This window comes from Pleurodeles waltl, chromosome 2_1 (genome assembly GCF_031143425.1).
Source record: "Pleurodeles waltl isolate 20211129_DDA chromosome 2_1, aPleWal1.hap1.20221129, whole genome shotgun sequence".
In the NCBI taxonomy this organism is placed as follows: domain Eukaryota; kingdom Metazoa; phylum Chordata; class Amphibia; order Caudata; family Salamandridae; genus Pleurodeles; species Pleurodeles waltl.
The window spans coordinates 608,330,334-608,474,512 of NC_090438.1; the positions used below are offsets into that span (position 1 = coordinate 608,330,334).

At 43.8% G+C, this 144,179-nt stretch overlaps 1 protein-coding gene across 3 annotated transcripts; it reads left to right on the forward strand.

Annotated features, from left to right (window-relative positions):
• The first annotated feature begins 4,665 nt into the window (after positions 1-4,665).
• Positions 4,666-105,353, forward strand: GPR141 (G protein-coupled receptor 141). 3 transcript variants are annotated; one of them, XM_069206448.1, is made up of 4 exons: positions 4,675-4,775; positions 19,013-19,108; positions 70,247-70,378; positions 104,424-105,353. In XM_069206448.1, the coding sequence occupies exons 3-4, from the start codon at positions 70,255-70,257 to the stop codon at positions 105,347-105,349; spliced, it is 1,050 nt and encodes a 349-aa protein (XP_069062549.1). In that variant the 5' UTR covers positions 4,675-4,775; positions 19,013-19,108; positions 70,247-70,254; the 3' UTR covers positions 105,350-105,353. The 3 variants fall into 3 exon arrangements, with proteins under 3 accessions (XP_069062539.1, XP_069062549.1, XP_069062557.1); XM_069206438.1 differs by lacking the exon at positions 19,013-19,108 and having other exon boundaries at positions 4,666-4,775; XM_069206456.1 differs by lacking the exons at positions 4,675-4,775; positions 19,013-19,108 and adding an exon at positions 43,175-43,423.
• Positions 105,354-144,179: the final 38,826 nt, after the last annotated feature.

Sequence of the window (144,179 nt, forward strand, 5' to 3'; positions counted from 1 at the left end):
ATGCACGGAAAAAAGGGAACTGACGTTGGCACGTCGGCGAGGACCTCTTATTGCCTGTATGACATCAGACGGCATTGCGTGGGCTAGAGTGACGTCCTCGTCGACGTGCAGAGACTAGGAAGAAGATTTCCGTCGAAATGCTGGCGCCATGGGAGTATTCATTAGGTGAGGAATCCACAGGTAGTTGTATCCATCAGAAACACATATCTAGGGATATACAGCACCAGCTGCACCTACTAAGGGGAAAACTGCATATTACAAATGAAGTAAGCACAAATTTGCACTGCATTTACCATTCAGCAATAAGGCAAACTGCGTGCTGGAATGTGCTACAGTGTGCTCCCAATGGTTTCCTGTTTAAGAAGGCTCCCTTGAGCCAGCAAGCTGATGACCTTTGGTTGATGCACCTGTGTGTGTGAGTGGTAGAACTGAGTGGACTTTGGCAGCATTTTCAGCAACTTCAGTAAAAAACCTGCTGCTCTCTACTAATGAAGTGCTAAACCCAGAAACATGTGTCTATAGATTTGCGACACTAACTGTACCCACGAAGGTGAAAAATTACAGACTACCAATGAAGCAAGCTTGAATTTGTATTGCATTTACCATAATGTAATGGGGCAAACTGTGTGCTGGAGAGTGAGGCAGTGTGCTCCCAACTGTTTCCTTTTTAAAAAGGATCCATGGAGCGAGCAACCTGACGAGCTTAGGTTGATGTATTTGTGTGATAGTGAGTGGAACTGGAACCTGAGAGGTCTTGGCAGCATTTCCAATAACGCCAGTTAAAAAAGGCCTGCAGCTCTCTCATAATGAAGGGCTAAACCCAGCAATATGTATCTAGAGATATACAGTACTAGCTCCACCCACTAAGGGGAAAAACTAGAGACTACACATGAAGTAAGCACAAATGTGTACTGCATTTACCATAATGCAATGGGGCAAAATCATAGGTCATTCCTTTTTCGTGCTGAATGCATGACTCCATCCTCATCTTAAACCTGTTGTGCTCCTCCAAAAGTTAATATTGTACCTTTGCACTCATTTAACCCAGTTTGTAGTATCATGTAAAAGACACTCTCTACAGCATAACCAGAAATGTGGCCACATTTCTAAACAAATAAAATATGGTTTTACCTACTCAAAATGTCCTCTCTGTAAAGTGTTCCAATGCATTTGAATGCTAGATTTGTGCAATAAACCACTCAAAAAATTATATTCACGTGCTTTCAATTGTCAACTTAAGTTGTAAACTTAATGTACTATCCCAAATGTATTCAGGTAATGGGAAGTTACTTTGTGTTTCCAAAATGATTAATGTGCATACTACTTTATTTTGAACTAAACAGAGATTCTGCTAATTTCTAGTTGATCAATCAGGCATTCTTAATTCACTAGAACATGAGTCGTAGCCAAAGAGAGATCATGCACCCTTACATTATGATGATGTCACAGTACAAAGACCTTGCCCAACTCTTCACATTTGAGTAGCATACAGTTTGCTTCTGAAGGGAAAAGCTGTTTCTTTGACATAATTCTCTTCCCACAGAACCGCTCAAGGGCACTTATATTAGGTTAGCAATGACAGTGTTATGGGTACCAAATTGTCAGCTATGGGGTAGCATATTTTATCATAGATAACCCCTGATTGACACCCATTGTCCAGTCCCTAGTGTTTCCTATTCGTTGGGAAGATTTCGTTAGTACTGTGCTTTCTAGTATTTATTAGTTAAGGTTATGTTTTAACAAATCTATTACTAAAGCCCAACTCAAATAGGAAACCACCACAGCAGTGCTTAATTTGTGCGTGTTGTTTCCGGTGCTGAGCACCTGCACTTATTTTTTAGGGACAGGGCTTATTCTTATGCCTGAAGCATTTGCTGCGAGCAAAAGGCAAATAACGGAAAAACGGGGGAAGGGAAAAACGAAAAGACGTCATAAAGGGAGAAAGTAGAACGCTTTAAGAGTGAGCTGAAGGGACAGCGAGTGGCTTTATGTGGATTGAAGAGGCCCGAGATAGCTTCAGGATGACGCTGATTCAGTATTCCGTGTTCACGCATTTATTTGCAGCAGGCCCGTGTTTAAGAGGAGAGCTTTGGGCACCGGCACCTTTTTATTTTACAAATTAAGCACTGCACCACAGCTATGTTGAACGTGCATTGTAAAACCAATATGTCTAGCTTTTTGTTAGGGGAAGTATTTTGTAATAGTTGGGCAACTTTGTGTTTATTGAACCAAAATGTCCTAGAAAGAAAATACCACTTTGAAGCAACTTATTGGGCTACAACAGTTTTCTAAGAGGAAGTCGTGCTCCTTTGCTAAACAGACTGCATTGCAGAGTTATGTTGTACGCTCAAGAAGAAGGAAACAACATCTTAGGGGCTGAAGAGTGTTATGAAAATGAGTTAGAAGATTTAGATTGCATTGTCAAAGGTGAAACGAAAAGACACGTAGCAACATACTGCATGCGTAGTAGAAGATCGTTGGCTGCATTTTTAGGGAACCCTATGTGAGTGCAAGTCTTTATTTTGTGAAAAAAAGGTTCAAATCCAACACGTTATCATGACGACTATGTAAAACAAATAAATCTTGCAAGGGTGCTTAGTGGATAACTAACAAGCTAAAGCATCCAAACAGTACTCGCTTGTTTAAAAAAAGAATAAATCAACAATTAAAATGTTGTCATGTCAACAAAGTACGTGCATGAAAAAACACACACTGGTATTCAAATATAAGTTGCTGATCATGTGTAATATGCATGTAACAAAATGACGTATTGATGTTGCATTATCATAACCTAATGAGAGCATAAATTAAACCCTGAGAGCAAAAAAAAAAACTTCTAGCATTGGATAGCGATGACTAACATATATAAACCAGTGGCTAAAAGGACGAAGCCAAAATCCCCTCTCTCTCTGTACTACTTCTTATTGCACCTATTGAGAATTGATGACATGAAATATACATACAGTTAAGCTGCATTTAACCAGGAGGAAAAATTAAGAAGCTTACTACATTCTTCTCTGTCATTGGCTTCCCTCAGATACTCATCATTTCCTCACTGCTGTGTAGGCTGAGTAGGGCTGACTTGAACTACTGTGGCAATCCATAAACTGTGTGGTACCAAAAAATCGTAGTCTGAACATTATCTGATATAACCATCCTATCCTAAATATCATGCACATAAATATTACCCCATTGGAGTTAATATTAAATAATGGGGCTTGACTAGTGTGTTTAAACTAGCTCCCCATCAAAGACAGAACACGTCAACTGGTTCAGAGTCCAGCTCCCGCCAAAACATCTGGGCTCCATTCGTCCAACTCCAGATGTCTATCTATTCCAAAATGACCGTATCACCAGATTTGCAGTTCGATCCTTGTATGTCAATGTGAAGACCCTTTGGATTCCCATACGGGATGCCTCTCGTTCCATCGCCAAAAACCTGTGCTTTTCAAAAGCTAATAGCTTAGCTACCCAAACAAACACTGTAAGAAAGCACATGATTTTTTCTCTTCTTTCTTATACCTTCATTCTACCCTCTTGACACCCTTCTCTTTCAGCGACCTCCTTCTTCTGTCACTGGGGCTCTGACTGGATGGGTAGACTCTACAGATGGTGTTCTATGGCAGTGGTCAAAGACTCAGGCCAGCCCTGCCTCTGTTGGCCTGGACGTCCCACCCGAAGTGTGTCTCATGCGATTCAAAGGGAACCTCTTAAGCACTTTAGCGAGCTTTACAAAAGAAGTAAATATATAAAGGTAGACTATGGTACGCCATTACTACACAAGCAATGTAAACTTTTTTTTTTTACCTCCATCACTTTTTATTAATATCGCTCTTCTGAGCTGCTATCATCATATATGTTGGCATTATATCACTATATTTAATGTAAGAAGATTTACAAGATAAGTATTTCCTACCCTTTTGTTAATCATGGTGGATTAAATACAATTCATAGACAGCTGAAAATGCCCCCACCGAAGAGGGTGTGCGTAAGTAGCGGTGCCAACGTTATCTAAAAGGGTGATCCAAGAAGGTTCTGTGCCACAATTGGCTTCCTAATAGTAAACAGCAACCTTTGACCTTTCGTGCCTGTAACTCTGTAGAGCTACCGGAAAGCTCTCCTGTCCTCCAACGGCCCTCTATGGTCTGGACTATGACTAGGGTTGCCCCCTTTCCCAGAGAAAAATACCGGCCACCTGTTCACGTTTTAAGATTCTGCAAATTCCCAGGCATACTGCTGAAGCAGAACTTTACATGAAAGCTGTGTATTCATTTTCAACATGACCTTTGTTTACTTTCATTATCAGCAAGGGGTCATAAGGACAGTCATAAAACCCATTATATAATGTTTTCTTTTAACATTTACTGTCTGAAGTATGTAGTGATAAGAGGAACAAATACCGGCTTTAGCTGAGTTTCCTAAATTTTCCACCGACAGAGGCATTAAAATACCGGTCATGTCTGTATAAAACTGGCCAAAAGGCAGCCCCAATTATTATGAGTTTCTTGTGTTTTCACTGAAGCGAGCAGTGCTGTGTCGTGACTGGACGTACTAGATGATTGCTACACACGGTGCTTTCATGCGTTGAAGGTAGCATGCATCATCCGCTTCCTGTTCCGGACGCGTCTTGTGGTCTAGCGAACTCGCAAGTTTGGTGGGGCCAGAATCAAACAGAAAATAACGGTATCATTCCAGGCTGCAGCCGGACGACGCTGACTAGCTATCGCAGACCCTTTTCCATCTCTATGACTTCGTTGGCTCGGAGTACTCATCTGGTGAGCATCTTAGCGTTTTTAGCTCGCATATACCTGTTGCACTATTGTCTAGCCAGTGCAATTAAAAAGTTACTTTAATAGCCTGATGGAGTTGATAGGAAGTCTAATATATTCGAATATAAAAGCCCTTTTCTTGATCAGTGTTTAAGGTCACAAAGTGTGTAAATCTATAGTTTAATGGGAAATGCCTGCACCCATTACGATTTGTGTTGTACCTTACATTCCTTGTCAGTGAGCGCTGGTACTTAAGGAGTGCGAGTTAGGGCGGTGGTACCTATTTTTTTGGAGCTCGCAGTTCAGGACAGCCATCAAGATTTGGACACATTTGGCCACCTAGTTTCTCATTTATGCTAAGGACCGACTGAAGGTTCATTTATGAATGAATACATTGAAGAAAGCATGAATGATTGCTGGCTGTATTGGGTCTGATTCACAAAGGAAAGTAAAACAAATATCCAATAGCACATTCGGAAAGTAAGGGCAAAGGGGACATATTTCCCAGGCCCAACTCCCTTTTGAGTGAACTGTACCTGTACTACAACGTGCATTTATATCATAGATTTTAAAGGAAGTCTGCCTTGTTTATTAATGGCGTGTAAGCTGACAAACCTAATAACACTAAACGGGCCAGATGCAGTATATCTGCTGTGGCTTTTCTTTCCCTGTAGCACATATTTCTCAGCTCAAAAACAACTCGCCCGATGAGAACCCCCTTAAGTAGTAGACCAGAGTGCCCCAACAGTTTTGACATTCTTGATTTATCTACACCTGTGTTTGGATGTACATTTTCGAATTTCTGGAATTCTCAAAGGTGTGGAAAAGTATGCAAAGGAAGTTGTGGCTGTTGCTGTTTTCCAGGAGTACTCCTAGAGCCTTTGGAGAACCCCTGTTCGCGGTAATGTGAAGGGATTTGCACATTCATTTTTACGCATAGCGTGCATTTACACATTTGAAAATGCCCCTTACAAGTCCAGCTGCGTTTTAATTTTTTTCGTTCTTCTCCTGAAAAAAATCTTTCCCTGTGGAAAAACACCCCGTTGGCCTGGACCCCCAACATTTTTGCAGTGATCTATTCCCATTTCCACCCCGGAAACAGATGTATTAATATTGCCATTAACAAGAGCGCAGCCCTGACTATTTCCACGGTGGGAACGGGACGAGAAAAAGTTTGTAAATTAGTGGTTATGCAAAAGCGTTTCAGGACATCATTCCCCTAGAATATCCACTCTCAACCAACGCGAGTATATTTACACTCTTGTACTAATATTCCAAAACTATATTGCGTGACAAAATCAGTTCACAAGTGCAAATTCACGTTTTGTAAATTGCAAGAATGAAGTTCCATTAGCAAATCAAGCCATTTGTGCACTTAAGTTGAACTGAGTTGTGCAAATGCCTTTCTGAATTGGGACCAATGTGTACAGCATCTTGAACTACATTATCTCTGACCATTTGCTGCTTGAAGAAAGGGAGGCACACAGTGCTTTATGTTGTCAAGTGATTGCCAGGCGTGAGCTCACGAACTCATGTTTTAGACAATACCTGCTATACACACATAGCTGTTTCCTATTTGATTATAAATTGTAAGCACAAAGTAGGTGACCATTGAGATACCATTCTCCATCAACTACATCACTAAGGGCCAGATGTATCAAACATTTTTGCAATCAGGCCATTTGCGATTGCAGAAATGCATTTTAGTATGTATCAAGTCCAATTTGCGATTCAGTAACTTGTTACAGAATTGGTATTAGGAAGAGGTGTGTCAAGGGTGTCCCTTCCTAGTACCGAATAGCATAGATATGTATTATTGTTTTGTGACCGCAAATGCGGTCGCAAAACAATCGCAGTTACCACCAATTTCAAATTGGTGATAACCCATTCTTCTGAATGCATGCGAAAACATTTTTTAGGAGCAGGCAGTGGTCCCATGGACCACTGCCTACTCTTAAAAAATGTAAAGAAAACTTTAACATTTTCTTTTTTAAACACAACACGTTTTCCTTTATTTAAAAGCAATCACAGACATGGTGGTCTGCTAAGCCCAGAAAGCCACCATCCCTGTGATTGTAGTCATTCACAATGGGTCGCAAATTGCGACCTACCTCATGAATATTAATGAGGTATATCCATTTGTGAGCCCTTGTAAATTGCTATATGAAACTCCTGGAGTTTCATACATTCCAATAGTGATTACTTAATTGTGATTCGCAAAAAATTACAATTTGGCAATCACTATTAGAAATCATGACACATCTGGCCCTAAGAGTGTTCCATGATGTTGCTTACTGTTCTATGCCTAGTGTTGTGACATTTGCGATGATTTCTATTGACAACACATCTTACCTTACCCTCAATTTAATAATTCGTCCCTGGCTCAACATTTACCTCCACTCAGCAATAGCTCAGTACTGGACGTGTGGCAAGCCCCTTTTCTGGTTACTATGTCTGTTTTGCTAATTAGTGTTTGCATTACTGTTAAACCTGACAGCCTTAGGGTGGTCACCCCTAACTTTTTGCCTGCCTCCCTCTACTTTTTGGACACTGTTTTTGCTGGTTTTTAGACTCTGCGCACTTTACCACTGCTAACCAGTGCTAAAGTGCATATGCTCTCTCCCTTTAAACATGGTAACATTGGATCATACCCAATTGGACTATTTAATTTACTTATAAGTCCCTAGTACTGTGCACTATATGTGCCCAGGGCCTGTAGATTAAATGCTACTATTGGGCCTGCAGCACTGGTTGTGCCACCCACTTAAGTAGCCCCTAAACCTTGTCTCGGGCCTGACATTGCAATGCCTGTGTGTGCAGTTTCACTGCCACTTCGACTTGGCATTTAAAAGTACTTGACAAGCCTAAAACTCCCCTTTTTCTACATAAAAGACACCCCTAATATATGCCCTACGTAACCCATGGGCAGGGTGCCGTGTAAGCAAAAGGCAGGACATGTACCTATGTAGTTTACATGTCCTGGTAGTGTAAAACTCCCAAATTCGTTTTTACACTGCAGTGAGGCCTGCTCCCTTTATAGGCTAACATTGGGGCTGTCCTCAAATATTGTTTGAGTGGTAGCTGCTGATCTGAAAGGAGTAGGAAGGTCATATTCAGTATGGCCGGAATGGTGATATAAAACCCTGCTGACTGGTGAAGTTGGATTTAATATTACTATTTTAGAAATTTCACTTTAGAAAGTGAGCATTTCTCTGCACTTAAATCTTTCTGTGCCTTACAATCCACGTCTGGCTGGGTTTAGTTGACAGCTCCTTGTGCATTCACTCAGACACACCCCAAACACAGGATACTCAGCCTCACTTGGATACATCTGCATTTTGAATGGGTCTTCCTGGGCTGGGAGGGTGGAGGGCCTGCTCTCACACAAAGGACTGCCACACCTCCTACTGGGACCCTGGCAGACAGGATTGAACTGAAAGGGGACCTGATGCACTTCTAAGCCACTCTTAGAAGTCTCCCCCACTTCAAAGGCACATTTGGGTATATAAACAGGGCCTCTGCCCCTCCCAACTCAGACACTTCCTGGAGAAGAAACTTGTAACCAGAACCTGCATCCTGCCCAGAAGAACTCCCTGGCTGCCCAAAGGACTCACCTGGCTGCTTTCTGTGAAGGACTGCTGCCTTGCTGTTGGCCTGCTGCCTTGCTGCTCTCTGGCTGTGGTAAAGAAGTGCTCTCCTAGGGCTTGGATAAAGCTTGCCTCCTCTTCCCTGAAGTCTCAGGACCAAAAAGACTTCTCTCTTGCAACTGGACTCCTTGTGTGGCGAAAATTTGACGCACAGCTTGCTAAAACTGATGCACAGCCTGTCCCGCGGTGAGAAATTCACCGCAAGCCGAACCAGAGCGACGCAGCCCGACTTCAAAAGGAAAAGATCAACACGGCGCCTGCGTTGCGACCGTAACTTTGACGCACGGCCCACCAGATCGACGCACAGCAGACCTGGGATGACGCAGCCCGACTTCCAGAGGGGAAATCAACGCAGCTCTTGCCGTGCAGGAGAAACTTTCCCACAACGCCCACTGGAACGATGCAGAGCTTGTGACTTCGCTCCACAAGCCCAGGATTCCATGCACAGACCCAGGGGCATCTGAAAACCCCGCAATCCGAAGAGGATCCACTACTGAGCGCCGGAAATCAACGCACAGCCGTCCCTGCGTGGAAACTAAACGAACCATCGCTGTGTGCGGCCCGAGAAATCGACACATACCCCTTTGTTTCCACGCTTCTCCTCCTCTGCGGCCCTTTGCAGAGATTTTTCACGCGAACCAGGTACTTTGTGCTTGAAAGAGACTTTGTTTGCTTTTAAAAGACTTAAGACACTTTATATCACTTTTCAGTGATATCTCTACGTTTACTTATTGCATCTTTCATAATTTTTGAACTGCAAATATCCAGATAAATATTATATATTTTTTTCTAAACACTGTGTGGTGTATTTTTGTGGTGCTATATTGTGTTATTGTATGATTTATTGCACAAATACCTTACACATTGCCTTCTAAGTTAAGCCTGACTGCTCAGTGCCAAGCTACCAGAGGCTGGGCACAGGATAATTTGGATTGTGTGTGACTTACCCTGACTAGAGTGAGGGTCCTTGCTTGGACAGGGGGTAACCTGACTGCCAACCAAAGACCCCATTTCTAACAATTATGTTTTCACCATACGTCTGCTTGAAGCTTAGAATCCGCTCCCTGTTCAATTATCATCACTTTTGGACAAGGAGGAAAAGGATAATGGGTAAATCAGGACCTGATAATTCCAGACTGTTACGATTGTTTTCCTGAGTGCTATTCCAGGTCATATATGAGAGAGAGAGAGAGAGATATAGAGAGAGATAGAGAGAGAGAGAGAGAGAGAGAGAGAGAGAGAGAGAGAGAGAGAGAGAGAGAGAGAATGAGAGAAAGCAATAGAAGAGGTCAACCCTTGCAGATGTCTGCACAATTCCTCACCAAATCTAACGCGTTATTTTTGTTCTCACAATTATCGTATGCATGCCTCGGTGTTATCTTACTTCAGCATTCTCATTTTGTTTATTGCCTTATCTGTTTACTAAAGATTTTGCGTGAAAACAAAAAGTAATAAAAATAATAACAATATAAGAATTCTGTATTCCATCCCAGAGGAATAATACAAATGAAAGATCCTTCTTAAGGCGTTTTAGACTAACAGAGATCACCTCACCGCATTGTGATCCTTTGGAAACTCCCCAAAGCAAGAAAGAAAAAAAACAGAAAATAGTATTATAAGAAATATACTTTATTAAGAAGGTAACACCACAAATTTGAACTGCAATAGGTAAACATATAAACATTAAATAAAGATATTTTAAAATAAAAATATATAACACATAACCGAGTTTAGAATAAGCCAATTACCTGCCAAAAGACTAAATAGCACGCACAATATATGCACTTAAATGTTCATAAAAAAAATAAAAATAAAAATCTAAGTCAATATCACAGCCGCAAAGTAATCCCCAGACCAAGCAGCTGGTTCACATCAACAAATAACTAACCTTCCTGTAGGCATGCCTCAACCGCTAACCTTGACCTACTTTGAAATCATACCTCAAAATGAATCACTAAACGCAGCAAAAATCAGTGACCACAGTGGCCTTTAAGGTCCCAGATAGACTTTTCCCAGTAGGTGTTATCCACGAATTTCCAACAGACAATCGGTGTCCACTAAAAATACATCACAACACATTTAGGGCCAGATGTAGCAACTTCCGAGTTTGCCACTTGCAAATTGCGAATCTGAGTGACTCCCAATTTGCAAGTCGCAAACCCAGATGCAGGATGGTGTCCCTGTCACCATCTGCGAATCACAAGGGGGTCGCAAAGACCCACCTCATTAATATTAATGAGGTGGGTCGCAATTTGCGACCCCCTTCCGATTCGCAGCCCTCACAGGGATGGTGGCCTGCTGGAGACAGCAGACCACCATGTCTGTGACTGCTTTTTTAAAAAGCAGTTTTTTTTTGTATTGCAGCCTGTTTTCCTTAAAGGAAAACGAGTTGCAACACAAACGAAAAAATGAAACGTTTGTTTTTCATTTTTTCAGAGCAGGCAGTGGTCCTATGGACCACTGCCTGCTCTGAAAAAATGTTTTCAGGGCCATTCACATTTTGCGAATGGGTTAGTACCCATTTGAAATGGGTGCTAACTGCGAATTGCTTTGCGACCGCGTTCGCGGTCACAAAGCAATTCTATATTGCAATGCGAATCGCAAATAGGAAGGGGAACATCCCTTCCTATTTGCGAGTCGCATTCCCATTTTGTGAGTCGGTAACCAGGGTACTGACTCGCAAAATGGGAATGAGCATCGCTATGTGCTTTTTGCATGGCGCAAACAGCGAATTTCGCTGTTTGCACCATGCAAAAAGCTTCGTACATCTGGCCTTACTTCCAATAACAGCCGAACACACTGTTAGACAAATAAAGATCTTATGCAGACATTGGTTGCACTGTCACTTAAAATAAAACAACACACACATGAAAATATTGCCAAGTCTGCAAGACATCACAATGTTAAACATTCTAACCTTTTTCTCATCTGGTATCTCAAGCCCATCTCAAACATCTGGATGAATTGTACTTGATACTGTTTTTATGATTTATCAAACACGTGCAGAAAAAAAATCAGATCTGAGAAACGAACCATTTACAGGCAAGTTCCCCTAAAGTCTACATTATCAGCTCTGCTTTTTAAAGAATACATTCTTACCCAGTAGAAAATCTAATAACTCAGAAAAAAATCCAGTGCCATTTTCACCTATTGAAAATCACATCTATGTCTTTCACGATGTAAGAAATAATTGAGATTAGAGCTCACTCACAGTGAAAGAATGTTAAAGCAAACTGCAAGTTTCATTGGTTAACACATTTAAAATGTTGATTTTGCTCAGTCACTGAGTAAGTAAAATGCACCCGTGGGGAACGACACTAAAGAACATTTAAAAAGCATACAATAGTCACTTTTTATTTCATCAGTGACAGCTGGCTTAAGGCAGATCGATTTTGCACGTTATTTTAGAAACAGAACAAAAAAAACCGATCAAGCTGGGAGAATGCTTTACCTTGAGTGGAAGGGTCTTGCTGCCCATTCTGTCCTAATATATCGGTGGACCAGATTATAGGATTGGCTCTGTACATGCCTGAATGCTTTTTATTATAATGCCAGGGTAATAATCCCACACTCCAATAAGTGAGCAGCATCTGGATAATGCTTGACTGAGAGATGGAGATAAGGAGTAGAAGAGAAAATGAGAGAAAAGGAGTAATTTCTAGAGTACAGGGATGAGTTCGTGAAACAAGGCTTTTTTCAACTTTTTTGCAGAAAGGAGGATGGGCCTCATGCTAATTTGTGGAGAAAGTGAGATAGTTCCATATTTTATGCTCCACACTTGTATTTTTGTACCCCAGAATTTGGATTTTCGATGATGGTATAGTAAGATAAACACGGCTGTTTCTCTTGATGTGTGAGCTGTGTTCTTTTTTAAAATTTCTTTGTGGATAGTACACATCATTTAGAAACCAATGCAAGATGCAACTGAAAGCCAGTGTAGGCAATTTAATGGTTGCTCAAATGATAGTGTCTTCAAGGTCGAAATTAATCTGGCAGTCTGATTTTTAACAGTCAGAAATCAAGGCATGAGATAGTGATAGCCCACATAACTGGTGCGCTCTGCTTCATGTAGACTAGTGGTGGGCACTAAACTCCACTCCGACGGCAGAATTTGAGAATGGCAAAAACTTCACTGAGTCGCGTGGCGTAGCTTGCCCGTGCTACCTAGCATCAAGCGTTGGGACAGAACGGTGCCTTTACCAACGAGAGCATCAGAGCAGCAAAAGGAACCAGCAAGAGGACAGGAGAGAGTCTCATCTGCAACACTATGCGCATCTGCACCACAAGCGAGTGCAGGGAGGGGCACACCCAGGATAGAGCAACCGCTGGAGCAGAGAAAGGCAAGCCAGAGTGCCACTATGACTGACCATGGAGTGAGGATGGATTTAGCAGGAGCAGTGAGGGAACGCCACCCAAGCACAGACCGATCTACCGATCAGTGAGCGCGCCTTGCTTGCCAGGGTAGGGATATCTTTTAGTTTACTAATTTAGAATTTTGTTTATAGTGGGATGGATAGATGTATATTGTTTTGCAGAGGAACGCAAGCTCCTATGTCAGAAACTTCATAATAACAACGAAGAGAATGAGAGGTTCGGGTTTCTCACTGTTTGGGGTTTCCACTGGCCTCGGGAGCAGATAAGGCTCAATACATGGGGTGTGTTTGCTCTTCCCTGTTAGTAGGGTGGCTAATGCATGTATTAGGTATGATGAAACATGGCAGACTCCCCCTCTGAAACTTGTTTGTGAAAAGTAGGAGCTGGCCAAAGGCGGCTGCCTCACGTGGTAAAGGTTTCCGCTAACACCCTTGTGTTTGTATGCACAGATCTAGCATGAGTGGAAACCGATGGGAGAGCATAAGGGCCAGTGCTAAATTTGGGCATCACTAGGATGGCAGTGTGTGTAATAGAAGTGACTTTCATTGGGGCATAACACCCTTATACACCTGTTCCGTACCTTCATATGATGTATTTTATAGATTAAGCACTGGGCTGGTGGAATTCTGCGGAATCACATGGATTTGTTATGTAACTCAGAGGAATTCTGAGGAGTACAACTCTGTGAGTTCCGCCCACCCCTAATGTAAATGGCAATCAATCAATCAATCAAAAAATTTATAGAGCACGCTACTCCCCCATAAGGGTCTCAAGGCGCTAGGGAGGAAATGAGGAGGGGGGTGCGGATGCCGCTTAATGTTCGAAAAGCCATGTCTTGAGGTGTTTTCTGAAAAGCAGGAGGTCCTGAGTCTTGCGGAGGTTGGTGGGGAGAGAATTCCAGGTTTTGGGGGCAAGGTAGGAGAAGCATCTGCCTCCGGTGGTGGTGCGTTGGATGCAGGGGACTGTGGCGAGTGCGAGGTTGGCGGAGTGGAGGTGGCAAGTGGGAGTGTGGAAGTTCACTCTTTCGTTGAGGTAGGTTGGTCCAGTGTTGTGGAGGGATTTGTGTGCGCAGATGAGGACTTTGAAGATGATCCTTTTGTTGATCGGAAGCCAGTGAAGGGATCTGAGGTGAGAGGAGATGTGTTCATGGCGTGGGAGGTCCAGGATGAGGCGGGCGGCTGCGTTCTGGATCCTCTGGAGTTTTCGCTTGAGCTTGACTATAGTGCTGGCGTAGAGGGCGTTTCTGTAGTCTAACCAGCTGCTGATGAGTGCATGGGTGACGGTCTTTCTGGTCTCTATGGGAATCCATTTGAAGGTTTTTCGCAGCATGCGGAGGGTGTTGAAACAGGAGGAGGTGATGGCGTTAATTTGCTGGGTCATGGAGAGAGAAGAATCCAAGATGATGCTGAGGTTGAGTGCGTGGGTGGCGGGTGTTGGGGGTGATCCTAGGGCAGTGGGCCACCAGGAGTCATCCCATATAGTTTTGTTGGGGCCGAAGACGATGATTTCGGTTTTGTTGGAGTTTAGCTTGAGGTGGTTTGCTGTCATCCATTTGGTGGTGTCAAGGAGTCCGGCGTGGAGGTTGGATTTGGCAGTGGTAGGGTTTCGGGTGAGGGAGATGACGAGCTGGGTGTCATCTGCGTAGGATATGATGGTGATTCCGTGTGGCCAGAGGATGTTGCCGAGCGGGTCATGTAAATGTTTAAAAGGGTGGGGCTGAGGGAGGACCCTTGAGGGACTCCGCAGATGATCTTGGTGGCTGGGGAGTGGAAGGGAGGGAGATGGACTTTCTGGGTTCTTTTGGTGAGGAAGGAGGCAAGCCAGTCCAGGGCCTTGTGTCGAATACCTGCCTTGTAGAGGCATGTGCGGAGTATTTGGTGGCAGACAGTATCAAAGGCAGCGGAGAGGTCCAGGAGGATGAGTGCGACGGTCTCGCCCTTGTCGACTCTGGTTCTGATGTCGTCAGTACATGCAATGCGGGCGGTCTCAGTGCTGTGGTTCTTGCAGAATCCAGAATGGGAGGCGTCGAGTGCATTGTTTTCCTCTAAGAAATTAGACAGGCAGGTGTTCACTAGTTTCTCAGCGACCTTAGCGGGGAAGGGGAGAAGAGAAATTGGGCAGTAGTTGGCGAGGTCATCGGGGTCTGCTTTGGGCTTTTTCAGGAGTGCAGTGACTTCTGCGTGCTTCCAGGAATCTGGGAAGGTGGCGGCGTATAAAGAGCTGTTGATTACGGTGCGAAGCTTGGGAGCGATGGTTGGGCTGGCTTTGTTGAAAATGCGGTGGGGGCAGAGGTCCGAGGGGGAGCCTAAGTGCATGGATTTAATCGTTTTATTGGTTTCTTCGTGGTTGGTAGGGGCCCAGGTATGTAGTAGGTTGGGGGGGTGAGTCGTTGCTGATCGTGTTGGTGGTGGAGGTGGCGAGTGTGTGTGGTGTGAAGCTGTTGTGTATGTCTAAGATTTTGAGGTGGAAGTGGTTGGAGAGGGAGTCGCAGAGGTGTTGTGTGTGAGTGGGGTCGATGTTGCTGGCTTTGGGTTTGGAGAGCTCTTTGATGATGGTAAAGAGTTCCTTGCTGTTGTGTGAGTTACTGTCTATGCGTTCCTTGTAGTATGCCCTTTTGGTGGTGCGTATGAGTTGGGGATGTTTGCGTATGGTGGTTTTGAGGGTGGAGAAGTTGGTGGTTGAGGGTTCCTGTCGCCAAGCTTTCTCTGTTTTGCGGCATTCACGCTTGGAGTTCAGTGGTGAACCAGGGGGCGTGCTTGATGTTGCGGGTGGTGATGTTTCTTCTAAGAGGGGCGAGTGAGTCAGATGGCAGGGGATTGTTTTGTGATGGCAGCAATAAAAATGACATGCTTTGATAACTATATTGATTTGGTGACTGTAGCAAATGGGTTCTGCCCAAATAGTCCACTAGGTTTTTTGCTTTGATTGCCCATTTTTTGGACCTTTACTTTAGGTGTGTGTTAACCACCACTGTCTGCCTTTTAAGAAAAAGCCATTGTAGTGCAACTAGGGCAAAAGGTAGTGGTCTGGTTACATGTAAACATGAGCACCGCAGAGCTAGCCTGTCGCAGAATGGTTTCTTCAGGGATTGGTACTGACCTTGAGTGGGCCTTATAATATTAGTTGGCATTTATACTACAGGTCTATAGTGCTTATTGAGATTTGGGGTGTTTTCACTGTATTATACATGTAGGCAAAATATGCCTTAACCCGTTCTGTGCCCAGGACGTTATGGTTACGTCCTGAGGCACAGTGCTGCTGTGCCCAGGACGTAACCATTACGTCCTGATCACAGAGCCCAGAGGGAGTGCTAGAGCTTCCTCTGTGGGGTTCCCCTCCACCCCCCCAAGTCAGGGATGGAAGGGGAAGCCCTTCCCCTTCCACCCCTGACCCCCCCAAACCCCCGTGTGCCGTCAGCGCGCGAGCGCGCGTTGATTTGTCACAGGGTCTCCCCCAGCGCGCTGGAAGCTCTGCTTCCAGCACAATTGAAAGAGAAATGCTCAGCATTTCTCTTTCAATCCCGTGGGGGAACCCCGGAGAGGCTTCAAAGGGAAGGAAATGTATTTCCTTCCCTTTGAAGTCTCTCCCAGGGTTTCAAAAGCCGGATTGCTTGCAATCCGGCTTTTGAAACCCCACTAGATACCAGGGATTTTTAATTTTTTTGTTGAAATGGACATAAGGGAGCGACCCCTTGGGCAAGGGTCGCTCCGGGGGGGCATTTTTTTGGGAAGGCCTTTTCTGCCCCCCCTGGGGGCAGATCGGCCTATTATTAGGCCGACAAACCTCTAGGCACCAGGGATCTTTTTTTTTTTTTTTTAGGTGGGGAGCGACCCCTTAGGCAAGGGTCGCTCCCCTAGGGGCAAATTATATTTAGGCCATTTCTGCCCCCCTTGGGGGCAGATTGGCCTATTTTGATGAGGCCAATCTGCCCCCAAGAGGGGCAGAAACCACTAGACACCAGGGAGCTTTTTTTTATGTGAATTTCACGCAAGGGGAGCGACCCCTTAGGCAAGGGTCGCTCCCTGGGGGGGGGGGGGGAATTATTTTAGGCCATTTCTGCCCTTCTGGGGGGTAGATCAGCCTATTTTGATTAGGCTGATCTGCCCCCAAGGGGGGCAGAAACCACTAGGCACCAGGGATTTTTTGTTTTTTTTTGTTTTACAGATGGGGAGCGATCCCTTGGACAAGGGTCCAAAATTTATTTTATATGCCTTAACCCGTTCTGTGCCCAGGACGTTATCCCTAGGCACCAGGGATCATTTTTTTTTTTTTTTAGGTGGGGAGCGACCCCTTAGGCAAGGGTCGCTCCCCTGGGGGGCAAATTGTATTTAGACCATTTCTGCCTCCCTTGGGGGCAGATTGCCCGAAACCACTAGGCACCAGGGATTTTTTGTTTTTTTTTGTTTTACAGATGGGGAGCGATCCCTTGGACAAGGGTCCAAAATTTATTTTATATGCCTTAACCCGTTCTGTGCCCAGGACGTTATCCCTAGGCACCAGGGATAATTTTTTATTTTTTTTTAGGTGGGGAGCGACCCCTTAGGCAAGGGTCGCTCCCCTGGGGGGCAAATTGTATTTAGACCATTTCTGCCTCCCTTGGGGGCAGATTGCCCGAAACCACTAGGCACCGGGGATTTTTTATTTTGGTGCAAATGTCACGCAGGGGGAGCGTCCCCGTAGGCAAGGGTTGCTCTCGGGGGGGGTTGTGAGGGGGGGGCAAATTTATTTTAGGCCATTTCTGCCCCCCCTGGGGCCGGCTGAGCTAGAGGCCAAAATCCACAGGTAGGCACTGTTTCTATGAAAAAATGTGATGTGTCCACGTTGTGTTTTGGGCCATTTCCTGTCACGGGCACTAGGCCTACCCACACAAGTGAGGTATCATTTTTATCGGGAGACTTGGGGGAACGCTGGGTCAAAGGAAATTTGTGGCTCCTCTCAGATTCCAGAACTTCCTGTCACCGAAATGTGAGGAAAACTTGTTTTTTTAGCCAAATTTTGAGGTTTGCAAAGGATTCTGGGTAACAGAACCTGGTCAGAGCCCCACAAGTCACCCCATCTTGGATTCCCCTAGGTCTCTAGTTTTCAAAAATGCACAGGTTTGGTAGGTTTCCCTAGGTGCCGGCTGAGATAGAGACCAAAATCTACAGGTAGGCACTTTGCAAAAAACACCTCTGTTTTCTTTAAAAAAATGTGATGTGTCCACGTTGCGTTTTGGGGCATTTCCTGTTGCGGGCGCTAGGCCTACCCACACAAGTGAGGTATCATTTTTATCGGGAGACTTGGGGGAACGCTGGGTAGAAGGAAATTTGTGGCTCCTCTCTGATTCCAGAACTTTCTGTCACCAAAATTTGAGCAAAATGTGTTTTTTTAGCCAAAGTTTGAGGTTTGCAAAGGGTTCTGGGTAACAGAACCTGGTCAGAGCCCCACAAGTCACCCCATCTTGGATTTCCCTAGGTCTCTAGTTTTCAAAAATGCACAGGTTTGGTAGGTTTCCCTATGTGCCGGCTGAGCTAGAGGCCAAAATCTACAGGTAGGCACTTTGCAAAAAACACCTCTGTTTTCTTTAAAAAAATGTGATGTGTCCACGTTGCGTTTTGGGGCGCTTCCTGTCGCGGGCGCTAGGCCTACTCACACAAGTGAGGTATCATTTTTATCGGGAGACTTGGGGGAAGATAGATTAGCAAAACAAGTGTTATTGCCCCTTGTCTTTCTCTACATTTTTTCCTTCCAAATATAAGAGAGTGTAAAAAAGACATCTATTTGAGAAATGCCCTGTAATTCACATGCTAGTATGGTCACCCCGGAATTGAGAGATGTGCAAATAACCACTGCTCCTCAATACCTTATCTTGTGCCCTTTTTGGAAATACAAAGGTTTTCTTGATAGCTATTTTTCATTCTTTATATTTCAGCAAATGAATTGCTGTATACCCGGTATAGAATGAAAACGCACTACAGGATGCAGCTCATTTATTGGCTCTGGGTACCTAGGGTTCTTGATGTACCTACAAGCCCTATATATCCCCGCAACCAGAGGAGTCCAGCAGACGTAACGGTATATTGCTTTAAAAAATCTGACATAGTAAAACGTAGAGAAACATTGATGTTTTTTTCACCTCAATTTCAATATTTTTCTTTTTCAGTTGTTATTTTCTGTAGGAAACCCTTGTAGAATCTACACAAATTACCCCTTGCTGAATCCAGAATTTTGTCTTCTTTTCAGAAATGTTGCGGTTTCTGGGATCCAGCATTGGTTTTATGCCCATTTCTGTCACTGACTGGAAGGAGGCTGAAAGCACAAAAAAATCGTAAAAATGGGGTATGTCCCAGTAAAATGCCAAAATTGTGTTGAAAAATTGGGTTTTCTGATTCAAGTCTGCCTGTTCCTGAAAGCTGGGAAGCTGGTGATTTTAGCACTGCAAACCCTTTGTTGATGCCATTTTCAGGGAAAAAACCACAAGCCTTCTTCTGCAGCCCCTTTTTCCAATTTTTTGAAAAAACCGAAATTTTCACTGTTATTTGGCTAATTTCTTGGCCTCCTTCTGAGGAACCCACAAAGTCTGGGTACCTCTAGAAGCCCTAGGATGTTGGAAAAAAAGGACGCAAATTTGGCGTGGGTAGCTTATGTGAACAAAAAGTTATGAGGGCCTAAGCGCAAACTGCCCCAAATAGCTCAAAAAAGGCTCGGCACAAGAGGGGGAAAAGGCCTGGCAGCGAAGGGGTTAAAGCAATGTTTAGCTCCACTTAGGCCTTCAAGGTACATCAAGGTACCAAATGGGGGGAAACGTGTACCTTGAATTTGAATCTGCAGATCACACTCACCTACATATACTTCTCATGGGACTTCAAGAATTGTAATATTTCTCTGGCTCAGCTCATAATTCGATTTCAGGCCTTTGTCTTCCACTTTTGAGCCAGGTTAATTGTTCTGCTCCCCAGCAGAGGGAACAAAGGCCTTCCAACACAAAAAGAGCAACTGTCAGTGATCAACCCAGTTCATGGGAGAAGAAAGGGGTGTGTGTGTGGGGAATCTGCATCTGATAATTGGCTAGTCATGCTGCAGCTGGACTAGGACAGCCTAGACCCACTAGAACAAAGGGACAGAGCCAGAACTCTGGAGCCAACATAGAAGGGGTTCGCTCTTTCAAGTTTTGCTGGGATGGGACCAGGCAGTGATGTCATCTAGGGAAACATTGAGGCCTACAGAAAAACTTTCCAGAGAAGACTTGAAGTCGCCATGTTGAATTGTTCCAGAATGCTGTGCAGGAGGGCGGGATGATGTGGCATCCTAGGATTGGCCAAGGGTGCCTGGCATAAAGAACTTCCCAACCACACATAAAAACCCCTGCACAAGGAAGAGACAGTGGGGACGACTCTGGACCAGGAAGTCAGTGTCGTGGAAAGGGTGCCCAACTGGAAATAGAAGTTGACTGATGCCCTGCAAAGATGGGCTCATGACTTTGCCACCAGCACACCAACAGGACCAGGATGAGCCCTTTAAGTCTGTGGCGCTGGCACCCATATGCCCTCTGGGGACCAGTTGAGGGAAAGGACCTACTGGGGACCCTGGGTGACTCCCCTAGGATCTCTATGGTAAGGACTGGGACTCTGATGCCCCTTCAGGTGCTTCGGTAGGCTCTGGAGCCTGGAGAGGGCTTGCCACCCTGAGGTTAATCCTTGAAACAGTGCTATGCACACATCTTCATCATTTTCTTTTTCAATTGAAACCCTTTGAAGATGCATATCCCCGACACTGTTGCACTAATTCTCTTTTTGCTCCAGCCTTCTCCTCTGCCCTCTGCTACTTGCTAGCAGTCCAGACTTGCTATTTTCTGCTAACAAATAGCAAAGGGACTGTACAGGATGCCCCATCAGAAGGAAAAGAGCACCAGGAGTCAAGCAGTGAAGAAGGCTGGAGCAGTGAACCAGGACACCCAGCTCCCTGCAGCCCTGGTTAAACTGTTCCTGGTAGCTAGATCTAGCTGCCGGGAGCTGAAGATGGGGAGAATCAGTGCAACAGGGTCACAGATATGCATCTTCAAAGGGTTTCAATTTCAAAAGAAAATGATGAAGATGTGTGCATAGCAGTTTTTCAAGAATTAGCATCAGGGTGGGCCAGGGCCTGGAGGTCGGTGCATCCTGATCTTAATAAATCCCTGGGGAGAGAGGCATATGTGGGGCACCTGAGTCAAATATCAACCCCAGGGGCCCGATGCATGACAGATTTCCCTGAGAGTGAGACAAAATGGGAGAGGCCCTAAGAGACTCTGATGCATAACTTGCCCCTGTGGTCAGGGTAGGGTGGGGTATGCCAGCCTCTAACCTCCCTGCCAGCACTCCTCATGGGCAGACATCACTGGATTGCTACTGCAGGGGGCCAGGGGGGCAGAAGGCCAAAAGAGAAGCTGTGCCTAGTCAGTGGGAGCACAAAGAAAATGCTGGATTTTGCGCAACACAGGAGCTGCATTCAGAGGAAGTCTGTGGGTGCCCCAGGTGAAACTGGACACCCAAATGTAAGCAAGAATAATGCAACATGAGGCATCACAAAGCAAATAAAAGCACCTGAAGGATCTCTAAATTCCTGGCTGGAACGTCCCCATTAGGCCCCATGAGGGTACCTCTACATGTTTTATCTTTGCTTCTCTTGGCTCTAGGATTGCAGGTGCACCACCAACATTATGTGTGGGGAGCTGCAGGGGATGCAACAGCCCCTCCTCAGGAATGTTGTGTCATAGGTAACTCTACCCTCCCATGGAGCTATATCCCTGAGCATGGAAGAGGTTTACCATTGAACTGAGCACTCCGAGCTAGAGCTTTAGACTCTTGGGATCTAGAGGTCTGGGGACCCTGTGTGGTTGATCCTATGGCTGCAATGTGTGGCCTAAAGCAAGTGAAGAAAGACTCTGACACAAATGTTTGTGGTTCTTTTGAAGACAAGGGCTTTACTGACAAATATAGCTGATTAACACAGGTATGCTTAATGCTTATACTTCTAATTGTTCCTTCAAGTATGGTTATTGTCCCCATCCATTTTAATTGTAGTCTACTGAAAAATTATTAAATTTGTTTAATGTTATTAAAGTTGTGACACCACGACAAAGCTACTAAAATGCTTTATATATATATATATATCAATGCAAAAACAACAAGGTGGTGGATGGAATCCTTGAATTAATCTCAGCCACTGGAAATCCCTCGGGCCACATCCCAGTTTGTTCAGGCTGGACTGTTACCATATAGAGCAGGGTCCAGACTAATTTGCATGTGGCTGTGTCCAAACTGGAATGGCATGGCAAGCAAAAAAAACATGGATTTAGGCCCAGATCTTTGTCGGGAGATGAATGTTTGACATTGTTCAGTATTCTGTCCATCATCTGTTCTTTTTGCATTTGTCATCCTAAGTGGGGAGGGTATGCCCAGATGTCGATCCTATGCTTGCTATGCCACCGGATTCAATCTAGCCTGGCTGATGAGGTGTGATATCCTGAAACCGGTCCCAGGATGCTTGTTTCCAGTCCAGCAAAGGCCTGAACTGACAGTTCTGACTAGACTATTCCCATAGGGAGCAGGGTAAAGACTGGTTTGCACATGGTGTAGCAAGCAAAAACAAATATGCATTTAGGTCCAGATCTGTGACTGGTGGGGGATGAAGAAACCTCTTTGAAGAAGACCGACCCATCAAAGCTAAAGAATTTCCGGTCCATCTCGCTGTTACCCTATGCAGCCAAAGTACTGGAAAAGGCTATCAACTCACACCTGAGACAATTCATCGAAGACAACAACTCACTGGACATCTCCCAGTCTGGCTTCCGCAGCAACCACAGCATGGAGACAGCTATTCTTGCAGCCATCCATGACATCTGCACACTCCTCTACCGTGGCCACACCGCAGCACTCATACTTCTCAACCTCTCAGCAGCCTTTTACACGGTCTCCCACCGGCACCAGACTCCACGACGCAGGAATCTGCAGAAAAGCCTTGCAGTGGATCCACTCCTTCCTCTCCTGAAGAACACAGAGCGTCATGCTTCCACCTTGTACATCCAAACCAACAAAAGTCAGCTGCGGAGTTCCTGAGGGATCCTCCCTGTACCCAACTCTCTTTAAAGCCTACATGACCCCGCTTGCAACCATCGTTAGAGACCAAGGAATGAACATCATGTCATATGCCGATGACACACAACTCATCATATCCCTCAATGAAGACGCGGACAAGGCCAAGAGGAACTTCTACACAGGTCTGGAAGACATAGCAACCTGGATGAGAGAGAGTTGCCTCAAGCTCAACCCAGACAAGGCCAAGCTTATCATTTTCAGCAACTCCACTTCAGCCTGGGATGACTCCTGGTGGCCCACATCACTCCAACTGACCACGCCCGCAACCGAGGACTCATCCTCGACTCTTCCCTATCAATGACACAACAAGTAAACGCGGACACCTGCTCCCGCTGGCACACACTCCGCCAACTCCAAAAAATCTTCAAATGGATCCCAGTCGACTGCCGCAAGACAGTCACCCACACCTTAGTCACAAGCAAGCTGGATGCTGGCACCAGAACAAAAAACATCAGGAAACTGCAGCTCATCCAAAACACCGCCACCAGACTTGTTGTGAACCTTCCCCGCCAGTAACACATCACCCACTACCTGAGGACCCTCCATTGGCTCCCGTGGAGAAACAAATCATTTTCAAACTACTCACCCACACCTACAAGGCCATTCACAACATCAAACCAGCCTACCTGAGCCATCGCATCTCCTTCCATAGCCCTGCCAGAAACATCCGCTCTACCAGCAGTCATTAGCCACCATCCCACACGTACGGAAAACCACCGCAGGAAGAAGGTCTTTTACCTACCTCGCAGCTAAGAGCTGGAACAACCTGCCCATGCACCTCAGACAAAGCCCATCACTCACCATCTTCAGGAAGAACCTCAAGACTTGGCTCTTCTGATGAGGCCCAGTCCCCGCCAAGTCCTTGAGACCCTCACAGGTGAGTTGCACTTTACAAAAACTGAATGATTGATTGAATGTTTGACATTGTTCAGTATTCCTTCCATCATCTGCTCTTTTTTTAATTTATTGCCCTAAGTGGGAAGCGTATGTCCAGACATGGCTACCATGCTCACTATGTCACCAAATTGAAGCTAGCCTGGCTGATCAGGAGTAATACCCCGAAACCGGTCCCAGGATGCTTGTTTCTGGTCCAAGGAGAACCTAGCCCAGCAGTTCAGACTGGACTGTTCCATAGGGAATAGGCGCTAGACTGATTTGCATATGGCTGGGTCCAAACTTTAATGGCGTGGCACGCAAAAAAACATTTGACTTGGGCCCAGAGCTGTGACTGGTGTGAATTTTTGACACTGTTCAGCATTCTGTCCATCATCTGCTATTTTTGTGTATATTAATGTATACCCTGACAAAACCAGTATACCTTGCTTGTTATTACTATTATTAATATGGTGGACCCCTTAACAAAGCCAATAAACCTGCATTATTTAAAATGATATCACCATATAGCGTATTGTGATTATGGGGTTCAGGATCCCCTAGGGGTGTAATATGATAATGAGGGTGTCACTGTATATATTTGTTTCTACCTGATGTACATAATTGTAGCTTAATATGTAGTATTTAGTACTGTGTAGTAAAAGTACTGTTCATTTTTAAAAGAAAAATCGCTGACTGGGCAAAAGTTTATTGAGTGTTGTTGTTTTGTGCCAGCTGATTGATACCTGTAGCCCACACGACCCCCCTCAGTAGGCATCGGACTGCTCTTTCTCACTACCCTGAGAGAGTCAAGTGTAACAATGGGAACCTGGTTCCCAATAATAAGACAATTGCATATCTATTACAATGTAAAGGACTCCCATCCTTCACAACTAATAACTCAATTTCTTCCAGTGACTGAAGCATATTTTTTTAGTTGAAGACAAGGTCAAGTTTCCTGATTTACTTTGAGGAGGGTGTTCATCAATAGAGGTCCAAAGTTGCACCAGTGTGGGTGTCCAGTAACTGGCTCTTAGTACTGCACCATTTCATTTTAACTATCTCTGAATCCTGGACGCAAGGACAGTTCGGGGGCAGAGGTGGACCGATATGCCAGTGTTTTGCTTTTTCACAACAAGCTTTGTATCATTGGCATGTAAGTGATTATGGAGGTATTGATTTCCTTGACAGCAATTGCTTGGGGAGTCAGAGAGCTGTTGAAAATTCAAGCAGAGAATGAAGTGCCAGGGGAACCGTGCAAAATAGGTTTGGTACTGAGGCCAAGGGAGATTTTATTTTCCAAATGGTGGCTGTCCAGAACAGAAGACGGTGACAGAATCACCTGACACATCACTTAGTTGTTATATGGAATTTGATGGCCAATATACCAAGAGTAGCAGAAAGGTTGAGTACGATTATTACTTCAGGGAGGCAGGTTTTGGCAAGAGCATCAAGGAGATGCTCTTGAATATCCACCAGCGCTAACTCTTTTCAGTGTCCCAGCAATAAACCTGCTTGATTGTGATAACTCGTCCAGCCCTTATAAATTACCTGTACCTGGACACGTTGGAGGTCGGTGAACCTTTTAGCCAAGTTGGGCTCTCCTCACCCTAAACAGTCGGGTCACTTAAATCAATAATCAATAACTATTGTAATCGATACCCCATACTCAATTAATAGATCGAAATAACACATTAGGAATCAATAACAGTTGGTATTTCGACACACCATGACCTTTCAGTCATGAATAACCACACCAGTTTATTAAAAGTTAATGAATTTATTTCCCTATATTAACAAAGCTAGCACAATGTATATAAGTCTCAAAACCAAATGATATATGTATACGAACATTACTAGCTGTCCATAACGGCGGAAGAAACGCAATCTACGCAAAATCTGTATTATTATGCACTCGGTTATAGCAATGCAAATTACTAATATGAGTAACTGAATTTGACTAATTGCATACATCGGTCAGCATAACAAGATTTCAATTTAGCATGGTGCATCAAATGAATACCTCGACTAACCACTAATTAGCATTGGCATGTGGGGCTTCATGCAAAACGAATTTAGTCAACACAAATTTGGAAAACTTCTTGCTTGGGCCCTATAAAAATAGCAGTTGGTACCTAAAAGGAAAAACACAATGCATAATACAATTATCCTTTCATAATTACCAATTACAATCAGCATTCAAGAAAGTCTTCGTCCTTCAGGTACCGGTTCGATCAGCATGGGGCAGATTTCAAGGGGGCAAAGTTAATGGGCAAGTTTCCCTGCAGCAGCAAGGAGAATGGGACAAAGTTACTGCATGGACAAGGCGGGGCAACTTAAAGTTAAAGTCTCTAGGGTGAGAATTCTTAAAGTCTCTTTCTCTGGAATAGAGAAAAGGGCATCGGGATGTCGTCCAAGATGGAGTCTGGCATTTGGCTTAAAATTGGCATCAAGGAAAATGGCTGACTTCTCTTTGTCCGGTGGGTTTAAGTAAGAAACATTCCAAATTCTGCAGGGTCTTCCATTGGAGGGTTCATAGGGTGGCTTCAATTTGACCAATGAAAAATGTCTTTCTCCTATTACTCATTTATGCATACATTGTCCTTGGAGCCTTAGAACACAAGTTGCAACAAAGTTTGCCAATTATTTCGGTATCATAAATTTTATTGTTCGCACCTGCAGAGACTGACCTTGTATCAAAGGGGATGAAACCGGCCTAGCACGAAACCTTGAAGATAAATGTATTAGTCATCTCTACTGGAAAAATACAACCTTAAAGTAAAATATACATTTGGTTAATTCAAATAAAAGCCACGCAGTTAGAATGTGAGACCAGGCAACTAGGCCAAAGCCTCTACTAAATTTAAGCTAAGCATAAAACAGTTTCAACAAGAAATCATAGCACACATTTGCAATTATGACAGATTACTACATTTTTCAATTCTTCATGATTAATAAGGCTCGTTTATAATAATGGCGAACTACCCCGGGGGCACAATTTCCCTCGTACATTATTTTCTTTACTAAAATCACACTACATTATACGATTTTGGTTACATGATATATGAATATATGTTGGTTCTTCTTTTTCTGCATCATCAGTCCCTCCTCTGATGACTAATTATGTCATCACATCAAATCTTCCCACACATTTTATTCCATTAAAATTCTTTTTTAGTAATTTGGCACTTCAGTCAACTCCCTCTTCCTTTTTGTTCCCTTTGATTTTTCTCTGTATATTTCTATCATTTTATTTTGTTCTTTCTCTTCTCTTCTCCTTTTGTTTCTTGTTTTCAATATTTTATTAGCTTTCCATATTCCCCAAATACCTAATAAACAAATTAATATTATTAATATTCCTCTTACTATTTTCAGTAACAATCCGTTCCAAACGTTGCTGAGCCAATTTCCCACAGAAGCAAATCCTTTTCCAACCTTCTCCCATACTCCTGGTTCTTTCAATTCCTTCAAATCTGCACTTTCGTTAGTTAAATTTGTAAGCATTTTTCTAATTTGCCCGCTGTTGTCCAGAATATAAGTACAACAGTGACGTGTACCAAGCATTTTGCAAACGCCGCCATCCTTTGCTAAAAGAATGTCTAAGGCAAGCCGATTTTGAAGAGTCATAGCTCTTTCTGCAGCAAGTTCAGCATCCATCAGGATTATAGCTCCTGAGAATTTTGTCAGCATGTTATCCACAATAGTAGACAACTTTCGTATTTTAATTGAATTCAATATGACTCCCACTGAAGGAATCATTGCTCCAAATATATCTCCTACCACACCAGAAGCTGTCTCCCTCTTCTGAACATGATGTGATTCAGACAGCTTTGGGAATTTCTTTAAGTCGTCCAGTTGATAAATCTTTGGGAATACTATTCCCAAATAACATCTCCCATACCATCCTTTAGGAAGACGATAATAGGCGTTAAGTCCACAAATATAATATACCCCTGGAATAACTGGGTCTTGTCCATTCAGCATGAACGTCCATTTAGGTTGAAACAAAAACGTGTGTTTACATTCACTGGTTCCCACAAAAACGGTGTCATAATATGATTTATGTCTATGTACACAGAACCTCCCTACGTGTAATGTATCTAAAGCTATTTTCCCTTGTGTCTTTATCGCAGCAAAAGCATAGTTATCTACAGATGTCCTTTTGTGTAATTCCCTTTCTAATTTCTCCTTCCCCGCTTTCCTCCTATCGTCAGTGTGATCCAGAAAACTTTTCTCCATCGGTGAAAGCAAGCATGTAAGGTTTTCTCTGTGAGCGTAAGCTGTGTGAAAAGGTCATAATGGCTCAAAGAAACCCCTCATTATCTTTATATAATAATCTCTTGCTATTTTATTCAGGTGCTCTATTATGGGGATATATGCAAATGTAACATCCTGATTGGAATAAAAGTAGTGAATATACTCCTGGCCATAAAATCTGGTCATTATTAATCTACATGAAATTCCATACGTAAGAGGCATGCTATGATATGTCACTCCTTCCACTACTGAGGTAGGTATTTGTGTGCACACATAACAATCTTTCGCATCCATTGTCTCAACATACTCACTCAATAAGCGATAGAAAACGTTGGACGAAAGTTCCTTCTTATCATGCAAATGTCTTTCGTCTCGTTCGAGTTCCTTCAAAGGAGTTAGTTCAGTAATAGGTTTAGAAGAAGAAGCATAATTCGTCTCTCTCTCATTCTTTCCATGCATTCCAAGAACTATTGCTACAATGATTAGTACGCATGCAGTTATTAGACCTATACACATGTATTTACAACACTTCATCTTATGTCCCTGTGTAGTGTAGCCTGTCAGGATCTGTATAGAATCAGAAAGTTGAAGACACTTTATCAAATCAGATTTGCAGATATATATAAAGCTGAACGAGTTAATGTTCACACTGTTTTCTTTTAGCAGCTTAGGGCCTGATTCCGAGTGAGGCGGGCGGCGGTAGCCGCCCGCCTCGTGGGAACCGCCATATGGCCGCTCCGCGGTCGAAAGACCGCAGAGGCCATTCAGGCTTTCCCGCTGGGCTGGCGGGCGACCGCCAGGAGGCCGCCCGCCAGCCCAGCGGGAAACCCCACCCCACGAGGAAGCCGGCTCCGAATGGAGCCGGCGGAGTGGGTATGTGCGACGGGTGCAGTTTGCACCCGTCGCGTATTTCAGTGTCTGCATTGCAGACACTGAAATACACAGTGGGGCCCTCTTACGGGGGCCCCTGCAGTGCCCATGCCATTGGCCTGGGCACTGCAGGGGCCCCCAGGGGCCCCGCGGCACCCCCTACCGCCATCCTGTTCCTGGCGGGCGAACCGCCAGGAACAGGATGGCGGTAGGGGGTGTCAGAATCCCCCATGGCGGCGCAGCAAGCTGCGCCGCCATGGGGGATTCCAAGGGCATCGGAAAACCGGCGGGAGACCACCGGTTTTCCTTGTCTGACCGCGGCCAAACCGCCGCGGTCAGAATGTCCGGCGGGGCACCACCAGCCTGTTGGCGGTGCTCCCGCATCCCCGGCCCCGGCGGTCCTTGACCGCCGGGGTCGGAATGACCCCCTTAGTCTCTTATCAGTTTAGCAGCTTTGTCTCTAGATCGGTTTCAAAATCAATCAGGTTAGCAATGTCTTATCCGGTTCAAAAGCCCATCAGGTTGTCAATGTCTTATTCGGCAATGTTCATGGAATTTCACTTTTCAGGTACCAAAGTGTTTACTGCTTCTTCATTCTCAAGACTGAGAGATAGAAATTCGTCTGACCAATCGTTAGTGGCTATGTATGCCCACTCCGGACCAGAATATCTTTTGCTCAGTATTCTTTTCCTTTTCAATTTTGCATCTCCTTTTGATTCTCTCTCGCTGGTGCTTTCTTCCTTGGCCGAGTCTTTCTCTTCACTTGGTGTTGCTATTGCGACAGACACTTCTTTTCTTTTCTCTTTCAACTTTGGCCCTTCACTTTCGTTTAATGTTTCTCTAATCCTTAACTTCACTGGGGATATGCTTTGTCTTCGTTTTGCACTGTTTTCACCTGACGGACCTGCAACTGCTTCCGGAGGAGTTTGAACAGGTTCACTCTGTCCTGTCTTGTCTTCTCCCTCTAGGAGGTCAATCAGGTTTTCCTTTTCTTTTCCTGTATCGTCTGCTTCTGGGAAAGCCCTCCTCTGATCAGGCTCTCCTGCTCCTTCACCTGTCTCAGGCTCTTTGTCACCTTCAGGACCTTCGTCACTTTCTGAGGCTTCTCCTTGGTCCTCCTCAAATGAATCAGTTGCTTCTTCCTCAGAAAATATCTCTCCTTCCTCTATTTCCTCCTGTTCGCCTCCAGGTTCTCTTTGTTCTGTCTCGGTGCCTGGTACTCTCTTGTCAGACACTGGCGATTTCAGCGCTTCAACTTCCTCTTCTGTGGGGCACATCACCCTTTTCGTGTGACTGGCGTGAATCCAGTTGGGAACTCCTGCACACTTCACAGCGGTGGTAGTTGTCAGAATCACTTGGAAAGGTCCTTTCCAGCGGGGTTCCAGACACGACTTCCTCACGTGCTTCTTTATCACGACCCAGTCACCTGCTTTCAGGGCGTGTCCTGGACCTTGGATCGGTGGCAAGGTGGTTGCCTCCACCTGGTGAGAAAAAGAGCGCACCACATCAGCTAGACCTTTGCAGTAGTCTAACACCATATCATCTGTAATATTCAAAAGAGCATTTGCAGGAACTGCTGGAAGTCTCATGGCTCTGTCCATGAGGATCTTGTGCGGGGACAGTCCAGTCTTTCTATCAGGGGTGTTTCTCATTGACATTAACAACAAGGGCAATGCGTCAGGTCATTTTAAGTTTGTCGATGCACATATTTTCGCCACCCTCGACTTCAATGTGCCATTCATTTGCTCCACTAGTCCTGATGCTTCAGGGCGGTAGCTACAATGCAACTTTTGCTCAATGTTCAGCGCTGCACAAAGTAATTTTATTACTTCGTTATTGAAGTGACTTTCCCTATCTGATTCTAAGGAGATCGGGAATCCGAAATGTGGTATTAGCTCTCTCAAGAGTAGTTTTGCAACTATGAGACTGTCATTTCTGCGTGTAGGGTATGCTTCAATCCAGTGACTAAAAATACACACAACCACCAACACATACTTCAAGCCTCCATGCACAGGCATCTCAATAAAGTCCATTTCATCCTGCTGAAGGGACCCCGCTCTTCCAATGTGGCTCAAATTTACTACTGTTCCCTTCCCTGCGTTCATTTGTTGGCAAATGACGCAACAATGGCAAACTGCTTCAGCATCTTGACGGAATTTGGGGTTAAACCAATCATTTTTGAATAGTCTAACCATGGCGTCCCTTCTAAGATGGGCTTGTCCATGGTAGAATCTACCTAACTGTGTCAAAAGACTGTTTAGCAGAACCAATCTCCCTTCACTTGAAACCCAGAAATCATCTAGTTTCTTTACGCATTGCAATTGAGAGTTTCTCATCTTCACTAACATCGTTCTGTAAGGACTTTAGTTCATCCATTGTATCTACAACCTTTAGAGCAAAAGCTTCACTTGGTTCAAGTTCTGGCTCATTTATCAAATTCCATTCATCTCTGAGCAATATACAGTTCAATGCGCAAAACCTTGCGACTTGATCTGCATACCCATTTCCCAAAGAAACGTAGTCTTGTGATTTTGAGTGTGCACTGCATTTTACCACTGCTACTTCTCCTGGTAACTGGATGGCATGTAACAATTCTCTTATTCTTTCACCATTTTTCATTGGCGATCCTGAAGAGGTCATGAAGCCTCTCTGTGAGCACAACTGTCCAAAGTCATGCACTATTCCAAATCCGTACTGACTGTCAGTGTAAATGGTGACTTTCATTAATGCGGAAAGTTGGCAAGCTCTAGTAAGTGCTACCAGATCCGCTACTTGTGCAGAGTAAACTCCTTGAAGCCAAGATGCTTCCAGAACACCTGTTATTGTACATACAGCATATCCTGCTTTCAATATTCCTAGTGCATCTCTTAAACATGAACCATCTACAAAAATAACTTGATCATTTTCTTCCAATCGGGTGTCTTTGATATCAGGTCTTGGTTTTGTACAAAATTCAGTCACCTGAAGACAGTCGTGCTCGATGTCTTCAGCGTTCTCAATTTCGGCATTTTCACTGGGAAACAAGGTTGCTGGATTCAACGTAGTGCACCGTTTCAGCTGCACATTAGGTGAACCCAAAATTATTGTCTCGTACCTTGTAAGCCTAGCACCGGTCATGTGCTGTGTTCGGGAACATGTCAAAAGTATCTCGACTGAGTGAGGGACTATGACTGTTAAAGGATGTCCCATCACTATTCCTTCACTCTGATTTAAGCTGATACCAACTGCTGCTACGGCACGCAAGCACCCTGGCAGTGCTGCTGCGACCGGATCCAAAGTAGCAGAAAAATATGCTACTGGTCTGTTTACGCCACCATGGGCTTGAGTCCAAACAGACAAGGAACATGCATCACGTTCATGACAAAACAATGTGAAAGGCTTTGTGTAATCAGGCATACCTAAAGCTGGAGCCCTGCACATGCATTCCTTCAGTTCAATAAAAGCATCCATCTCATCTCCTTTCAGCTCTATTTCATCCAGCGCATCTTTCTGGGTCAGTTTCGGTAAAGGTTTTGCTAGAGTTGTGAAATTGGGAATCCATTAGCGACAATAGCTCACCATTCCCAAAAACTTTCTCACCTCTCTTCTCGCCTTTGGTGGACCCATTTGAAGTACACTTGTTATTCTCTCTTTCATAATTCTTCTTGACCCTTTCTCTATTTGGTGACCCAAATATTTCACTTTCTTCTGGCAGAACTGTAATTTGAAGGGGACACTTTGTGTCCGTTCCTTCCCAAATGGTTCAATAGGGCAATGGTGTCAGCTGTACAGTCATTTTCTGTCTTAGATGCGATCAGTAAATCGTCAATGTACTGTACCAAGGTTGATTCAAATGGTAATTCCAATGATTCCAAATCTTTCTTTAGAATCTGATTGAAAATTGATGGTGACTCCGAAAACCCTTGAGGAATTCGACACCAACTGTAGACTCTGTCTAGGAATTTGAAACAAAAGAGAAATTGGCTGTCCTCATGCAGAGGCGCAGAAAATAATGCTTGTGACAAGTCGATGACTGAGAACCACTCAGCATCACAGGGAACTTGAAACATTATCACAGCTGGATTTGGTACTACAGGACTTGACTATTATGTCATTTATTTTCCTCAAATCCTGGACAATCCGGACCTTTCCACTCGGTTTTATTAGTCCCATGATTGGTGAATTACATGGACTACTTAACACTTCTTTCAGTACTCCCTGTTTTACAAACTCATCAATGAGTTGGGCGACTTTCATGAGGGTTTCTTGTGCAATATGGTATTGTGGGGTCTGGGGAAAATTTACATTGGGTTTTACAGTCACTTTCACTGGTTCTACTCCTTTGACCAATCCTACTTCTTTCCCTGTCATATCCCACACCTCTTTTCCAACTGTTTCCTGTAACTCAGCAGGAATTTCTGCTTCAGTGAGCATTGGATAAAGAGTAATCAGGGGATACTCTTCATCAACAGTTTCCACTTTGTCCCCTCCTACACTGTCCTCTTCTTCCCCATCACTGTTTGTCTGGATTTTAATTCCATCATTTGAACACATAATCGAACACCCCAATTTGCACAATAAGTCTCTCCCTAATAGTGATATCGGGCTTGAGTCACACACCAAAAATTTATGTGACCCTTGATAGTTACCAATTCTGACTTGCACTGGATCTGTGGGTTCGTCAGGTACCTATTTGCTACTCCCACTACTTGAACTGTTCTCCCTGAAAGTGGCAAATTTGGTACTTCGAGGCTCCTAACAGTAGAGCGTGTAGCTCCTGTGTCAACCAAGAATGATACGCGGTGATCCATAACTCTTCCTTCCACATACGGACCCTTTTGATCAACTTCCAAAGATGCTGCAAGCATACAGTTTCCCTCCTCATCTGAACTTTCACTCTCCCATACATCGTTTATTCCATTCTCACTGTGTAACAGGAACTGGTGTACTGTGGTACTTTGGTTCCTTCATTGAACCGCTACCTGTTGAGGAAGCATTACTTGTTGCTGATTCATTGGTGCTAAGGGTATTTGCATTTGCTGATTAGGTACCATAGGAAACTGCTGTTGCATTGGCTGCAACTGTGCCATTTGTGCACGGGCATTTGCACCTGCTGTGGTTGTATGGGTTGTAAACCCTGCATCTGATTTACATTATTTTGAAAATTTGGATTTGGACCTCTCAATTTCGGTCCTCTCATATTCTGAAATGCATTAACATCATTGTTTTGCTGACCTACACCTTCCTGCACCATCATTGGGCACTCCTGTTTCCAATGCCCGACGATTCCGCACGTGTGACATGGCATCACCTTCTTCATTGACTGTATACCATTTGGAATCATACCAGTATTTAAATCAGGACCATTATTCACAAAACCTCCTCGGCCTCTGCCTCTCATCTGCGGCTGAAACATAGCATTTCCCTGCTGTTGCTGCTGCAGCATCTGTTGTTGAAAACCTTGCAAACCTGTCTGAGCTGCTCTAAGCTGCATCACCATCACCTTTTCTTTCAACCTTTTCTGTTTTGTCTCAATCTCATCACTGCAGTATTTTGCATAGTTCAACCCTTCATCGATCGATTTTGACTGCCAACAAATCAAATGCATCTTAATCATCTGGCTGATTTCAGGTCTCAACCCTTCCACAAATCTGAACACAAAATGGAGCATGTCCTTTGCCTCAATCATTTCCGTACCACTGTACCACTGTAATTTTTAAACGCTTTCAACAATCTCTCATAGTACGCATGTATTGACTCTTTAATCTCTTGCGCTGTTCTGTCAATCCTCTGCCAATCCACATTTTTCGACGCAACCTTGGTTTTCAAGTGCTTAATCACCTTATGGTATAAACTCATTACCGTAGGTGATGGTGCACCCGTGTCCCTGTCTCTTTTTGGTTCACTTGTTGGCCAACCTACAGCCCTTTTACAATCTTCCCACAAATCTGCCAGAACCACAATTTCAAATAAGGTGTTCAGGTCTTCCCAGAGACATTTTGCGAGTTTCACAAATCTATCTGTTTGTTGATACCACTCGATCGGTTTCTCTCTTAATTTAGGAAAATCATCCGTAAAGGATTGAATATCGCACCTGTGCCATGGTACATGTACAAGTTTTCCCCCTGCTGTTTCTCTCATTGGTAACATGGTTATCAGGTCATCATTCTGTTGTGCTTTTTCATTCCGATCTGGGGTACTTTCTTTCTTTTGATCCTTTTTCTTAACCCATCTACTTTCCCACTTATCTAGACATCTCCAGACCTGCGCGCTCTGCAGTATCTCCTTAAGGTGTGTTTTCATCCCTGCAGATCTCATGTGTTCAAAATCTTTTGTCTCAAAGTCTAGCCTGTAACCTCTGCTCAAGTGTTTAGTCTTACCTATATAGATCTCGTTTCTGTCTGCAAGCTTGTAACTTCTTATGTACGCTGCTCACTTCTCTTGTAATCCTAGGGCACATGTATCTCAGCTCTTTTTCTGTGTATGATTCTAACCTGTTCAGACCCATCGTTCCCTCTACTAGTTCATCAGCTTCCATGCCCAATCTTATTTTATTCAGGTATTCTTCTCCCTTCCCGCTGGATGTACTCTGTGGGGAGTTCAGACTGTTGAACCACTGTGTTAGCTGTTGTGCATTCAGTCCCATCAATGTAGCACTTACATCAACTGCTACTGATGGTTACTGTAACGTTTCAGTTTTTGAAGTTAACGGTACTAATAGTGGTGGATTTGACCTTACCACAGTCGACGGAGCACAAATTGGAATTGGACTAAATTCCGACAAGGACCCAGATCCATTTGGCAGTGTCGCTATCGGAGTCGTTTCTGGAGTGTTTTCTATGCATCTTCTCCCCGTCTCACTTTGTATCACTACCCCTTCATCGCATACATTTGGGTTTGCCTGTATGTACAATGGTACTGGCGGACCCACAGTGATAGGCAGAGATATTGCATCTGGATTCTGTCTGTTCCCCGAATTCTGTGGCATGTTAATCCCCACATTATGGTTCATCATTGCTGGCATACCTAACTGACTCTCTGTTACTCGAGTATACCTTAGCACTTCTTGTGCCTGCTTTTGAGGCATCAAAAATTGTGTTGATTAGGCTTGAATCAATGTTGGTCTTTGATAATTTTGTCCTCCTTGCGCCATTAAATCAGAAGTCATTCCCATGTTATGCTCATCACAGCAGTGCCTTTGAACCTGTGGCTGATAATTATCGACAGGTTTCAATTTAGGCACGTCAGGATATATTCTCTGAATTTGTGGTATTTGTGGTGAGAAAGGCATATCGGAACTGCTCTGCCTCCGTGATATTCTCAAATTCTGTGTCACATTACCTTGTATTGGTTCTGGAGGGGCAGTACTAATGCTTAGGCCTTTTTCGCTTTCCACATATGGTGGCGGCGATCATTCAGCAATTGTATAATGAACTCCTCATTGTCTGACTCGTCTGACCTTTTCGAGTTTCTGTTGTTCTCTCTATCTCTGGACTGACTCCTGTTTGTTTTATAGGTAGCTTTCCTTCCTTCCGTCTCTGCTTCATCAGTAATTGCTGGAAACAATTTAATTCCCTGCAGTACGTCTGATCTCCAAACCTTTTGTGTGCTATCCCATCTAGCATCCGCTAGTGTCTTTTCTACTTTTATCACTCTTGTCTCAAATTTAATTTGTTGTTGGTTTCTAGCTATTAGCTCCCAAATTGCTAGTGCCTCAAACTGTGCTGGTCTTGGAGGTACTTTCATGTCGTATAGTGCAAATCTTAGACTCTCCAAAACTCTTAGATTAAACGACCCGTGGATAGGGAACGCTACACTTCCATGCTTCTCTGTTAATTTGCACCATTGTTTTAGCCAAAGACATGGAGCGACACCCTTTTCTTCAATCACGATGTAAGCTGGTGTACCCTCAGGCGGTGTTTCTTCTCCTACATTTGCTTTAATATAAACATATCCCCTCATGGCACTCTTAAATGCTTTTTCATCTTTCCGTCTTTTATTTTTCTAAAGTATGTAATCAATAAGTGACTTTAATTCCCGGAATACTCTTCGCTTCCCTTTCCCCACCAATTGCGCTTCACGGACTGCGTCCAACCCGTGCGCGACCCTTCTCACCAGCCAACCTATCCCAGCGCGGCTAGTGACGTCACACTCACACACTGCGGCTGACAAAGTCCCGCGGCTTGTCCTCCTTCATTCAGCTTCACTCAAAACTAATTTCTGCAATATATCGCGAGCACTAACCAAAAGAAGAAAACAAATCTGTCGGTTTACTACAGGAAGGGTAATACAATCGCTTCAGAAACCTTAGGGATTTTTCACTAGCCTCAGCAGTTATTCCATCTTTCTCGGTCTCCCACTTTCACAAGCAAAATTTGACCCGCAAACTTTACTCTCAACTGATCAATGAACTATTCTAGCGCGCCTTAGAATTCGTCAAATCTCAAAGTCGAAAATTTTCTTTCATGCCTCAATATTCATACCGACTTGTTGACCACGCCCGATCAACCTACTAAACCGAACAGATTACAACATCAATCAAGTGTCGCATACACTTTTCAATATATTCCGGAGTCTCTTGACCTCGCAGGGCCCGTCTCAACATCAACAACCACGTGGGCAATTTTTCCTGCACAAAGCGCTACACACATGTGAAGTTCGACGACTTCCCTACTCTCACACTTTGGAGTCACACTCCTCTAAAACTTCAACTGGAGTTCGTAACCCCCCTAAAATCCTCACAAACTTCACAATTAATCTGCGGCAACAAGCTATGCAAGCGCAAGAACCCTAACTTCACTCATACGTCACTAGAAACGCCGAAAACATTCTCACACCTCCATGTCCTCCATTCGCAAGCTCCGAGATTCCGGGAAAGTCATTGGGGACTTAGGCCATCATCATCTCTTCAACTTGTTTTATCAAAGAAAATTCTAACTTAACTCCGTCTATTGTTCGGATGGGGTCCCAAAGGGCGAAACCATCAATCTCTGCTGCCATCTACTGATAACGCGTCCAGCCCTTATAAATTACCTGTACCTGGACACGTTGGAGGTCGGTGAACCTTTTAGCCGAGTTGGGCTCTCCTCATCCTAGAACAGTTGGGTCACTTAAATCAATAATCAATAACTATTGTAATCGATACCCCATACTCAATTAATAGATCAAAATAACACATTAGGAATCAATAACAGTTGGTATTTCGACACACCATGACCTTTCAGTCACGAATAACCACACCAGTTTATTAAAAGTTAATGAGTTTATTTCTCTATATTAACAAAGCTAGCACAATGCATATAAGTCTCAAAACCAAATGATATATGTATACAAACATTACTAGCTGTCCATAAAGGTGGAAGAAACGCAATCTACGCAAAATCTGTATTATTATGCACTCGGTTATAGCAATGCAAATTACTAATATGAGTAACTGAATTTGACTAATTGCATACATCGGTCAGCATAACAAGATTTCAATTTAGCATGGTGCATCAAATGAATACCTCGACTAACCTCTAATTAGCATTGGCATGTGGGGCTTCATGAAAAACAAATTTAGTCAACACAAATTTGGAAAACTTCTAGCTTGGGCCCTATCAAAATAGCAGTTGGTACCTAAAAGGAAAAACACAATGCATAATACAATTATCCTTTCATAATTACCAATTACAATCAGCATTCAAGAAAGTCTTCGTCCTTCAGGTACCAGTTCGATCAGCATGGGGCAGATTTCAAGGGGGCAAAGTTAAGGGCAAGTTTCCCTGCAGCAGCAAGGAGAATGGGACAAAGTTACTGCATGGGCAAGGCGGGGCAAATTAAAGTTAAAGTCTCTAGGGTGAGAATTCTTAAAGTCTCTTTCTCTGGCATCGGGATGTCGTCCAAGATGGAGTCTGGCATTTGGCTTAAAATTGGCATCAAGGAAAATGTCTGACTTCTCTTTGTCTGGTGGGTTTAAGTAAGAAACATTCCAAATTCTGCAGGGTCTTCCATTGGAGGGTTCATAGGGTGGCTTCAATTTGACCAATGAAAAATTTCTTTCTTCTAGTACTCATTTATGCATACATTGTCCTTGGAGCCTTGGAACACAAGTTGCAACAAAGGTTGCCAATTATTTCGGTATCAGTACTTTTATTGTCCGCACCTGCAGAGACTGACCTTGTATCAAAGGAGATGAAACCGGCCTAGCACAAAACCTTGAAGATAAGTGTATTAGTCATCTCTACTGGAAAAATACAACCTTAAAGTAAAATATACGTTTGGTTAATTCAAATAAAAGCCACGCAGTTAGAATTTGAGACCAGGCAACTAGGCCAAAGCCTCTACTAAATTTAAGCTAAGCATAAAACAGTTTCAACAAGAAATCATAGCACACATTTGCAATTATGACGGATTACTACATTTTTCAATTCTTGATGATTAATAAAGCTCGTTTATAATAATGGCGAACTACCCCGAGGGCACAATTTCCCTCGTACATTATTTTCTTTACTAAAATCACACTACATTATACGATTTTGGTTACATGATATATGAATATATGTCGGTCCTTCTTTTTCTGCGTCATCAATTGTAGCCAAGGATCTTGTGTGACTCAATGTGTGTTTGGACCTGTTAGATAGGACTATTTCTAGTACATTGGTTTTTAACCAGTGGTCCAAGGACCCCCAGCGGTCCACAAGGCCTACTCCTGGGCACCACAACTTCATTACGAAATAAAATAATTTTCAAACTAATACATTGATTAGGCCACATGTTCGCAGATTACAGTAATTACTCAATGGGGGTCCAAGGATTCCAGTAATAATTCCTTGGGGTCCACAGAAATGAAAAGGTTAAGAACATCTGTTCTAGTGTTTTGCTCATGAGAGAGAAATTGGAAATGGGTCTGAAGGGGCAGAGATTGAACTTTTTTAGTTGTGGAGTAGTGACAACATGTTTCATGGAATATGGCACATCGCCTCTGAAAGCTTGTCTATTAAAATAATGTTGATGATGGACAGGATGATTGCTTTCTTTTTCTATCTTTTTGGTTACCCCTACTAGACAGGTTGTGAAGAGGTAAAAGTAAGCTCACTTTAAAAGGACGTGAAATATCAAGAGGAAATGTATGAGTGGAGGGATGTCGAAATCCTGCTTGTGTAGCAATGGCATAAGTATTATAACACAGTCTTCCACATTCAGTGCACAATGCAAACCCAATGATGGTGCATGGTGAAATCATTTTCTTTGGAAAGGTTAAGCAGCCTTGAACTCTTATGGATAAATGCTTTCATTTGTGCAAGATGAACTGACTATAAAAGATTGACGTGATTACAAAAAATCACTTAAACAAACATAAGTTATAGCACCTTAACTCAGTTTGAGTACTTCAATAAAGGATGGGCAGAGACATCCACTATAAATAAACCACTATACATATAATTTCAAGACTAGCGGCCTGGTATAGAACTTGACAGTGGGGCATATTCTGTCACACTATTACGATCTCATTATATTCTATGGAGATAGTAAATCGGCAGACGGGATAGCCGCAGTGCTTAATTTGTGCTTGTTGTTTCTGGTGCTGAGCACCGGCACTTATTTTTGAGGGCTGGGGCTTGCTTTTCTGCCTCAAGCATTTGCTGCCAGCAAAAGACACATATGGGACAGACGGTGGAAGAGAAAAATGAAAAAGCGTCACAAAGGAAGAGAGCAGAAAGCTGCAAGAGTGAGCTGAAGGGGCAGGGAGTGGCTGTAAATGGATTGAAGAGGCCCGTGATGGCTTCAGGTTTACGCTGCCTCAGTATTCCGTGCTCGCACATTTAATTGCAGGTGCCGCATGTTTTAGAGGAGGACTTTGGGTACCGGTACCTTTTTATTTACAAATTAAGCACTGGATATCGTCACGTTTGTGATGGAGGATTCCATCCGTCAAGTTCTAAATCAGGCCCCAGCTGTTCCCATTAGTACTGGAGCTTATACCAATATACTGTATATATTTTGAACTTTAACACTTTAAATCAATTGCTTACTAAAAGACAATTTCTAGTGTCATTAATTCACCTGTTCACGCATCCATTCAATCGGACACTCCTGCGGTCTGAGTAATAGTGTATATGATCCACCTCAGGATTATATTGCTCCTGTAACATGCTTAACTTGCTAGTTTCACAGATATCACTGGAGTATGAATATATTTTCAGGACAGTAGAAATGTAATGATACCGGCTATTAACAGACAATATAGCTCAATACAGTGCAATCCAGGTTCTGGTAACTTGTCCATTTGAATATTAACAAAACTTATGTGAGTTTCAATAAACCTTTATCAAAACCCAAAGGTTTATAGGGTCCTGTATCAATATTTGTTATTTTTACTTATGAAGTGTAATTTCCTAATATTTTTTAGCTAAAGGAATGCGCTACAATTGGACAATACATTCTGTTATTTTCTCACTGAGGTTTAACGCTAGTAAAAAATCACAGCGAGTCCAGTGTTGTAAGAAATCTGCTGCTTTGCATTGTTCCTGTCCTTTTTTCTCTGCAAGACAATGCTGATATTTTGACTCTGCACACTGAGAAACCAATCACTAGTTTCTCAATACATGTGTTTCTGTTATGGTGTATAAGTTGATTGCATTCAGCTGCTTGGCTGCAGACTGGCTGGCAGCGGCGGCTACCACAATTGTCAAGGGGAGAGCAGAGGGGGACAATGGGGACGGGGGAAGGAACAAAAAGAAAAACAAAAAAAACACTTACAAATTCTCACCTCTGCCTCCTGCCTCCTTGCTTCTCTTCTTTTGTCCCAGCATTCACAGTGCCACCAGCAGCACAGGATCCCAGCAATCCTGGCGCTGCTCTCATGCTAAACCACGCATGAGAGCAGCCACAGGATTGGTCTGCGTGGCTTGGACTGACGCTCAGATACTGCCCTGGGGTCTGTGCAGTTTCTCTAACCCGACTGTGCAACACAGCTGGGTTAGAGAAACCTAAGTGCTCATGTTTGTTTGGCCGGTCTGAGATGGCCGGCCAAAAACACATGCGCACTTAGGTGCATTATCTACTCCTCCCCTCCCCACTCACTTGTCCCGTGGCCCAGCCATACCCCTTTCTGCATTGCTGGCTGAGCCAGGAGATGAAAACTAAAACAATAGTAAGCTATTATTTATTTTTTATCTGCTGGCTCTCAGCCAGGGGGGCAATGCTCCTCAGCCATTGCAGAGGACCCGCCCCTGCTAGCTGTTTTTTCTTTACATGATTTCACAGGGGTCTGCAGAGGAGGACAGTGGGAGAGGATAGCACCCTTTATAGGCCCCGTTGCAGACAGTAATGGGCTGCCCTTCGATGAATCTTCAAATCAGTAGGCAGTGCTGGGATTTGAGATGCAGAAAGATATCATTTCAACCTGTTCTCCATTGAAGTCTCAAAACAGAGTTTAGCAAACCAGAACATTTTAGGTAAGACCATCCTTGGTATTCAATGGGAGGAAACCAATGTAAATTGCCTAAAATAGTTGGCACCCAGTTTCTGAACGTTACTAGTGTAAACCCCCAAAAAGTTTGGATTGACCACAGCAATAGCGATGTCTTCATCATAAAGGAGAAACGGTTGTTCAGTGTCGGTGTGGTGAATGACAGTAGGGCGTTTCTCCACCACCTCTGCTAGCTGCTAGTTATATTGGTGTTTCAGTAAGAAGGAGCTTTGGAAACACACACTCTTAAGTGGTGGTGAAGGCTTTCTGGGGCAGGATAGCTACTGAGATTAGACTGTAACACTCCTAGAGGTCTGAGGAGACAGACTGACTCATGCAGGTTTGAGTGGTGCAGGATTTAGGAGAAGGTTAGATCTGCTTGTACTGTGGGTGGGAGTGTGACCCACTCTGACCAAGGCTTGTGTGTTTTACTCTACTAACGTTTCAGTGTCAAGACATTGGCTAAACCAGATAACCATCAAAGAGCACCCAAGAACTCTTCATTTGAAACAGACCAGACAACCAGTTGTAACTGATCTGGCTCTGGACTTCGTGAAAATGTGTTTTTGGAACTGGCAAAGCTACATTCAGGGGCACAACAGAGGCCCCCACATCCCCTGCGGTGGGGGGGGCAGGCTTAACCATCCTGAAGGGGGCCTCCTCAATTTCTACTGATGTGATTGTGGGAGTGGCCCTTCAGCATATCTTGTGGGGGGCTCATGTTTTGTTACACCACTGGCTACCTTGCTCTCACTGTGCTCTTGTATCTGGAAAAAGGACTCTTCAAAGGACTTTGGAATCAATACCAAGGACTGGACTGAGTGCTGAGACAGAAGGACAGGAGGGGCTACTGTCTAATGGCTTAGATCGACTCGGAAAGATCAGAAGGGCTCTGTCTGCCTGGAAGACGAAAGCCAGAAACACCTCTAAAAGTACTCTGTGAAGTTTGGAAGCTGTGAACTGTACTGGCCTGCACAAGACAACTGACCTCATTCCACCCCCTGGCCTGACTGAAGCTTTGAGGCAGCTTTGAGCTGGGATCGTGCTGTGTGACTGGAGGAAGGAAAAGCCTCAAAGTGACCACTTGTGAGTACTACACAGGAACTTTCATTTTTGTCCATGCAGAATGGAGGAACTATGTAGAATGGAACTGTTAGTTGTGGTTTTTACTTTGTTTTAAACATGAAATACTTTTTGATTTCGCAAAAATGGTTTGGGTGGTTTAGGTGTTACACTGGTACTGTTAACCCTTAACATACATTTTCAGAAGTTGCCTTCATCTCGGTCCTGCGCAACTAAGGGATAGATGATGCTTTCTTAGATAAACTGTGGGGCATATTTACAAGGGGTTGGCATATGACAGTACTGCAAGTCTTCTTTTTCATTGTATGTAAGAAATACAGTGCCCCTTGGTACGGCATCCACCCGATTGGTTGGGGATATAGCTGAACCACAGGCTTTAGTGGAGGCCACCCCCAGGGAGCAGAACCCGGACTTGGCAGGAATAAGGAGGGGGTGGATAAGGCAGGCAGAGAAGTACTGGTTAGGAAGGGGGACACTGGGTCCAGCCCAGTCATAAATTTAACTGGAGGAAGGAGGCTGGGGGGATGGAAGGTATTTAATTGCAGGTGCCTGGCACGGCACCCTCTTTTCTCCTGGGATTCGTCTGAGGTGGGAATGAACTCCCAGCTATGGGCAGGGGCAATTTGTTTCGGATTATGAAGGAATCCCTCACCGAGTTGGCCAGGAGCATGGATGTCACAGAGGTGTTATGCTCATAGATCATTCCCAGAAGGTCTTGGAAAGGGGCTCAATCCCAACATGGTATAGTGTTGTCAAGAAGGAGGCTAAATAGCCTAATTGCCAAATTCCTGTTTGGGGAGGGCCTAGGTGGGATTAAGCATAGTTTAATTAATTTGCGGCAGCTAGACTATTATGGTCCAAATGGGGTACTCCTGTAAGACATTGGGGTGGATATATTTTTAAGGAACATAAGGGCTGCATTGAATGCAAGAAGTTATTGGTAGAGAGGAAGAACTGAGGTGCACCTATGGCGTGGGGGTGGGGCCTTGCTGGAAGTGATCCTAAAGAATTATGACAAGTTGAGTGAGGGGAACAGGCCACAAACAGGTGACAGCCAGGACCCAGGGTGGTACTGGCAGGCTACCACAATGTCCTTGTGTGTTGAACCGAAAGGAAACAATCAAGGGCAGAGCCTGTGGCCCGCAAAAAGTTAGTGTAAAGGTGACTTGGTCAACTGGCAAAGAAGGGTGGAGACGTTCACCCAGAATATCAATTCATTCTTGGGCTGGAAGCTGACGCTTGCCCTAAAGAAGATGTGGTTGTGCCAGAAGTGAAAGGTCACCCAGCTGGGTTGGAAGCAGACGCTTACCCGGAAACAATTGAATGTTGCACCGGGAGTGAAAGGTCACCCGGTTGGGGCTGTGCTTGGGGGGCCATGACAAGGAAGGCACAGGCTTGTTCCGGCTAAGGCTGGATGCAGACGCTGGCCCTGAAGGTGAATGAATGGTTACACCCAAGGTGATAGTGCACCTGGGGCGGATTGACCAGCATTGAATGTAGGGCACCTTGCTTGGGAGGCCCACAAAAAGAAGGGCACTAACTCTTTGAGTAAAGTAAAATGATGGTTGAAGAATTGCTTGTAAGTTGAAAAATTGCCTAATAAACTGCGGACTCAATTCTTCCATAAAAGCGAAATTGGTGTGGTCTGAGTTTTTGGGATCCGTGGGGGGGCGACCAGGTGGGGAGTGCCGCCGTTATGCATTTCTGTCCTATCCCCCTGCACTGGCACACAATTGGCTGACAAACAATATGCAAGGGTGCCTGCGTAGAATGCAGGATTGTTTTTGTACAGGAAGGGTCACGTTCCTTCACTAAGACAATCCAGAGTGTCCTTTTCCACTTTCCACAGAGGAATAAATGAGGAGAAATTAAAATATTTCAACCTCGTTATGCGTGCCATGAGGAGGAGTAAGGTTTTGGTGCTTCCCAAGGTTTACAGTTGCTTGTAAATCTGTCGCAATGTCAAAATCCATCGGTGTTGCAAGGGAAAACCCACCACATTGCCCATGGAATGCCCTTTGGCACAGAGTAAGAGAACTTAGTGACTTGCACTGCTCTGTCTTACTCCATGTCCACGAGGCTACAAAAAGTCATGCAGAGTGGCTTTGGGTGGCCTCATAGATATGGTTGAAAGGCTTGCACCACCAGAGCGTCACAAAATGTGGCACTTTGGCGGTGCAAGCCTCTTGTAACTATGCCCCAGTGTTCGTCTAATTATGTGCTAGTTTTATACAGTAGACTTAGAATTTGCCCTAGCGGATGCCCTGGCTTCCCAAAAATATCCTTTAGTTGTCCAGGATGGTAGTTGGACCTGGCAACTCCTAATATATACTCTGGGATAACATTTACCATGGCCTCCATTAAAATTACATGCCCCCTGACACCATCTGATGTGCCCAAGCATGTTTGGACGCAACTATCGACCATCATTCTCACGCTCATACACCTGTCCTCTCGGCCTAACAACACGGTACACCTCTCAGTTGAGTGCCATACTTACAAAACAGTTTGTTCAAACATGTTTCTCTGTCTCACTGTCTCTCTCTCTTACTTTCACATAAATATGACCACACACACACAAGCAAACACCTGCACACACTCTCACTCTCACACACACACACCAGGTTTACAATCAACCAAGCTGTGTATTCCATGATGACATGACAAGCACAATCCTGCCCTGACTGGTTCTAGAATGGTCCCTGATAAAAGTAAAACAATTATCATTTGAATACAATGTAATAATCCCATTTTAAATGAATAACACAGGGTATATGCAATGTCACCCAGACCGAAACAACAGCACTGCATACACTGATGTAGTCTCATTTCTGCTGAGTAGTTTCCAAGTCCTGAACTGCAAAGCCCCTATTTGTTATACAGCATTCAAAACTTGAAAAGTTACTATGGGACTTTAAGTCACATATGAGCACTCTAATAACCGATTTTCCTTGGACGTATAGAGTTCTGCTCCGACTATGCATTGTTGGTTTGCAGATTGTAATCCATGGTATTCGTGGGAGCTCTTAGAAGCTGTTTGCTTTGGAGAAGTGTTTGCTGTTATCACTGGCAGGTAGGTTGACAAGTGTCTACCTAATTCCACTGTGTGATGCGAGGAGTGTTGCTTCTGTAAGTGGTTATTTTGGCTGTAGTGGTTGGGGTGTGTGGCATGTTGCCAGTGCTTAATGTGCAAAAAAACAAAGTAGGTGGCAGGGCCCTCATGAGGAGGTTACTGCAGCTTGCACCACCCATTGCTCCAGCCAGCACAACCAATGCCATTACCAACTGTTAGACTTTTCATCCTTGGCCTGGTCTCCCTTAACTTTTTGCCTCTGTTTCCCAGGTTGTTGATGTGTGCTGGACTCTGATTTTGCTGTTTTTGTTACTCTGGGCACTTTATCACTGCTAACCAGTGCTAAAGTGCAAGTGCTCCTTTGCAAAATGTGTATGTAATTGGCTTATCCATGATTGGCATCTTTGATTTATTAGTAAGTCCCTAGTACAGCTCACTAGAGGTGCCCAGGGCCTTTAAATCAAATGCTACTCGTGGGCCTGCAGCACTGGTTGTGCCACCAACATAAGTAGCTCTGTATTCATGTCTCAGACCTGCCACTGCAGTGCCTGTGTGTGATGTTTTAACTGTAAATTCGACTTGGCAAGTGTACCCACTTGCCAGGCCTAAACATTCCTTTTTCTTACATGTAAGACACCCCTACGGTAGGCCTCAAGGGCAGGGTGCAGTTAAGGTAGGAAATATAGTAATGTGTTTTATATGTCCTAACACTGAAATATTGCTAAGTTTGTTTTTCACTGTCGCAGGGCCTGTCAGGTTAACATGGGGGCTACCTTTAAATCTGATTAAAGTGTAGATTCCCTTTGAGAGCAGATGGACATGTGGAGCTTGGGGTCTCTGACTTCGCAATTTAAAAATCCATCTTTTAGTAAAGTTGATTTTGAGATTGTGTGTTTGAAAATGCCACTTTTAGAAAGTGAGCATTTTCTTGCTTACACCATTTCTGTGACTCTGCCTGCTTGTGGATTCCCTGTCTGAGTCAGTTTGACAGTTGGGCTGGTTGCACCTCACACTAGACAGTGGCACAAAGGGAGCTGGGGTGTAGTCTGCATTTCCTGATGAGCCATCTGTGCTAGGAGGGAGGGAAGGAGTGGTAACTTACACCTGAAAGGGCTGTGTCTGCCCTCACACAATGCAGTCTCCAACCCTCTGGGGAGTGTCTGGGGCCTGGCCTGGGCAAGGCAGGATTTCACATTCAAGAGAGACTTTGCTTTGAAGTAGGCCTACTTCAAAGGAGAAATTGGGTAAAAGAAGGGCACCCAAAACCGCAGACTTTAGAACACTTAAGAGGGACCTCTGCTTGGAGAAGAGCTGAAGAGCTGAGGAAGAAGAGCTGCCCTGCCTGTGACTGTGCTTTGTGGAGCTATCCTGCAGTTGCTGCTTCTGCCAGAGTAAGAGGGCAAAGACTGGACTTTGTGTGCCTTCCATCTTGTGAAGATCTCCAAGGGCTTGATTTAGAGCTTGCCTCCTATTGTTTGAAGTCTCAGGGACAGCAAAGACTTCTCTCTGAGAGCACCTGGAGTCTCTGGAGAGACTCCTACCCTGCCAAGTGGTGCCCATCCAGTTCCTGGGACCCTGAAAGGAGAAGCTGGCAGCCTAAGAGTAAGAAATCCACTCACAGAATGGCGTGCAGGGAAAAGATCAATGCAACTCCAATCAGCGGCTGAAAAATTGATGCGCCGGTGACTTTGTGGCTGAAAATCAATGCTCGCCTGCAACGCGATGAAGAATCGATGCACAGAGCTGGAGAATCGACGCACAGCATTGCTGACGGAGGCTGGTTAGATCGCAACCCGCGCTGCGTGGTTTTCGGATCATCGTGCGGCTCGATTTCCGACACAGGTACCGCTGGGCGTGTAAAAACAATGCAAGGCCTGCCCATACCCAAGAGTGCTAACCGGATCGACGCATCGCTCTCCTGCGGAGAGAAGAAACGATGCGCCCGAACCGACGAAAGGAGAAATGACACAAGGTCTTGCTCGTGAGTGAAAAAGACGCATCGCATGCCCTTTTTGACACACACTCGCCCGTGCAGTGTTATTTGTTACACACCCAAGATACATTTTCACGCTAACACTGTTAGTGTGTGTTTAAAACTACATGAAGACTCTTTTTGCTTTTTAATTGATAACTTGACTTGTGTATTGTAGATATTTGTCGTTTTGGTCTTGTTTTGTTTAGATAAATATTTTCTATTTTTCTAAACCTGTGTTGTGTCATTTTGTAGTGTTTTCATTAAGTTACTGTGTGTGTTAGTACAAATACTTTACACCTAGCACTCTGAAGTTAAGCCTACTGCTCGTGCCAAGCTACCAAGGGGGTAAGCAGGGGTTAGCTGAGGGTGATTCTCTCTTACCCTGACTAGAGTGACGGTCCTTGCTTGGACAGGGGGTAACCTGACTGCCAACCAAAGACCCCATTTCTAACACCAACACAAATACTAACCCTCACACTTCAGTTCAGACTATTCCAGGTCCCCAAAGTAATAAGAGTGGCTTTGGTGGTAAGTATTAGTCATTTTAAATGTATCTTGAATTAATAAATGATTGTATATATATATATTGTGTATGTTAATTGTTATATATGTATATTGCATTCATAACCTGTTTTGTGTTTATCTCTAAATGAGACAAACAGTGCCACCATGTGGCAGACTGTCATAAGTGCTACTGTTGAAAGTTAAGTGCCAGTGCTGAGAACCAGAAACCACCAGCTCAAATTAAGCACTGCATTTTGCAGAGGTAAACAACATAGTGCACTTACAGTTAGACATTCATTCAAAAGTATAAATCATATATGTATATATGTATATTCACGTAAAAAAACAAAGGTTAGAGGAATGTTATAATTAGGCTCACATTTTAAACGTACAAAACCACAGGAATTCTGCCGTTAGAGTTATTTCGGGTAACTATAACTAGTGCCCTAAGGTGGCTATAACTCGCGCCCTCACCATGCACAGTTTTCTCATCAATAATTTTACTGCAAATATTAGAGTGATATTATTAATAATGTCATAGAAGATGTCATGAGTGATGTAATATTGTGGGTAATTAGCAGGGCATGGCCAGCGACCAGGCGCTGCATCCCTCACCCTATAACCACCCAACCCCGTCCCACTTAGAATGAGAAATGCTCTGACAAATTGAAAAAAATGTATTTGACAAGCAAAAAGAGTGATATTACCTTTCTGTATATACCTTAAATATTTGAAATTGAAAATAATTTAAACCTGGCAAATAACAACTGGAACCATCATCCAGTGCAAGAGTCTGAAACCTTATCCACTAGGCCACTGGTGGCTCCTTACTGTGCAGCGTCCAGACATATCTATGACATTCAAACCAAAGATTATTGATTGGAAAAGATGTAAATGTTCCATCACTAGCAATGTTCAACATTCAAAACACTAGTAAATAAACAGACACACTGCCATGAGATACCAGGATTTGAACAATTAACCTACTGAATGGCAGTCCAAGAGATTTACCAGTTGGCCAGAGAGGACTCTGTTCTGTTGCACATCATAACCTAACTATGACATTCAAACCAAACATCTTGCTAGAGTGACACTTTGAAGTTGTTGTATTGAGAGACTATTGCAATAACAATCTCTCTCTCTCCCTCTTCGATCCCATTATGGGATGCAAGAGAGAGAGAGAGTGACAGGACTGCAGGGGGAGTCTCAAGGCCCCTGCGGTCCTAGCCATCTCAGCACCTTCTGTGGGAGCCAGCATTGCTTCTGCATGCAGGGAGCTGCTTCAAATAGCAGCCCCTGCAAGTAGGAACAATGTTTTCATCTCTTTTCCCAGCCACATGTTAGCAGGCAGGGATAGAAATGAAAACTCCGCTATCAGCAAACAGGAGCATTTTATAAGCTCCTGCTTGCCTAAAGGGGAGTGTTTGCTTTTGCTTGGTGGGAGCTGCCACAGCTCCCACCAAGCAAAAGCAAACATCTTCCTCCTGAGGGTGGGCACCTTGGGAGGTAGAAGTAGCTAGCCCTGGGGGGTGGCAGTACTCAGGGCCATGTATGACTCTAGGAAGGGGGCTCCCTGCCCCTCTTCCTTCTTTCTATTTGGCCCGGGGAGGTGGTGGACTCCCTCCTTTAATCTTATCATTGCCCCATGGAGGTGGTACTTTCCAGGGCTTGGTGGGGGTTACGCGCTCCCTGCATATTTATCAGATATAGCTCCAGGGAGGTGTTGGTCCCCAGGACACCCTTATTCTTTCTATTTTCTGGCCCTGAGGAGGTGGCAGTCCCCATGGCCTGGGGGGGTCCACACCATGCCCCACACATTTTTTTAATGTCCCGCTGGGAAGGTGGTGGTCCCTTGGGCTTTTGAAAGCCCTAGGTGGGGGTCCCCATTGATCTCTCCTCAATATTTTAACTAAGCATACCCCCCAGGGGCTGTCCCACCCAAGGGCAAAATTAACAGCAAGAGTGGGAGACTGCTCTTACCTTTTTTTAAATTCATGGCGAAATTTGTGAACATTTGCAAATTTCAGTGGCAATTTAAAAAAAATGCCTTTTTGCCCTAGGGGATCCCAGGAGAACCCCTGCACCAAGGCTAGGGGGTTTGGGTAAATGTACCTGGACCCCTTTTCTTTTTTTCATTTTGTGTTTGAGACTCAGCTGAAGCTGTCAACACTTCCTGGTTGAAGTGTTGACAGCTAAGAAAATCCCTTCACAAGATCAGGAGTATTTGAGAAGTCATTGCAGCCCCATGTATACAAATTGGGATTTCCTTTAATTTCTCTTAAACTACCAAACAGATTTACACCAAACAAGACAAGCATTTGCAATGCAATGGGTCTCTCATTTGTGCTATTGGCATTATCCATGACAATGTATTTTACCCACGTGGTTTGGTTTGGTGTGGAATTGATGTATGTGGTGTGGAGTGAAATGATGTGGGTTGGCTTGGAATTGTTAGTTATGGAACTGTGTATGGTAAAATTGTGTGGTGTGGAGTGGATTTGTGTAGTGGAATTATGTGACATGGTATATAGTGGCATTATATGGATATTATTTATGTGGTTTTGAGTTCATTGGAATTTTGTGGAGTGGGATTGTATTTCATGCAGTGTAATTATGTGTAATGGTGTTTTGTAATGTGGAGTGGTATATGGTGGAATTTATTTTTATGTGGTGTGCTGCTGAATTTTGGGCGATGTGGAATTCTGTGGTGTGGATTGGATGTATGTGGTTTGTTGTGTAATTGTGTTGTTGAGTTAAATTATGTAGTTTGTTGTCAACTTATGTGGTGTGGAATGGAAATGTGTACAGTTGAATTGTGTGGTGTGGAAGTGTGTGGCGTTGAGTGAAATTATGCTGATTGGAGTTAAGTGGCATATTGTGGAGTGCATTTGTGTGGATTGTGTATCTGTAGGAGGCTGGCCTGGTTTGTAGTGAGTACCAAGGGGTACTTATACTCTGCACCAGGTCCAGGTATCCCTTATTAGTGTAGAAGAGGTGTCTAGCAGCTTAGGCTGATAGAAAAGGTAGCTTAGCAGAGCAGCTTAGGCTGAACTAGGAGACATGCAAAGCTCCCACTATACCACTGGTGTCATATGCACAATATCATAAGAAAACCCAATACACAGATATACTAAAAATAAAGGTACTTTATTTTTATGACAATGTGCCAGAAGTATCTCAGTGAGTACCCTCAGTATGAGGATAGCAAATATCCACAAGATATATGTACACAATACCAAAAATATGCAGTAATAGCAATAGAAAGCAATGCAAGCAATGTACAGTCACAATAGATTGCAATGAGAGCACATAGGTATAGGGGCAACACAAACCTTATACTCCAAAAGTGGAATGCGAACCACGAATGGACCCCAAACCTATGTGAGCTTGTAGAGGGTCGCTGGGACTGTAAGAAAACAGTGAAGGTTAGAAAAATAGCCCACCCCAAGACCCTGAAAAGTAGGTGTAAAGTGCACCTAAGTTCTCCAGAGAGCACAGAAGTTGTGATAGGGGAATTCTGCGAGGAAGACCAACACCAGCAATGCAACAACGATGGATTTCCGGACGAGAGTACTTGTGAAACAAGGGGACCAAGTCCAAGAGTCGCGACAAAGTCGAGATTGGGCAGATGCCCAGGAAATGCCAGCTGAGGGTGCAAAGAAGCTGCCACCGGATGGTAGAAGCTGTGGATTCTGCAAGAACGAAGAGGACTAGGAACTTCCCCTTTGGAGGATGGATGTCCCACGTCGTGAAGAAGCTTGCAGAGGTGTTCCCACACAGAAAGACCGCAAACAAGCCTTGCTAGCTGCAAGGGTTGCAGTTAGGGTTTTTGGATGCTGCTGTGGCCCAGGAGGGACCAGGATGTCACCAATTGCGTGAGGAGACAGAGGGGACGCCCAGGAAGACAAGGAGCCCTCTCAGGAGTAGGCAGCACCCGCAGAAGTGCCGGAACAGGCACTACAAAGAAGAGTGAACCGGAACTCACCCGAAGTCACAAAAGAAGGTCCCACAACGCCAGAGGACAACTCAGGAGGTCGTGCACTGCAGGTTAGAGTGTCAGGGACCCAGGCTTGGCTGTGCACAAAGGAAATCCTGGAAGAGTGCACAGGAGCTGGAGCAGCGGCAAATCACGCGGTACCCAGCAATTCAGTCTAGCGTGGTGAAGCAAGGACTTACCTCCACCAAACTTGGACTCAAGAGTCACTGGACTGTGGGAGTCACTTGGACAGAGTTGCTGAGTTCCAGGGACCACGCTCGTCGTGCTGAGAGGGGACCCAGAGGACCGGTGATGCAGTCTTTTGGTGCCTGCGGTAGCAGGGGGAAGATTCCGTCGACCCACTGGAGATTTCTTCGGAGCTTCTAGTGCAGAGAGGAGGCAGACTACCCCCACAGCATGCACCACCAGGAAAACAGTTGAGAAGAAGGCTGGATCAGCGATACAAGGTTGTAGTAGTCGTCTTTGCTACTTTGTTGCGGTTTTGCAGGCGTCCAGAGCAGTCAGCGGTCGATTCCTTGGCAGAAGGTAAAGAGAGAGATGCAGAGGAACTCTGATGAGCTCTTGCATTCGTTATCTAAAGAATTCCCCAAAGCAGAGAACCTAAATAGCCAGAAAAGGAGGTTTGGCTACTTAGGAAGGAGGATAGGCTAGCAACACAGGTAAGAGCCTATCAGAAGGAGTCTCTGATGTCACCTGCTGGCACTGGCCACTCAGAGCAGTCCAGTGTGCCAGCAGCACCTCTGTTTCCAAGATGGCAGAGGTCTGGAGCACACTGGAGGAGCTCTGGGTACCTCCCAGGGGAGGTGCAGGTCAGGGGAGTGGTCACTCCCCTTTCCTTTGTCCAGTTTTGCGGCAGAGCAGGGCTGGGGGATCCCTGAACCGGTGTAGACTGGCTTATGCAGAGATGGGCACCATCTGTGCCCATTAAAGCATTTCCAGAGGCTGGGGGAGGCTACTCCTCCCCAGCCCTGACACCTTTTTCCAAAGGGAGAGGGTGTAACACCCTCTCTCTGAGGAAGTCCTTTGTTCTGCCTTCCTGGGCCAAGCCTGGCTGGACCCCAGGAGGGCAGAAATCTGTCTGAGGGGTTGGCAGCAGCAGCAGCTGCAGTGAAACCCTGGGAAAGGTAGTTTGGCAGTACCCGGGTCTGTGCTAGAGACTCGGGGGATCATGGAATTGTCTCCCCAATGCCAGAATGGCATTGGGGTGACAATTCCATGATCTTAGACATGTTACATGGCCATGTTCGGAGTTACCATTGTGACGCTATACATAGGTAGTGACCTATGTATAGTGCACGCGTGTAATGGTGTCCCCGCACTCACAAAGTCCGGGGAATTTGCCCTGAACGATGTGGGGGCACCTTGGCTAGAGCCAGGGTGCCCACACACTAAGTAACTTAGCACCCAACCTTTACCAGGTAAAGGTTAGACATATAGATGACTTATAAGTTACTTAAGTGCAGTGGTAAATAGCTGTGAAATAACGTGGACGTTATTTCACTCAGGCTGCAGTGGCAGGCCTGTGTAAGAATTGTCAGAGCTCCCTATGGGTGGCAAAAGAAATGCTGCAGCCCATAGGGATCTCCTGGAACCCCAATACCCTGGGTACCTCAGTACCATTTACTAGGGGAATTATAAGGGTGTTCCGGTATGCCAATGTAAATTGGTGAAATTGGTCACTAGCCTGTTAGTGACAATTTGTAAAGAGAGAGCATAACCACTGAGGTTCTGGTTAGCAGAGCCTCAGTGAGACAGTTAGGCATCACACAGTGAACACATACATATAGGTCACAAACTTATGAGCACTGGGGTCCTGGCTAGCAGGGTCCCAGTGACACATAACAAACATACTGAAAACATAGGGTTTTCACTATGAGCACTGGGCCCTGGCTAGCAGGATCCCAGTGAGACAGTGAAAACACCCTGACATACACTCACAAACAGGCTAAAAGTGGGGGTAACAAGGCTAGAAAGAGGCTACTTTCTCACAGTAACCAAGTTTAAAAACAAGTCCATTGCTCTGCACCCGAGTCTGTGGTGGTCCAACTGTGGTCAGTGAGGTATCATAGGGGCAGACAGTGGTATGTACTGCTCTGTATGCTACTACCTAGTCAGATTTAGAGAAACAAAACACCACTGCTTTGCAATAAAAGTCAGTTGTACAAATGAATGTGTGCTATGTACGTTTGTTGTTTCTGTGTCACCTCCTAAAACATTCAACATTTGTGAGGGCATAAAGACTGGACAAACAGAGCTAGGACATGGCCCTCAGCTACTTCTCCCCTCAATCTTACTTATTAGTGACTGAACATAAATTACACTCCTGTAAAAAACAATTGCAAAAGTCCAGATTTTCATAGGGGTGCATCTTTGCTCTGAATTACAGGTATTTTACATGTTTTTGTAGATTGGTGAGAATTATGCATATTTCACAAGTTAAAAAAAATGATGTAACTTCACACAGTCCTACTTACGCATGCCTTGAATCTAGGGATTTTTGTGCTAGCTGAAGTACTTAGAAAGCAACAGTTTCAGCATGTTAGGAAAAAATAAGTAATGGAAAAATGGAAAAAAAAGAATGTTGATTTATTGTGGATTTCAACATGGACACCAAGCATTCCAAAAGAAGCTGAGCATCCTGCTGGCAGTGAAGAGATTGTAAATTAGTGAGCAGGTCAAAGTGAATGAACATCAGTAAATCTAACAGACCCCAGTAAATAGGAGAATAGGAGATGCAGCAGGCTGGATTAGAACCTGAAAAAGAACAGGTCTTGTAACCTACAGGAACATGGCATTGTTATTTTTTATCACAATGCTCGGCCCAAACACCTCACAGTGACTTACTTGAGTAGGTAAGGAATATTATTTAACCCCTTGGCTGCTGGGCCTTCCTCCCCTCCCTCTCTCCCGCCTCTTTCCTGCTATGTCATATTTTCAAAAGCAATATACCGTTACATCTGCTGGACTCTTCTGGTTGTGGGGATATATAGGGCTTGTAGGTTCATCAAGAACCCTAGGTACCCAGAGCCAATAAATGAGCTGCACCTTGATATGGGTTTTCATTGATTACCGGGTATACAGCAATTCATTTGGTGAAATATAAAGACTGAAAATAGGTATCAAGGAAACCTTTGCATTTCCAAAATGTGCACAAGATAAGGTGTTGAGAAGCAGTGGTTATTTGCACATCTCTGAATTCTGGGGTCCGCATACTAGCATTTCTCAAATAAACGTGTTTTGACACACTTTCTTACATTTGGAGGGAAAATATGTAGAGAAAGACAAGGGGCAATAACACTTGTTGTGCTATTCTGTGTTCCACAACTCTTCCGATAAAAATGGTACCTCGCTTTTGTGGGTAGGCCTTCTGCCCGCAACAGGAAACGCAACATAGACGCATCACATTTTTACATTGAAATCTGACTTGTTTTTTGGAAAGTGTCCGGCTGTGGTCTTTGGCCGCTAGCTCAGCCGGCACCTAGGAAAACCTACCAAACCTGTGCATTTTTTAAAACTAGACACCTCGGGGAATCCAGGATGGGGTGAATTGTGGGGCTCTCCCTAGGTTCTGTTACCCAGAATCCATTGCAAACCTCAAAATGTGGCAAAAAAACACTTTTCCCTCAGATTTCAGTGCTGGAAAGTTCTGGAATCTGAGAGGAGCCACAAACTTCTTTCCACCCAGAAATCCTCCACATCTCCCGATAGAAATGGTACCTCACTTGTGTGGGTAGGCCTAGTTCCCGCTACAGAAAATGCCCCAAATCACAACGCGGACATATCACATTCTCCCAAAGAAAACTAACCTGTTTTTTGCGAAGTGCCTAGCTGTGGTCTTTGGCCCCTAACTCAACCGGCACCTAGAGAAACATAGCAAATCTATACATTTTTGAAAACTAGACATCTAGGGGTATTCAGAATGGGGTAACTTGTGGGGCTCTCACCAGGTTCTATTACCCAAAATCCTTTGCAAACCTCAAAATTTGGCAAAAAAACCATCTTTTCCTCACATTTAGGTGATGGAAAGTCCTGGAATTTGAGAGGAGCCAGAGATTTCCTTCCACCCAACATTCCCCCCAGTTTCCCGATAAAAATGGTACCTCACTTGTGTTGGTAGGCCTAGTGCCCGCGACAGAAAACGCCCCTAAACGCAACATGGACACATCAAATTTTTACATTGAAAACTGACTGGTTTTTTGGAAAGTGCCTAGCTGTGGATTTTGGTCTCTAGCTCAGCCGGTACCAAGGAAAACCTACCAAACCTCTGCATTTTTAAAAACTAGACACTTAGGGGAACCCGGGATGGGTAACTTGTGATGCTCTCACCAGGTTCTGTTACCCAAAATCCTTTGCAAACCTCAATATTTGGCAAAAAAAAACCCACTTTTTCCTCACATTTCGATGATAGAAAGTTCTGGAATCTGAGAGGAGCCACACATTTCCGCACACCCAGCATTCTCCCAAACCCCTGATAAAAATGGTACCTCACTTGTGTAGGTAGGCCTAGGGCCTGTGTCAGGAATAAATCACACAACAGTCAATGTTGGTCGTTACACGAGGGCAACTGTTGACCCTGGGGTGATCCATTCCTGATGCAGGCACTAGGTACAGGCACTCAAGAGGGGTAGCGTTTTTAACAAGAGAGGTGGGGAAACACTGGGTGGGAGGAATTTTGTGGATCCCAGCATATTCCTGTAGGTTATGTGACAGAAATGCAAGAAAAAAAGAGTTTTTATTCAACATTTCCGTTTTGCAAGGTATTCTGGATAAGAAAACCTTGGGGAATCCACACAAGTCACACCTCTGTAGACTCCCCCGGATGTCTAGTTTCCAGAAACGTCTGGGTTTGGTAGGTTGCCCTATATGGCCGCCGAGCCCAGAACCAAAAACGCAGGTGCCTGCCTTACAAAACCAGTTTGTTTTGTCATAGATAATTCTGATGTCCCCACAATACGATTTGGGCAGTGGAATTTGGGGCTGGACTAAATTGGGGAGCTCCCAAGGTAGCACTCTCTCTGTGCTTGCCGCCTCATGCACCTGCTCCCTGGATTGGGCTAATCCTCTATTGTCCCGCTGCACTTGCAAAGGGACAGCAGGACTGTCCTCATCACCTCCCTCATAATCACTGTAAGAGGAGTTATTGAATGGGACTCCTCCGACTGAAAAATCACTCCTAGAGTCTGGGCCATAGCCCTATCCCTCAGATGCTGTCTCAGTATCTGCTGTCTCAGTCTCTGATCCTACGTCAGAGCTGTCCTCTATAACCAGAGTTAGGGCTTGAGCAGCAGTCATCCAACGAGATACCATCTCTGCTACTGTCTAAACTGTCGCTCTAAAACACTAGCCCATGTAGACACTCACAAAATTGCTGGTGGGTGTGTGTGTGATACATGCAACATTAGAGGTCACCTTACCTTCACTTCTTCCCTTAATCAGCATGTTCTCTCAAGACACTCAAAAAAACAAAAAAGACACACTATTACTTCACCTTGTCACATACCAATCGTCACAGTCTTTAGCGCCTATTCCAACAATCATTATTGGTTCTCCCATTCCCATTACAGCCTCCTCTGATTCCCTCACTACCACCCAGCAAAAGTGCATTTCATCTCTCCATATCCCCCCTCGCACATACATTTCATTTGTATTATATCACAGGTAATGGCTGGCTTAACTAATCCACTCAGCCATTCACATATAATACAGTTTTGATCCTTGCAGTAGGCATATAAACCTTCTGCGCTATTTTATGCCATCAAAACTGCCACTAGATAAAAGTCTTATCCTTTTCTAGCAGAAACATAATCACAAGTATTACTTAACTTTTTTATTGCTGCCTAAAACAAAAGTGATTGCTATATAAAGAGAGATATATAGATCTATATTTTTTTTAATAGCTGTATGGTTTCCTTGGGGGCCATAGACAGGGGCTCACGGACGACCCCCTGTCAATTTCATGTAAAAACTAAATATATATATTTTACACCCTGGAGGGCGCGATCGGGCATGGGTGCGGCCCCCGTTTGCCCATGGGGCCGACCCCCCCAAGTGAAATCCCTGGTGTCTAGTGGGGGTGATTGTGGGCCAGGAAACCTGTTCAGGAAGGCCCGTTTGGGCCTGTTTTCCCCACTGGAGTCCAAAGCGGATGCAAGGCCGCTTCCTGCTCTGGTGGGGAAAACAGATAGTGATGTCAGTGCGTCTTGCGCGCCCTGACTCACAAAGGGGCAGGTGGCGGGTATGGAGGGAGACACCGAAGACGCATCAGAGGATTTTTTAACCCCCTCGCTGATGTCGGCCCCTGGTTGTGACCCACACCAGGGAGGTAGAGGTTAAAATTGAACATCTTACATAGGTGCTATTGTTCACTGGCATTCCAGTCAAGTTACTATGCTTGCTGAAAATTACAGGGCCTTCAATTTCATTTTTTTTTTTAAAGGAAAAGGATAGTAAGTAAAGGACATAAACTGTGAAGTGTAATTTCAAGTGAAATAATGTGTTATGACAATAGTCCAGGGTCATGATTATTTACCCTTCTCTTTCCTAAAAAGGAGCTGTTTCACATTTGTGTGAGGGTCTGATTTGTTCAGTGCTGTGTTTACTCAATGCATTTGTACACTGCTTCCATTTGTATTTTATTTCTTGGGCCTCCCAGTGCATAGAGAGCCCTTCAATGCAGCACCTCTCCGCACAGTCACTCTGGTTGTTAGTGAGACCTTGCTGTTGACGCTGTGTTACGGCACTCTCAGGGCTGACTGATGGGGCAGCTGCAGAACAAATCTACTGCACCAGCCCAGTGCAGCACTTTCTCACTCCTGCACTTGTATTTGACCATAGAATGTCTCCTTCTTTTGGGTGTGAAACGGTTTGTGGTGCATGGTCTGTAAAAGACAATAGTCAGAAATCGCTGCTGAAAACTGGCAGCTTTAAAATCAAATATTGATATGTGTTATAATGAAATGTTCATGTCCAACTACAAAGCGAACAAGTAAGGACTGGGTGTGGAGGAGGGATGGATGCGAGGGGAGGATGGGTGAAGCAGTCCAGAGGATGTGCATGGAGATGAAAACAGCAACAGGAAATGGAGCGGACGGATTCGAGGGCAAGCAAAACAAGTTGGAGAGGGCACTGCAATGGAATTCACGTGTCATTTTGCATCATGCTCTGCTGTACTAGTACTGGTGTGTAGCTGTGTTGACAGTACACACATCCTGACTTGTTAAATGCTGAAATACCTCTACGGACACATTCAAAGTTTTCTACAAAGCGCTTATATGCTGACTGTCACTGCCCTTCAAGTACTGAAACATCCAAGGGGATCTGAAAAGGCCCTTCTGTAAGCACTACAATTCAAGACATGATACACAATTGCCCAGTCAGAAGAATTTAATCACACACCTATATGCTAGTACTCAATGAAGTGACTCTCAAAAGACACGCCCATAAGGAGATTACTTTACTAACACATTCACACGGTTCACACGATGTACATATATTTTACTGAAACATGCACCCCATCTCACTGCAAGACATCCACCATGTTCTCCTAGTGCCCCAGCCATTCTCACTTACATTACGCAGTAACGTGATCTGACTAAAAGGAAAAAAAACGAGCGTTGGAAGTGACGTTTCGGCTGACCTCCCCCAAAAATAGTACCTGAATTGCGTTGAGAGCAGCAGGCTGGCATGGATTAAACTGAATGAATCTGTGCTTGATCCCTGATCCACCGCAAGTGGTAGAAGTGATGTAGGGGCTGCACTGGTGAATTGAAAAGGCTGCAGAGAATAGTGGCGCAGATGAAGACAAATGGTGAGCATGGGTGGGCTCCAAGCCCGTTACTGTATTCAGCAGTGTCTCACAAGCGCCTGCACTCACAGGTTTGACCCTAAAAAAGGGTGATCTGCGGACCAAAGGCTACCTTTCTGGCAAATTTGGTGTAATACCATCCAGCTGTCTGGCTGCAGGTGTGTCTAAAGTGTATATGGGAATTAACGTGGGAAACACACTTTTTGAACCTGCTCTTTTTCTCGCCCCTGCTTGTCGAATCACCCCGCAACTTTTTATGCACAACAAGACCCAACTTGACACATTTTTTTTAAACCACGGGGAAGTGTCGACTTTGGAGGAGACAGCTTTCGCCTTATCCAAAATGCCACAATACCGCTCCTAGATTAAACAAAAGCTGACACATCTAGCTGATTTTCAATCTCTGATTTATTTCTCAGAGGCCGTTTAATGTGTTTCAACCGTTCCATGCTGGTCTTGTTCACATTGCCTGACCCCATTTTATTTAATAATGACATAGCGTCACATGATCAAAATATATCATCATAGACATAGAAAAATAAAGACTGTATTTCATACCTCTATTTTCACTACACAAAATGCATTTTGTGTAAATTGATTTCTTCTACATAACGAACTCAAAGAGCCTAATTGCATAAATTGCTACCCTCAATAAATCATTGTTGTTCTAAATTAGAACGTAACCTGGCGCTATATTTACGCATTTCATACCTGCAAAGTGCAAAGGCAAGCAATTTCAACAAAATTCATACATAGTGCTCCAATATGCCTCTCATTATCAGGTAATTATTTAAACATTGCATTTCTCTTTTTCAATATGTACAGTACTACTACATACCCTGCATGTACGATTTCTTATGTAGGATACCTGTTTACACTCCCTAAAGTAGGTATTTTTTTCTGATTAAATCCAGAAAAGAATACCTATTTTCATACAGTAGGATTGCAGAGCGAATACAAAATACAGAACAATTTCTTAAAAAGGGGTCAGTATTTTTTAAAAAGAGAGAAGAATACATGAAAGATAATTATATAAATCTTTTTTTTATATTTAATCTGCTACGATTTTTACTATCTAATTCCAATATGTATTTTGTTTCCAATTGATGTAACATTTTTACTCTATTTCCACCTCTTATATTCTTAGGGACATGATCAACCACATAATGGTGAAGTTTATGAGTTTTTCTTTCATGAACCAGACCAAAATGTTGCACTACTGGGTAAGACTTATAAACATTTTCTCCCCTTTTGTTACATATATGTCAGCCTTAAGGAAGTCGCAAGGTAGACCATAGGGCAGGGTGCTATGTAACTAAAAGGCAGGCCATATACATTTATTTTTTACATGTTCTGGTAGTGAAAAACTCACAAAGTAATTTTTATTAGTGTTAGACCTATTCCTCTCATAGGTTAACATTGGAAATTCCTTAATACACTTTTATGCTGTAATTCCTGATTAGAAAGGAGTAGCTGGGTCATGTTTCATATCTTTGGAATAGAAATGATAAATCCTCTTTACTGGTAAAGTCAGATTTAACCTGACTATTTTAGAAATGCCACTTTTAAAAAATGGCCATTTCTCTGCTCTTACAACTCCGTGTGCCTGCAGTCTGTCTCCAATACACGTGGGTGACAGATACACTTTGTGCATTCCCTCTAGTTATCCACAAACACAGGAAAGGCAAATATGTCTGAATGCTCATCTGCATTCTGATGGCTCTTCCTGAGTGGGAGGAGATGACACACCCGAATAGGCAGTGCCAGTTCCTATATGAAGGGCCGATTAGCCCTACAGATACGTTGGAGCCAGGACTAAGAAAGAAAGGACATGTGAACACTTCAAAGATCCTTCTTTGAGGTCACCCCCACTTCAAAGGCACAACTGAGTATAAGTACTGTGTCTCTGATCCCACCAAATCAGACACTTCTGGACCTACAACTGGACTGGACGCATCTTTTCGACAGCAAGGAGAAACCTAATGCAGCATCTTCAACACTCATCTCCAAAAATCAGCGCATCATCATCAATGTATCTGAAAAATCAAGTCATCCCTTGACTGCGGGAATGACATTGACGCATCTACCGACACATCTTTACTGCAACTCGTGCTTGCAGCCAGCATCAATGTACTCTGCTCCCTGAGCCTGCATGGCTCCTGTAGCCAGCCTGCGCTCCATCACGGTCAGCTTGAACTGTTGACTTTGCTATGGTCTAGGATGACCTCAAGTAACCCGTAAAGCGCTGTTTGCTTCTAAGTGCTAGAAATCTTTGATTCTTCTAAAACTCATATCAAAATCTACTCATTGGATTTTTATCATTTTGGTCTTAATTTATTTATAAAATCATAATCTATTTTTCTAACCTGGAGTGGAGTCTTTTTGTAGTGTTTTCATTGTGTTACTTTGCATGTGTGTGCTTCACAAGTACTTTACATACTGCCTCTCTAGATAAGCCTGACTGCTTTGTGCCAAGTTACCAAAGGGTAAGCACAGGTTATCTTTTAGTGTGTATCTGACTTACCCTTACGAGAGGGGATATTTCCTACTTGGACTGGGTGCATACCTCTGCCAACTAGAGACTCAATTTCTAACAATAGGCCATTGGGCATGGGTTGTTTTAAAATATTTGTGCATGGTCTATTTATAGCTGTATCATACTCCTGCATATAAACTGGTTCAAAAAGGTTTAAAATAAGGTGGCATACTTACAAGAAAGTGGCCCATCAGTCCCATGTACTTGCGTCACCCCTGCCCCACCTATCCACACCATGGTTGCACTGTATTTACAATACGGTGCACCATGTGGTTATTAGCAATAAAAATTTGTGACGCTATTGTGGTGCTTTGCTGCACCAATTTTGATGCTAGTTGAGCAAAGCACAGGGAGGTCAATTGATTAAAATGGGTGCGTAAAAATGACAGAAAAAATGGTGCAGTGAGATGTTGTAAATCCTTTTTTCAGGCCTCACTGCGTCGGAACTCCCTCCTTGCATATATAATGCCTTGGCAAACAAGGTACACAAAGTGGTGCAATGCAAGAATTGAGCCACAATGTGTAAATAAAGCACAGGAGAAAGGCCTACTTAACGCCACATTAGCATTAAAAAAATGACACAGGGCAGCGCAAGGGGGCATTAGTTGCTCGTAAATATGCCCCAAGGTTTTTCAGTTGGAGTTTGTTCCCAAAAGTATTTTTCCAGATTTGGTATGTCCTCTCCTCTAACCATATTCTTGGTCTGAGGAGTAAGCTAATAAAACATTTGCTCTGAATATAAGCATATTCTTCATAATTACTGAGACTGCCCATTTTGAAATAAAATTTTGAATTTGTTCATCAAATGTGTTGTAAGACAGCATCAATGCAGTCTGAGAGTCAGTATAATGCAATAATAAATAACTGCTTAACTTCAGTTTAACCCCTATTATGATTTGGATGTGATATAACCTCAAACCTATGCCGCTTTCGGACACTTTTGATGTGCTAGTTTGTTGATTCACTTCTCTGACTGTAGTTTCACAAACGTTTGTGGGGGCCTGCATGAGACAGACGGAGCCTACAAACCAATTCGGTTTTACCTCCTGGTTTTTCTTCCTCTATTGTCTTGCTTGGTCAACATGAAGACCAACCAGGAAGTATAGGAATACACGGAAATTCAGATAAAGTAGAAATAAAGATACATAGGCCCATATTTGTACTTTTTTAGCGCCGCATTTGCGCCACTTTTTGATGCAAAAGCAGCGCAATCTTTCAGAATACAATAGTATTTTGTAAGTTTGCGCCGCTTTTGCGTGAAAAAATGACGCAAATGCAGCGCTAAAAAAGTATAAATATGGGCCATAATCACCACAAACGCACAGTAGCTCATAAAAGTGCACACTTACCAAGCCAACACGTGCCGGCAGGCCCGCCGCTACAACGTTCAACATTAAAGGTGGCGACATCCTTATGTATATGAGATGGAATCCTAACTCATCGGATCACAGTAATGAACATAGTCAAAGGTGGTCTAACAAGTGTTCAGAAATCACCGGAACCTACACTTTCCAAAAGCCTTTAATAGTTAGGAATTTATGCAAACTCTTAAAGTCAGTAAGATCAACTTTGAATTTCTTTAAAAGATGTTAAATCTGTCCAGAATTTAATGCATTTTTTACATAAATATCATTATGAGTCATTTGCAGAGTTGTGAATATAATAGAAACCAGAGATAACATAAAACGACGTTTGATTGAGATGAGTTGAATGCAAAATAAGAAAAAAATGACAACACTGCTTGTTGGAGGCATACAAAGTAAGCAGGTTGGGAGCTGATGAAACCACCTGGTGATGTTGTCGAGATTTCACTGCTGCTATTAGCTGCTGCTGAGCCTTTCTAAGATGCCGCTGAGAGAGGGCAATTCAAATCAAACAATTATTTTGAAATAAAGCATTCAAATTCCAGGAGGAAAATCATGTACATATATTCATCAAAACGCCAGGCAGAGCAGAAGTGACATAGCCCTTTGTCCCTAAGATGACATCAGTGGAAGTATCATTGCTTCACATTTGATCCCAATGCCACAAAAGGAACGGCATAAGCTCATCATGCAAAATGCATATAGTGAAAATTTCTTCCTTAAATGTTTATTTTTTTGCAAATTGTTAAAAACACTTTTAAGGATTTGGTAGGGATTTCTGTGAGTGGACATGTATGAGGTGTAACCACTCATTATGCCTGCATTGTCCTCTGGTCATTAGATCCAGGGCCCTATGGTGCTATTGTAGTGTAGCCATTTTAAATATAGCTTCATGCACGTTAGTTGAACATACTAGGCCGCTGTGCACTTTGCCCTAGATATATTTTATTCAGCTTTGCACTGTTATTTAACAATAACCAGTTTTTATGGTCTTGTTTTAATTTCTACTATCACACTGTTTAGCTTAGTTCAGCACTGTCTTCTCAAATAATGCATTCTTGATTGCCCTGTGCTTCAGTCAAGGCTACAGTCTGGTACATTGCCGGTAAACGTGGTAGAAGTTTAGTCTCCAGCATTCGTAGAAAATACACATCCTTACGTGGGGACATTTTCTTAGAACATCTGCGTGTTAGTTATAAAAACACTTTCTAGTCCTAGTACACGTCAAGAGGGAGATTCCAGCCAGGGACCCACAACTAGATGCTGAATGCCCCATTGCAGATGCTGATGCAGATTACAGGCCTTTGCTCAGGTATGAGGGTTGATGTCCTCCCGGGAGAACCTGAAAGGCAGGCTTAGAGCTTAATATGCTGTGCTCGAAATATAACTTAGAGAGAGAATAATCTAGCGCCACTATGAGAGCCTTATTCTTGTGCTTCACTCTCATCATTACTATTTTAATATTACTGTGTTGTATAGTTCTGGTTATTTCAGCTCACGCTTTGCTATCTAAAATGCAGTTGTTTTATTAAACCAATCTTTAAAACTTATACTGCCTTTGTCATTTATATATGAGACCGTACTGTGTATGAGAGAACCGGTTTTGACCTGAGTGACCACGACTTCCCTGAGAAGTACTAAGATGTCATGCGCTCGGCTGCCCAATTGTCTCTTCCATTTGGGAGAGATGAGGCACTGCTAGTTAGCCGGAGCAAAACCTGGATTTGGAGTGACAAGTGTCATCTACCGTGGGCTAGACTCAGTCCCCCACATCGTGGACGATCTTGTTGCTCAAAATCCAGTAGTCTCATTAGGATAATGAGAGCCTATGCGACACTATAGTGGGTAAGCAGAACAAGCAGAGCTTAATTAGCTCAGTTCACTCAGATTATTGTATGAGTAGCTGTGACTTACTTTTTTAGTACTCTATGCTCACGCAAGAATTTCAGGAACTATCCTGAAGTACTCCTGCCTTACTCTTGGCATTGAGGAGTGACAGGAGTAAGCCAGGATTACTGCATGAGTAAGCGCAGATTTTCTTGTTTTAACTTCACATCTATTGAAGTTCAAGCTAGCTCTATCATCAAGGTACATATACGAAGAATTCATTATAATAAACCTATACTCATCTACATACACTTACCTGGCTCATAGTGTGGTCACCAACATTTTTGCTACAATATTTTTGTAGCACAATAATAAAAACTCATTAATTTGCTTCCATGCCATCCATGAGTGTATTAGAGCTTTGTGCTCCTGCATTCCACAATGGAAGTAAGGCTAAACCTTTTGAATTAAAATGTGTTGTACTTGTGTCTCTTTGCTTAAAATAAAGAGAGGCTTATCTACAGTTGTTGTCAAAATGTAATGCTTCTGTAAACTAGGACAAAACTTTGTTTAAAGTGAGGACAGGGTATTTTTAATCAGTGCAAATAAAGTCAAAGACAAATATTACCCTTGCTCATCCTCATCTGAATTGTCCATGTCTGCAATAAAACTGTATTGTGTTTGGCCATAGCAATACTAGCAAGATGTGTATTTTGCCTAAAATGTATATTAATCAATTATTGACTTTGGGCCTCAGTAGTAGTTTGGGGGTCCTAGGACTGCCAAACCCCCGGTGGTGGTGGTGGTCAGACTGCCGCAATCCTGGAGGTCTGACTGCCAGATTACGATCCTGGCGGTCAGACCACCAGTAGACCGCCGCCTCCGCCAGGATCAGGGATCCCAACGGGTTGGCAGTGGTCAAAGTCATGGTCAGCCACGGCTGTGCCGAGTATGGCACTGCCATGCTGATTACAACTTTCCTTTCCTCTAGCCTTTTCATGGTGGGGTCCATGTCATGAAAAGGCTGGTGGAAAGGCAGAGTTGGGAGCTACAGGGGGGGCCCTGAACTGCCCATGACCAATTTGTGGGCAATCCAGGGGCTGCCCAGACAACACCCTAGAAATGAGCACAGTCTGTCTGCTTATTCCGAAGGTGCTGTGCGACTGCATTGGTCTCTGGTCCCTGGGGGAGCAGAGGTCAATACCACACCACTCTTTCCCCCAGGTGGACCGGCAGAACATTGTACTGTGACATTTCTTCCAGTCAGCCCGGTGGAAACATTGTAATACTACTTGACGGCTGCCTCACCTCTGCTGTTTTGGAGTTCTGATGGTCAGACCGCTGAATTCGTAATCACCCCCTTTGTCTTTAGCACATTGATGAATACAAATTTTAATACGATATTAGGAAAGGTTTTATGATGTGAAATGAGGAAAGCACGAAATAAGTGTGTGCTGCAAATGGATTTCTTACTTTATTAATTATCATAAAGAATTTGTTTTGCGTCCTTGAGTAGCTTGGGACAAAATTGAATGATGTTTCAGAGCAGTGTCATCTTGAAAGATTTTCCATCAAACCCTTCTACCCTTCCAGATGATTGTGGCAGTATAGTGCAAATCTCTGCAAAATAAACAGCACTGGTCTTGAAGCAGTTTCTGAAAAGTGGCACAGATCCATTTATGTTTATAAAAATCCTCATATTTGCTGAAGTCCTAATCTTAAATTTGACAAGTGTCTGTTTTGGAAATCTTGGTTATCAGCAGGAATAATGAGCTGTTCTCATACTGTATTGTACTGATATGTGCAAAATAGGTTAACTCATTGCACAAGAAAAATTATTTCGACAAATGAACAAGGTGCAAATTTTCAAGTCACTCCAGGGTTTCATGACCTTTGTTTTCAGAAAAAGGCGCGTATCCTGCAGTCTTGTTCATCTATCTGTTCATGGAACTTCGTGTAAATGTGCACTATTCTGTTTACTCACAGTTAGGCATATTTAATCTATATTGCATAAATAGTTGCATCTTTATCTGACTCTATATCCACTTTGCATCAGAAGGAGAGGGTTGAACACAACAAACCACCTCTCAGATTTAATTATGCAGCCAATTGCCACATGCCTCCGCGCTAAACCACCAGCAACTTAATCAATAAATTACCTGTCCCTACAAAATAAACTTATATTATGCTGTTGTTTAATCCACTCTACCTCCCACACTGTAATATTGTTTGACTCAGGAATTCCCTTCATTTTGCTGTGTTTTCCCTTGGCCTTACTGTATTTCCATCCAGAACTGTATTTGAATTTTTCAGTGTGAATATCATTTGCTTAACCTCATAAAGATCGTTCTTTACAGTCTTATTACTATCTTGTACATATTCCTCAAAATGATTGTACACCCAACAAAATGGTATGAATAATACAGCCAAACGTAGTGTGCCACGGCTATGCAACAGTTTTTTATATTCCATACATAGATTGAGAAATGTTGTATGATAAAAGGATTGTTCAAAACTCCAAGTGCCTTCTTGAAATAAGTGCTGCTTTGAAAACACCTTGGCCCAGATTTAAGAAAAGTGGAGCTTCACTTAGTGAAGCGCCACTTGTCATGCTCCCCCTGAACCCCACTAACGCCACCATGTGTGCACCGTATTTAAGATACGGCGCATCATGGTGGTATTTGGAACAATAGCATCAATATTTTTGACTCTATTGTCCGCTTTGCTTCACTAGTATAAAAAATTCTGACGCTAGTGCAACTGCAAGGAGGGCCGTTGATTTCAATGGGTGCGACCTTTTAACACCTGCTTTGAGCAGGCGTTAAAAATGACACCAAAAAAGGTAGATTTCATTGCCCCCTTTTTGTGGGGCTCCTTGCGCTGGAAACGGCCCCTTTGCTTACATTATGCACGGCACGTGTTTAATGTAAGCAAAGGATCACAAAGCGGAGCAATGCATGCATTGCGCCACTTTGTAGATTTGGCACAGTGTTTTTGGCAAATGTAACACAACATTAACATCAGAAAAATTATTATAATGTGGCGTTATATGATGCAAGGTCATCCTTAAATTTTGGCCTATGTTTGAATGATTCATTTACATGCATAGCGGAACACAACTTTTTATGGCAAAAACTATCATTCTTTTCTCTAATTAAATTACATATACATACATAGGGGCTTAATTTCTTGCTACGAACAAAAACGTTTCCCCATCCATCCACTAGGGATATTAATAGCATGTGGCTGTAGGTTCCTACTTCTAGCGTGTCTGAATACAGCAATGAATAGGTAAATGATGGGCTGCTAACATTTGCAACATAACTGAACTGTGCCTTATCTACACTGCTTTAGTAACTATTGTCCTTGGAGCTAGAAATAATTTTTCTATCTGTAGCATGCAATGGATGGTGGACTGTGTCAAGTGAGCTGCAAGACAATAATTACACAGACAACGCTGCAGATGTGCAATTGCATAATATATGTGGCACTGACTGTAATATACAGGAGAAAAACAGGAGGTCCAATTAAAACGTTTCCAAAGTGATGCTGATAAGAAATGAAGCTGTTACACCTCCAATGTCCAATAAAAGCTGATTTTATCCAGATTTAAAAAGCTCAGGAAAATGGACAGGAAAACAGAACATTCCAAGTTGACTTTTTTTTCAGGTTCGTGTAAATGAATTGTCAACAATACCCAGATTGTTTTTTATCAGCATTGACTTCTTCTTTGTTGATTTGCATAGCTGTCGAAATGGAGGCAGTGATGGCAAAGATGTTGTTGCTCTCCGGTGTGGCAAGTGGACTCACTCCTGCTTATCATCGACATTCCAAACAATACCACCCATTCCAGAACTCAGCATATTCTCCTGGCGCAGGTGAGTTACTTGTTTGAACTTTGTGCCCACTGAGTAGATACAGTGGTGCATGCGTCCTCAAGAAAGTGTGCAACACTTGATCACACTAACACAAACAATAGACTAGGCTGTGCTTAATTTGAGCCGGAGGTGTCCGGTGGGGGGTGCCAAGAACTTATTTTTGGGGCCTGCACTTATTTCTGGAGGCCGCCACTTATTTTTTAGGGCTGGCACTTATTTTTCTGCATCAGGCATTTACTGTGAGCAAAAGACACACATGGGAAAAATGGAAGATGAGAAAGCCGTTAAAGTATCATTAAGGGAGAAAGCAGAAAGCTGCAAGAGTGATCTCAAGGGCAAGGAGTGGCTGTAGATGGATTAAAGAGGCCCAAGATGGTTCTACGATTAATGTGCCTCAGTATTCTGTGCTGTACATTTAATTGCAGCAGACGAGGAGAGCTTTGGGCACCGGCACACTTTTATTTACAAACTAAGCACTGGGTGTAGGTAGTCCAAAACTGGTGGAGATTCCAGGGTGACTTTGTTCTTAGAAGTGAATAGTGGTTGAGTCTAGTCCTTACTTATTAAAGGGATATAAGAACTAAAAGACGAATTCCAATTTCATTTTTCTGAGACGTGAACAGGGCCAGAACAAGTATTTTCAGAGCCCGAGTTAAAAACAAAAAAAAAGAAAAAAAAATCGAGCGTTTACTGATTAGACACTAACTAGCAGCTGAGCGCCGTTCGTTTTTGGAAATGAAAGGACACGTGCATGCTCCTTAAATCATAAATCTAACTGCAGCCACTTTATGATGGGTTGTTCCTTTTTTTATATTTCCTTTGACCATTTTTAAGACCTTTATTAGTGTAATCATTAGTTATTTTGTATCAATCTTTTAATGCATATGTGCATTTTAGAAGTGGCAATTGCCCTTGGGCTCTCTATGCCTTCTTTGAAAATGCTTCATTTTAACTTATCTTAAATATTCCAATCGCATTTTATAATTTAATCTTTGTTTGAAAGACAAGTTTGACTAATTAAATAGGAGTAATTGTTAAAAAAAAGAACACAGCAGGACCATAGATTGTAATCTGGCGCCATCCAGAGTTAATTTGCGGTGGTTGTGTCAATTCAGCTGGCTGCATACATCGAGCAGCTTTTGATCAGCAAAGTAGGCACGTTTCTATTTCCAGCAAAATGTGGGCATCATCTGCGTGGTGCTTTTTTGCAGACCTGCAGAAACCTTCATTTGCCTTCCCATGAACGTTTTTAATAAACTCCAATATGTCAAAAGCACTAAGCTAGCTAGAATAGTTTTTGGTCCACGCAGCCGGGCAATTTCACAGCGACAATACTGTCTTTGTACTGGCTCGACTGCATAGAAATCCTCCTTCCAGATGATTTAAGGAACTCACAAGGCATTCTTCTGATTCTATGATAGTAAATATCTGAGCAAGCGAGTTCAATACCACAGGCAAGCCCACAGCCCGACCGACCTGCAACGACTTATTATAGTGTTTATGAAGAAACTGCCTGCTCCTCTTTCACCATTCGTTAAATAAGTGGTGGTTGGCTCTGGAGATCAAAAGGTGAACTGAATATAGGTCTTCAATGATCTGAAACGGGTTAGAAAGAAAACGAGTGTGAAATTATACTCCATAAATCATTGCATTGGTTGACAAGTCACTACCCCTCTTACAGTCAGAGGTAGTGTTCTGCTAAGAGCATTCCTGGTAAGCAAAATGATCCAATTTTAAATGTGTTTCCTACATTTTTATGCGCCCACAAACAGAAACTACTAGCACAAACTGCCGAGTGTATCAGATTGTTCGTGACCAGAATGTTATATCAAATCAGCTGTTTTTAGCTTTCTATTTGTTTAATGCACTGAGATTCTGAAAAATCCTATATCAGCTCGTCGAAATGTTATTGTTTTGTGTCATATCATACAATAGTTTTAAGTCATTAAGAATGAATACAAAATAATTTGAATAATCTGAAAGTAAAATAGCTGTCACATACTTGAACCTAGTTGACTTATGCCTTCATTTTTAAGTTGATTTAATGAGTAACATTGAGTTGATTATTAACAACAAGAGATATGTACAGTGCTATGAAACAACAAATCTGTGGAGTCCAGCACTTTCTTTTCTCAGGCTTCACAAAGAGAGTTAGTCACGAAGGCTCTATAATTAAGAGTGCCCGTAGGGATTGACATTAGTTTTACACCCAGTAAAATCCAATATGCTTAGGTCCCAATTTATCAATGTAAAATTATTGCCTGTTTCACAGTGAAATATTAGGAAGACCACTACATGTGAATCAGTAAGTCCACACCGTTTTCGGGGGACAAAGTCCTCCAGCTTGCATAGGAGGATTTGTCGCCGTAAATCAATGCATTACTTCTATTCTAGTTAGGAACCTAGGACTAGTAATACCATTTTTGGTGGAAACTCTTGTTTCAGTCCAAAAATTGTATTAAGAGGCCGTTCATAAAAAAGGGCAGCAGATGCAGACACAGTGGCAAGTTAAAATCACTCATAAGGCAAATGACTTTTTTTAGTGGGAGTGACAAAGATGATAAAAGGACGCTTCAGCGAAACTGCATTTAGAGATAAACAAATCCGTACACTCCTACTCTGTCTTCTGTATCTCTAACCAAAATATTTGCTCCAACAAAAAGACAACCCAGCGACAACTTCACGAAAGCAAGAGGATTGCTTGATAGGGGAAGAACCTTGGCACAAACAAGAGAACAGAATGCCTACAGATGAAGCATTTCTCAGCAGTCGCAGCTCGTGGGTGTTGCAGGGGGTGGGACAGTGCGCGGGGGGCAGGAGGGGTGGCAGAGGGAAATATTAATTGCATTAAAAAAAATAATACAAAATAAACTTTCCTGCACGCTGTGCTCCGCCGCAGCTCCTCCGTCTCCTCAGCAGGCTGCAGGCACAGGCTCCCAGCCTGCTCTGCGGCCAATCCTGACGCTGCTCAGAGCAGTATTAAGATTGGCTGGGAACACTCAGCCAGGACGGCATTCCCAGGCAGACTGGGAGCCTGTGCCAGCTCTCTCCAGCACAGTGCCGGGCTGGAGAGAGCCTACTGCGCACATGTGTTTGGCCGGCCAGAGTCGGCCAGCCAAAAATACATGGGCACCCAGGGGAGTGCACAGTGCACTTCCCTCCTCCCTGTCATCCCCAATGCCCGCCCCTTTAACAACAAAAGGATAACAAGCTTAGTTTATTATCCTTTCATTGTTAAAGGATTTGCAGCGGTTGCTGCTGGGGGGGGGGGGGCGACGCTACTCCGCTGAAGCAGAGGAGCTGCCACTGTTTCTCAGGTTATACTTTAAACAAGGTCAATACATCTTTTCACCCAGCATGAAGGAGTGAAGAAATAGGAACTTAAAACTTCAAACGTCACAATTTAAAATGACAGTATGATCCATGTGGTTACACAAGGAAATCTCCAGTCTGAAATAAAGTTAAGGGTTATTGCAGATTCAGGCTCAGATTTTATGTAAGTGATCCTCAAAAGCAGTGATAAAGATACAAAATCACCATGTGTTGTTTCAAAAGAACTAACATCAAAAGGACTGAACATGCCACAAAACATCAGTATAAAACAAGTGCTGTTCAGTTTTGTTAAGCATGAAGGCAATTAAAAAATCATCTAAGCTTAGCTAGTTAGGGCAAGGGAAATCCCTACAGATTAGCAAGCCACAAGTTAACATGTGCTAGGCTAAAACACATGTAGCCAAAAAAGAAAAAGGACAAAAAGATTTTGGAAAATAAACATCTGGGGCAAAAGGTGACTAACAAGCATCAGCAACAAGTAGGTAAAAAGGGAAGGAATCACCATTTCAGAAGCTCAATCAAGAGTCTTCTTCTCGGGTCAGGGGAACAATTTCGAAGTCTCAGCAAAGCATTGGAAATGAGGGTAAGAGTAAAGAGGTCTGTACCTCTCAGAATCAAAGGGAATCCAGAACGAAGAGTGGACTGAAGCAGACTGCCCGAAGTCCAGCTGGGGAATGGTTAAAGTCCAAAGTGCAAGATGATTAGCTCATCCATCACTCCACATGAATCGGAAGGTGTAACTGTCCCATCAAAGTTCACCATGCAACAGTCATTTGAAACATCAGGAAAGATTCCCATTATCAACATCGGAAAGCCATCGATCTTAACTCATCCATACAGGTTGAAAGACATGCATTGAGTTCTTTTCCAGAGTTCCTGAATTTACTGGGCTCAAGGATACTTTGTCAGGCTCACTATGCATAAAACAAGAGGACATCTATTTCCAAGATAGCACTTCAAAAATCAAATCAAATCAAATAAAAAATAATAATTATAAAGTGCTCTACTCACCCATGAGGCTCTCAAGGAGATGGGAGGTGGGAGGGGGTGGAAGGGGGGGGGGAGGGCTGCCGTTTCACTGTTCGAAGAGCCATGTCTTGAGGTGCTTTTGGAAAGACATGAGGTCCTAGGTCTTGCGGAGGTTGGTGGGGAGGGAGTTCCAGGTTTTGAGGGCAAGGTAGGAGAAGGACCTGCCTCCTGAGGTGGTGCGTTGGATGCGAGGAACTGTGGTGAGGGCGAGGTCGGCGGAGCGGAGGTGGCGGGTGGGAATGTGAAAGGAACGAATTCTGAAGATAATGACAAGTTAGCAAGAATGACTAAACATTTTTCTGCATGTTCAGGAAACATGGCCTTGCAGGTCTCCCTTAGGCTAACTGAAGTGAATTAAAATGACACATTTATTTATGCAAAATAATGCACATATAACATTCAGAATTATGAATTCATCATTAATGAGCTGTGTCAGTTTTCATGTTACAATAGATTCAAAACAGAATAACTCTGTTAATACTTTCAATTAACTATAGTGCAGAGCTGCAATTTCAACATTTACATGTCATATTTAAAACATTGCTTTTCAAAAATCCATTGTCATTTTAGTGCAGACTATTAATTAACATAATAAAGAATCATATGAAATCAAAAACAAATGATTATACCCAAAGTTTTAGGGCTAACCCACAACACTTTATATCTCTATTCCAAAGTGAATGCACATTAACATAGTCTTTACCACACCATTTACAATTAATCTATTAGTGTTTCAAATAACAAAATGCAAATATTGTCACATATGATTACTGTGATGTCAAAGGAAGCAATTAACATTTCTGCTAAATCAGTCCCATCTTTGATGGTAAGTCAAGCCATCACATCACATTACAATCTTTCATATTAATGAGAGAGGTCAAAGTCTTTGAGGCCTATCCAAGAAAGATCTTCTGGACTCTTCTAACTGCAGAAAAAAAAATCCATATTGATTCCGAGGCACCTGTTACCTCCAACCTTTTCAAGTCCTTTCTCAGGTCTGTCATATTTGAAATGTACTTAGCTCCTTGTTACTGTCTGGAATGTACATGCAACATTGTTGAACCTGCAACACCCTACAAAGTCTGCGCTGTTTCGCAAGAAGGATGTCTAGCAGAAGTGGAGTTTGCAAAGCCATTGATTTTACAGCAACCATTTCTGTGCCTGCGTACAAGAAGGCAGCTGCTGTATCTGTAGATAACTTAATAGTTGATAACTTATGTTAGAAATGGGGTCTTTGGTTGGCAGTCAGGTTACCCCCTGTCCAAGCAAGGACCCTCACTCTAGTCAGGGTAAAGGAGAATCACACTCAGTTAACCCCAGCTCACCCCCATGATAGATTTGCACGAGCAGGCAGGTTTAACTTCAGAAGCAATGTGTAAAGTATTTGTACGAACACACAAAGTAACTCAGTGAAAACACTATAAAATGACACAACACAGGTTTAGAAAAATAGGTAATATTTATCTAAACAAAACAAGAACAAAACAACAATAATCCAACATACAAAAGTCAAGTTATGAATTTTTAAAGAATAAGAGTCTTAAATCCTTTAGAAAACAGTGAGAACACTGTTAGCGTACAAAAGTACCTCGGTTGCATCAAAATAACACCGCACAAGTGAGTGTGTGTCGGAAAAGGCCAGCGATGCTTGAATTTCTCATTCGCAAGTGAGACCGTGCGTCGTTCCTCCTCCGGTCAGGTCAGCGTGCATCGTTTCTCCTCTCCCGCAAGAGACCGATGCATCGATCCGGACAGGCACCTTGGAACCCGCCAGGCTTTGCGTTGTTTTTCCACTCCCAGCACTGTCGCGTTGAAAATCTGGTCGCAAAGAATCACAAAACCGAGCTGAGTGGGGTTTGAGACGTTATCAGTCTCCATTATCGGGTGTTGTGTGTCATTTCTCCAGCCACGTTGCGTCGATCTTCCAGCCGCGATGCAGGTGGAGCATTGATTTCAGCCACGAAGGCGGAGGAATGTCGTTTCTCAGCCACATCTTGGAAGGTGCGTCGAAAATGTCCCCGCACGGCGGTCTGTGCAGGGATTTTCAGTCTTTGCCTGCCAGCTTCACCTTTCAAGGGCGCAGGAACTGGATAGGGCACCACTTGGCAGAGCAGGAGTCTCAGCAGAGAGTCCAGGTGCTGGTAGGGGAAGTCTTTGATGACCCTGAGACTTCAACAACAGGAGGCAAGCTCTGTTCAAGCCCTTGGAGATTCTTCACAAGCAGGAATGCACAACAAAGTCCAGTCTTTGTTCACTTTCACAGGCAGAAGCAGCAACTGCAGGATAGCTCCACACTGCACAGTCACAGGCAGCACTTCTCCTCAGTTCTTCAGGTCTTCTCCTTGGCATAGGTTCCTCTTGATTCCAGAAGTGATCTAATTTTCAGGGGTTCTCGGTGCTCTTCTTATACCCCTTTCTGCCTTTGAAGTAGGCCTACTTCAAAAGAAAGTCTCTCTTGTTTGTGAGATCCTGCCTTACCCAGGCCAGGCCCCAGCCACACACCAGGGGGTTGGAGACTGCATTGTGTGAGGGGAGGCACAGCCATTTCAGGTGTGAGTGACCACTCCTCCATTCCCTCCTAGCACAGATGGCTCATCAGGATATGCAGGCTACACCCCAGGTCCCTTTGTATCACTGTCTAGAGATTGGTGCAAACAGCCCAACTGTCAAACTAATCCAGACAGGGAATCCACAAACAGGTAGAGTCACAGAATGGTTTAAGCAAGAAAATGCCTACTTTCTAAAAGTGGCATTTTAAAACACACAATCTCAAAACCAACTTTACTAAAAGATGTATTTTTAAATTGTGAGCTCAGAGACCCCAAACTTCACATGTCTATCTGATCCCAAAGGGAATCTACACTTTAATCATATTTAAAGGCAGCCCCCATGTTAACCTATGAGAGACAGAGGCCTTGCAAAAGTGAAAACTGAATTTGGCAGTATTTCACTGTCAGGACATATAAAACACATTAGTATATGTCCTACCTTAAACATACACTGCACCCTGCCCATGGGGCTATCTACGGCCTACCTTAGGGGTGTAAGAAAAGGGAAGGTTTAGGCCTGGCAATTGGGTACACTTGCTAAGTTGAATTGGCAGTTTAAAACTGAACACACAGACACTGCAGTGGCAGGTCTGTGCCATGTTTACATGGCTACGAATGTGGGTGGCACAACTAGTCCTGCAGGCCCACTATTAGCATTTGATTTGCAGGCCCTGGACACCACTAGCACACTGTATTAGGGACTTACCAGTAAATCAAATATGCCAATCATGGAAATCCAATTACACATACATTTTATATAGGAGCACTTGCACTAATGCACTGGATAGCAGTGGTAAAGTGCCCAGGGTAACAAAAACAGCAAAAACAGAGTCCAGCACACATCAACAACCTGGGAAACAGAGGCAAAATGTTAAGGGAGACCACGCCAAGGATGCAAAGTCTAACAACTTCCTTATCTTATGATCATTCAGGATCACTCCCAAGATGGAATTATAGCACCAAAAATATCTCTCACTATGTCTGACGCACTGGCACCTCTTTGGACTTGGGTGTTTGAGTTCTCATCCCAAACAGGATAATTGAAATGCTCAACATGCTAAATCATTGGAAAGACTACTCCTAGATAACGTTTGTTTCAAAGTCACCCTTTTGTCCTGTTCACCCCCATTCTTGTTGCTGACTGGTACTGATGGTAACTGACTATACCCTGCGCCCTGCTAGCCAGGCCCAGGCTAGTGCCATGTTAAAACACCCATATGTAGTAGAGTACACTAGGTATTAGGGGAGCCTTACAATTGGCCTGACAGACTCTGTAAGTCCTTAGCAGCTAACAGGGCAATGGGGTACAATCTGCCTATAAGTCCCTAGTATATAATAGGGCATGGAGATTAGACGCCAAGCAGAATTTCTGCACTTGCATTTGTACACTGCTGTGTGCTTTCTGTCCTTTTAAAGGCAGGTCTGCCTTGCAGCCTGGCATTAAAATCAAATTCTTACCATTTGCATGACAGCCCCTATAAGTCCCTAGTAGATAATAGGGCAAGTGGGTACCAAAACCTAAAGGACCCTATTAGATAATAGAGCATGGAAGGTAGAGGCCCAGCGGATTTGCTGCCCTTTGTATATGGGCACTGCTGGAGAGTTTCTGTCATTTTTAAATGCAGCCTGACTATGCAGACTGCATTTAAATGGAAATGGTGTCTCAATTCGACGTTGGTGCTATGGGCACTTTAAAAGTGCTAATCTACATTATTTTCACATATTAGGTACCCCCAAGGTCCCCCGTAGGGGTCCAAGGGGTGGGGGGGTCATGTAACTATAAGCAGCGTCCTTATAAATGATGTTTTATAAACCCTGGTGAGGGAAAACTGCTCATTTTATTTCCCCCCATTGTAGATACGAGGCTCTATAGACTAACATTGCAATATTGTATTTGATTGTAAATACCTTTAGGAAATGTATTGAAATGTCATTCCAGGACTTAAAAGATTTTTGGGATAAATCCAGAAACGTGCCATTGGTGAATTTATGATAACTTGTACAGAAAAGAAGTTATGAATCTTTTCTTTCTGTAAGCCAAAATCCAGCCTTCTGCAGGTCGCCCCAATTGGTCAGTGCTAACAGCATTTACAATGCGGAAAATGCAATGAGATGCATTTACCGCGATGCCGTCACCACGCTTACTGGAACAACAACGCTCTTTTTCTCTGCCACGTATGTGCTGAACAACGCACTGGCGTGGTTAAGGCTGAGAAAAAGGGAGCCAGCACTGGGAGAGGACGCAGTCAGGTAAGTGGGGCTGGGGGTAGTTTTTAGGGTAGTTTTGTTTTTAGGACAGGGTGGGGTGGTCGGGTAACTTGGTTTTTAGGGGAGAGGGGTCGGGGTAATTTTGTTTTTAGGATGGGTGGGGGTGGGGGTTTTAAGGGGTGGGGGGCGGGCCGGGGTAATTTTGTATTTAGGGCAGGTGGAAGGGTTGGGTTTTTAGGGGTGGGGTGGGGGATTGGGGTAATTTAGTTTTTAGGGTTGGGGGTCAGGGTTATTTTGTATTTAGGCAGGCCGGGGGATGTCGTGTTTTTAGGGGTGGGGGCAGGGGTAATTTTGTTTTTAGGGGTGGGGTAGTTTTATTTTTGGGGGTGGGCTCGGTTGTTTCTAGGGCGGGTAGGGTCATTTGTTTTTAGGGCGGATGGGGGTTAGGGCAGGTTTTAGGGCTCAGGGTGGGTGGCGGTATTGGGGTAGTTTTTAGGGGCGGGTCTGGGTAGTTTTATTTTTTGGGCAGGTGGGGGGATCGAGGGAGATTTATTTTGTGGGTGGGGGGTCGGGGTAGTTGTATTTTTAGGGCGGGTGGGGGGGTTGGGGTAGTTGTGTTTATTGGGCTGGTTGGGGGGTAGCATGCGAAAACCACGCAATGCATTCCACACATGCCTTTACTAGCCATGCCTTTACAACATAAAATCGTTGTGAAGGCATGGATGGTAAAGGCATTTGTGGAAACAACGCAGTCGTTGTTCTGACCGCATTGTTCAGGCATGGTTCAGGCTCATGATGGAACAACGCATGCGTGGTTGGCGCATGTGCTGTTCCATCATACATCCATATTCACTAGTCCCTACAAATTTTGTGTCGGTCTTTGATTTAGGTCTATATACACACAACTTTCCTACATGTTGCAATCTAAGGCAAGGGATCCTTGATTTCCTGCTAATGAATGTTCTTCTTCTCTACCCCAGCTATGTAGTCCTACTCCTTTCTCCACCTTTTCTTTCATTGCTCTTCTTCTGTCTTGGACTTGTCCTATAAACACATTTTCTACTGGGGTGAGAATACAGGTCAGATTGAGTCTATGGGCATAGGCTTTACCAGATGTCAATGTAGGTTCAAAGAAACCTCCCACTGTGCCAATGTTTTTAGCTTTGGAAATGCTGCTCATATGTTTCATGATGGGCACAACTGAGAAAACCAAGTCGTAATTCGAGTAATAATACTGGAAATATGCTTGCTGATACAAAAGAGTCAGCAACAAACTACAGAAAATTCAAAAGTCAAAGGGATTCTATGATAAGTGATTCCCTCACTAACCAATTAAAGCAACTGGGTACAGACATAGCAGTCTTTAACCTCCATGTTTTTTACGGAACTCATACAATAGCTTATAATATGCATTTGTTGACAGTTCAACTCTGGAACCCTCTGCATGTAAATCTTTCTAATTAAACAAGGTCTTTTTATTTGCTATCGGGCCTGTGGAACTCGGGGCACTTGGGGATTTAACATTATCTGACTTAACCTTTGTGGGCAAACTCAATCCAATAAGCAACAACATGATCATTATAACTGTCACAACTAACACTCCTACACATAGGTGATTAAGCTTGCTACTTTTGTTTCTACTTGACTCCATGAATTTTCTAATTTCAGACAAAAAGTTGAAAAATGGAAAAAATACAAAAAGTAAAACTGCAAATAGTGGCACCAAAAATGTCAACTGTTTCTTCCGGTCCCTTTTTTTAGTTGTGAGCAAAGTGAGTAGCAGAAATGGCCTCTTCAGCAAAGTTCAATGTTAGTTGCAAACATCTTCTTGATCTAAAAAGTTCATCAAGTTTTCTCTAGCAAATGTTCAAAAAGCCTCTAAATATAAGTTCATATGTCTCTAATAAATGTGCAGTTAAAACATCACCAATCAACACATCCAGGATATAATGCCTCAGTTCATCAAGTGGCAATGTAATTTCAAAGTTCAATTCTGCCACAAGAACAAATTCAAGAATGTTCAACTGGATACGTATTGTTAAAGCAAAAGTTTGTAAATCCCTTCTCCCATTCATTTGCTGCAAAGTATGTCCATTCAGGTGCTACATACATCTGATTAGGAATTGTTTTTCTCTTTGATCTCCAAGCTACTGGTCTGTCAGTATCACTGTCACTCTGTGTCAGTTGGTCCTTCATCAGCATCTGAGGTTTTTGTAGCCAGCTGTTTCTGTCTTGACCCTGCTGTACCAACTACTGCTTAGACCTCAGTTGTGCTGTATCAGTCACTTGCACACCCCCAACAGCTTGACTTAACTGGTCCCTCTGACCTACTGTAACTGATTCTTCAGGGACTGGTGATGTATCATCAAGGGAACCTGGAACTTTGCAAGTATGACTTGCTTGTACCCAATTAGGGAGACCAGTACATTTCATAGCTGATGTAGACACAATCATGATCTAATGTGGCCCCTTCCATTACTGTTCTAGGCAAGACTTCCTCACAAGCTTCTTGACCATGACCCAGCTGCCTGGACACAGGTCATTGCAGAGCTCTTGCTGCGGCTGGGTAGGAGCTTCTCCAACCTGATGAGACACTGAACGAACCACGTCAGGTAGTCCGTTGCAATATTCCAGTACCCAGTCATCTGTGATGTTCTCAAGCGCATTTGCAGATACAGATGGCAATCTCATAGCATGCTCCATGATAATTTCACATGAGGACCCACCAGCTTTTCTGTTTGTAGTACTGCACAAATTCATCAGCACAAGAGACAATGCATCAGGCCATTTTAGAGAGGTGGAGGAACACACTTTCCCAATCTGGACTTCAAAGTTCCATTAACTTGCTCCACTTATCAGAACGTTTCATGCCTGTAACTGCAATGTAGTCTTCCTCAACTTGTAATGCAATACATAATAATTTCAGAACTTCTCTGTTGAAGTGTGTCCCTCGGTCTGACTCTATAGAAGTCGGTAAGCCAAACATCGAATAAGCCCTCTAAGTAACAGTTTACCTACTGTGAGACTGTCATTTTGCCTAGGAAGGTAAGCCTCAACCTAACAAGAGAAAATGCAAACAATGACTTATATGTACCTCAGTCCATTGCACACAGGTAACTCAATAAAATTGAACTGCATCCTGTTGAAAGGTCCTCCTGATCTGCTAATGTGAATCAGTGTAACCGCTATACATTTACCTGTATTCATCTTCTGACATGTGACACACCTATGACACAAGACTTCTGCAATCTAAATCTGGGGTTAAACCAAGATAACTTGAATGTCCTAACCATTGGATCACAACCAATATGGGCCAGTCCATGGTAATGCCTAGCCATGGGTGGTAATAAACTATTAGGCCTCACAACTCCTCTATCAATTGAAACCCAAACATCATCTTCATCTCTTTTGACACATCTAGCTCTAACACAGCCTTTCCGTTCTTCCTCTGACACTTCTTCCTATAACCTCTTAACTTTTTCACAGGAATCTTTAGCAGTTGACAGAAGATTGTGACTCGTCTCATCATTGGGGCATTGGTGTATTCTCTATTAAAGGCAGCACAATTCAGGACACAGTATCTTGCCACCTCATCAGCGTAGTTGTTGCCAAGAGTTACGTAATCAGTGGCTTTGCGGTGTGCAGAGTACTGGACAACTCCAATTTGCGTGGGCAACAGTAATGGATTTAAAAGATTATACACTTTGGGGGTTATTACAACTTTGGAGGAGGTGTTAATCAGTCCCAAAAGTGACGGTAAAGTGACGGATATACCACCAGCCGTATTACAAGTTCCATAGGATATAATGGACTCGTAATACGGCTGGTGGTATATCCGTCACTTTACCGTCACTTTTGGGACGGATTAACACCTCCTCCAAAGTTGTAATAACCCCCTTTATGTCCATTCCTGATAGGCAATCCAGAAGAGGTCAGAAAGCCCTTCTGGGACCACAACTAACTGAAGTCATGAACGACGTTAAAGCCATACTGACTATCAGTAAAAATAGTCACCTTCCGCTGTTCAGAAACAGCTCTTGTAAGAGCAACTAATTCAGCTACTTGGGCAGAACATACTTCTTGAAACCAGGAGGCTTTGACTACACCTGAGACTGTCAGGATACCTTCATCGTCTCTTAAACAGGAGCCATCAACAAACATCACATCGGGGTAGGGGAATATCTTGAATGTCAGGTCTTGACTTGGTGCATAGTTCAGTGACATCTAGACAGTCATAACAATTTCATCAGTGCAATCATCATATACATTTTTATCATTCAAAAGAATGGGCATCAAATTTGGTGGATTCAAACTATTACAGCACTTGATTGACACATTCTGAGAGGTTAGTATAACCTGCCCATAAGGTGTAAGACATGCACTTGGTAGATGCTGAGTTTTTGTATGGGTTAGCAAAATTTCCACAGAGGGGGGAAAAAAACATTCAAAGGATGACCCAAAACAATACTTTCACACTGTTCTATGTGTATGCAGACTACAGCAATGGCTTTAAGACAACCAGGCAAAGCCGAAGCCACAGGCTCAAGAGTGGCAAATATATGCCACAGGTCTGTTGGCATTTTTATCTATTTGAGTCATAACTGAGAGAGTGCATCTCTCCTTCTTATAGCAGTACTAAGTAAAACATCTATTGTAATCAGGCATTCCCAGAGCAAGGGTACGACAGAGATTTGCAATCAGCAAGGGACGCCAGATTCGTTTTCATGATCTGGCTAAACAGGAAAGGGCTCTCAGTATACCCCTGTGGGACTCAGCGCCATACCAAAACACGACTGCCAAACTGAAACACAAAGAGAAACTGGCTCTCCTCCTGCAACTGTATGGAGAAGAATGCTTGGCACAAGTCAATCAAGGTGAATCACTCTGCTTCACAAGGAATTTGGAATAAAATCACTGTGGGGTTTTGGTACCACACAACAACAAAGAATGACTATTTCATTCACTTCAGCGCTGGGAGGCCTTCGGGTAGCCATGCGCTATATAAATCCACATAACATAATATAACATAACTTTATGAAGTCCTGGACCATGCAATATTTTTGTCTGGGCTTCCACAGTCCCATAATGGGAGAGTTACATGGACTTCACATTATTTCTGTTAGGATTCCCTGTTCTGTCAATGAATCGATCATGGGTGTAATTCCTGCAATTCTTTCAGGTGTCATGTTATATGGGGGAATTCTTGGGTACACAACATTCAGTTTCACAGTTATCTTTATAGTCTCAATTCCTTTAATAAGTCCTATCTCTTTCCTTAAAAAGTCCCAAACTTTAGGGGACACAGTATCTTTGAGGTCTTCAGGCAAATCATTAAAGATCAACCTTGGGTACGATGTGACTCTCGGGGTTTAGTTCACAATTTTAAATGCTGTTTCTTCATCATTCATGTAGATCTCAATTCTACGTGGTGTAGAACTAATGGAGCAATTTAACTTGCAAGTCAAGTCCAAGCAAACTCAGAGGACTTGAATCACACACCACAAATTGGTGCTCATTCTTCTATTTTTACTGCAACAGATTCTGTTACTGGGTTGGACAACTGCTTTTTCACACCTCCTACAACAATAATTCTCTTTCCTGAAAGTGTCAAATTTGGTACTTCTGTTGTTCTGACAGTAGAGTGAGTGGCACCTGTGTCTACTAGAAATGGAACATGGTTACCATTTACATCACCATCCATATATGGACCACACTGATTCACTTCTAGGGAAGCACCTGGTAAGCATTTGTTTTTCTCTTTTGGGCATCTTAATTGAAAAATGTCTGAAAAACCATCACTCAAATCAATTAAAGGAAACTGTGATGCCAACTGATTCACATCTCTGATATAAATTCTGTCGGGAAACATTTGTCTGTTGCTGGGCCATTGAGCTTGTGGAACTTGCATCTGCTGTCTCTGGACACTTCTGGCAGACTTAACCCTAGCTCTGAAGGCATTAAATGCATCAATTGTATGGAACTTGTTAGAAATTGGGTCTCTAGTTGGCAGAGGTATGCACCTTGTCCAAGTAGGGACCACAATCCTAGTCAGGGTAAGTCACAAGACAACCTACATTGTCTTTTATTCACCCTTGGGTAGCTTGGCACAGAGCAGTCAGGCTTAACTTTAGAAGGCAATGTGTAAAGTATTTGTGCAATAACTAAGACAGTGACGTAGTGAAAACACCACAAAAGGTACTCCACACCAGTTTAGGAAAATTGATAATATTTATCTGAATAATATAAGATCCAGATGACAAAAGTCCAATATGCACATGTCAAGATACACTTTTTAAAGGTTTAAATGAGTCAATCCACAAAAATCAGTTGTTGTATCCTTTTAAAACAAAGTACTTGGGATGTGTCCAAAAAAACAATGCAGAGGGGCTGCAGAGGAGGAGATGCGTTGGAAAATAAAGCGATGCGTCTGTTTTTTCGACGTGGCAGAGGTGATGCTTTGATTATTTCCATGCGACAAGGTGATGTGTCGATTTCCAGGAGCTCAGCCTTTGTTCCTCACTGCGATGCGGGGATATTTTGACGCGCAGAGACCATGCGTGAAAAATCCAGAGTGCGTTGAGAAGAGGCAACAGGTGCTGCAGGAAATGTGGTGATTTTTTAGCCATGTACTCCATCAATCAGGCAGGCATTGCGTCAAACTTTGCAGGCATTGCATATATTTTCTGACGCACTGGATTTTATTCTCTCTGGTGAAGTCTTTGATAGCCCTGAGACCTCAGAACAGGAGGCAAGCTTAATCCAAGCCTTGGAGAGCACTTGTGGAGGAAGGCAGAGTCCTTCCAGCAGAGTCAGGGGTCAGGCAGGCAGCAGGGCAACAAGCAGGCCAGCAGTCCTTCCAACAAAGCAGTCCAGATGAGTCCTTAGGGAAGCCAGGCAGTCCCTCTGACAGAGTCCAGTTGTAGGTCCTGAAGTGTCTGATTTGGTGGGGTCACAAACCCATCATAGATACCCAAATGTGCCTTTGAAGTGGAGGAAACAGAATGAGCCCAGAGGTGCCCTCCCAAGCCCCCAGGGATACCCCCTGCCACCCTTGCCCACCCCAGGAGGACACCCAAGGATGGAGGGACCCATCCCAGGGAAGAAAAGGTAAGTTGTGGTAAGTATTTTATTTTTATTTTTTTTTTGGCATAGGGGGGCCTGATTTGTGCCCCCCTACATGCCACTATGCCCAATGACCATGCCCAAGGGACAGAAGTCCCCTGGGCATGGCCATTGGGCAAGGGGGCATGACTCCTGTCTTTGCTAAGACAGGAGTCATATTAATGGCGTCTGGGTGCCCAAAAAAAATGGCGCAAATCGGGTTAAGACGATTTTTTTGCCTCAGCCTGACTTGCCCCATTTTTGGACACCCAAACGCCATTTTTCCCTACGCCGGCGCTGCCTGGTGTACGTGTTTTTTTTTCTCGCACACCAGGCAGCGCCGGTCGGCTAACGCCGGCTAACACCATTCAATAAATACGGCGCCCGCATGGCGCTTCAGAATGGCGTTAGCCAGCGCTAATTTTTTTGGCGCAAAACTGCGTTAGCGCAGTTTTGCATCAAAAATTATAAATATGGGCCTAGGTCCCTTAACGCCTGCCCTGACCCAGGAGCTAAAATCCGGAGCAAATGCGGGTTTTTTAGTCCCGCCCACTCCCGGGCATCATTTTTGCCCGGGAGTATAAATACGACGCATATGCATCGCAGTCATTTTTTAAGACGGGAACGCCTACCTTGCATATCATTAACGCAAGGAAGGGGTTCACTCAAAAAAATGACGCTAACTCCATGAACTTTGGCGCTAGACGCGTCTAACGCCAAAGTATAAATATGGAGTTAGTTTTGCGTCGAATTTGCGTAAAAAAAAACGACGCAAATTCGGCGCAAACGGAGTATAAATATGCCCCCCAATACTTCAGATATGTGCAAGCTACCCATCATGTTAGGGAAAGAATTGTTTGATTGTAAAAAGTTGGTGAATGCACAGGGTGTTCCCTGGCTGCCCACCGATATATGTCACTACTACAAGTGACTAGGGCTAGGAGACCATTTAGAAATCCTTTTGCAGCAGCAGAGAGCAGAAGACTGCCTCTGCAGGCCTGGATTTCAGCATAATTGGAGTCTGATAGTGATTAACAGGGTGAGTGAAGGTATATACTTGCAGACTGTGGCTCGACTGCAGAGACTGCCGCTGCAGACTGCAGACCCCAGACAGTGTGTTCTCATCCACGAGGAGCGTACCTTGGCCCCCTCCAGGTGTATGAAAAGCTGCAAGGGAACTTCAGGCATAGATGGGGAGCATTAGGTTTAGCCAAGCTACTGGATGTCAGTACCTTGTAGAGAACTGCCTCCATCACCACTGGTAAGTGTAATGAGGTGGGCATGGATCCTAGTCGCTGCACGGAAAGGAAATCTGGAAGACACAGTGAGTAACAAATCTTTGGGGGCTAAGTAAAAGCTAAGTACTAAGACCAGCGCCAAACCTTTCACATGGATAGTATTAGGCCCTACAAGTTTCTACAACTAGTTGATTCAAGTGTCAAAGGGCCAGGGGCCATATGTACGAACACATTTTCCCATAGACACAGAATGGGTAAAAACCTTTCATACATCTGGCCCCAGATGTATTGAAATATAATTTTGCATTTCCTAAATAGCGACTTCATAGAAATCGCTATTTAGGAAATGCAAAATACTATGTACCAAGAAACTTATTTCCTAATAGTGATTCCTACAAAGTGGGAATCAATATTAGGAAATTTGCAAATAAGAAGTCCCATGCCATTTGTGTCAATGGGCCGGTTTTGGAAATCGGTATTTGGGAAATGCGAAACCAAGGATGGCTATGGGCAAAAGGTCCCCTGAAATGCACCCCAAAAATAGTGATGCACATGTAGAGCACACATATGCCCAATGGAAATGTGTGTGTGCTCTATTGCACTTTAAAAAAGCATTTTGGGATGCTTTTTAATAAATTACACATGGTTACCATCCACTTAAAGACGATGGTAAATGCATTTCCTAAATGCCCAATTCGCACTTAGGAAATGCTTTGTACATCTGAATAGGAATCGCAAATAGGTAGTACCTATTTGCGATATCCTATTCTGAGCATCACAAATTGTGATTTCTACTGGGTAGAAATTGTAATGTGTGATTCCCTAAAAGATGTTGTACATCAGACAAGCCCATTTTGCATTTTGTAACCGCCCAAACTAGTCATTTGAACCGTTAAAATGCAAACTGGCTTTGTACATCTGGTCTTAGATGCCTTTAGAGTTCTGACAGTTTTTATAGAGTAGCAGATAGGAGTGCCAGAGGAAAACGTCTGTGCCAAATGATCAAGGATGTCTCTCACAAGCTGTGCCAGCATTCCATAGCCTTAGATGAGGGTGTCTTCCCAGGAATAGTGGATGTCATAAGTTTAGTTGGCATCACTTGGGACCCTCATGTTGGCAGCAGTACTGAGAGGCCATTTTCCACTTGTCCAATGGTGAAGCCACAATGGGTGTACATTATTGGAGAGGGCTATGTGTTTCCAATGCGATTTAGGACTGTTCCACAAAGCCTGAGAGTGAATAATACTCTCACATTGAATCCACTTTTCAAGCTATAGTGGTTATTGCTTATACAATGACATGTAGTGCTCAGTGGAGACAGAGTGAGCATTGTGACCTATTGCCCGCGCTGTTCAGGGACATGCATTCTGCAGCCAAAATTGTTTATAGATTTTGTAACACAAGCCTGCCATTAATGATGCATCTTCCATGACCATAATACTAAATGGCATGAGATGCCATATTGTCTCATTTTATGAGACAATGTTTTTAATACTTCGAATCAGTTCCATCTGGTGTCTGAAAAAAACATACCTGTCCAGTTGGCCCTGCATCAAGAGTCTTGACCCATGCCCAGAAAAAAAACCAGGTTTTTTTTCCCTGTTCAGCGGTGCTTGACTTTGCAGTTTCTGACCTGTTCAGCGGTGCTTTGCCCTGTTCAACGGTCTTCACCATGGCGGTCTTTTCCCTGTTCAGCGGTGCTTGACTTTGCTGTCTGACTTGTGCATTGGTGTGTGGCATGAAGGTCCCTCATTGCCCAGCGGGGCTGTGGCTGCCGGGGCCCTCCAGGGCACTGACGCTGGCGGTGCTCTCCGGACCAGTGACTACAGTGCTGCCCTCCAGGGCACTGACGCTGGCGGTGCTCTCCTGACCAGTGACGATTATGCTGCCCTCCTGGGCAATGACTCCGGCGGTGGTCTCCTGAACAGTGATGATTGTGCTGCCCTCCTGGACAATGACTCCGGCGGTGGTCTCCTGACCAGTGACAATTGTGCTGCCTCCTGGGCAATTACTCCGGCGGTGGTCTCCTGACCAGTGACGATAGTGCTAGCGGTGGCGTCCCGGCCGCCGGGGAGGATGGCGCCCTTCTCCGCCGTGCTGCTCTTCCCAGACTGTGCAGACTTCTTCTGGCCCTTGACCACCTTTGGAGGAGTCACAGCTGACTCGGCACTCCCCCTGGGACCCTTGTGAGCAGTTTTGCCGCCAGAAGTCTTCACCCTGTCCCGTCGGCCACTTTCCAACTTAAGGTGCTTTACAGGAGGTGGACTGGCAGTGCTTTGGCTCTGTGTCACACTGGCTGCCCTGGTGGCCGGTGCACTCCACACACCTTTAACACGCACCACTGGTACCGGACTTTTTTGGGCTGAGGTGCTACTACGGGACCTATGAATTGGAGGGGTGGGGGTGGTGGCAAAGAGGTCAACGTTGCTGAAGAAGAGTTGCTGACGAAGACTGGGATGGGCAGCTGAAGGGGGTCTGGGAGTGGAGGAAGAGGAGGTGGTTGTAGGAGGTGTAACTTTAGGTGATTTGGGTGCAGGTGCAGGTACTGGAGGCTGTCGTGAGGTGGGTGGATGTTGGGTGTGTGGGTGCCCGCGTTTGTGTACTTTGGGAGGGGGCGTCACAGACACAGTGGGAGTGGACACAGGGGACGTGTATATGGTTGTGGGGGTGGTGAGTGCAGGTGAACGGGGTGTGGTGCTGGGTGTTCTGGTGAGAGTCCTAGTGCCTGTAGATGTAGTGCATGCAGGTGAGAGTGTAGCCGACACTGGGAGGGAGGAGGGAGATGACGAGGAGGGGGACACTGGAGGCAGTGGATGTTGTTGTGTCTGTATGTGGGTGATGCTTGTTTGAGTGCCTGTGGGTTGTGTGGTGCTTATGTTTGCCTGAGCTACTTTTGTGTGTTGAGGTGTATGCATGCTTGTCTGATGGTGTGCTTGGGATAGGCTGGGGTACAGGGGACTGGGTCTGGGTGGAGGAAGTTGGAGGGGGGAAGCTAAACACAGAGACAATGGCTGCCATCAGTGCTGAGGCCAGAGATTGCAGGGTTCGATGAAGGGCAGCCTGACCAGAATGAATGCCCTCCAGGAATGCATTACCGTGTTGCAACTCCCTTTCTACACCCTGGATGGCAGTCACAATGGTAGACTGCCCAACAGTGAGTGACCTGAGGAGGTCAATGGCCTCCTCACTGAGGGCAGCAGGGGTGACAGGAGCAGGGGCTGAGGTGCCTGGGGCGAAGGTGATGCCCACCCTCCTGGGTGAGCGGGCACGGGGCGAAGGCTGAGGGGCTGCTGGGAGGGCGGTGCTGGTACGGGAGGTGGCGGCTGTACCTGTAGAAGTGGGGGGCACAGATGGTGCCGCCACCACAAGGGAGCTCCCATCTGCGGACGAGTCTGTGTCGCTGTTTGGTGATCCGGTGACCGAAGTGAAGCTCCCCTCGCCCTCCGTCACACTGGTGTATCCAGAACCTGTGGTGTGGCCCTCCATGGCCATGTGGGATGCAGCTCCCTCGTGCTCCGGTGCCACTGTACCTCCGCCTGATGATGCTGATGCACACAATAACAGGGAGAGCACAAAAAGGGGTTGGGGACGACAGAAGAAAGACAAGTTGAGTGCATGGCTTACCGCTACCATTGGCGGACAATACAGACACAGCAGCCCCCTGCACTACGCCGTGCTCTTGGCCTCTACAGATGCAATTCCTGGGATCTGGCCTACATGGCTATGGTGGTCATCTGCACACATAGATGGCACAGGAGCATGTATACCTGTACTTGGCACTCTACAGAGGTGGGGTGGAGTGGCACATGGCCTGCATTACGGAGGGGCCTAGCCTACGGAAGTCGCCCTGGCCTAGGGAAACCTACAGCCCTCCTCCCCCACCCAGACCGCTCCACTGCGCGCAAAGTCCGCAGAATGAGAGTGTACTCACCCTCTTTTGTCTGCTGTGATGCCCTCAAGCGCCCATCCAACTCAGGGTAGGCCACCGCCAGGATCCGGAACATCAGGGGGGTCATGGTGCGACGGGCACCCCTCCCACGTTGGGAGGCCATCCCCAGCTGAGCCTCCGCCGTCTTCTTGCTCCTGCGGCGAATGTCCTCCCATCTTTTCCGGCAGTGGGTGCCCCGTCTCTGGTGGACCCCAGGGTCCGGACGTCCTTGGCGATGGCACGCCAAATGTCCTTCTTCTGGTGGGCACTGACCTACATGACATGTACAGGGGAAGAAGAGAGGTCATTAACAACAGCACCGTCGAAGTGGGTGGCCCCCATCCCTGCCCTTGCCATGTGGCACATGCATTCACAGTCCTTCATGTTCCCTGAACTCTGCCCCCTTCCTGCTGACATCCAGGCCTCTCCACCCAGGCATAGCCCATACAACGTGCTCCCTGTGTACTTACCTGTTGGTCTGGAGGACTGTAGAGTAGCGTGTACTGGGGGAGGACCCCGTCCACGAGCTTCTCCAACTCCTGAGCAGTGAAGGCAGGGGCCCTTTCCCTAGACGCAGCACCCATTGTCTCTTCCAGACCGAGGTCACAGCAGCACTTGCAGTGTAGGTCCTCTCCTGTCGAAGATCAGGTATCGAGTGATTCAACAGATAGAAAATGGCAGTGACGTCCGCGGCGGTGTGTATCATCACCGCCGGCGCACTTCATCATTGGCTCCTGGGACTCATAGGGTCCAATGTTAACCAATGCAGCATTGCGCCGCGGTCTATGACCGCCTACAGCGACGGTGTACAACGCCAGCGCAGATACCTCACATCCCATTGTCCCACTTTAGATGTCAGGCAGTCGCCATTTCAGGGGCCCACATGGCTTCATTTAGTACTGCGTCACACATACCTAGGCCTACACTCAACACACATACAGGAAGAGTTTTGTATTTGGTGTCGTGTTCTGTGTAGCTGTGGGTACATACCTGGGAATTTGTTGACTCTGTGGTCGCTGTTGTCCTTCCTAGGCACCGTCAGCTGGGACATGTGAGGAGATGGCAGAATCCTCTGGTGTACCGACAGCTGGTGGACCTGTTGACAATGGAGGAGCGACATGTAATCATCACCTACAGGTTTGACCGGGCCACAATCCAGGAACTGTGTACCCAGTTGGAGCCAGACCTGATGTCACCAATCCGCCATCCCACAGGAATCCCCCCTGAAGTGCAGGTGCTATCAGTGCTCCATTTCCTTGCAAGTGGGTAATTTCAAACAACAGTGGCCATGGCATCAGGGATGTCCCAGCCTATGTTTTCCAACGTGTTGTCCAGAGTGTTGTCTGCCCTGCTGAAACATGCAAGGAGCTACATCGTTTTCCCTCAGGTGGAGGATTTGGCTACAGTGAAAGGTGACTTCTATGCCCCTGGACATATCCCCAACATCATAGGTGCTATTGATGGAACCCATGTAGCTCTGGTCCCCCCCGCAGGAGTGAACAGGTGTACAGGAACCGGAAGAGTTATCATCCGATGAATGTACAGATGGTATGTTTGGCAGACCAGTGCATCTCCCAGGTTAATGCTATGTTCCCTGGCTCAGTGCATGACGCCTACATCCTGCGGAGTAGCAGCATCCCGTATGTGATGGGTCAACTCCAGAGGCACCGTGTGTGGCTATTAGGGGACTCTGGTTACCCCAACCTGTCCTGGCTATTGACCCCAGTGAGGAATCCCAGGACCAGGGCAGAGGAACGCTACAATGAGGCCGATGGGCAGACTAGGAGGGTGACTGAACGCACCTTCGGCCTCCTGAAGGCCAGGTTCAGGTGCCTCCATATGACAGGTGGTTCCCTATTCTACTCACCAAGGAAGGTGTGCCAGATCATCATCGCCTGCTCGATGCTTCACAATCTTGCTTTGCGACGCCAGGTGCCTTTTCTGCAGGAGGATGGTCCAGATGGCGGTGTTGTGGCAGCTGTGGCGCCTGTGGAGCCTGTGGACAGTGATGAGGAGGAAGCTGAGGAAGAAGACATAGACAACAGGGAGTCAGTCATACAGCAATATTTCCAGTGACACACAGGTGAGAATATTTGTTTTACTATTACATTCACTTTCACACTTCTACCTCTATCCTGTCTGTCATTTAGTAGCAGTATATGGTAACTGAGTTGTACCTTTCCATTACGGTTTCACAGGTGTGGTTACCAACGTGTGTCATCTGCTTGTATCCTTCATGGACTTGTGATGTGTGACATAGGTATGTTGACATTACAATTGAAAATTAATTTTGACACTGTCATTGATAATACAAATTTACCAAATCACAGACTGACTCCAGATTGTTTTGTGCTTCAAGGGTGTTTATTTAAGTGCTCAAAAATGGAGGGGGGTTGTAAAATGGTGATGGGTGATGGTGGAGGAATGTCCATGGCAGAGTCCAGTCTATTCGTCTCACAGGTGCTTTGCCCATATGGGCATAGGAAGTGGAGCTGGGGCAGTTCCAATATGGACAGGGTTACAAAGTGGGACAGTGGGAGGACAATCAGGGTGGTCTCATTTCCTGGCGGGGGTCTTGCCATCTTGCTCTGTCCTGTTCCTGGATCTCAGGGACTGCTTGCAGGGTGGTTGTCCGTCTGCAGGGGGTGGGGTGCTGGTGTGCTGGTCCTGTGGCGGGGCGTCCCGTCCACTAGCGCCGGCGGAGGTGGTGGGCAGTTCATCGTCCATGCTAGTGTCAGGGGCCCCTTGGAGTGCCACGGTGTCCCTCATGGTCTTTTGTATGTCCTTCAGCCCCCCTACGATGGTTCCCAGGGCGGAACTGATGGTTCTGAGCTCCTCCCTGAACCCCAAATACTGCTCCTCCTGCAGGCGCTGGGTCTCCTGAAACTTGGCCAGGACCGTCGCCATCGTCTCCTGGGAGTGGTGGTATGCTCCCTTGATGGAGGAGAGGGCCTCGTGGAGAGTGGGTTCCCTTGGCCTGTCCGCCCCCTGTCACACAGCAGCCCTCCCAGTTCCCCTGTGTTCCTGTGCCTCCGTCTCCTGGACCGTGTGCCCACTACCACTGCCCCCAGGTCCCTGTTGTTGTTGGGGTGGTGGGTTATCCTGGGTTCCCTGTAGTGGTGGACACACCGCTGATTGACGTGTCCTGGGTACGGAGGTATGGGCCCGCTGGGTGGGTGCTGTGCTGGTGTTACCAGAGGGTGGAAGGTCAGTGTTGGGCTGTGCCTGTGCAAGGGGAACCGACTGTCCCGAGGCCCACGATGGTCCAGGCTGGTCATCTGGATCCAGTTGGCCAGAGCTGCTGTCGTCACTGTGGGCCTCTTCTGTGGGTGGAGTGGAGATGTCTGGACCCTCCTGTGTGGTGACGTTCCGTAGTGCTCCTGCAGGGGTATAAGAGCAGGATTATTGCATGTGTGTGTGTCATGGTGTGCAATGGGTGGGTGTGCATATACCCCAGTGCAAGCATTCCTGTGTGGGGGTTTGTGTGATGATGGTTTAGGGGGTTGTTATGGGTATGTGTAGTGAGCATGCTTTAGTGAGGGGTGACCATGCTTACTTGTGTCATGCAGGGCTTGGTGTTCGGATGGATGGTTTGTGTTATTAGTACATTAGTGAGGAGTTGTAGTGATAGGGGTGGGGGTGTGTGATAGCATGCAGGTAGGGTGGGGGATATGATAGTTAAGATTTGACTTACCAGTGTCCATTCCTCCACCGACTCCTCCGAGGCCCTCTGGATGCATGATGGTCAAGACTTGCTCCTCCCATGTTGTTAGTTGTGGGGGAGGAGGTGGGGGTCCGCCGCCAGTCCGCTGTACCGCGATGTTGTGCCTGGAGACCACTGAACGCACCTTCCCCCGTAGGTCGTTCCACCTCTTCCTGATGTCCTCCCGATTTCTTGGATGCTGTCCCACAGCGTTGACCCTGTCCACGATTCTGCGCCATAGCTCCATCTTCCTGGCTATGGAGGTGTGCTGCACCTGTGAGCCAAATAGCTGTGGCTCTACCCGTAGGATTTCCTCCACCATGAACCTGAGCTCCTCCTCGGAAAACCTGGGGTGTCTTTGGCGTGACATGGGGTGGTGTGGGTGATGTGTCGGTGGTGTATGTGTTGATGTGTGTGGTGATGTGTAGTGGTGTGTGGTGTTTTGTGCATGGAATGTTGTATGGGTGATGGTGTTGTGTGCCTCTGTGTGGTGAGGTTGTCTATGCTGTGCAGTCTCTCTGGCCTTCGTCTTCAGTTTTTGGTCGTAGGGGTTTGTGGGTGATGTGGGTGTGTGTTTTATATTGTGTTGGGTGTGTGGGAGTGGTGTGTGTATGTGTATCAGGTGTGTGTATTTGGAATTGTCCAATGTGGCGGTGTTTTGGAGATGTGTGTGTATTTTGAGCGCGGCGGTGTGTACCGCCAATGGAATACCACGGTTGAAAGATCGCAGCGTGGATTCGTGGGTCGTGATAGCATGGGCGTGTTTCTGTTGGCGTGACGGTGGAGGAATTGTTTTCGCCAGTTTAACACTGACCTTTGGTGTGGCGGAGTTGTGTGGGTGTCTGAATTTCGGCAGATTCCGAGATGTGTATCATAATAGCTGTGGCGGAATTCCGCGGCCGCGGCGGTGTATTGGCGGTCTTCTGCACGGCTGTAAGCAGCTTTTACCGCCAATGTTGTAATGACCCCCAATGTCTTTTTATCTCAAAGGAAAGGCATCTGCGGTTACAAACTCACTTAAATTATGAATAAATATGTTCCCCCCAGTGGAATGTTCTGTGGTTTGGGCGGGCTTGACAATTAATATACGACAAGTACGAAGTGGCTCGGGTGATTGAGTGAAAGCTACCGTGGGGCACAAGGCCACCCCTATAAATCTCACAGCACACCACATCGGGGTAGCACCAAATGGTGTTAGAGAGTGGATGTGTGTTTATTCCACCTGGAATAACCCAGTATTAGCACACGCTCAATATTACATTTCTCCCAAAAACACAGAACGTCATCAACACCCCTCCTCCCCCCGCCCCCTTCACTCAACACAACATGTCAATCACTGGTCAAAGTCTCTGTATTACTGAGATGGGATAGGTTCTGCTTTCAGGTTGTACAGGGGATGATTGCTTTTCAACCCAGATGACATAAGATCCACCTCAGCAGCAAGAACCACCACAGTCTACTTGATGCTCGCCCCACTGCATGTGAGCTCCACCTGGTTACCTCCACTAGCTTGGATTTCCTCACTACATTAGAGGAGAAAGGATCCTGCTGACATCGAATAGTCATTGTCATTGTCCCAGATCCTTTTTGTTCAAAAAGATATGTTTCAGGTGATGTCTCAATCACGTCTCTGCCTCCTATTTGGACTAGCATCAAGGGAGCCAGCTCGAACAGTAGGTGAAACTTGCTGCCATGAATGCAGTCTCCAGCCAACACCTGGTCCTCCACCTGCAAATCCTTCACCTTTGCTTGGTGATGCTAAATGATGGTGGTGTTCCTACTCTTTCTGTGTTGGAGTGTGAATTCATCATTGGACTGGGCTAGAGTCCAAACAGGATAATGTGGAATGGCATCCACCACCCCTCGGACAAGACATGCTTGGTTTACAGCCTGACCAGTGGTCACATGGAGGAGCATAGGATGGAATGGATCAATAGGAATGGATTCAATATTCTGACCATTTGCTTGTGCTATTCCGATCACCTTAACTGGATTTGCATGAATTGTTCAACCTCTTTGTTGGCCTGGGCCACTGGGCAATTATCTTCCTATACTCAGTCACTTCCTGCCACTGGAGCATGTGCCTATTGTCAGTCTTGATTTCTCACACCAAGCCATAACTATTACCTTCTCGAGTTTGGGAATCACCTTGATGGCAGCTGCAGTGAGCACAATCTTGATCACAAAGTACCCGAATACATCACCTACCACCACTAGCATATACTGGCCATCTGGCAAACTCACTGAGTTAGTACTAGCCCTGACCCATGGTGATATTGGGAAGTCCTCAGTAATAACAGGTGCTGGCGGAACTGGGTTCATGGTGACTTGGTGCATCTCACACTTCCTAACCACCTGATCCACCAACTTATTCTGCTGGGGAAATCACACCTTGATGTGGATCCGGTTTTTCATTTTAACCATTTCTTGGTGACTCCTGTGGGCAATGTGAACTACATACATCACCAAGCTCTGTGGTATTATCAGTTTATGGCCCCTCACCAAGCACCCTTCTTCTTATGCCACCTGCTCTTGACGTCTATTGGACAGGGAGATTAGCATCTGTTGGACCTCTGGGGGCTATTCTTGACAGATTACTGTTTCTCACTAGACAGCTTCCAGTTCTAGCTGCAGACAATCATCTACCTCAAGGGCCGAAGTTATTTCCTCTTGTGAGATAAGATACAGAGGGATCTCTCTACTATTAGCCGTATACACCTTTCTGTCTCTTGGGCATTTGCTTCCTTTTCCCCTGTGGCTGATCAGGAATGGTGTGATAGATGACCCACCGGGTTGTGAGGCCTCAGTTTGTACGCCATAGAGAGAGTACTCCTACAGTTGCAGGATCCATATTTAGGGTTGAGCACGTAAGCGCTCTAGAGTCTGTTGTAATCTCTCTGTGGGCTTTTAACCACACCCACTCTTGCTATTCATTCTTTGTTGTGCTTGTCTTAAATGCTTCATTTTTTATTCGTGCATTTTGTGAAATGTCCCTCCTTTGTGTGCTGAGTTCCCTCCCCTAGCGTAATAACTAAGTGAACATTCCTGAACATTTTTATTGGCCATCACACTATGTCACGCTTTCTCCTGTTACAGCGTGTGATGGCCCCTCCTTCAGTTTCGGTTTGCCTTACATCCCAGCTGTGATCCTTTCTAGACATTCAGGCAGGGAGCTACTAACTCTCAGGCTCATGGCGGCAGTGGTGCTTTGAATGGGCTTGCTTCTGTCAACTGTTTTACACTTCATTTTCAATTCATGTGGCAAGAAAAGTCCAGTTAGGAATTTACAACACCAATTTCTCTATCTCGAGCAAATGCAAGACCGGTTGCTTTGCAAATGGTTGTTCAATCTGGCGTCTTGCTGTGCAGCTGTTTTAATCTCCCCCTCATTCTCCTTTTATTGAGATGAAGAGTTTTTCAGGTTGCCATGAAGGGGTCTTCTGTTCACCATGATCAGTTGATGGTCCGCTATAGGGCTTAGTGTTGCACTACAGTGGAGGCTGTCACTCTTCCTTTCCCCACCTCCCTGTGCCTGGAGTGTTTCTTCTGCAGGCCACGATCACACCCATGAGCGATGTGGATGTTTCGGAGCACCATGTGGACAGACGAAGGACAGACACATCTCGGCAGCCTACAACGGCCGTGTTGATCACGCGGAGGCCAGGTAGTCGGGTGCCCCAGCACGTGGCTGATTCTTGTTGTGCCACTTGTCAGGTATCGGAGGTTCACTGGCGGCTCAAATACAGGATGCGTACCACCCTCATTGCCATTTATGTGGTGTAAGCAGGTTTGACAAGAAATATTTGACTAGCGCATATTCAGTACTTTAAATTGGCCGGTACCTTTTTTATTTTGAGAGGGAAAGTACCTGCAGTTCTCAAGAAAAACGTAATACTTTTAATTGGAGAGTACGACACTTCTCAGAAACTTCTACTTTTTCATTTCAAGCACTGGACATAGTGGCTTAGATGATCAATTGGGAGTGCCAGAAATGGCATGAGAGCCGACCTATTTATTATGCAGCACACACCATTAAGGTGGCACCGAATGGTGGTACTGAGTGGTAGTGCAGAGGTCCCACATGAAACCAACCCGTATTAGCACAAACGCAATACTTCAAGCAGAAAATTCTTAAAGTAAAGTCAACCTTATTTATATCAACCGGAGCAATTTTTATTTTAAAATGCCATTCACTTGATGTATATTACAATAATTCACAAGCAAACTTTTGGCTAAGGAAAACAATCATATTACATCATTGAAAGTTGATATCAAATCATCCCCAAAAGATAGCGTTCACATAACAAATAAGATGGTGTGAAAATCCATGAGAAATTCCAAATAAAGAAAACGTTGTTGCTTATGTCTATTTTCATTGTGCTCTTTTAAGTGATCCTGGTGATTTCTGAGGAATATATATGTGTTAATCTCTCGAGAGACGAAGCAGAGACACTCTCATGAATGCTCTAAGAATGGAAAGCAGCAAGAAGTGGTAGATATTTCCCATGTAGCCCTCAAGTGACACCGTGTGAAAATAGTGAACAATTGTTCACGCTGATCCTTGTCCAGGCAGGTATGCTCATCACAAGTATGTGAGGCATGTCCATCTTGACTTAAGGATGACTGGCAAAGCTTTGTTCAAGTAACAAAGAAATATTGTCCACTCGTGTCCTGGCCAGTCCACTTATTCATCGCCTGTCATTAGCACCACCAGCTGCGCTAGTTCGAATTCACCTGCTGCCTGCAATGGAACGCTTTCTTTCCCTTATTGCTTCCTCCAGACATGTAGTTATTAATTCCGATATGTGAGCATTTAGGTGCCTTCCTTCTGGTGGTATCAGTTGTGCCATCAGTTTGACCTTTTACAGATCTTATCATTTTTTAACAATCTCTGCTGTAACCTGACAGCATTTTTCACTCTTAACATTTGAAAGCAGCAGTGTACATACATAAAGATAACGGTCAGACGTTGTGTTGTATTTCACAGTAAAATTTATGTCGACTTCAACTAGAATGAATTTGATCTTTGATCTCTTACAGTTCGTGTTAGTGTACTGCAGAGATTTGTAGGGCATGGTGTAAGAGTCAGTGATCGACTAAATCCCCAATTTCTTCATTCCTTACAAATTTTGACACTAAAGGCCTGATGTAGATATTGGTGGACGAGTTACTCCGTCAAAACGGTGACGGGTATCCCGTCCGCCGAAATCTAAATCCCATAGCATGTAATGGGATTTAGATTTCTGCGGACAGGATATCTATCACCGTTGTGACTGAGTAACTTGTCCGCCAATATCTAAATCAGGCCCTAAATTTATTAGGAGCACCCTAACCTGAGAACAATAGGATCTGTACATTAGCAGCATGGATAGAAACAGCCAGCAGAAAAAAATCTAAGGCAGAACTGTGCAAGGACCTGACTTTGAATCTCCAAAAACAAAATAGTTTGCGAGGTTGCCAGCCCTTGAATCACACAAGAATTTGGCTGATTCATGTTCAACTGAATTTTGTTTATCTAGGCAGATTAGCAAAGATCAGGAAAGTCTCTCTGAACTAGGGTCCTCACTACAATTACCATTGGAAGAAGGCCTAATCATGACACCTTTGCTCCTTTATTGGAAACAAGCAGAGCTCACAATTACCAGCAATTATTCCACTTAGCCACAAACACTAAGCGCCAGATTCACAAAGAGCCTCTACAGTCATGGTGGAGGCTCCGCAGTTGTGGTGGAATCATCGCAGTGCAGTTTCTTACTGCGGAGATTCCGCCACGCGTGTGGAGCCTCCACCATGACTGCAGAGGCTCTTTGTGAATCGGGCTTCAAGTGTATTTAAACAGTGTTCTAATAGTTAATTCTACACATTACTAACCCATTAAGACGTTTACACCTGCTTGCAGCCTTTATCGTCCAATTTCTTAAACCCTTTTCCTTATTCTTGAATCCTTATAGGCTTACTTTTCAGTCTAGGTGCACTAAGCCCAGGCTACCTGCTGTTCCCTCTTTGATGATATCTTTCCCTGTACTTCTTTACTCCTAAATTTCCCAGATCTTCCCGTTTCATGCCTAACGCTCTTGCTACACTCACTTCCAGTTACAAGCAATACAAACTTAATATGTACACTATCCTCACTGCTTCCAAACACAACCATCTCTTTTGTACCAGCGTGGGCGGTGGGCTCATCGCTGTACCGAGGAACTGAAAAATTACTCAGGCACATGCTAAACATTGTGATGCTGTGGCAGCCAAACATTGATGGAATAACTGAATGTCATACGTAATGCATCTAGCGTTTCATCACTCCATGGCGGTTTCCTCCACTCTGTGCGGGTCCCACTTTGTTATTCCAAATTGGGAGAAATTAAGGGGCACTTAAATTTGAGAGGTTTGCATCATGCTTGCACCACGCAACATGCTTATGCATGATGCAAAAGTTGTCATTTTATTGAAGCTACGGACAGTCACTTTGCATGGCTTTGAGTGGCTCTAAAAACATGGAGTAAGGCAACGCAGCACAAATCGATTCATTGCCTTACTCTGCCCTGGCAAGACTTTCAATGGGAATTGCATAAGTGTTCCCACAAAACTCCCATGGATTTTAATGCATTCCCAAATTTACAAGAACGTGTAAACCTAGGGATGCACCAAACCACAGGAGGCGTAACGGAGAGAAATATCTCTATTTCTCCTTGTTTCTTCCTCTTTCTATGTGTGCTGCATTCTGCAGCACACATAGGCAGAGGAATATGCCTCCCAGCAATGCTACACATTGGCCCTAGGCAGCCCATCGTGTGCCAGCACAGGGGGAAAGGACAGGAATGAATACATTACTTAACAGTAAACTTAATTTCCCCAATTAGGATCCTCCTTGTCCCGGACTATACACAGTGTGGGCACCATGCACCTGGATGGGCACTCTACACACTAGTCCAATTTCTGTTTCATATACTTTTAAAGGTTCCTCCTGCCTAGTGTTTATTTATTTTTAAACAGTTTATAGTTCTTGTCTAAGTGGACATATGAGTGCTCAATGCAAGTGCATGCCGCGCTCCCTGCTCATGTGAAGGGCTGCTGAGCTATTACCAGTGGTCTGCGAGCTGGCCATTCAGATGCTGGGTATCCTGGCAGCAGTCTAACCCCACAGTGAGTTCCTTTGGTGTAGTCAGCCATGGGAAAGGCAGCACACCATCTCTTCAAGCAACCAAGTCTTGTGAGAGTTGAAACTTTGTTGCTGGGTTACAGGTTAAATAGAAAATGGCTCCTAGCACTTCTTCCTGAATTTGGGTTAGAGCTCTTTTAGGTTTTATTATGGATGTTGGCTCTCAAGAGCGGTCTCAAGAACCTGCTGGGGCAAAGTGGCTCAGAAACATCTCAATATTCAGTCCATGGCAGAGGTCTTCAAACTGGGGGGCGGGCCTCCCTAGGGGGGCCTCAAGTGATCCCAGGGGGGGCGCCAAACTCTGGTCAAAAGAAATATTATACAGATAACATGCCTTTGTTTTAAGCAGAAGCATTTTATTGCAGTTTTAAAAAGGTAACAGTACTTAACTGCAATGTTTAAGTAGGTTTAGACATATTTAAACATTGCATCTTTATAAAACAATTGTGAAAAATTCTGAGGGGGGGGGCAATGGTTTTTATTTTTCAACTGGGAGGGGCGCGGCATTAAAAAGTTTGAAGACCACTGGTCCATGGGGAAGAATGATTTGTTACAGAACTCCAAATCTTGTGCCCTCACTGTGTTTAGACTGGGACAAAGAGGACCCATGAGAAGGTAATGTGGCCTTAAATATGGCACATTCCTGCTCTTTCCCAGTCACGGAGTGCAGCACAGCAAGGTGACTTACCAGCGTTGCACTGTGCCACTTTGCCATAAATAAGGCACTAAGGGGGTCATTCCGACCCCGGCGGGTGGCGGGCGCTGCCCGCCGGGCGGAAACCGCCCAAACACTGCACCGAGTTCAAATGACCGCGGCGGTGATCACAACTTTCCCGCTGGGCCGGCGGGCGATCTCAAGCAGATCGCCCGCCGGCCAAGCGGGAAAGCCCCAGCAAAGATGAAGCCGGCTCCGAATGGAGCCGGCGGATTTGCTGGGGTGCGACGGGTGCAGTGGCACCCATCGCGATTTTCAGTGTCTGCTTTGCAGACACTGAAAATCTTAATGGGGCCCCTGCAGTGCCCATGCCAGTGGCATGGGCACTGCAGGGGCCCACAGGGGCCCCACGACACCCGTTCCCGCCAGCCTCTTCCTGGCGGTGTAAACCGCCAGGAACAGGCTGGCGGGAAGGGGGTCGGAATCCCCATGGCGGCGCTGCATGCAGCGCCGCCATGGAGGATTCCCTGGGGCAGGGGAAAACCGTCAGGAAACCGCCGGTTCCCCTTTTCTGACCGCGGCTTTACCGCCGCGGTCAGAATTGCCCCGGAAGCACCGCCAGCCTGTTGGCGGTGCTTCCTCTGCCCTCTGCCCTGGCGGTTACAAACCGCCAGGGTCAGAATGAGGGCCTAAATGCCCGATTCGGAATTACAAGTGTTACAGGAAAACTAAATCATCAGGTTTTTCCATGCACATTTCTCTGGAAAGAAAGCCAACAAAACATCAGAGGGAAAAGAGGGTAAAATGAGTGCAAATGTGAGGGAAATGGTGCACAAACATTTGTGAACATTTCTTATCCCAGAGTGTGAAACTTAAAATACTGGGTAATACTGCATCCAGGATTCACTGCATCCTGCGGTATCAGCAGTAACTAGTGTGTCATTTATGCCGAGGAAGATCTGAGGACATCATAATGAGGTCCTATATTTCTGTCCACTCTGTGTTGAAGACGGAAATGTTTTTTTTGTTTTTTTTGTTCAAGGTTTCCTGATCTGCAGACCATTTTGAATACTAATTACCAATATATTTAGAGTCCCTCTTTCTGCATGTAACACTAACAAGTATCTTCTTTTTCTTTTAAGAAAATGCATTTTCGACCTCCAAAGACAACACAACAGCCTGCATCATGTCCGAAGCTGAAAAGAAAGCCATGGCTGTTGCAATGATCGTAATTTATGGAGTGGTACTTGTTGGGGGTGTGTGTGGAACAACTGTGATGTCTTTATATCTGCTCAGAACAAGCACCAGATCGGTGAACAGAACCATGGTGATCAACTTGCTTGTGGTGCACGCAATCTTCCTCCTGACTGTGCCGTTCCGCATCACCTTCTACATCAGAAACGAATGGACCTTCGGCCTAGATTTCTGCAAGATAGTTAGTGCCATGATACACGTGCACCAGTATCTCTCTCTGATATTCTATGTCACGACGCTGGTTAGCCGCAGTCTCACTTTCTTTAGGAAAAAGGACAAGGTGGAGTTCTATCGGAAGTTGCACGCAGTGGCTGCTAGTATGGCAGTGTGGGTACTGGTCATTGTTATCATTTTCCCTTTATTGCTCTCCCAATATGGCAAGTCTGTGACCCAAAAGACAAACCTGTGTTTTAATTTTGAAGTGGAATTAACAAACCCTAATGTGGCGATACTAAACTATTTTATTATATGTATCACGTTAACAGTTGTAACTGTGATATTGTGCGTACAAATATTTATCGTCGCCAAAGTTGTGAAACAATTTAAGGGCCAAACATTGGCACACCAAGAATTCTGGGCCCAGGTGAGGAGCTTATTTTTTATCTTGGGTATCGTTATTTGTTTTTTCCCAAATCACTTCTTTAAACTGTATTATCTTAGACACATTGGTGACTGCAGAGCCTCTTTTTACAATGAGTTGTTCTTGAGTTTTACTGCCCTTAGTTGCTTGGACTCGTTATCAGTAGTGCTAAGCTATTGCTGCAAGCATCATATAATGGGTTCCACAGTGATAAATAAACTTGCATGCTGTTAACAGACATGAATTGCACTGTTTCTTACATGAGCGTTCTTACTTGAGCTTAAACATATTCTTTTTGAGCCTTCTATCATAGGTTATTTTCTTACATGACAGAGTAACACAGGACCTCAAAACATGCATGTCAAAACACAATGAGCGCACACCCAACATCTTGAAATAAATGCCCAGATTTACTATCTTCATTATCGGATGCACATCTCCTAAATCTTGCTGATCTGCATGATGCATAGCCTCAAAAGGGAACCCATTGGTCGCCACTCCTGTTCACTGACATGTAGGTTCTGCCCCTGTGCGATGGCATCAGTTACTTTCTTTCCTCTCTGTTCGAAGAAAATCTAGAGCTAGCTCATTATTTTCCTAATCAGTTGACAAGTCCTTTTCTTAACAAATGTTTACAGTGAGTAACACCAATGTCACCTGCTAAAACCACAGGTTTCAAACCTTGTAGTGATTATCACAAACAGATGGCTGTGATGGATCGCCACCAGGCGTTCCTCTGATGTTTGGGGTCAGGCAATGACTTCCAGTTGTGCAGAGAGTGTGCCCTGATGAATCTGAAGAACATAAACATAAGTGGTTCTGTCGGATAAAACGCATTGCTTATTATCAAAAGCAATAGTTGCACAAATAGAATTCTATCTAATATATTCTTGACTCCTCATCTACGTACCTTGAAGATATGTATGATGTCAAGGTACACGTATGTGGAGTTATATATATTAAAACTTTGCTTACCTGTAGAAAGTTACTTTCACAATATTTTTGTCTTTCATATTCGTGACACAATATTTTTCCCACCATATTTTTGTTTCAGATATTCTGTCAAAACACTGCAACTAAGATGTTTCAGACGTAGTCTATCAATTCATACAAGCTTTTTTGCAACTATTGATTTTAGTAATTAGCAACACATTTTTTTCAGACAGGAACACTTACTTTTATGCACTCTTTGGTACTCAGGCTCTGAGGTACGTTGTTGAAGATCGCCAGAAATCACAAAAAGGCCACTCCTGCTCAAAGTTGCCATTTTGGCTCTCGAGACCAGTCCCCTTGACAGGTCCTTGCCACACTTCAAGTCTTTCAGTAATTGTAACTCAAAGAAAAAAAATACAAAAAGTCCAAGTGGGCTTTGTTTAAGTCTTACCTCTCTCCAGAGAAGTTGCAAGAATGCCAAGGTGCCAATCCGTCTCATTACCTTTACCCTGCTGAGGAACCAATTCTGCTGCTTATTTCAATACAACATGAGTTCCTGGGTCTGTCAGTGGCGCTGCCACAAAGTAAGGATTTTGAAGAGGCCATACATGGCATCTTCTGCAACTTGCTGCCTGCATCTGGAGTGCCTTCAATCCCCACAGATCTATGGAGGCTTCCAGCCGGGTTACTGCCAGTGTGAACATCCTCTGCACTGACTGTGCCTTCTGCAACCACTTCGGGTACAGCCCTGACTCTTAAGCAGATTATACACCCAGCACCACAATGCACATTGATTGACACTCATGCAGGAGTAGGATACAGAGCCAATCATAATGTCTGATTCAATCTGAATCCATCATGAACTCGAGCAATACGCTAGTTCACTTTCTGCACACCAGGGCTCTATTCCTTCTGATTAGGACAAGTCAATCCCTTTGTCTAGAAGCCACCCTCCAGTACTTCAGCAACTCTTTGGGCCATACTCTGATTAGAGCCAACCTACATTTGGTGTAAATTGTAATGATGGGGGCGGATCTCGCTGCCAATATGATGAGGACACTTTCTATATGGACCGAGAGGAGCACGTAGAACTCTTCAAGGAGGTCAGACAACTAGAACTCTCTGAGAAGGGCCTATCCTGCCAACACATTCTGGAATGAATAACACAAGGAGTGAACAATACTACCAGAGACTAGACAAATCTAAGGAAGGCCCAACCTTCCACCTTAATCTAAAACTCTCTTGGGAGTGCATTTTCTTCCAGATCACTGTTAGACCTTGCATCTTGGCATTGTTAACCTCTAACTTTTTGCCTTCAATCCTCCCGTTTTGTTGACTTTGTTTTTTTAATACATTAAAGACACCCCCTAGAGCAGAAGTGTATTTAAAACATAGAACAGGTACTTTTAAGTTTTACATGTGCTGGTAGTGAAAAACTCACAAATTTGTTTTTCACTACTGCAAAGTCTACCTCTCCTATAGGATAACATTGGAGTTACCTTATTGCATTTAATGAGCTGCAGCTTCCAAATGGGAGCTGGTAGGAAGGCCAATTTTGGTGTTTAAAGAATTGTAACTAGAAGCTCTCTGTAATGGTAAAGTGAGATTATTAATTTTTAAAAACAATTCTGAAAATGCCACGTTTTAGAAAGTTGCCATTTTCATGTCCTAACCATTTGATGCCTACAGCCTAATCAGAATGCCTAGGTGTAGTTGGCAGTTGGTCTTTCTAAATTGCTCCTAGACAGTGAGACAAAGTAAATATAGGTAATGGCAGGATAGACCACTCTGAGTGAGCGAGGGGGAGGAACTGTCATCTATCACCCAGTCACATCACAAAGACTCTGCCTAAGTACTCACGCAAAGGGCCTAAGCACTCACGCAAAGGGTTTGGCACTCGTCTTTTATGACCCCCAACAAACTATGGCCAGGATATTGAGGAAGGCCACCTCAGGGGCGTGAAAACATCTGTATGGTTCCTCCACTTCAAAGTAGACAAGAGGTATAAATGGAGGACACATACTCAGTACACCTCTGGACCTTTGGACGCTGCCTTGAAGTAGGACTGCTGCACTGCTGAAAGGACTGTCACTCTGTTGGACTGCTGCTCCAAAAGATTTGGTGACCTGTTGTGCTGATCTGCTGCCCTGCTATCCTTTAGCCTGGAGTAGACGGGCTGACTTATATCTTTGAACCCAGGATCCCAGAGTGACTCTAAGGGCTAGATGGTGGACTTCTGATCAGAAGCCTTAGGGACATAACAGGATTCCAACACCCTCGAAACTAGCACCATGGCAATGCTATCTGTGAGTCCTGTCCTCCCAACCGGAGCCATCCTAGTCCTGCACCCTTGGAAATGGGTCTAAAGTTGTTCTGCTACCCCATCTTTGGATCCAGTAGAACCAACACATCTCCTCCATGGTGCAGTGCATCTCCTGCAGAGCTGGTGCACCTCCTTTGCTGCTCGACACATGCTTTGGAATCAATGCATCGCCTCTGCTTCATGGACTTTACCGATGCATCTCCTCTGCTGTGCGGACTTCCCAGACAGAAGGACTTTGCGTCACCCATTGCAGCCCATCGGAGCTGACGCATTCCGTGCAAGGACATTGCCTTATCCAGTCCAGCCCATCAGAACCACCGATGTGTGATGCATTCACATGCAAGGACAACATTTTGCACTTCCCAGCTCCCTGGAACTACCACTGCGTAACACATCTCCTCGCCCAGACCTCACATCCCCTGTGTTGCATGACATGTACTCAGCACAGGAATCCTCATCTGTTTGCAACCAGGATTTAAGGTACTCTTACTCCGCAGGCCTAACTGGGTGTCTAGCTGGATGGCATTCCATTGCGGTTGGCCTGAGCTTGTGACTTTATCCCAGTCCAGCATGACCAGATAACAACAGTTGGAACTTTGTGCTTTTTTCGCGCTATTTTTACTTAAATGTTTAGAACAGCAATTCTTCAGTTCAACTGATTGCATTCACCCCACCCCTGTACACAGTAGATACATTTTAGAATTGGTCAACATGGCAGCACACGATTCCACTGAATGAAATGAGGAAAATATTTAATGAGCAGTAGTTTGAGAATCAAGCATCCTGTGGCAAATTCATTTAAATGTGATATATTCAACAAGGAGATACATTGTTACAAAATTCTTATCTTTGTGTATTCTGCTAGGGCAGTCAAGCACTTAAACGTTGTCGTCACTTTGGTAGGGCACATTCGAACCCAGGACTCCAAAGCTGACAGTTCTATACCACCTGAAGGTTGGCACACTTCACTATAAAATTTGAAAAATTAATTCTGAGCTTTCACCTAAATGGGCTATGAAATGCATTCTAAATGTTTCATTACAAGGAAGTGTTACGTAATACATTCCTTTAAAGTACGACTATGTAAACATGTGGTACTTCTGTCGCAACACACTAAGAACCCTGCCACCTGCTCAGTAGAAATTAAGCAATTTGATTTAATGTGCATATACTCAGCTGGGACAGGGGGCGGCTAGCCCTGCTAACACTCACGCAATTCAAAACATTCAAAAGGTGCCTACGAATGGATTTTCAAGTGTTGGTAAACACGTAATAATTTACAATGCTTAAAAGTGGTGCAAGTGCTCTATAGCACAGTAGGTAAAATCAAGTTGTTAATGTTAACATGAAGATAATATTTATTTGGGGAGGAATTTAAAAGAAAAATAACCAGTTTTTTATATGCAGTGGGTGTTTCCTTTATTTCATACTACAAAATTGGTACTTACTTCAGGTGTTTACCTGCTTTATTTTATCTTTTTCACAACGCATTAAAAGGTTTGTCACTGCCTTCACATCAGTACATGTCTGTAAAGAGTATATGCAGCAGATCCGGTTTAGGTTGGTTCTCCTTTTAAATGTCCTTCCCAGGGTGCTCTCCAGAGGAGGTTTTTGAGTGCCCCTCACAGCAGGGTTGTCTCCGGCCTAGATCATCCACAACAGAGGCACAAAGTGTATGAGATTTCAGCACTTCCCTCTCATCAGTCAAACTAAAAGTGTTATCAAAAAAGACAAAAGGGTGGGTCTCACCTCAAGGAACACTTTGTACCACAGAATCCGCAGTTCCATACATCACCCCTCCCATCCATCAAAGGGTTACTTCAGGAAGTCTAAACAGCATCCCGTTGCACACAAAGGCCCATATTTATACTTTTTGATGCAAAGACAGGAGTCATAACCCCTTGCCCAATGACCATGCCCAGGGGACTGGTCATTGGGCACAGTGGCATGTAGGGGGCCCAAGTTAGGCCCCCCTATGCCACTTTAAAAAAATAAAAAAAAATACTTACCTCAACTTACCTGTACTTACCTGGGATGGGTCCCCCCATCCATGGGTGTCCTTCAGGGGTGGGAGAGGGTGGCAGGGGGTATCTCTGTGGGCAGGGAAAGGCACCTATGGACTGCTTCCATGGTGAGAGACCAAGGAAGTGAGCTCACAGGTCCCTTAACGCCTGCCCTGACCCAGGCGTTAAAAAATGGTGCACATCAGACTGTGCGCCGTTTTTTAAGGCCCGCCCCTCCTGTGCGCCAAAATGACGTGGGGGTATAAATAAGTCTCATAGGCCTTAAAGTCATTTTTGGGACGGGAACACCTACCTTGCATGTCATTAACGCAAGGCAGTGTCCCGCATCCAAAAAATGATGCACACGAAGGAATTTTGACGTTCGTGGGCTCGGGCATCAAAGTTTAAATATGGTGCACCGTTTGAGCCGAATGTGCGTCACAATTTGCACATTCGGTGCAAACAGAGTATAAATATGCCCCTCAGTCTTCACATTTTTAAAGGGAGTCCCCTTACCTCAATGCATGGATCGCCACCCACAGGAATACAGAAAATCTATTTCCACTGTCTGGGAAAGCTGTCAATCTTGTGCTATGTCAAACAGAGGATTCCTAAATGCCCCCCCCTGAGCATTCTAATTAATACTGTGAGCCAGAATTGAGGTTAAACATCAGCAACATTCACTACAGCATTTGAAGAATCTCCTTTCAATGTTTGCATTCAGCCATTGCTTTACACCTCCACTTACTAAGCAGACCCTATCTCCTTGTTGAAGTGGTAGTCTAGCGATCACCTAGCAACAGCCAGAATGTGTGCCTTACTCTAGCACCCATTATATTACCTAATAGAGGCATTATCTTAACATGCAAATAAAGTCATTTTTTTCTACACTCCACCATCTTCAAGTATGCCAAACATAGCACAGTAGAATGGCATGCTATCTCACAAAATTACCTTTATATTCCTAAAATCAGGCATGAAGAACAAAATCAGGTATTTATATAAAACCTTTCATGGTCATCTCTCCTTTTTTGCTTTTCAACTTCTCTTACTTTTCATTCCAGCCTTTGCATGCCTCTTCTCTCAGAGAACCTTTTCTAAATCACATGAATGTTTATTTTTCTCTCCATTAATGCAATCCAGCAAATTGTCCACAATTAATTTCCATGATCACAACTTCTCCCTTGTTGGAAAGTGATATCCCTTCAACCTAACACTACATAATCTCCTCTTGCTCATCTAATAATCACAACAATCATCTCTTCTCGCCTCATCTCATCTAATTACCCCACCAATCATCTCCTCTCACTCATCTAAAAACCCTACCAGTCATATTCCTCTTTCTCCTCTGATAATCAGATCTAACATTTATTACTTTATTCTTCCACAAAGAAACTGGAGTGAATGTAAAGAATGGATTGCGTTAGTACCTAAGACTAATCACAATACCACTTGCCTAACCATTAACCTTGGGTTCTGGTGCAGCACCCTGCCTGGCGTAAATCACTTCAACACCTCATCAGGCATAGTAAGCTCCATATAAATGCAGTTACAAGTGCAAGGGTCATTCTTCAAAGCAAATTAACTTTTACATGTGAAATTGATCCACTGCTGAAGTTTGCTTCAGTTTTTGTTTCAGCACCAGCATAAATAGGACATGATTAACTAAACTTTGAAAAGTCCAAACTGTGTTCCCATATGAAGTCCCCTACATTTGGAGATAATATAGAACTTTTAAGAATTTTCTCAAAGAGTTTGCAGATTCCCATAAGTGGTCACTTCTGTAGGTATTTCTGCCAAAGGATGTGTACCAGTTGTAGATTGTAATAGTGGTATTGTACCTTGGTGTGTTATTTCTCTGGTGCACATAGATGTAGAGGCCACCAAGCACTCTAAAAGTGAGAATGCTGGAGATGCCATGCTACAAGTTCTTTAGGTTCTTTGGGGTCTCTGGGTACAAGGTCTGCAGTGGAAAGTTGGTCTCACTAATCCTCATTGAGTCATTGAGTCTCCCTTCAGGGATATGTAGGTGAGCAGGCAAGGCCAGCCTGAGGGAGGTGTTGTAGGGCCAGTTTAGATACAATATAACACATTTTCAGTGGACAAACTGAAATACTGCTAAATAAGTATTTTTTTATTCTACATAGATAGCTTCAACATTTCAGGTTAATGTAATTGTAAAAGTGCATTTACCCCAGAGTACAGTTCTTGCGTTCTTTTGTTCTGCAGAGTTTCTTTAAACGAGCTCCAGGACAGAGCTCGTAATTAGAGTTTCCAGAGCTGTGGCCACTGGAAGGTACAAGTCTCTGTGCACAGAATCCTCCAAGTGTGTACAGGGAATGGTCCTTGCTGAGAGGAAGTCAGGGTGCGTTGCTCGATGTCAGCAGTTCAGCCCGTGGGTCCGGGCTACTTCTATCTGCATACAGGTCCCTCATCAATGCGATGTGTGAAATAAACATTTTCTCCCTATGGTGTCACTTAACATTTCAAACTATTTTATTAAAGGGTTGTTAGTAGAAATCCAATGGTTTCAAGTACTAAACATACATTGGGTAAAAGTGGTTGCAATTTGAACACCAACTATTACCGAATACATTTGCATTTTGCAAACCGACCTATTAATAGGTCAGTCGACAAAATACAGAATCATAATGGGTTGCAATTCAACCTATGTTTGTGATTGCTTTACAATAAAGTATTTTTAACTCAGCCATTTCCCTAAATGGAAAACAGGATGGACTTAAAAGGAATTATTAAAAATTATACTGACATGTTTTTTTGGTAGGCAGAAGTCCCATGGATCACTGCCAACTCTTAAAAAATGTTCTTTTAAAACATTCACAAAGGGGTACAGACCTCTTGTAGAATCACTCCCATTTGTGAAATGGTTCCCACCTCTTTTGAGGTGGTTGTTAAATATTATTGTTTTGTGACCGAATTTTGGTAGCAAAACATTAATACCTGCCATAAGGAATTGGTATTTGGAAGGGGCACCATTCAACAATTCGGAAAACCTTTTCCAAATCGTTAAATGAGCCTTCTGCATTTAAAAAGGTTTTATCCTTCACAAGCCCTCTGGTTTACCAAATTAGAGGGTGTGCAAATGGTAAAACTCTTAGTATGTGAGGCCCCAGGTCACTTACAAAGTGTTAACTAAATATCTCTGTAGAAAATGTGTTAAAAGTATCAAAACAATTTTCAGATGTTTATTATTGCTTTTTTTTTTTAAAGTAAAAGTCCAGCATGAGTTATGTGGCAACACATCAATATAATGATATCAACACAGTACCAAACAAGAATTCTATGCAATAAATAACAGTAAACTAGGACCTATTGATATACAATTAATATATTGTTGACAACGCTGACATTTTGCAGAGCTGTAATGTTTCCAGTGCCCTGGACACACCTATAAAAAAAGGTACCAACCATTGTAATTCAGCAGGGAACCAGTAATAAGGTGACCAATTTACATATAGCTAATGTTTGCTAACAATGAGTGACAGGCAATTTAGTATTGCAAAAAATTACATGATCTTCCTACCATAACAGGTTATTTTGTAGCACTTTGGTAACATAAAGTAGGCAATGATCATGTTTATGGACATTAGAAGCAGGGCAGTAAGGAAACAAAGCAACACAATGAGAAAATGATAACCATATATGTTTGACAAGTGCAAGCAAAGGGGCCATTGTCTGGAAGTTCAAGGGTGGGTTTAGTGAAACCAGTAAGCTAAGTCAATGTCATGGTATATGCTTAGCTATTGATACTTTTTAGTTGTTTTCATACCAAATATGGCCCAATATTAGGTTTTCTTGACCCTGTTTCAAATGTATAAGCTCCAGACAACTTACAAACTGGAGTCAGAAAACTTTGTGTACTGTTGGCCATGAAACACCTAAACATTACATGAGGATGGTACATTCTGGGTAACATTCAGTTCTCTGAGACTCACTAGATTATTTGTTGTTAGTAAAGTTTGAATCTCAATTAATATCAATCTGAATTATTGTAGCTACAAAAATTAACAAAACTGTGGCAGTGAGAATGGCTAATAAACAAAATATGAAAACAACTTGCAACATTGAAATGGTTTTTAGACTTTCCCTGCTTGAAAACAATAGAACCAGTCTCCGTTGTCCAACCTTGCTGAATTTAGCAAAGCTGCCTTAGCACAAAAGGGCCTATAAGAGTTTCCAGGATGGCACTGTTATGAAGTATACAAGACTCAGAACAGGTAAGTAAATAATCCCTTTATTCTTTCTTTTTTTGAGATCTGAGTTTCTGTCAGTAAAATCCCAACCTCCTCTCAGGACACAACCGTCACTCCTCACTCACGCGCCCCGCATTCCCGAACCTCATGAGGTTCTAATTCTACCTCCATTACAACACACCTCCCCCCTATGTAACATAACTAAAATATGGCAAAAACATTAAAAATTACAAAGATATACATTAATTCATAACAAAATTCTTGAGATGGTAAGGAGTCCTGATACTTCTTTTTGGCCTTTCATCCACCGCATTTGGAATATTTTCTCTCCGTCCATTTAAGATGTAGTCTTTTAGGTGTGAAGGAGTCTTTATGTTCCTTTCGGACTTCCTCGTTTCCCTATCGTCAGCAGGACAGGTGTTCTCCTCAAGTTGACACCTTAAAGTATCCAAACCCGTAGCATCAGCATTAAATTTACTTATTCTATTTAAGTTCCAAATTCGGCCATCACTCAGTTTAACAGCATTAGTGAAAAGTTTCACAACCTTTAAAGGAAAACAAAATCTCTTACTACTAGTCTTCAACACAGGATTCTTGACCATAACCCAATCACCAACACTTACAAAAGTCTTCTTCACCGCATTCCTTTTATCAAAATAACTTTTACTCTTAAAAGATTTCTCTTGTTCCCTGAATTTCCAATCCTCATTAACACTCTTTCTTCCTTTCTCCCTCAAAAATTCATTGACCCAATGTGGCTCAAGAATGGTATTCCCTCGTCTTCCTCGAAACAAAACAAAAGGAGTCTGTCCTGTTGTAGAACGTGGAGTATGTCTATATACCGCAACTTTATTAATTATCTCTTGTTTCCAGTTAAGATGATTATCTTTAGCCAAGGATATAGTTTCTTTTAAAACTCGGTTGAACCTCTCAACCAATCCATTACACTCAGGATGATATAACGCACATAACTTATGCTTTATTCCACATTTCTTAAGAAAATCTTCCATCTCTCTCGAAGTCAATTGTACCCCATTATCAGTAAGTAAGGTGGAAGGAATGCCTTCCCTAGTAAAGAGAATTTTTAAGATTCTCTATTACTTTCCGCGTATTAATCCCTCTGGTGAAAAATATCACAGGCCATCTAGAATACATATCCATGACCACAATAACATAATCAACAGCACCATCACCATATATAGGACCCAAAATGTCTAGTGAAATATCCTCCCAAGGTCCCTTCGATTTGTCTCTAACTATCATCGGTTGAATCCTAAACTTCATCGTCTTCTCATTAAGAGCACACTGTATACAGTCATGAACAACTCTCTCTACATGAGTATCCATCCCAGGCCACCAATACGATGATCTCAACCTCTCCTTCGTTTTAGATATTCCCATGTGACTGTCATGTGCTTGACCAATCAGTAAACCTCTTACACTAGATGGTGGAATCAACCTCATCCCTCTAAGTAATAAATCTCGATCAACACTTAACTGATCTCTCACATTCCAAAACTCTCTGCACTCTACACTGCCTTGATTTTTGCTCTTCCAACCAGAACAAATTAACTTGAGTACTTCCTGTAAAACTTTGTCAGACTTGGTATCTTCACGCCACTTATCTTCAGGAATCATTTCAAGATCCAGCACACAAACACTATCAAATTGCTCGAAATCTTCAACATCTTCAAAATCTGACGTTTTAGAAGAAACCAATCTTGATAACACATCCGCAGAGTAATTATCAGTCCCAGGAACATACTCAACTAGAAAATCATACTCTTGTAAAGCTATGATCCATTTGGTAATTCTGCTTGAGATTGCATCAACACCTTTGGACTTAAAAATTTCAACCAACGGTTTGTGATCGGTTTTCACAACAAAAGATCTTCCCCACAAAAACTTTTTTAATTTCTTTACTGCCCAATAAACCGCAAGAGCCTCTCTCTCAATAACAGAGTAGTTTGTCTCATTATCTTTCAGACTCCTGGAGATGAATGCTATGGTATTCTCTGCACTACGAAATCCTTGTTGCAGAACCACACCCAACCCTTTACCACTGGCGTCAGTTGTCAGTATGGATTGCAGTTTAGGATTAAAATTCTTCAGTTTGGGAGCGTTACACAGACAATTTTTGAACTCAATGAATTCTTTCTCACACTCCTCATCCCACAGAAACTCTTTACCTTTCTTTAATAACTGTCTCATATTGAAGCATGAACTTGCAACATTTTTAACAAATTTACTATAATACTCAGCCATCCCCAAAAATCTCATCAGTTCTTCCTTAGAGGTAGGAGAAGCCAAACTCTTAATCGTGTCAACAAGATCTTTCTTGGGAAATAAACCACCACCAGTTATAGTATGTCCAAGGTAGTCAATGTTCCCCACTGCAAATTTGCATTTTTCCACCTTAATGGTTAAACCATATTCAGAAATTTTCATTAACACCCTTCTGAGGATTTCATCATGGGCACTACTGTTCTCCCCATAAATCAGAATGTCATCCTGATATACACACACGCCATCGATTCCTTTTAAAATGCGTTCCATTGCCCTTTGAAAAACAGACGCAGCCAAGATTAAACCGAAAGGCAATCGAATGAATCTGAACGTACCAAAAGGTGTGACAAAAGCCGTTAGATCTCTTGAAGATTCATCTAAGATGATCTGATGATAAGCTGAAGTTAAATCAATTGTAGAGAAAACCTTAGCACCCGAAACCATAGTTAATAACTCAGAAATGTTGGGAAGAGGATATCTGTCCACCATTACACATCTATTAAGCTTGCGAAGATCTACACAAAGCCTGATTTTACCATTAGGTTTTTTAGCCACAACTATGGAGGACAACCAATTAGTTCCCTCCACCTCTTCAATTATCCCTTGATCTTCTAATTTTTTGAGCTCTGATTGTAACTCATCCTTTACCGCAAAAGGAACATTCCGCACTTTACTACAACACGGTATAGCATCAGGAAGCAACTTAATTTTATGAGAATATCCCTTCATGCAACCTATTCTGTCACTGAAAACATTCGGAAATTCTTTACACAAGTTCTCTGTGAGATCAGTTGTAGAAATTACATCCACACCACCCATATCCCCTACATGTTTCACTATAATAGGAGGCGAACTGTTGGGATCAAGCATCACACCAAGATCTTTCTGATGCCACCAACATATGATGCTATCTCCCTTTTTTGAAACATAGACTTTTCCAGAGGTGAATCGTTGATCATACTCTATCAACCCAACAAAATAACCATGTAAGTCAATGGGCTCACCACCATACCCACAAGGTTTGATATCAGGTTTCAAAAGATTAACCTTACCCTTCAACTCATTTTGATCAAACTTATTAGACACAATAGAAATCTTCGCCCCTGAGTCAAAAAGTACTTTAGTTCTTTTACCCTCTACAGTAATATAATCTAGAGGGCCAGACAACTTGTTCCCAACTTGAAGTATAATTTGACCACAGGCAAGATGAGATTCAGCCTCACAGACATCAGAATCATTATCAACCACTCTCACATGTTGTTTTGTTCTCTTCAGATTACACACCACCGAAAAGTGACCCTTCTTTTTGCAAAACAAACAAAAATTATTAAGAGCTGGGCAAAGCTTACTATTAGCAAGATGTCCCCCTCTTCCACACCTAAAACATTTCTTGCTAGCAACACTGGAGAATAATTCTTTATCAAGAGGTTTGATTATTTTGGGTTTAGTATCACCAACTACATGAACCTCTTTGGAATCACAGTGTTTCACAGCATCAACACACTTAAGAGAATGTTCAATTCTTTTAGCTAAAGAAATAACTTGATCAATCTGAGGATCATCTAAAAGCCATAGTTCACTCCGTACTTTTTCAACATTACATCCCAACATGAATTGGTCACGAATTCTCTCTTCTATTGTGGACCCAAATTTACATGATGAGGCTAAACGTCTCAAATCAGTGATATAATTTTCAATAGATTCACCCTCCAATTGAAAACGCTTCCCAAAATAATACCTCTCAAGAATTGTGCTAACCTTAGGAAGATAATGTACATCTAGCTTTTTAATACATATTTCATACTCATTCAAATTGATCGCTTCATTGTCAGGAAGATCAGGAAGATGGTCAAAAACCTCCTGACCCTCTGTTCCTAAACAATGAAGAAGTAAAGCAGTCCTCCTCTCATTGCTCAACGAAGTACCACACACTCTGGAGTACCTCTCGAAGACTTTCTTCCATTTAGCCCACTTAATTGGGGTTCACCAGGAGTGGAAAGAAAGAAAGGAGGAGAGGAAACATTCTGCATATTTGTAGAAAGAGTAAATAAAACTAAGTAATAATGTATCTAAACTACACCGTAATAGATATACCCATAAATATATTTATACTTATATAAAAGCTATTCTTAGTATAACAGATCATAAAAGCTTAAACAAAGTCTTTTGAAGAAGATTCTTAATAAAACATTAAATGCTAAGACTAAAATGGTTTCCCAATAATATGTGAACAAGCGTTTTTAGTTGCAGATGATTCACAGAAAAGTGTCTTTTGGTTGCCAAGAGAAAACGAAGAAAGAAAAATAAAAAAATAAAAAAATACCAGGTGCGGCACGATGATGCGGTGCGGTCTGAATGATTAGGAGCAACACGCAAAATGTGCCTTCACAAACACACCAAAGTCCAAGAAGAAACAAAATTCTCGAAACAATTGGACGATGACAGCCGGAAGAACTCTTCTCGTTTCTGCGTCGTGCGGCACGATGACGTCTGGATGATTAGCAACACGCCGGGTTGACGGTGTGTGCGCGTTGCTAGGAAACAGCACGCACTGTCTTTGACAAAATGTGTTTTCATAAACACAGAATAGTCCAAGAAGAAATAAAACTCCCGAAATAATTGGACGATGACAGCCGGAAGAACTCCTCTAGTTTCCGCCTCCTGATCGTCAGTAGAAAGAGTTGACTTCAGACTTGACCGGTTCTCGAAGCAAGCAGACGATCCAAAGCACCGCCGAACATCGAAAGGAGTTGGGATGTCAACACGCAGAGTTGACCACCTTCGACGCCAGTGTTATGAAGTATACAAGACTCAGAACAGGTAAGTAAATAATCCCTTTATTCTTTCTTTTTCGAGATCCGAGTTTCTGTCAGTAAAATCCCAACCTCCTCTCAGGACACAACCGTCACTCCTCACTCACGCGCCCCGCATTCCCGAACCTCATGAGGTTCTAATTCTACCTCCATTACAACAGGCCCCTCACCACATACCTTAGAGGAACAACAAAAGTATTATTCTGTAAGAATAAGTGTATTGCCTATCTCTGTACTCAGTAGCAATGGCATCTAAAGCAATCCGATAAGGCTAGGCTGGCTCCGAGTTACCTGCCTGTGGCCTTCACAAAAACGTTTACAGCTTCTGCTTTCTCTTTCTCACACCCCCTAGAAGTCAAAGATCCCTCTCAGCCTTGCACCTGTCTGTATCCAGCTTAAGTACACTCTTCTAATTATTTTGTAGGCTTCACAATGAATGCTGTAAAATGCAATGATGAACATATTGATTTTGTTGCACGTTCAATTAATGTATAACACCATATAAAAGAAATGGGCAAATATATGTGAATAACTGGTACACAATCAAACTTTAATACAGCAAATTGTACACATTTTACATGTGCAAATAACTCCAAATGTATTGTATGTTTATAAGTGAGAAATGTGCACTAAAAATAGATGAGAATATGAAATATATGAAATGCAATTGGGGGTACATAAGCACAAATTGCAAAGATAACACCAGGGCGTTAGGTGAATAGATTGGGGACATCTCAGTTCTTAGGGACAGTAGAGGCCCGAGCTCAGCAGTTTTCAAATTTAGCAATGATAAAAATTGCCTGCAGTCTGGCTCTTTTCAACTGGCTAGCTGGTTAGCCAAACGAGTACTGGACCAGCACACACAATTCGGTCAGTGAAGAACAGCAAATGGAAAGACGGTGCAGGGAGGAGTATGCTTGCCAGGCTGGAACATCACTCAACCTCACCTGCACTTGTCATTGTAGGTAAATTGGTGCAATAATCCTCGGGGATCCTGTGTAAAGTAGAGAGGTCCACAAGAGCTGTGTCCCTGACTCTGGACTCCATGGTTTAGCTGAGGTTTTTACATAGTGAAGGTAAAACAAAGTTAGCAGCAGGGTCGTACATAAGGGCATGAGAAAGAGCTACCAGATAAGGTCCTTGAACAAAGAATTAGGCACTACTCCGTTTCAGACTCGGGAATCTGCAAAAGCTCCAGTTTCGATTCAGCACCAGGTACAAATAATAATCATTGAGCCGGACAGTAGGTAAAGCTCATGCTTTTAGCTTCAGGCAATTGTGTTCTCTCCCACTGCTATTCACAGTCATTGCACCTTGAAAGTTCAAACAACAAACTGGTGCAGTTTCCCTTCTCAAAGAGGAGTCTTTTCACAATGTATTGTAGTGATCACTGGCTACGTGCTCCTGATCAGGTAACTCTTCTCAGAAACTTGGAGCCATATTCACAAAGGAGAATTTTGTTGTGAATGCACATTTACAACAGATTGTACCCTTATTACGCCTACCAGAAATTTACAAAGATAATTCTGGCAGATCACGTAAGTGCCATGAATGTCGAGATCCCTGAAGCTGCATATTCCACTAAAGGATTGGGACAGTGGGTATTCCATGGCACAGGTTGACCTGGAAGTTTTGGAATACTGACATACTCATACATTTGTAGGCATTCGTAAGCTCAAGTCCAGTCAATTTCTACCCAGAGAAGGATCAGAAATGTACTCCATCACAAGGCTGGAGTAAATCCCCTTGCAGGGTGAGAAAATGAAAGATCACCCCCAGATTTGTTGGATTGTAGAGGAAGAACCTTTTTCGCAGGAAAATATTTTCCCTGCAGAGAAAAAATGTGTGTTTGCACAGGGGAACCTATTTTCCTTGTACAGACAATTCTGCTGTGGAGAACTCCACCCAGCGTGAACAATATCCCACTGTGAATGCCACATGACCTTCCCAGACATACATCTGAAAACTTGCAACTGGCACAGTTGTTATAGATGGACTTGTAGGAAAGTTTGTGAATTCTAGAAAGCCATAATATTGCATCCTGGTGGAGGCAGTACAAGTACATCTAACCTTCTGCCACATATTATGTATATTTGTCACACAGACCCAAAAGTATTCACAAATGCACAATTCTTTGTCCCACTTTCGTAACATAGCCAGCCTTGATGGAGCTGTACAAACTTAAAAATGCTAAAAGAAGGTTACATGTCTTATGACACTGCCATATTTCATGCAAATCCATTACACAGTGTCAAGGTTATTAGTTAGCACTAAGCACACTGAGCCAGGGGAAAGCAGTAGTCCTGGAAACAAGGGTATTTTAAACTGTACATAAAACAGTGGTTCCTTCAGAATTATTCAAGATAGAAATAAAACAATGTTGCTTATTTGAAAAAAGATAATAAACATTTCTCCCTCTGTGCATTACATACTAACGTAGCTTACTCATATGGAGTACAACTCACAGTCAAAGGTAAAACACAATAATGTATACTTTACTCACACATTATTGTGACAATCATACACAAACATGGTGCTACATATAGTTTATATCAAATGTATAAGGTTTTGGCTTTTGGAATACATAGGCAGTCACAATATTTTGATGTGTATTAATTGACAACAGACATTTAAATAGTCAACATTTTGCCCTTTTAAATATAACTTGGACAGGGTCTTCTTCAGAGCTTAGACAATTTACTAAGAAGCACTCTGAGGAAGAGAATGTAAAATATGGTCAACTCCATGTTAAAAATGTATGCTATCAGTAAGGAAGTAGACCACATAACTCCTTATATCTGCTAGGACTAGCAAGGGTGAATGGGTAGCTTTGGGTAAGAAACAAAGTACAAAAACGTTACCAGCAAAATGTATTTGAGATTGGAAAGGTTCATGACACATTGTGCCATGCAATAATGCAAAATGGGATCAAATCATACCCATTACTGTATTTTTAATCATGAATAACAGCATATCTAGTAAGTTGTGCAAAAAGTCACCTAAAGCAAGTCCAATAATCAAATAAGAGTATTACTAAAAGTTGGTGCAATGGGGATATCAAGTGGATAATGGCAGTAAACAAAATACCAGACAATGGATTAGAAAACATGCTTTCAGAGTAAAGTTCTACTTTCATGCCATGTTTGGTATAGCACGTTTCAGTACTTTTGGCAGTAGTAGCGAGCAAAATCTTCTATGATATCTAAATCACACACACACACACACATACCCCCCCCACACAGATATATTCACTTATAAAACCAAATGTTAAAGAGATGTTATAGTTAGACTCTCATTTTAAATGTACAAAACCATGGAAATTCAGCTATTATAGTCAAAGTTATTTAAAGTAACTATAACTCGTGCCCTAAGGTAGCTATATCTCGCACCCCTACCATCCTCTCATGAATAATGTTACTGCAAATCTTACAGTGATATTTTCACTGATGTTATCAAAGATGTCATGAGTGTTGTAATATCTGGGGTAATTAGCAGTGACTGGCAAGGGCGCCAGGCCCTGAGGACAACCCGCTATTACCACCCAACCCTGCGCAATGCACAGCCTTCGGACGTGCGCAGCGGAGGTTGGCCCAAAGGTCCTGGCAGCCAATCCCCTATAATCACCCAAGTTCATGCAGTTCATTGTCAGGGGTTGGCCGCGGGGCCTATCATTCTACTCTATCCCACAAAACTCATGAAGTGCTCATTTGTTTGGTGGAGATGTGATACTATTCCTGTTTATCAAGAATGTGTCTCCAAAATCGGTGGGAAACAGGTTCAGGGGGTCCTTTTAGTAAGCTGCCCATCTTCCTTGGAAAATGGGGGAAGACTTCCCATTTCACTTATGTATATGCAGCAGGGCCAAAAGGGTTGTGCTTCTAGGCCGTTTTCCATACTTTGTTTTTTAAAGGGAGAACACAATCTCTAGCCTCAGCAGCAGATGACAAGAAAGGTCCCATTTGTCACAGTCAATACATGAGATATTGCACTCAAAAAAAGGATGCAAACACCTCATTCAAGGTTTACAGATAACTATTCATGGTGTTAATGCAGAGAAAACACACTTGCTTTGCCTTGGCCATGTTCACAAAGTTAGGATGATTAGTCCTTTACAAAAGTGAAGCTTAATTTGGGCACCCGCTTTGTTTTTCTCTTTATGTGCTTCCTATTGATGTTTAATTTCTGGGAGAGATCTTTGTGCTATAATGAATCCTGCCCTGAACTTTTATTTACTATAAATCTTTTTTGTTTGGAGGGGGGGGAGAACGCTGGAGGGACCTCAAGGCCCAATAATCCCAGTCAGGTCCCCGCCTACTGAGGGAGCCGGCATTACTCCTGCATGCAGGGAGCAATACTTTCATCTCTAAGGAGAGGAAAACTCTGCCTTAAGCTAGTGGGAGCATTTTGACAACTGGAAGCAGAGTGTTTTCAAACAGTTACCTTCCATGGGTGGCCACCTTGGGAGGTAGCAGGAGCCGGCCCTTGGGGTGGTGGTCTCCAGGACCACTAATGGCTCCAGGGGGTGGGGCTACGTAGCCCCCCTACTTTGTTGTGTGAATGGGCTGGCAACGGGGAGCTGGTGGTCTTTGGGATTTTATATGGCACTGGGGGGGGTCTGCGTTGCCCCCCCTTCTTTTTAAATAAATGATTTGCCCCGGAGGGGTGGTGGGCACCAGCATCCATTTTCTTTTGTAGCCCTGGGGAGGTCCTGTTTGGAGTGTTGTCAATCGGTTCTCTGCATGAGATCAGAACTATTCATGTAGCATTCACGGTTCTAGAGATGCAAATTTGGGTATCCTTTAATATCTCAAAAACTACTTGTAGGAAGTTGGCTCTGTATATACTATTTCAAAGTAAGAAATAGTGTGCACAGAGTCCAAGGGTTCCCCTTAGAGGTAAGATAGTGGCAAAAGAGATAATTCTAATGCTCTATTTTGTGGTAGTGTGGTCGAGCAGTAGGCTTATCAGAGGGTAGTGTTAAGCATTTGTTGTACACACACAGGCAATAAATGAGGAACACACACTCAAAGACTTACTCCAGGCCAATAGGTTTTTATATAGAAAAATATATTTTCTTAGTTTATTTTTAAGAACCACAGGTTCAAGATTTACAAGTAATACTTCAAAGGAAAGGTATTTCACTTAGGTACTCTAGGAACTTTGAATAATCACAATAGCATGTACAGTCTTTGTGAAAATGGCAATAAGCTATTTTAAAAGTGGACACTGCAAAAATCAACAGTTCCTGGGGGAGGTAAGTAGAAGTTAGTTTTGCAGGTAAGTAAAACACTTACAAGTCTGAAATTTGGGTCCAAGGTAGCCCACCGTTGGGGGTTAAGGGCAACCCCAAAGTTACCACACCAGCAGCTCAGGGCCGGTCAGGTGCAGAGGTCACAGAGGTGCCCAAAACACATTGGCTTCAATGGAGAACAGGGGTGCCCTGGTTCCAGTCTGCCAGCAGGTAAGTACCCGTGTTCTCGGGGGGCAGACCAGGGGGGTTTTGTACAGCACCGGGCGGGACACAAGCAGGCACAGAAAGTACACCCTCAGTGGCACAGGGGTGGCCGGGTGCAGAGTGCAAACAGGCGTCGGGTTTTAGATAGGAAGTTATGGGGAGACCCGGGGGTCTCTTCAACGATGCAGGCAGGCACAGGGGGGCTCCTTAGGATAGCCACCATCTGGGCTAGGCAGAGGGTCGCCTGGGGTTCACTCCTGCACTGGAGTTTGGTTACTTCAGGTCCTGGGGGTTGCAGGTGCAGTGTTGGTTCCAGGCGTCGGGTCCCTTGTTACAGGCAGTCGCGGTCAGGGGGAGCCTCTGGATTTCCTCTGCAGGCGTCGCTGTGGGAGGTTAGGGGGGTCGTCTTTGGCTACTCATGGGCTCGCAGTCACCGGGGAGTCCTCCCTGTAGTGTTGGTTTTCCGCAGGTCGAGCCGGGGGCGTTGGGTGCAGATTGGAAAGTCTCACGCTTCCGGCAGGAAACGTGAAGTCTTTAAAGTTGTGTCTTTGTTGCATGAAAGTTGCAGGTTGTTGAACAGGGCCGCTGTTCATGGGAGTTTCTTGGTCCTTGGTTGCAGGGCAGTCCTCTGAGGCTTCAGAGGTCTTTGGTCCCTGTTGGATGCGTCGCTGTTGCAGTTTTCTTTGAAGTTGGGAGACAGGCCGGTAAGGCTGGGCCAAAGCAGTTGTCGTCTCCGTCTTCACTGCAGGGCTTCAGGTCAGCAGTCCTTCTTCTTGTTAAGGTTGCAGGAATCTACTTTCCTAGGTTCTGGGGAGCCCCTAAATACTGAATTTAGGGGTGCGTTTAGGTCTGGGAGAGCAGTAGCCAATGGCTACTGTCCTTGGGGGTTGCTACACCCTCTTGGTGCCTCCTCCCTGTGGGGAGGGGGGCACATCCCTAATCCTATTGGGGGAATCCTCAATCCACAAGATGGAGGATTTCTAAAAGTAATGGTCACCTCAGCTAAGGACACCTCAGGGGCTATCCTGACTGGTGGGTGACTCCTCCTTGTTTTTCTAATTATCTCCTCCAGCCTTGCCGCCAAAAGTGGGGGCAGTGGCCGGAGGGGCGGGCATCTCCACTAGCTGGGATGCCCTGTGGTGCTGTAACAAAGAGGGTGAGCCTTTGAGGCTCACCGCCAGGTGTTACAGTTCCTGCAGGGGTAGGTGAGAAGCACCGCCCCCGTACAGGCTTTGTTCCTTGCCACAGAGTGACAAAGGCACTCTCCCTATGTGGCCAGCAACCTGTCTGGTATGTGGCAGGCTGGCAGAAACTAGTCAGCCTACACTGGAAGTCGGGTATGTTTTCAGGAGGCATCTCTAAGATGCCCTCTGGGTGTGTTTTACAATAAATTGCACACTGGCATCAGTGTGCATTTATTGTGCTGAGAAGTTTGATACCAAACTTCCCAGTTTTCAGTGTAGCCATTATGGTATTGTGGAGTTCGTGTTTGACAAACTCCCAGACCATATACTCTTATGGCTACCCTCCACTTACTATGTCTAAGGTTATGCTTAGACACTGTAGGGGCATAGTGCTCATGCACCTATGCCCTCACCTGTGGTATAGTGCACCCTGTCTTAGGGCTGTAAGGCCTGCTAGAAGGGTGACTTACCTATGCCACAGGCAGTGTGAGGTTGGCATGGCACTGTGAGGGGAGTGCCATGTCGACTTAGTCATTTTCTCCCCACCAGCAGACACAAGCTGTGAAGCAGTGTGCATGTGCTGAGTGAGGGGTCCGCAGGGTGGCATAAACCGTGCTGCAGCGCCTTAGAGACCTTCTTTGGCATCAGGGCCCTTGGTACCAAGGGTACCAGTTACAAGGGACTTACCTGACTGCCAGGGTTGTGCCAATTGTGGGACAAAGGTAGAGTTTAGGGAAAGAACACTGGTACCAGCACACTTTCAAGTCATAACTTAGCATCAGCAAAGGCAAAAAGTTAGGGGGTGAGCATGCCAAGGAGGCATTTCCTTACACTACTGAACAGATTCACACCAAAAAGCATGATATCTGGACGGAAAGCTAACTTTTTGGCAAATTTGGTGTAATTCCATCCAGCAGTTCTGGTTGCAGGCATGTCTATTGGAATTAACGTGGGGAACACACTCCCCCACCCTTTTATCTCACCCGCTTGATGAATCACCCCAAAACTTTCCATGCACAAAAAGACCCAAGTTGACAAATTGTTTTGAAATTTTTCATGAAGATTCGTCAAACTGTGCAAAAGATATAGAACTCTTTTTCTGTGGAAGCTAGGTCTTAACTAAAACTACCTACTGGTGACGGCCTATGGGTTTTATATATATATATATATATATATATATATATATATATATATATTGGTCCAAAAAGTGTGCTTTTCTGATTCAGTGTAGTCATTTAGTAGTTTTTGAGCAGTTAATCGCAAAAACATTGCAGACGCTCAGAGGAGCGGACATATTTCAAACTGAGATCTGAGTGGCTGGCTTAACAAGGATGTGGTGGTAGAGATAGCTTGACCCCTAGGCCTGGAAGGGGGGATCCAGAGGAGCCTCAGGGGGTCGAAATTGTTTTTGTACAATTTTATTTTGCCATTAAAAAAATTGTTGGTCCTGTGTGGCCCTTTAAATGGGGAGATTTGCAGGGGGTCTGAGGAGCTGCTGAGGCCCTGAGGCTCCAGCCACAGCCCCAATGGAAAAAAACATGTGGGTGTCTGGGTGGGACTAGGACACCAAAAAGGTTTTTAAAAAAACTGGAAACCTGGAAATAGTTTATAATTAATGGGTGGCCAGAAATGCTTATTTTTTATTTACTGCTCCTACCAAGGTGTGCCCCACAATGCTCTAAGGCATTTTTTAAAAATATATTTTTCAATTAGTGGTGCCGATAGAAGGTCACCACCAAACTTTTTGTTAATATTGTTGGGGACTGCAGGCAGTTCTGTAGCCCTCAGCAACATTAAAAAAAATAGTAAGTCTGTTGGGTCATTAAATCCATGGCCCAGGAGAGCTTACTCTATTTTTCTTTTAAGCACTTTTAGCTGGATATGTATGCACTCCAGCTGGAGCTGGATACTCTTCAGCTGGAATGCCACACCAATTTATAGTGGGTTTTATAGCTACATTTTGTAGCTTCAAATATTTTATAAATGGAACTCTAGGGGGATGAAATGCCTACCATTAACTGTAGATAAAGATGGCCCAAGGGATACCGGCAAGTGGTCCTTAACTGTTTGGGGGTTTATGGGAAGTACAGTATGTATAAGGAAGCAGATTATGTTCTATGATGTTGTCTTTCAGGGTTGCACAGGAACTAATCTAAGATAATGACTTGTGTGATAACATACGTATGTTTACAACTGAGCATTGTTTAATAAAAAGTAGGCCTAGGCGACGTTTGCAGAGTTCTGCTACGTGGAACTTCGTGAAGTGCCAAAAAACTCTGCAGTGTTACGTGGAGTACCGTGAGTGATGGTGTTTGGGTAAGGCGCGCTGTGAGCACTGATTTTCAGTGTGGGAGTTTCTCCTGTGCTGTAAAATCAGTGCAAATGGCATCATGTGTAGCACCAGAGGATGATAACTTCTTTTTGCCACTCAAGTAGATTTTCTACTTGAGTGGCAGCTTCTTCAATGCGAGTGGCAGCTTTCTCATCGCAAGCGGGCATGGCCTACTGCAAAAATCTCACTCACACTCATCAACTTAGTGATTTCTCTTGCTAACACTCACCAACTTAACGTTGGCTAGCACGAGCAAGAGAAAGAAGTCAGTTCTGCATCACTTTGTGGAGTTTTTCAGAACTCCGCATTGAGTGCGGTGTGGGTAAAACTCTGCAAACTCTGCAGGCGGAGCGAAATTCTTCACCCACTCCTTATAAAAAGAGTTTAAAAAAAGAAAAAAATTTAAACTCAAACACGTTGATTCTTTTAAATAAGCTTTATTATTTCTGTATTATTTTCACATTAAAAATATAGAAATTCACTGTAAAAAAGAAGGTTAAGGTGACAGTTATAGTTGTGTATGGCAGTGGCCCCGAAACATTTTCAACGCGCGGCTCCCTTGATCCATTTGCCATTAGCAGTGGCTCCATGTTACATGAATTTTTTTGGGCGGGTGGTGGGGTTGAATTTGCGCTATATAAAACTGCAAAAAAATAGCTTTTATGTGTTTAGATGAGTCCCTGCTTCGATCAAAAGGTGTCTTTAAATCTGGATATGACAGTGCACTACACACGTCTCCTGGATAAGGAGAAACTGCATTGCTTAATTTGTCACTACCAAGAATGTTTTCAGTTGGGCGTTACCCACAACCCTTTGTTTTTAATAAACAATAAATATGTAATATACATACTTTCATGGGCTTTCTGTCAGCCCTGTTCATCCATTATTAGTCTACTGTAGTGTCATTCAGATTTTGCTTCTGCACTCCAAAGCGCATGGCATGAGGCACAACAAAGACCCATTTCAACCATTGACTTTCCTGACTGTTAGTAATGGCACTTTGCTCTTGCACAGTGTGCATTATAATGCGCATTCATCAGCCTTGTGGCAGAGACTGAATATAATGATGGCTAATGCAGCATCAATTCAGAGCGAAGGGAAAAAGAATAGGTTAAAATGCCAAATGAAATCCCAGCAGTTGGTTGTTTCTGTATATCACAGATAAGGTGTAAGCCCCTACTGCATACATTCTGGAATCAAAATAATATCATACAATTTGTTACAGAGGTACGCCTGAGAAACTACGGTACTTTAAACCCATACTGACTATTAGAAACACAGGACTGAATGTAGAGAAACATGTTAAAACAAGCATGTTTCACTGCTTCAAAAGAGAGTCCGGATGTAAAATATCTGTAGTATTACGGCAAAGCTGAGGGAGTGCAACAGTGAAAACAAAATCAAGTCACCTTGAGTGTGTAGGGCAGGGTTACCATTCTTCTGAAAACTGTGTTTTTTGTCTCGCTGAGGTGGCTTACAAATGGGGAAACATGAATAAGTAGAACTAAAACTGTCCTTCAAGACTGGAGGTGTGTGTTCATACTGGCATCTAGTGGCTACTACGGGAACTGCAGTTCCTTGGCTGATCTGCAAAGCTTCATTGCTGAATAATGTGTGCAGCATTATTAGTTTTGAAGTGTCTGCGGCACCCCGGCTGAGTTTGACAGCGCACCAGGGTGCTGTGGGCCGCATTTTGGGAACTACTGGTGTATGGTAATAAAACCCTTAGAAATTCATTGAAAAAACAAAGGTTGAAAGGACAGTTATAGTTAGGGGAAAATGTCAGTTAAAACATACCATGTTAAACGTACAAACCACTGAAATTCATAAGTTATAGTTATCTCAAGTAATTGTAACACATGCCTTAAGGTTGGTAACTATAACTCTTGTCCTCACCGTGTACTGCTAATTACACTTCATATTACATTACTCGTGGCATTGACTATGAAATCATTAATAATATTACTGCAATATTTGCAATAACATTATTGATGAGAAAATTGTGCATTAGAATTAACTAATATATGTCATTAGAAAGAATTAAATAATTCACAAAATCAGTATTCGAATTAATCAATGAACATTTACAAGTAATTACAATTTTCTTTACAATTATCTCCTGAATAAGTCAAAACAAAAACTATTGAACACTTCTCAATGTTTCCTCCTCACCCCAACAATTCACCAGAAATAAAACAAATTCAAATACAGTACCATTTTTTTAATGTATTACCAAACAAAACTAAAATTAACTATATTAAAAACATATTTACATTCACTTAACATTAAGATAATGACAGGACCTTATGACACAAAACCTTATAAAACACAATAAAACAAATAAAAAACAATATAATATACAACCATATTAAAAGAAAATACCTATAAAAAATGTATTCTTGCCTTCAGTATTCTGTTTCACAATATTCTTGACATCATGATATTTGTGGCACAATATATGCACCACTTGATAATGTTAAAATTATTTTAAAGTCAAACAACAGTCAAGCACTCTGTCACCTGAGATTTTCACACCCTCATGCCGAACTAAAATTCCCAGCCTCCCTAGCTTATATAGTAACAGACATAAGATTCTGCTCATTGCTTAAAGGCTCTTGAAACTCAAAAAATGCACTTTATGTGTTGCACATTCTGCACCAACCATTAGGTAACTGCTTTACCCTGTGCTCCCCCACTCAACATGAGACTATAAATAAAGAACAATCAAGACACTCTCAGTTGTAATCACTTTTAAGAGCAAGTGTTCATCCCCATGATAGCAAACTATCTTGAATTGGCTACCCAAAGAGGGACATGACACAGATCTAGCTCTACAATGAGAAATGATATCACACATCAACGTAAGTGTCCATCATAAACGTAAATACATCAACCACTTAGAATACTTGGGTGCTTGCTTCTTTTCCTTGAATTAGCTAGACCAGATCGCTCAGTAGACTTGTCAGGGGCACAAGACCCTTCATAATACAATACAGTGCAATGCATGCAACAGGGTGGGTAGCCAAAGAACACCCCTATTGCCCAGTTAACCGAAAACAACTACAGATATTGGTGGCAGATACTTATTGGTGACTGTTCTGTAATGATGCAGCCACCACTCATACATTACTGGAATGTAATTAACAAGTTGACAGTCTAATTTTAAAAGTATCAGATTCCATAAATTGTCAAACCTAGCATGCCAAGTGACCTGTTGCTTAACTGTCAATCCATCATCTGGGGCTGGGGCTCAAAAGGCATGTGCGCCTGATTTCTACACCTCTGGGGCCTTTGGTTATTACAGACAAGGCTGCAGATGTGCACACAGCTCCTTCTGTTATACAGATTGTGTCAGTAGTACTTGTGTAGATCTCAGCAGCTACGAAGAAGGGTATATTTCAGAGAAAGAGCTTCAGCTGATCTTCCTCTTCTTCTCATTCTCTAACAGAGTGATTGTTACCAGTGCTTTTACATCATCTAGATTATGCTATGGTGACCCTGCCTATCTTGGCTTGCCTGCGAAGGCACTGGATGGACAGCAAAATCTTCAGAATGTGGCGGTCAAGTTAGTATTTGACCTAACAAAAGTTTGATAATGTCTCCAAGTGCCATCCCCAACTACACTGGTTACCTATAAATAAGTGCGTTCATTTTAAAGTTGCTTACTTGAGGCATGAGGTATTCAATCTCTTGAAGGCCGCTTTGTTTAAAAACAATTTAAAAAGTGCTGTGCTTCTTGTCAATTGAGATCCTCCACCAAGTTGCTTCTCCCTGTTCCAAAATTCAACCTTCATAAATGGAAGGAAGATCTCTTCAGATTTTAGGACTCTCTTTGTGGAACTCACTGCCATTTTCTATTCGATCAGAGTCTGTTTTCCACAAGTTACTCAAGCTACTTAATTTGGCCCTATGACATATGAGATGCCACACTTTATTTCACCTTTCACGCTTTAAATACGGAGAATATTCACTGCCAAAAGACTCTACCTCTAAGTGTTACTGTAGTTTACATGCAACTTAAAAAAATAAAATACAATGAAGTGGTCGTACAAAGTTTTTCACCCCTCTTGAAAAGAAGGATGAGGGTCCCATGGAGCCCAGCGATCTGTTTGCAGCCAGGTGCGGTAACTTACTACGGTCGCCTGCATGGAGATCTCTGTCCCCCTTGGAAAGGTAGGCCATGTTGCCACCTGTGCAGAGAAAGAAACACTGGCTGCTGCAAACTGCACTGTGAAAGACGAACTGGCTGCTTCAAACAGTTAGTCTACCTTTCACTAATGCACTTCTCCAGTGCAGGAATCAATTTGCAGCTGCACTAGTTGCATGGAATTAACTGCAGTAGGGAGCACTGACAAGATCTACAGTCGCCAAACCCAGTTAGAGGTGCATCGTGGCACAGTCCAATACAGCGAGCTTTTTATATAATAGAACCCTTGATTCTGGACTTCTTCTGTACATAATACAGCTCTTGAGTCTGAATTTTTACAGCATGAAAGAAAGGTGGAGAGTGACACAGACAGCAGTTTATCAGGGTATAATTACTCCGGTGTATCAGCGCATGCTTACCTCTAGAGACAAACAAACAATAAGTCCGGAACCTGCACACATGCCCATCGCCAGTGCAGATCATTTTATTCATAGGGGATTTGGATAGTTGGAAATGATCAGTCATTTTAAGTTGCTATCATGCGTATTCACATTATTATTAATGTAAGTTTAGGAATGAATGACTATAGAGCAAAACCTAATAACTACTAAATCAGTTTACAGTCATGTAATTTGGGTGCAAAGATATCACCCTGCATTGATAAATATAAGTGCTTGGTGTAGCTGCACTTCTAGGCCTTCACCAGCTAGACATTGAAACAACACAGAAATACTCTTGCAGAAACACAAAGCTTCCTAAAAGCACAGAACACTAACAGCAAAAAAGAGCTCCAGTACACACCTAAACCCACAAAATCACTACAGACACGAGCAAAAATTTCACATCAGGCACATGGTCCTGGAATAAAGACAGTTGCACTTTGAAATGCATCAGGACCGTCTGAAATTCAGGAACAAAACCTCCTCTCGACCAAACAGGCCACGTCCCTAGCAAAGCAGACCATCGATCTGTCATGGGTGTGTAACACCACCCAAACCCACTAGAAGCTGGTTGTACTTATTAACAAACACCTAAACTGACCATATTCACAATACAGCCATTAAGCTGTCCAATGGCTTTCTGATGCACATAGGCTCTCTCATGTTATTTCAGCATTGTCAACAACACTGTAATAAATGAAGAAACTATCATGAGTCCTAGCAGGCTTTCTGCTTTAGATACGACCCACCAGTAATTGTACATCGCTGTTTGTTCAACAAAAAATTAACTCACTTTAGTAGCTTATGATAATTTGCACACATACAGGCACCTCGCACCATGAATCAATCTCAGTGACACAATGCTAAACATAATACCATTAATAAATGAATGTTAGCATATTTTTACAGTCTTGATTTCTGGTATTTTATTTAAGGAAATAAAAAATAAATGTTTCTTCTGCATAAAAACAGCGCAGGGCCAATACTTGTCTCACAATATGATATTCAACAATGATGGTAAGTCATTTCTTGAGCTTGTCAGAGAACTTTTTTCTTCATTTAGCGGTTACATTGCTTTGAAAAATTAAAGGAACTTTGATACATGTTTCTGCTCATGGATCCAAAGTGTTTTAAAACTTGAAGTGATGGACAACTGGACTTCGACAGCAAACAAGAAATAAAATGGGTTATACAGTATAACACTATCAGCTTAACCCCTTCGCTGCCAGGCCTTTTCCCCCATCCTGTGCCAGGCCTTTTTTTGGCTATTTGGGGCAGTTTGCGCTTAGGCCCTCATAACGTTTTGTCCACATAAGCTAGCCAAGCCAAATTTGCGTCCTTTTTTTCCAACATCCTAGGAATTCTAGAGGTACCCAGACTTGGTGGGTTCACCTGAAGGAGGCCAAGAAATTAGCCAAAATACAGTGACAATTTCGTTTTTTTCAAAAAATGGGAAAAAGGGGCTGCAGAAGAAGGCTTGTGGTTTTTTCCCTGAAAATGGCATCAACAAAGGGTTTGCGGTGCTAAAATCACCAGCTACCCAGATTTCAGGAACAGGCAGACTTGAATCAGAAAACCCAATTTTTCAACACAAATTTGGCATTTTACTGGGACATACCCCATTTGTACGATTTTTTGTGCTTTCAGCCTCCTTCCAGTCAGTGACAGAAATGGGCATGAAACCAATGCTGGATCCCAGAAACCTAAACATTTCTGAAAAGTAGACATAATTCTGAATTCAACAAGGGGTAATTTGTGTAGATCCTACAAGGGTTTCCTACAGAAACTAACAACTGAAAAAGAAAATATTGAAATAGAGGGGAAAAAAACAGCAATTTTTCTCCACGTTTTACTCTGTAACTTTTTCCTGCAATGTCAGATTTTTTAAAGCAATATACCGTTACGTCTGCTGGACTCTTCTGGTTGTGGATATATATAGGGCTTGTAGGTTCATCAGGAACCCTAGGTACCCAGAGCCAATAAATGAGCTGCACCCTGCAGTGGGTTTTCATTCCATACCGGTTATACAGCAATTCATTTGCTGAAATATAAAGAGTGAAAAATAGCTATCAAGAAAACCATTGTATTTCCAAAATGGGCACAAGATAAGGTGTTGAGGAGCAGTGGTTATTTGCACATCTCTGAATTCCGGGGTGACCATACTAGCATGTGAATTACAGGGCATTTCTTAAATAGACGTCTTTTTTACACACTCTCTTATATTTGGAAGGAAAAAATGTAGAGAAAGACATGGGGCAATAACACTTGTTTTTCTATTCTATGTTCCCCCAAGTCTCCCGATAAAAATTATACCTCACTTGTGTGGGTAGGCCTAGCGCCCGCGACAGGAAATGCTCCAAAACACAACGTGGACACATCACAATTTTTGACAGAAAACAGAGGTGTTTTTTGCAAAGTGCCTACCTGTAGATTTTGGCCTCTAGCTCAGCCGGCACCTAGGGAAACCTACCAAACCTGTGCATTTTTGAAAACTAGAGACCTAGGGGAATCCAAGATGGGGTGACTTGTGAGGCTCTGACCAGGTTCTGTTACACAGAATCTTTTGAAAACCTCAAAATTTGGCCAAAAAAACACTTTTTCCTCACATTTCGGTGACAGAAAGTTCTGGAATCTGAGAGGAGCCACAAATTTCCTTCCAGCCAGCGTCCCCCCAAATCTCCCGATACAATTGGTACCTCACTTGTGTAGGTAGGCCTAGCGCCTACGACAGGAAATGGCCCAAAACACAACGTGGACACATCAAATTTTTTTCACCGAAAACAGAGGTGTTTTTTGCAAAGTGCCTACCTGTGGATTTTGGCCTCTAGCTCAGCCGGCCCCTATGGGGGCAGAAATGGTCTAAATACAATTTGCACCCCAGGGGAGCGACCCTTGCCTAATGGGTCGCTCTCCATCTCTAAATAAACAAACAAACAAAAAAAAAACACAAACAAAAAATTTGCCCTGGCGCCTAGAGGATTCTGGCCCCCCGGGGGCAGATCGGCCTATTAACAATAGGCCGATTTGCCCCCAGGGCAGAAATGGCCTAAAATAAATTTAACCCCCCACCCGCCAACACCCCCATCCCCCGGGGAGCAACCCTTGCCTACGGGGTCGCTCCCCTTGCGTGACATTGGCGCAAAAAAAAAATCCCCGTGCCTAGTGGTTTTTGCCCCATTGGGGGCAGATTGACCTAAAATCGGCTGGTCTAAATACAACTTGCCCCCCAGGGGAGCTACCCTTGCCTAATGGGTCGCTCCCCATCTCTAAAAAAACAAACAAACAAAAGATCCCTGGTGCCTAGAGGATTCTGCCCCCCCCCCTGGGGGCAGAAAAGGCCTTAAAAAAAATGCCCCCCCCCCGGGAGCGACCCATGCCCAAGGGGTCACTCCCTTATGCCAATTTCCCCCCCCAAAAAAACTCCCTGGTGTCTAGTGGTTTCTGTCCCCCTAGGGGGCAGATTGGCCTCCTAAAAATAGGCCAATCTGCCCCAAGGTGGGCAGAAATAGCCTAAATGTAATTTGCCCCCTAGGGGAGCGACCCTTGCCTAAGGGGTCGCTCCCCACCTAAAAAACAAACAAAAAAAAAAAAATGATCCCTGGTGCCTAGAGGTTTCTGCCCCGCCGGGGGACAGAAAATGCCTTAAAAAAAATGCCCCCCACTGGAGCGACCCTTGCTCAAGGGGTATCTCCCTTATGCCAATTTCCCCCCCCCAAAAAAAACTCCCTGCTGTCCAGTGGTTTCTGTCCCCCTTGGGGGCAGATTGGCCTCATAAAAATAGGCCGAAATGGCCTAAATGTAATTTGCCCCCTAGGGGAGCGACCCTTGCCTAAGGGGCTGCTCCCCACCTCAAAAAAAAAAAAAAGATCCGTGGTGCCTAGAGGTTTCTGCCCCTCTGGGAGCAAATCGGCCTAATAATAGGCCGATCTGCCCCCAGGAGGGGCAGAAAAGGCCTTAAACAAAAATGCCCTCCCTGGGAGCGACCCTTGCCCAAGGGGTTGCTCCCTTATGCCAGTTTCCCAATAAAAATAAAATCCCTGGTGTCTAGTGGGCGTTTCAAAAGCCGGATTGCTTTGGAATCTGGCTTTTGAAACACTGAGAGAGACTGAAAAGGGAAGGAAATACATTTCTTTCCCTTTGAAGCCTCTCTCGGCCTCCTCCACGTGATCGGAAGAGAAATGCGCGCTGACGTCACAGGGGAGGTGTGGGGGGGGCCGGGGCGGAAGGGATTCCCCTTCCATCCACGACCGGGGGGTGTGGGTGGGGGGCACAGGGCACCGTAGTGGTTAATGAACCTACAAACCCTATATATCCCAACAACCCGAAGAGTCCAGCAGATGTAATTGTATATTGCTTTAAAAAATCTGAAATTTCAGGAAAAATTTACAGAGTAAAACATGGAGAATAATTGCAGTTTTTTTCCTCAATTTCAATATCTTTTTATTTCAGCTGCTATTTTTTTGTAGGAAAACCAGTAGGATCTACACAAATGACCCCTTGCAAAATTTAGAATGCTGTCTACTTTTTAGAAATGTTTAGCTGTCCGGGATCCAGCATTGGTTTCACACCCATTTCTGTCACTAACTGGAAGGAGGCTAAAAGCACAAAAAATAGAAAAAATGGTGTATGTCCCAGTAAAATGCCAAAATTGTATTGAAAAATTTGGCTTTCTGATTCAAGAGTGCCTGTTCCTGAAAGCTGGGAAGATGGTGATTTTGGCACCACAAACTCTTTGTTGATGCTATTCTCAGGGAAAAAACCACAAGCCTTCTTCTGCTGCCCTTTTTTCCCATGTAAAAAAAAAAAAACAATATTTTTGCTGTATTTTGCTTCGGTTCTTGGTGTCCTCTAAGGAAACCCACAAACTCATCCATAGGATGTTGGGAAAAATGGACACAAATTTGGCGTGGGTAACTTATGTGGGCAAAAAGATAAAAGGGCCGAAGCACCAAAAAAGGCCCTGCACCTGAGGGTGAAAAGGCCTGGCAGCGAAGGGGTTAAGAACTCTAGGTACCCAGAGCCAATAAAGGAGCGGCACCTTGCAATGAGTTTTCATTGTAACCCGGGTATACAGCATTTCATTTGGTGAAATATAAAGAGTGAAAAATAGGTATCAAGGAAGCATTTGTATTTCCAAAATGGGCATAAGATAAGGTGTTTGAAAAGCAATGGTTATTTGCACTTCTCTGAATTCTAGGGTCCCCATAATAGCATGTCAATTACAGGGCATTTTTCAAATTGACGCCTTTTTTACACACTGTCTTACATTTGAAAAGAAAAAATATAGAAAAAGACAGGGGGCACTAACACTTGTTCTGTCATTCTGTGTTCCCCTAAGTCTCAAAATGAAAATGGTACCTCACTTGTGTGGGTAGGCCTAATACCCGCAACAGGAAACACAACATGGACATGTCACATTTTTACATTGAAATCAGACGTGTGTTTTGAAAAGTGCCTAGCTGTGGATTTTGACCTCTAGCTCAGCCGGAACCCAGGAAAACCTACAAAACCTGTGCATTTTTTAAAACTAGACACCTAGGGGAATCCAGGAATAGGGTGACTTGTGGGGCTCACACCAGGTTCTGTTACCCAGAATCCTTTGCAAACCTCAAAATTTGGCCCAAAAAACACTTTTTCCTCACATTTCGGTGACAGAAACTTCTGGAATCTGAGAGGAGCCACAAATGTACTCCCACCAAGCACTCCCCCAAGTGTTTCGATAAAACTAGTACCTCACTTGTGTGGGTAGGCTTAGTGCCTGCAACAGAAGATGCCCCAAAACACAACATGGACACATCACATTTTCCCAAAGAAAATTTACCTGTTTTTTGCAAAGTGCCTAGATGTGGATTTTGGCCTCTAGCTCAGCCGATACCTTGGAAAACCTAGCAAACCTGGACATTTCTGAAAACTATACACCTAGGTGAACCCAGGATAGGGTAACTTGAGGTGCTCTCACCAGGTTCTGTTACCCAGAATCCTTAGCAAACCTTAACATTTCCCCAAATAAACACTTTTTCCTCACATTTTGTTGCCGCAAATTCCTGGAATCTGATGGGAGCCACAAACTTTCATCTACCCAGCATCCCACAGGTCTCCCTATAAAAATTGTACCTCACTTGTGTGGGTAGGCCTAGTGCCTGCGACAGGAAATGCCCCAAAACACTATGTCTACACATCAAAATGATCAAATGCAAAACTACCTGTTTTTGCTGTGGGGCACCTGCGTTTTTGGTCCTGGACTCAGCAGCCATCGAGGGAAACCTACCAAACCCAAACATTTCTGATAACTAGACACCTGAGTGAGTTCAGTGAGGTGAGGCTTGCGTGGATCCCCCAGTGTTTTCTTACCCAGAATCCTCAGCAAACCTCAAATGTAGCTAAAACAATTTAATTTCCCCAAATTTCTGTGTGGGATCATCGCACCGGCACAAATTTCCTACCACTCAACGTTCCCCTCAGTTTCTTGGTAAAACTGATACCTCACTTGTGTAGGTAGGCCAAGTGCCTGTGACAGAGAAGAGCCAGAAACATTTCTAAAGTGAGGGGGAACCAAAGCGGTTCTAAAAGGGCAGTTTGAAAAAAAAAAATTTTTAGGCTGACAAGTGAGGCAGACGTTATATCAGTATAGATGCGACAATGCTGGGTGGTAGGAATTTAGTGGATTCCTGCAGATTCTGGAAGGTTCCATCACAAAAATGCGGAAAAAAGGTATGATTTCCAGCAAAGTTGGAGGTTTGCAGGGCATTATGGGTTAGAAATTGTGCTGGTGCATGTGAAGCACACCAACCTGGACTCACCCAGATGTTTAGTTTTAAGATGTGTCTAGGTCTCGTAGATTTTTCTACATGGCAGCATGCTAAAGTCCAAAAAGTGCAGCCCTCACCAATCCAAGTGGGACGATTTTGAGAGTTAGACAAGTTCTCATGGCCCATGTGCAAAACCAAAACCCAAAGTCAAATCACCTCTAGCTTACTGTGGGATAAGATGTTTTAGTGGGCAGGGAGAGAGCATTTTTTTTATTTATTCTAAGGCATCTAGCAGGCTGTCTGCATCCCCCCCCCGGGGAGTGGATTGGGGGTAATTGCCCCATCTGCCCACCAGTGAGCAGACCAACTTTTTCCCCATTTATTTGGGGTGGGGGTATGGCCGAACCCCACCCTTTAAAAAAAAAAAATATATTCCCTGGTCGCTGGTGGTCTTTCTGTCCCCCACCTTTGGGGCAAATGTGCCTTACAAAAATAGGCTGATCTGCCCCCAAGGGGAGCAGAAATGCCATAAAATAAATGTTCCCCCCAGGGGAGCGGCCCTTCCCTAACAGGTTGCTCCCCATGCGTGAAATTGGTGCAAAAATAAACAGGATGTCTAGTGGTTTCTGCCCCCCTTGGGGGCAGATTGGCATAATAAAAATAGGCAAATCTGCCTCCAAGAGGTGAAGAAGTGGCCTAAAGACAATTTGACCTCCCGCAGGGAAGCGACCCTTGCCTAAGTCATAAATCAATGATCATTATATAAGTGCGTTGATCAGTATAATTCAAAGTGATTCAAAGTAATTAAAAACAGCAAATACAAAGGCAAACTGTTTAAAGTTGTCATGAGCAAATTGAGCAGGTTTCAGTTTCCACTGAAGGGCAAGTGCTAAGCTAAAAGTAAACCAGGAAATGTGTGAAAGAAGTCAAGCAGCAGGTGTTAGCAAATAAAGCCATTAGAATGCAGAATCAAATAAAGACTCAGTCAGTTAAAGAAAGAATTGATTTGCTCAGTAGTCTAACTCTTTGAGCACAAGCAAAGCAAAGGACCTGATCTCAAGAGAGTGGAAAGGGCCAGATGAATCTAATTAGCTCAGCAATACACAATTAAATTAAACAGTTCTTCTAGACAATATGCAACACCTCCCATGTTTCTCAGAGAAAGGAGACCAATCGGGATCATAGTTCCTTGATAAGACAGTTGTACCGTTCTTCCCAGCCGTTTCGCAATGGAGAGTTTGAGCTGCATGGCATTAAAGAGATATCTCGTAGCAGAATGATACGGGGCCAGTTTGTACTCAACACAGATGAAGAGGTTCATTATTCAGCTCTCAGAACACATACAGATAAGGAATTCTCCCAGAAACCAAAACATTCTGTAACAATCTAATTAAAACAAACTACTGTTAGTTGGCTCCTGAAATGAGAGAAAAAGTGAAAGAATACAGCAGCCAAAAAGTACATTTTCATGTGAGTTGTCTAAACTGAGGCCTGCATTAACTATGCCTAAGCTAAAGTGAAATCACTCTTTATCCGTGTGAATATGATGTGCATATTAAGCAAAATGTAAAATTTTGACAGAGCGTCACCAGTGACATTTTTAGTGTTACTTTACTGTGTGTAGAGAACAGCAGTTAGGGTCACCAAGTTAAACAAATTTCACAAATGCGCCCATATTGTTATTGTTAGACTTTTCAGCCTTGTTGTCGTCTCCCTTAACTTTTTGCCTCTGTTTCCAAGATTGTTGATGTGTGCTGGACTCTGATTTTGCTGTTTTTGTTATTTCGGGCACTTTACCAGTGCTAAAGTGCAAGTGCTCCTTTTACAAAATGTGTATGTAATTGGCTTATCCATGATTGGCATATTTGATTTATTAGTAAGTCCCTAGTACAGTGCACTAGAGGTGCCCAGGGCCTGTAAATCAAATGTTACTAGTGGGCCTGCAGCACTGGTTGTGCCGCCCACATGAGTAGCGCTGTAATCATGTCTCAGACCTGCCACTGCAGTGTCTGTGTGTGCAGTTTTAACTGTAAATTCGACATGGCAAGTGTACCCACTTGCCAGGCCTAAACCTTCCATTTTCTTACATGTAAGGCACCCCTAAGGCAGGCCATAGGTAGCCCCAAGGGCAGGGTGCAGTGTATGGTTAAGGTAGGACATATAGTAATGTGTTTTATATGTCCTAACAGTGAAATATTGCTAAATTAGTTTTTCACTGTTGCAAGGCCTGTCCCTCTCATAGGTTAACATGGGGGCTACCTTTAAATGTGATTAAAGTGTAGATTCCCTTTGGGAGCGGATAGACATGTGGAGTTTGGGGTCTCTGAGCTCACAATTTAAAAACACATTGTTTAGTGAAGTTAATTTTAAGATTGTGTCTTTGAAAATGCTACTTTTAGAAAGTGAACATTTTCTTGCTTATACCATTTCTGTGACTCTGACTGTTTGTGGATTCCCTGTCTGGGTCAATTTGACAGTTGGGCTGGCTGCACCTCACACTAGACAGTGACACAAAGGAAGCTGGGGTGTAGTCTGCATTTCCTGATAAGCCATCTGTGCTGGGGGGAGGAGTGGTCACTCACACCTGAAAGGGCTGTGCCTACCCTCACACAATGCAATCTCCAACCCCCTGGTGAGTGTCTGGGGCCTGGTCTGGCAAGGCAGGATTTCACATTCAAGAGAGACTTTGCTTTGAAGTAGGCCTACTTCAAATGAGAAATTGGGTATAAGAAGGACACCCAAAACCACAGACTTTAGAACACTTCTGAAACCAAGAAGAACCTCTGCCTGAAGAAAAGCTGAAGAGCTGAGGAAGAAGAGCTGCCCTGCCTGTGCTTTGTGGAGCTATCCTGCAGGTGCTGTTTCTGCCAGAGTAAGAGGGAAAAGACTGGACTTTGTGTGCGTTCCATCTTGTGAAGATCTCCAAGTGCTTGATTTAGAGCTTGCCTCCTGTTGTTTGAAGTCTCAGGGACAGCAAATACTTCTCTCTTCCAGCACCTGGAGTCTCTGGAGAGACTCCTACTCTGCTCTGTGGTGCCCATCCAGTTCCTGGGACCCTGAAAGGAGAAGCTGGCATCCTAAGAGGAAGAAATTCACGCACAGAACTCCCTGTGGAGAAAAGATTGACGAGACTCCGATCTGCGGCTGAAAAATCAACGTACCGCCGGCTTTGCAGCTGAAAATTGACGCTCACCTGCAACGCGACAGAAGAATCAGTGCACGGAGCTGGAGAAACGACGCGCAGCATCGCTGACGGAGGCTGGAAGATCGCAACCAGAGCTGCGTGGTTTTTGGATCATCGTGCGGCTGGATTTCCAACACAAACACTGCTGGGCGTGTAAAAACAACGTAAGGCCTGCCCGAACCCAAGAGTGCTGACCGGATCGAAGCATCGCTCTCCTCCGGAGAGAAGAAACAACACGCCCGACCCGACGAAAGGAGAAATGACGCAAGGTCTCGCTCGTGAGTGAAATCGACGCATCGCAAGCCCTTTTTGACGCACACTCACCCGTGCGGGGTTATTTTTGATGCACCCAAGGTACATTTTCACGCTAACAGTGTTAGTGAGTGTTTAAAAATCCATGAAGATTCTTTTTGCTTTTGAATTGATAACTTGACTTGTGTATTGTGGATTTTTGGCGTTTTGGTCTTGTTTTCTTTAGATAAATATTTTCTATTTTCCTAAACCTGTGTTGTGTCATTTTGTAGTGTTTTCATTAAGTTACTGTGTGTGTTGGGACAAATACTTTACACCTAGCACTCTGAAGTTAAGCCCACTGCTCGTTCCAAGCTACCAAGGGGGTAAGCAGGGGTTAGCTGAGGGTGATTCTCTTTTACCCTAACTAAAGTGAGGGTCCTTGCTTGGACAGGGGGTAACCTGACTTAAAAGAACGCAGCAGTCCTTAAACGATTGTAGATGGCCAACAATCTACTTACATGTTCTGCCACAATCGTCTTGCAGACATTCGTAGCACCTAAAAAAACAATTTACAAGAAATCTGATCTTCAGGCGTAGAAACAAGCTACTTGAGTTTGCAAAGCAGGCTTTTGAATAAGTTAATGATTGGTATGCAAAACAAACTGCGAAATGTTTTTTTCTAATAAAGGTTTTCTGCACTCTCACAATTATTTGGCAATAGAGCAGCACTCTATTGTACAGGGAAAGCAAAGCATAGCAGTGGCTCT

Coding starts and splice junctions, on each gene's coding strand:
- GPR141 (XM_069206438.1), top strand. CDS start 70,255: ATGGAGGCAGTGATGGCAAAGATGTTGTTGCTCTCCGGTGTGGCAAGT. Junction 70,379..104,423: donor AGCATATTCTCCTGGCGCAG/GTGAGTTACTTG, acceptor TTTTCTTTTAAG/AAAATGCATTTTCGACCTCC.